The sequence below is a fragment of the Lethenteron reissneri genome, chromosome 40 (genome assembly GCF_015708825.2).
Source record: "Lethenteron reissneri isolate LAM-NWPU_2019-01 chromosome 40, ASM1570882v1, whole genome shotgun sequence".
NCBI classification, from domain to species: Eukaryota; Metazoa; Chordata; class Hyperoartia; order Petromyzontiformes; family Petromyzontidae; genus Lethenteron; species Lethenteron reissneri.
The window spans coordinates 12,413,061-12,545,435 of record NC_083818.1 but is presented as its reverse complement, the minus strand read 5'-3'; the positions used below and the strand labels follow the sequence as shown (position 1 = coordinate 12,545,435).

At 54.7% G+C, this 132,375-nt stretch overlaps 5 protein-coding genes, 1 long non-coding RNA gene and 1 pseudogene across 11 annotated transcripts in view; 4 read left to right on the top strand and 3 right to left on the bottom strand.

The window, feature by feature from the left end:
• The first annotated feature begins 21,560 nt into the window (after positions 1 to 21,560).
• On the top strand, positions 21,561 to 38,424 carry EFHD2 (EF-hand domain family member D2). The gene is made up of 4 exons (XM_061567875.1): positions 21,561 to 21,963; positions 34,341 to 34,488; positions 34,890 to 35,024; positions 35,975 to 38,424. Exons 1-4 carry the CDS (start codon positions 21,755 to 21,757, stop codon positions 36,107 to 36,109), a joined length of 627 nt encoding a protein of 208 aa, XP_061423859.1. The 5' UTR covers positions 21,561 to 21,754; the 3' UTR covers positions 36,110 to 38,424.
• Positions 38,425 to 39,021: 597 nt separating this feature from the next.
• LOC133352374 (uncharacterized) lies at positions 39,022 to 57,440 on the bottom strand. Its single transcript, XM_061567969.1, is given in 8 exon segments — positions 39,022 to 39,851; positions 39,853 to 40,019; positions 48,851 to 49,603; positions 53,855 to 53,993; positions 54,160 to 54,201; positions 55,385 to 55,457; positions 56,484 to 56,628; positions 57,401 to 57,440. Coding segments are annotated over 8 exon segments (1,923 nt in total). The 3' UTR covers positions 39,022 to 39,287.
• LOC133352478 (inward rectifier potassium channel 13-like) lies at positions 53,838 to 60,298 on the top strand. Its single transcript, XM_061568148.1, has 3 exons — positions 53,838 to 54,187; positions 57,605 to 58,096; positions 58,848 to 60,298. The coding sequence occupies exons 2-3, from the start codon at positions 57,625 to 57,627 to the stop codon at positions 59,441 to 59,443; spliced, it is 1,068 nt and encodes a 355-aa protein (XP_061424132.1). The 5' UTR covers positions 53,838 to 54,187; positions 57,605 to 57,624; the 3' UTR covers positions 59,444 to 60,298.
• A 544-nt stretch (positions 60,299 to 60,842) lies between these two features.
• LOC133352343 (acetylgalactosaminyl-O-glycosyl-glycoprotein beta-1,3-N-acetylglucosaminyltransferase-like) lies at positions 60,843 to 81,340 on the bottom strand (annotated as a pseudogene).
• A 25,557-nt stretch (positions 81,341 to 106,897) lies between these two features.
• Positions 106,898 to 119,336, top strand: LOC133352502 (N-acetyllactosaminide beta-1,3-N-acetylglucosaminyltransferase 3-like). Of its 4 annotated transcripts, none has more exons than XM_061568185.1 (3): positions 106,898 to 107,102; positions 112,556 to 112,644; positions 114,027 to 119,336. In XM_061568185.1, the coding sequence occupies exon 3, from the start codon at positions 114,076 to 114,078 to the stop codon at positions 115,207 to 115,209; it is 1,134 nt and encodes a 377-aa protein (XP_061424169.1). In that variant the 5' UTR covers positions 106,898 to 107,102; positions 112,556 to 112,644; positions 114,027 to 114,075; the 3' UTR covers positions 115,210 to 119,336. The 4 variants fall into 4 exon arrangements, with proteins under 4 accessions (XP_061424169.1, XP_061424168.1, XP_061424166.1 ...); XM_061568184.1 differs by having other exon boundaries at positions 114,023 to 119,336; XM_061568182.1 differs by lacking the exon at positions 112,556 to 112,644 and having other exon boundaries at positions 114,023 to 119,336.
• A 144-nt stretch (positions 119,337 to 119,480) lies between these two features.
• Positions 119,481 to 122,478, bottom strand: LOC133352503 (uncharacterized). 2 transcript variants are annotated; one of them, XR_009756272.1, is made up of 3 exons: positions 122,332 to 122,478; positions 121,224 to 121,401; positions 119,481 to 120,162 (listed from the first exon to the last, which is right to left on the bottom strand). It is a non-coding gene; the product is annotated as an uncharacterized LOC133352503 (long non-coding RNA). The 2 variants fall into 2 exon arrangements; XR_009756273.1 differs by having other exon boundaries at positions 121,234 to 121,401.
• A 6,289-nt stretch (positions 122,479 to 128,767) lies between these two features.
• AGMAT (agmatinase) overlaps positions 128,768 to 132,375 on the top strand; it is an 18,220-nt gene continuing 14,612 nt past the window's right edge. The window contains exon 1 of one of the 2 annotated variants that reach the window (XM_061568232.1): positions 128,768 to 129,392. In XM_061568232.1, the coding sequence (XP_061424216.1) occupies positions 129,076 to 129,392 (317 nt within the window). In that variant the 5' untranslated portion in view covers positions 128,768 to 129,075. Of the gene's footprint in view, positions 129,393 to 129,622; positions 129,861 to 132,375 lie in introns of those variants that run through there. The other variant, XM_061568233.1, reaches the window with a different exon arrangement.

Genomic DNA, 132,375 nt, shown 5'->3' with positions numbered 1-132,375 from the left:
ACCCGGCCACTCGCACAGTCGGCGGGGGGCCCCGCGTGACCCCCCCCCCCCGCCTGTGCTCACTGTCTCTGCCCGGGTTCGGGTGATGCGGTGTTCGTTTTGTTTGTTGGCGCATTCCTCAGTAGCGGAGATAATTGTGGGGCTATGAACACGGTCCTGTGATGAACTGAGCAGCGAAGGCAGCTGCCGCAGCGGTGGTGGTGGTGCCGGTGGTGCCAGTGGTGGTGGTGGTGGTGCCGGTGGTGCCAGTGGTGGTGATGGTGCCAGTGGTGGTGCCGGTGGTGCCAGTGGTGGTGGTGCCGGTGGTGGTGGTGCCAGTGGTGGTGGTGCCGGTGGTGGTGGTGGTACCGGTGGTGGTGCCGGTGGTGGTGGTGGTGGTGCCGGTGGTGGTGGTGGTGCCGGTGGTGGTGCCGGTGGTGCCAGTGGTGGTGGTGGTGGTGCCAGTGGTGGTGCCGGTGGTGCCAGTGGTGGTGGTGCCGGTGGTGGTGCCGGTGGTGGTGGTGGTGGTGGTGCCGGTGGTGGTGGTGGTGCCAGTGGTGGTGGTGCCGGTGGTGGTGGTGGTGCGGTGGTGTCACGGCGAGCAGCTCGATGGGCTCGCCGTCCACATGTCGCCGGCTCGATTCTATCTCCCGACGCGGCACTTCAAAGAATGGGGCGAGTTTCTTAAGTCCCCCCCCCCGCCGCCGCATCTGTCCACCCAGCAGCTGTATACATTGATTCACCGCACTTAGCTGCACATGGCAGCAGCAGCAGCAGCAGGAGACGTGAACTCGCAGCGTTCACCTGCCCATGCTCGTGGCGGACGGGTCTTCGTCAGAGCCAACTCTCGAATGGTATTTGGTCTACTCTTCCAGACACGTGTTGGTGGAGCTGGGCGGGCCAGTCGGTGCCGCGTGGTGACGGCCGGGGAGCCCGAGGCGTGGGGTCGGGTCCAGAGCAACAGCCGGTGGCGCCGCACTGCCCCCTGCTGTCCCCCCACGTCGTCCACGCGGTCCGAGAGAGACTCGAGCGAGAAACACACGACGTTGACGCCGGGTGGGTGGAGTTGATTTTGGCGCAAGTGAAACGCACTGGGTAATGGATTTTCATTTTCGATGGGGGCCCTGGTTACACAATAAAAACCTGGTTACAGCAGAACAGTTGTGGAAAAAACCACTCCGCGAGCAACTGTGCACGGGAAAGTTCCAAATGTCAAGGACGGGCAAGAGCTCGGTACTGCCGGCAAGGACTGCTGCTGCTGCTACTACGTTGGCAGTGGTGCACAGGAACAATCAACAACCACAGCAACAACTACCACAACAACAGCAAGAACAACAACAGCAACTCAGCACGGAGCTCCGTGTGTTCAGAGATGAGTCAACCCGCAGCCCGGGGCGAGAAGTCTGCACGCTTCTGTGCCGCCCGCTCGACCGGAGAGCAGCCATCCAGTCGGGCGTCTTGATTAATCCGGCGTCTTGATTAATCCGGCGTCTTGATTAATCCGGCGTCTTGATTAATCTGGCGTCTTGATTAATCTGGCGTCTTGATTAATCTGGCGTCTTGATTAATCTGACGTCTTGATTAATCTGGCGTCTTGATTAATCTGACGTCTTGATTAATCTGGCGTCTTGATTAATCTGACGTCTTGATTAATCTGGCGTCTTGATTAATCTGGCGTCTTGATTAATCTGACGTCTTGATTAATCCGACGTCTTGATTAGTCTGACGTCTTGATTAATCTGACGTCTTGATTAATCCGACGTCTTGATTAATCTGGCGTCTTGATTAATCTGGCGTCTTGATTAATCCGGCGTCTTGATTAGTCTGACGTCTTGATTAATCTGGCGTCTTGATTAATCTGACGTCTTGATTAATCTGGCGTCTTGATTAATCTGGCGTCTTGATTAGTCTGACGTCTTGATTAATCTGACGTCTTGATTAATCTGGCGTCTTGATTAATCCGGCGTCTTGATTAATCTGGCGTCTTGATTAATCTGGCGTCTTGATTAGTCTGACGTCTTGATTAATCTGGCGTCTTGATTAATCTGGCGTCTTGATTAATCTGACGTCTTGATTAATCTGACGTCTTGATTAATCTGACGTCTTGGTTAATCCGGCGTCTTGATTAATCTGGCGTCTTGATTAATCTGGCGTCTTGATTAATCTGGGGTCTTGATTAATCTGGCGTCTTGATTAATCTGGCGTCTTGATTAATCTGGCGTCTTGATTAATCTGGCGTCTTGATTAATCCGGCGTCTGGCATTCACAGTCTCTCGTCCAAGCGCTAACCAGGCTTAAAACTTGCTTAGCTTTGGTGACAAGCCCAGTGTATTGTGGGTGACTTTATGGATGGCGTGGGGGGTAAACACCAACACCGACTCGCAATTATACCGCACCCATAATGCAACGAGCGGCTCAGATCGCGGGTCGTTTTTATTTACATATAAGCCGAGGAGATCACCTGATGGCAGCTGCCCCCGTGCGACGCGGGGTGAACCGAGGCACCCGCCTGCCACGAGTGGCCATGAATCCGCCAGTCGGGAGCGACGTCCCCGTGGGGTTTCCCAATGAAGCAACGAATCCGCAGAGCTCCCAGCCAGCGGCGGCGGCACGCGGGGTCAACTCGAGGGGTCAACTCTCTGAACCCGCCACGGGGCCCCGCAGGCGCAGCGGCCTCCCGGCTCCACCAGGGGGCGACTCCCGCCCGCACCATCCTCCCCCCCCCGATACACGTCTCACCCCCCTTGCCACACACAGAGCCGAGACACTTCTCAAGCACACCCCGCGGCTCCCTGCAATCGGCACCCGGCCTGCTCTGCTGTGGTTACAGGGTTCACGTGGCACGGACCGGGGTCCCAGCCACGTTTCATTAGCAGAGCAAACTTGGGGGATGGGCAGACAGGACATCTGGGAATGGCCCAAACTTGCAGCGGGACTGGGTTCGGTTTTCGTTGTTTCCATCTGAACACGAATCGCAAAGCCACCGGCACGAGTTGTTGTTGTGATACGGGGGGCTCATTAAACCTCCCAACTGTCCCCCACCCGATGAAGGTTTGGGGCCGTGTGCGCGTGTCTTTGTCTTGTGTCTCGATACAAGTTGATCGGACGTACAATTGGGGGAGCGGTAGATTACTTGGTTGGCGCTCTGCGCTACGAACCCGGCGACGCGAGGTCGATTGCCGCTCACGGTCAACAACATCAGTGACGATTATCTAAATCAATCCTGGGCCTTCCCTGGGTCGACTCAGCCTCAAATGAGTAGCTGGTGCGGTGTGTAGACATCGGCATTGCTGAGACGAAGCCGGCCAGGCGTTGGTGTTGGCCACATACCACTCCGAGCGACGTGCCGGCCTCCATTAGGTGCTACTCGCTAAAAGCACTTGCCCCGACAGTCTGTTCAAGGCTATACGGGCGATCTTTGTATTGGGGGGGGCAACGTGGGGATGGGAGGGGGGGCTGAGAGCTCGCGGCAGGGAGCGCTGTCACACGATGCCATCGCCGGTCAGAGACTTGCCCCGTATATGGAAGCGCCGTGCGGTGCAGGTCGGACATGCCTGGGGTTCGCGCGTGAACGCTGCCCCCATACAGCCGTGCCTGGTAATCCCGTTAGCCTCACGGTGTTAAGACCCCCCCCCCCCGCCCTGTATATTGGCTGCTGCATCGTGGTCCCGTGAGCCGGATCACCGCTCTCCCGAATTAGCCTCGCGCCGCTGCACGGACCGGCGTAATGGCTGGCGCCGCGTCGAGACCTGCACCGACGTGATCGGTGTCGGGGCCGCCAGATGTCCCATTGTAGACCAACCCCGCACGGGGGGGAGGGGGGGGTAAGGAAACACATCGCCTGGAGAAACCCCGCACGTGCCAGAGGAAGACACTATATTCCGTATTGACGAAACAGGGGGGTATTTCATGGTTTTGCTGCACCGCCTTCTCCTGGCAAGCAACGGTACGGCTCCTCCACTACAGCCACGGGGATGGGGAGTTTCACAACATTTGTGCGACCCACCAACCCTGATTGCTGCCTCCACAGTGCGGGTCACAGGCCGCCCACGAGCGCCACCGCCACCCGGCAGAACACGCACGTCAGGCTGCTGGCCAGCGTCGTGCCCTCTGGGCGCAAGACGCAGGGACCGGCCGCATTCCAGCGCCGAGTCGTCTGACCTCTCAATCTCACGTCCGCCTTGGTCGCTCCATCACCCTTCGCTTGCCCACCCCGCCACTCCACACGGACAAGGCCACGTGGCTCGTCGTGAGTCTGCCCGCTGCCCTGTGTGCGCCTGGCACAGCTGGTTGCAGCTTGAGTGCATTCCGCACCTCGTTATCTGCAGAGTTATCCGTGCGCGTGGCTGCGTGAGATATTCACTCTGTGCATCTAATTTGCCTAAGTCGGTGTATGTTTGTTCCCACTGTATTGGAAGCTGTGTTAGCGGTGAGCGCGCCGCGCTGCAAACCCCGCCACCCGAGTTCGATTCCCGCTGACGGATATCACCGGTGACGATGATCTGAACCAGTCATGCGCCTCCTGTAGGTCAACTCAAACCTAAAATGAGTACCTGGTGCGATGTGTAAACGTCGCGACTTGGAAGATAAAGGCGGCCGGGCGTGGTGTTGGCCACCCACCCCCTCGTGTGCCGTGCCGGCTGTCGTGCTGTACTTGTTCGTCCATCACAGGTTGATGATGAGCACGACACTCTTCGTCGGGTCTGGGGTACGGTGAGAGCGCAGATGGCTGTCCGCTCTGAGCACGGGGCACTCCGTGGCGCACTGGACATGATGTGTCGGTAGCAGCCTCCTGGGGACACGGGTCTCCTGGTGTGGGTCTTGCGCTGTTGTCTCCTCACCATGGCAGTTTGGTCCTGCTGGGTTCAGAGGTGGTAGCGCCTGGTAGGGCGTAGGGAACTCCCAGTACCCTTCCCTTGGGGAGATTAGTTAGTACCAAGTTGTGTTCGCCCTTTCCCCCGAGTTAGGCGTAAGCCCCTAATAAACAGCTCGGCGCTAGCCCCTATACAACTCGCTTCCGCGTCGTTCGTACAACACGACATTTTTCTTCTTCTTGGTTCTTTCGGTAAAGTCACGTAGAAGGGAAGTAATAAAATAATAAAAATAAAACATAATAAAACTATTCTCACGACGTTTCGGCTACAACGCAAGCAGCCGTCTTCAGGTGAAGAATGAGACAATGCCAAGCTAGGAGCTTATATATAAGCTGCGTTGGAGGTGGAGGAAAGAGCGCCTTAACAAAAGAATGTGCATGTGAAGAGGAATTTAGCATATTCATGGAAAATGCGTAGGAGGTGGGCGGGGGGGTTTCAAAGTCATATTATGCCCATGCATTATGCAGGATCAACAGCACCAAGGGGGGGGTGCAGGGATTAGCAGTAACAAAGGAAAGGAATGTTAATGATATGTAGCTGCAGTTACTCAACCACCACGTAGAAAACTAAAGTATAAACTACATAAAAAACTAAAGTATAAATAGCATAGCACCATCAGTATACTTACTATACTCTACACTAAGCTGAGTTACTAACAGCAAGTAATACATTACAATTCTACGTCGTAAAAATTATATAATATGCTTCCATCTAAACTTTATTCTATTGCATCAACGAGCATATACCGTACTATATACTGCCAACATTAAATTATATACTGTATTGCTGTAAACCAACCTATATCTTATACATTTAATATAACACTATGTATTATTCTACCCACCCTAATGTGTGTCGAAATGGTTTATTACGTCCTTCCAATGATTGCTAAGCCAGAATCCATCTTCTCGGTTAAAATTGTCTCTGTGTTTGTATATGTGGATCGCCTCATGAACGAATCTCTCATGATAGCCAGATGGCTTGCAGAGAACCTCTGTCTTGGAGAAGTCAATGTCATGTGAGCCCACTGAATTGTAACAGTGATCTGCCACGGCTGAGGTGTTTGTCCTACCGTGTTTCAGGTCTGCCTTATGTTCACGGATGCGGTCCGAGACATGTCGTTTGGTTTCTCCAATGTAACTGCTACCACAGAGGAAACTTAGTTTGTAGACGCCAGGGTACTGTATGTCTGGAACCACATCTTTTACAGACGGGACCAGATCACGGATTTTATGTACTGTGTTGAATCGGACCTGGATCTTGTGTTTAATCAGGATTTTGGAGATCTTTTTTGTGACCCCAGCAATGTAGGGTAAGGTGATGGTCTTGAAAGGCTCCTCAACAGGATCCTTCTTGATGGTTGGAGTGATGGCTTTGCGGATTGTGTAGTCGGAGTAACCATTAGCCTTAAGAGCTTGGCGTACGTGTTTGAGTTCACTGGAAATGTGTTCATGGTCGGAGATGCATTGGGCTCTATGATATAGAGTCTTGATGAGGGAATTCTTCTGGGATGGATGGTGGTGGGAATCCGGTTTTAGATAAGCATCCGTGTGGGTGGCTTTCCTGTAGACAGAGTGGCTCATTGAACCATCAGGTCTCCTTTTGATTAGGACATCCAAAAAGGGTAGCTTGCCATCATTTTCGACTTCCATGGTGAATCTGATGGCTGGGTGTATGGAATTGATGTGGTCGAGAAATTGGTCTAGAGCAGGCCGGCCATGTGGCCAGATGACAAAAGTGTCGTCTACGTACCTCTTCCATAAGGTCGGGCGTAGAGTGGCAGTCTGGATGGCGTCCGTCTCAAATTTCTCCATGAAGATGTTGGCTACAACCGGAGATAGGGGGGAGCCCATTGGGGTGCCCTCAATTTGCTTGTAGAAGGTTCCATTCCAGGTGAAGTATGTATTGGTTAAGCAGTGTCTCACCAGGGGGGGTACCCCAGCATTCAGTCCTTGATGAACCAAGTCTTCAATGATTGCGATGGTGTCAGGCACAGGCACCTTGGTGAACAAGGAAACCACATCAAAACTGACAAGCAGGTCGTCTGGGGACAGGGCAATCCCCTTGATTGTCGATACCAGGTCAGTAGAGTTTAGTACTGCAGAGGTGTTTTTTCCAGTGAAAGGCCGTAGGATTTCGGACAAAAAACGAGCCAGTTTGTAAGTGGGGGAGTTGATAGTAGAGACAATGGGACGAAGAGGTGTATCTTCTTTATGTATCTTTGGCAAGCCGTACAATCTTGGTGGCCTGGCTGCAGAAGGTTTCAACGAGAACTGTTTGGTCTGATCAATTAATGCGGTTGAAGCAGAAATGATGTTGTTGGTTTTGGAGACGAGGCTGTTGGTGGGGTCTCTTTTTATTTTTGTATAGCTGCCATCGTTGAGTAGTTCTTGAATTTTGTTGTTGTATTCTATTTTGTCCATGATGACAGTGGCATTGCCTTTGTCGGCTGAGAGGATGACAATGTCATCCCTCTTTTTTAATTGAGCTAATTCAAAACGCTCATCTTTGCTAATGTTGCTAGCTGGCATCTTAGCGTTTTTGAGGGTTACAGAGATTTCAGATCTTGCTACGTCTGCAGCGATGTGACTCAAGCCCTTGAGAGCTACATCTACTCGAGCAATTATATCATTAACTGGTATGTGTCTAGGTGTGACTGCAAAGTTTAGTCCTTTAGCCGAAGTTGTCGCAGGCAGCTGAGACCTGGTCCTGGAGGGCCTGCAGGGCGGCATGCGAGCCAGCAAGCAGCCAGTGCGCAGTCATCTGCAAACAAAAAAATATTCAGCTCCTCCACCTTTATTGTGGCTTGCATCCTGTGCAGGTTGAACAGCCCCACCCCCTTCTCCCGTCAAAGCGGCAGATGAAGCGGATCCCAATGGGGTCGTTTGGGAAGCCATCTAGCAGCATGGCGGAGAACATCATTCTGAGGAGGGTTTGTGGTAGAACACAGCCTTGCTTCACTCCATTTGCGACTCAAAACTGTCCAGAATTCTACACCACACATGGCCGTTTCAATTGGACATCATGCCTTTCTCTCATCCTGACAATGACATAGTCAATCAAGTGCCAATGTTTTGACTGTGGGTGCATCCGTGGTGTTTTCTTGCGGTTTGGTAGTTGGAAGAAAGTGTTTGTGATCAATAGGTCATGCACATCTCATGTCCTTAGGGGCACAAGGCCATTGCTGTTGCATTTTCCAACACCATATGCACCTACGATCCCATTCCATGAGTGGTGTAGACGCACACCATGAGTGATGCGCCTACGGTCGCAGCTCGGGTGTTCCCAGCAAAGACTGACTGAACACCCAGCCGGCCAGACCGCATCTGGCTTTCATAGGTACTCGCTAACAGCACTTGCCCTAAAAGTATGTGAAGGGAGATATTTCTCATGTTTGCATGCATGCATGTCATTAGGTGTCAGTAGGTTTGTGCTCTGTCTATGTATCTGTCATCTGACTCCCTTGCAAACGAGATGTTGCACCTCAAGGGATATCCTAGGTGGTACATACACCGTAGTCAACACGTCTGTTGAGAACTTGAGACAATGTTGATCCTCCCATCACCATCACTCCTTGCCACCCACGTGCACACAGACCCGACGCCCATCCCTCCTCCATCCCCCCCCCCCCCCCGTGGTGCCCCCTCCCACCCCTCGGAGTGCGAGGAGCGCGCCGCAGCTGCTGCTGCTCCGTCCGCGGCGCGGAGACTGGAGACGGAGACTGGAGACGCGCGCGCGCTCCCCGTGCTCTCGCAGCTGCTCAGACGACGCACACCCCAAGTCACCTCGCACGGTATCACGCGTAGTCGGTTTTAGCGACCAATATCATCCATAATAGAGGTGTTTTTGAGTCTATATTTACGCGATCTAACCCAAAACTATATTAACCTCGTACGGTATTACTACTACCGCTTGACCTTTTTTGGAACCCTTGGTCCCGCGCTCAGTAACTGGGTGTTTTTTTAATAATCAGATTGAGTTTGGTGATACTGTACCCTGATACTGTACCCTGATACTGTGATCATTTCATTTGCTCGCTCTGCATCTGCAGAGGGCCGTTTGGGACAGAGCGACGTCACAGCTGTTCACGTTATCACCTCCCGTAAGAAGCACACCGTGGCTTTAAACGTGTACCCTAAATGTCGCGGTTTACCCTGTTGCCATCATGAATGTGTGAATGCCATCTGCCGGTGCAAGTGAAACCGGTTAATTTTGCATCGAGCATCATCACTTTTCACGAGGCCATCACCTCCCTGACCGCGAGCTGCATCATTACCAAGCACACTCCACGCCTCCTTACCATTTATATCCCTAAAAATACAAACATTATTTACAAAGTAGTTTACACATCGCATCAGAAACCGGTCCAGATGTTGCATTGTGTTGAATCAACGCTGCTGAATTAATGTATTCACGGAAGCGTATGATTGGATGTCTAAGAATAATGTTGTATTTATTATGTAAAGTCACAGATGTGGGAAAGAGGCAGATTGTCTGCGTAGTGGTCGATCCTAATGATGACCGTCGGGCAACTGCGAGCCGAGAATCCCCGCAGAGAGGAATCACACGAGATCTCTCCCTTCCTCCTCCCCTGCCCTTTCTCCGCCCCTTCTCTCTCCCCCTGCCCCTCACCCCATCGCCCAGGGGCAGCAGCAGCAGAAATTCCTTCTTCAAAAATTCATCGCCATGTATGGTAGCGTTTAGCCCGTGACGCCGCCGCATCCTTTACCAAATAAGGCGAAGAGTTGCCCCGGGAGAGCAGCAGCCCCGCTCGGCGAGCGAATCAGGGCCGTGGTGAATGAATGACTGAGCGAACGAATGAATGGGTGCATGGGATAATCGTGTTCCTACGTGCGGCGCGCTGTGTGCAGAGATTGGCAACGGCGTTTTTGAGACGCAAGGAGCGTCCCCGCCGCCGCAGCCGCTGTATTTATGCCCTGGCTCAGCGTCGAGCAGCAGCAGCACTGCCCTAGGTGCCTGGCTCTGCCCCAGGCTGCCTGGCTCTGCCCCAGGCTGCCTGGCTCTGCCCCGGGCTGCCTGGCTCTGCCCCGGGCTGCCTGGCTTTGCCCCGGGCTGCCTGGCTCTGCCCCGGGCTGCCTGGCTCTGCCCCGGGCTGCCTGGCTCTGCCCCAGGCTGCCTGGCTCTGCCCCGGGCTGCCTGGCTCTGCCCCAGGCTGCCTGGCTCTGCCCCGGGCTGCCTGGCTCTGCCCCAGGCTGCCTGGCTCTGCCCCAGGCTGCCTGGCTCTGCGGCTGGGCTGTGAGGAGCCACGCGCAGGAGGAAGCCGCCGCGGCTCCTGGACGCGGAGCGGCGCTCACCAAGCGGCGGGTTGCGATGTGCGGACTCCCGGCTGATTGGTGACAGCGGCACCGTCGGATCTGCCTCACGCAGCCCCGGGACAATGAACATTCAAATCGACGCGTTCGTCAATTACATTGTGGCCTTAAAATATATATACTGTATAAATACAGTAATGGTTGACGTTTCGGGCAATGGCCTATCATACCACATCTATGTGCTATAAGGGTCATTCCCAGAATCGTCGCCCGTTACAGAATATATTTCCATTCGGAATGTTTCCTCTTAAGGCTGAAATGTAACTGACGAATTGGCTTGAGTTGTTTTTATGACATTTTATTTGAAAGCCTTAAACCCAACAATGAAATATTAAGCCGCGTGTGAAAAACAGCACGGGATTATTGTGAATACTGAAGTATCGTGTGGCACATAAATTATATCAGCCGTGTTAAGACATTATTTGCGTGGCTGTGTATACTCATAAACAAATTCACGTCCTCTGCAACGATGATGAATGGTTATTCGGCAGTAATTCGGTTCCATTCCCACCCCTCATCCACTGGGCCAGACTCCCTGCACCCAACTCCTGCTGCTCGCTAAGTTCCGAAAGACGGGGAATGCCGCTCGACTTGCTTCCCACCTGGGCCGCTTCTCAGCCCAAACTACATTCCTCTCCATCCTGCAGCTACTCCACGACCTACATCCCCACCGAGCGGCGGTGGTGGTGGTGGTTCCGCACGTTGCCAGTCTGTAACCCAGCCCTGTGGAGGCAGCAGCGAGGGTTGGTGGATCACTGCGCGATGTTGTTGTGAAACTTCCTTCCCGTGGGCATCAAGGAGGAGCCATACCCTGGCTCGCCAGGAGATGCGGATACCAACATGGGCTCCAGCTTTTGCGCCTGTACGGGATCGAGTGTTGCCCTTTCGCACGCGTGGGGTTTTTTTCCAGGTGCTCCGGTTTCCTCCCATACACACACACTCATTCATTGGTCCAAATATCTTAATATATAGAGGACTGCAGAACTTGGGTAATTAATGTCGGTTCACTGCGTGGCTGCTGTCTTCCCACTCGTCTGTGGTTCCTCCTCGTAGCTCTGAGTAACTCCACTCTCTTTGAGAGTAGGCGAATACTCAATCACATGATAAGTTAACATTGTTATGATCCTGATCAACAGGGATGCTGTCACATGTTGAAACCAAGGTTCCCAACCTTTAAACGCCCATAGAGGGTCTTTGCCTATAAACATCTGGCAGTTCACCTGCATTGACTCAAGCAAGCCTGACTGCTGATGAGACACTCAACGTCAAGACCGATGCAGAGTTGTGCTTGTGTTGAAGCAATGCTGCCACAATGATGCACTCACAGAAGGCCATGTGGCTGACGGGTAGTGTGTAAATAAGTGCATATTTTTATGTGGAGGGACAGATATGGGAAGGTGTATTATTTGCGGAGATGGACCCATAGACCAGGGGCGGTTTCTTCATTAGGGCGATTGGGCGACGCACCACCAATGTCATTCAACCACAGAGTCACGCTAGCCGTCACTGTGCCTCTGGATATAGTCCAATCAGCGTCATGTCACGTTCTGTGGAGTACCGCCTCTTTTTGGGCGATTTCACTCCGGCTGAGAATCGCCCCGAGTGGCCCCATAGACTTACATTCAAAGATGTTTTTTTTTCGAACGGCGGGCGCTCCAATGCATTCTCTATGGCTTCCGGGAGGGCATGCACTAACGTGCTTACGTCATCATACGTGCTAACGTCATCATACGTAAGCACGTTTCATCCAACAATATCATTTATCGCCACCTAGTGGAATCTTTAATAAAATAAACTTGAGTGGTTTGTTTTAATAGTCAGTCCCTCCAGAAAAACGCGGAGTTTTTTGGTGATTGTTGCGGGCAAAAATCGTTGATTATGCGGCACGTTTTCTTAAAAAATGCGATGGAATATGCGGGATATTTATGCAATTTTATGCGATTAAATTGCGGGAACTTGCAAAAATTGCGGTTTGATGAAAAAGAGAAAAAAAATGTGATTCCCCCAAACACCCTATTCACTAGGCTACTACTTTAATGTAAAGAGTCATTTCTTATTACTTCCTATGATAAGCAAGCATACTACATCACAGAAAGTGCTGGGAATATTTAAGTTCTCATCTTGTTTTATTTCAGACCTTAACAAACAGATGGCTCAAACTTACAAAACATTGAGTCGAACAAGTTCTGTAGCTTTACTAAATGAATATGCTACAACTTCTGTAAAAATGAATAAATAAAATATTAAAAAATAAAATGTGTGCTTCCTGTTTTACAGAGGTAGCTATACAAAACAGACATCTTCTGTTAAAATAAGTGTTTTCAGTGCACAGTAACGTAAGCAATACAGTAACAGTACAGTCTTACAGTAATGTAAATTTACATACTACTAACAAAAAAGTGCAATCTTACAACTGTAAAGTTGCATAAACTCCTGAATAAAACTAACTACGTAGCCTCTAACACTTCATAACGTTCCCATGGCAACAGGGGAAATGGCTGCGCTTGTGTGAAGTAAACGCAACATTTTTCAACTTTCCGCTAAGATATATGTGACTTTTTGCAACGAAAATGCGGGGATTATGAAATCATGCAAGCCCGCATATTTTGCGCGCGGAAATCTGCAATTTATGCGGCGAAAGTGCGGCGTATTTGAAAAAACGCGCCCCCCGCATAAATATGCGGACTTTGGCTGATTTTGCGTGGAATCTTGCGATCGCATAATCGCGTTTTTCTGGAGGGACTGAATAGTGAGTATAGAAACAAACAAGATGTATTGTAAGAGTCACTTTATTTTTCATTAATATTAAAGAAGTGAAGTTGCCTTTACATGCTTAAGCTGTTAATTTATCCATTGCATGGGTGGACCTTATCCTTATCAATCATCCAGACATTTGCCCCCCCTGAGAGATTTTGCAGGAGCCGCCACTGCCATAGACCACTGACTGTCAAACCTCAAACGATGTCTGTAGATCGCCATGCAGTAAAAAATAAAAGTTGCCGTTCTGTGCAGAAGAAGTGGAATCTGCAGCAGTTCCACGGCCCAATTCCCGCAGGCTGGTTGGTGGTGGCACCACGAGCAGCGCGCTCGCAGCGCAACAGGCTGGAGGCGCTGCTCGCAACAGGCTGGAGGCGCTCGCAGCGCAACAGGACGGGGGCACATCGCCAAGGGGCTGACTGTCTCCCAGAGCGTTGAGTGCCTTGCCGCGAGCCCGGCTTGCCACGAGCCCGGCTTGCATCTGCAGTCTCTGTAAGGTTTCCATTAGCAGACTGACTTTTTGGTCTCACCCATATCGTGGACAACCACCACATCATGTGACAAAGACAAATATTTGCCGTAAAGCTTTAACAGGCTTTTGGGGCAAGTGCTGTTAGCGAGCGCCGATGAAGGCCGGCACGGCACACGAGGGGATGGCCAGCACTGCGCCCGACCGCCTCTGTCTCCCGAGTAACGATGTTTACACGCCGCACCAGATACTCATTTGAGGCTGAGTAACCCCAGGGGAGGCCCAGGACCGGTTAAGATAATCGTCACTGGTGTTGGCCGTGAACGAGAATCGAACTAGAGTCGCCGGGCTTGTAACGCAGTGCGCTAACCACGACTACAAACAGCAATTGTGTTGTCTTTAAACAAACGTCTTGATAATTAGGATGAAGGACAAACGTCTGAGCCTCAGACACCGAGGGTCAGTCAGCTGCTGCCAGCTGGCTCACGCGGAGCCACTGCGGACAGCCCAATACAGGAAACCATTCAGGGCCGGGTCAACACGCTTCGACTCGAGGAGCCGGGGACACGGGAAGCCCTGGCGACTGGCTGAGTCCTGGCGACTGGCTGAGCCCTGGTGACTGGCTGAGTTCTGGCGACTGGCTGAGTCCTGGCAGCTGGCTGAGTCCTGTCGACTGGCTGAGTCCTGGCGACTGGCTGAGTCCTGGCGACTGGCTGAGTCCTGGCGACTGGAAGAGCCCTGGCGACTGGCTGAGCCCTGTCGACTGGCTGAGTCCTGGCGACTGGCGACTGGCTGAGCCCTGGCGACTGGCTGAGCCCTGGCGACTGGCTGAGCCCTGGCGACTGGCTGAACCCTGGCGACTGGCTGAGCCCTGGGTATTGGCGCGATCGTTCTCATAGCGCGAGGGCCACCGTGGCGAAGGGAGGCGCTGCTGAGTTTGACAGACACAGGCTGCCGTCATTTCACAGTGGAGGACGGTGTCGCTCCTGAATCCCAATAAATTCCCAGCGAAGTTTTTCAAAGTTGGCCCATTTGGACCGTGACTCGAGCAAGCAATGGCCCATAACGTCCACTGCGAGTGGAGCAGACGGCGCGTAGTACTTTGCGGTGTATACACCCCGCAGTGATAACCAGGGCAGCCGGCCCGGTTCGAACCGCGAACCTCTGTGCGTGTAAATGCGCACCTTCTACCGGCCAGTGCCAGCTATTGTGACGCAGCCCTGGCTGACGACGTGCATACATCAGCTCAGCCCATCAGTACAGTAGCCAACGCAACCCGCAATTGCCTCCGCTGACTCACCCGGGCTGACACACACACCAGGCCATTCCATCCACAGCAAAGACCCCCCCCCCCCCCCCCACCTGTAGCCTTGACACACGTGTTGAGGGGAATGCTGTTAGCGAGCACCTACGAAGGCCGGCACGGTGCACAGGGGGGCAACATTACACCCGGCCTCATTTGTCTCCCCAGTGCTGATGTTTGCACACGGCATCAAGTACTCGTGAAGGCTGAGTCGACCTAGGGGAGGCCCTAGACCGAGTTTAGATATTCGCCACTATTATTGGTGGTGAACGTTAATAATTATATCGGTCTCGGGTCGCCGGGTTCGTAGCGCAGTTCCCTAACCATTGCGCCACCGCTCCCCATACACAACAACCCTCCGCTCACGCCCACAGCCGACAGCCCACGCAGACCTCGGGTGGGGCGATGAGAGCACTCGTCACGTGCAACACGCGCCACGGACTCACGGAGTGATCCTGCCGCTGGGATTGTGATGCTACAGCGACAACCAGCAGATGTGCGCAGGTGTGCGTCAACCAGCAGCTCGCTGTGTACTGCTCACACGCGGATTCACAGCACCACCGTCACCCACACACTCACAACCCCACACCCCCCGTCACCCACAAACTCACAACCCCACACCCACACACCCCACACCCACACACCCACACACTCCCACACTCCCATTCACACACCCACACACTTCCACACTCACACCCACACACCCACCGTCACCCACACACTCACAACCCCACACCCACACTCCCCCACTCCCACCCCCACCGTCACCCCCACACCCACCGTCACCCACACACCCACCATCACCCACACACCCACCGTGATCCACACTCCACTCCGCTGATGCCCCAACTCCTCACTTGCCGCCTTTTGCACCTTTCCCCGTTCTACCTTCCTGTGGCCGCGCCTTCGGCTCTCCCCGTCTTGCCAATCCCCCCACCCCATCTCCCATCAAAACCTTCTGTTCCAGAACATTCCATGCCCAATGGCAACACAATTGGCGACCACACACTCCCACACTGCCTCGGGGAGACGAATGCTCTCAGCCACCCCGTGTTGTCTGTGCATCATTGTCAGTGCACGCGCTGACCGCTTTCCCAACGTATCCATTGCAATGGTGGCATTAGCTATGCTACGGGGAATCGCAGAGGGCCCAGCCCGTTCCAAAGGCTGCCGCTTAAATACATTCTGTGTGTGGGAAATATTGGGCCAAAGTCCAACGGAGCTGATGATTTAAAATCGCGTGCACCAGAGGCACAGGAGTCGCGTGCCTAGACGAAGACCAACGCGGTTGTTGTGATTTATAATTCTCTGAATTAGGGTCGACACTTTTTATCCAAATCGACATTTCTTATTCAGCCTACGTCTATGATCCAAACCGTGCAGTTTACTTATGTTAGAATCCAACACGGGGACACCGGTGCCAGATCTGGGCACAGATCAATTGCTGCCACCTGAACACGGATACCAAAGTCCCGGCCTGTCTCGGTCAAACCCCGACAGGTGGCAACCCGAGTGGGTGAGTTGGTGGGTGGGTGGGTGAGTTGGTGGGTGAGTTGGTGGGTCAGTGAGTGGGTGGGTGAGTTGGTGGGTGGGTGGGTGTGTGAGTTGGTGGGTCAGTGAAGCGAGTTGGTGGGTGGGTGTGTGAGTTGGAGGGTCAGTGAGTGGGTGGGTGGGTTTGTGAGTTGGTGGGTCAGTGACTTGGTGGGTGGGTGTGTGAGTTGGTGGGTCAGTGAGTTGGTGGGTGTGTGTGTGTGTGTGTGAGTTGGTGGGTCAGTGAGTTGGTGGGTGTGTGTGTGTGAGTTGGTGGATCAGTAAGTGGGTGGGTGGGTGTGTGAGTTGGTGGGTCAGTGAAGCGAGTTGGTGGGTGGGTATGTGAGTTGGAGGGTCAGTGAGTGGGTGGGTGGGTTTGTGAGTTGGTGGGTCAGTGACTTGGTGGGTGGGTGTGTGAGTTGGTGGGTCAGTGAAGCGAGTTGGTGGGTGTGTGTGTGTGAGTTGGTGGGTCAGTGAAGCGAGTTGGTGGGTGGGTATGTGAGTTGGAGGGTCAGTGAGTGGGTGGGTGGGTTTGTGAGTTGGTGGGTCAGTGACTTGGTGGGTGGGTGTGTGAGTTGGTGGGTCAGTGAGTTGGTGGGTGGGTGTGTGTGTGAGTTGGTGGGTCAGTGAAGCGAGTGGGTGAGTGGGTGTGTGAGTTGGAGGGTCAGTGAGTGGGTGTGTGAGTTGGAGGGTCAGTGAGTTGGTGGGTGGGTGTGTGAGTTGGAGGGTCAGTGAGTTGGTGGGTGGGTGTGTGAGTTGGAGGGTCAGTGAGTGGGTGGGTGGGTGGGTGTGTGAGTTGGTGGGTCAGTGAGTTGGTGGGTGGGTGTGTGAGTTGGAGGGTCAGTGAGTGGGTGGGTGGGTGTGTGAGTTGGTGGGTCAGTGAGTTGGTGGGTGGGTGTGTGTGAGTTGGAGGGTCAGTGAGTGGGTGGGTGGGTGTGTGAGTTGGTGGGTCAGTGAGTTGGTGGGTGGGTGTGTGAGTTGGAGGGTCAGTGAGTGGGTGGGTGGGTGGGTGTGTGAGTTGGTGGGTCAGTGAGTTGGTGGGTGGGTGTGTGAGTTGGTGGGTCAGTGAGTGGGTGGGTGGGTGGGTGTGTGAGTTGGAGGGTCAGTGAGTTGGTGGGTGGGTGTGTGAGTTGGAGGGTCAGTGAGTGGGTGGGTGGGTGGGTGTGTGAGTTGGTGGGTCAGTGAGTTGGTGGGTGGGTGGGTGTGTGAGTTGGTGGGTCAGTGAAGCGAGTGGGTGAGTGGGTGTGTGAGTTGGTGGGTCAGTGAAGCGAGTGGGTGAGTGGGTGTGTGAGTTGGAGGGTTAGTGAGTGGGTGGGTGGATGTGTGAATTGGAGGGTCAGTGCAGCGAGTTGGTGGGTGGGTGTGTGAGTTGGTGGGTCAGTAAAGCGAGTTGGTAGGTCAGTGAAGTGGGTTGGTGGGTGGGTGTGTGAGTTGGTGGGTCAGTGAAGCGAGTTGGTGGGTGGGTGTGTGAGTTGGTGGGTCAGTGAAGCGAGTTGGTGGGTGGGTGTGTGAGTTGGTGGGTCAGTGAGTGGGTGGGTGGGTGAGTTGGTGGGTCAGTGAGTGGGTGTGTGAATTGGTGGGTCAGTAAAGTGAGTTGGTGAGTGGGTGTGTGAGTTGGTGAGTGGGTGTGTGAGTTGGTGGGTGGGTGACTGTGTGAGTTGGTGGGTGGGTGTATGAGTTGGTGGGTCAGTGGGTGGGTGGGTGTTTGCTACTTTATCTACACACCAGACCAGGTGGTACCCGTCTTGTTGCACGTCACCTCGGTTCTCACGTGGTAACTGGCCGCCATTGTAATCACAGCGGCGTTGCCGTGGACGACGAGAGCCCACGTGACCCCATTCCAACCAATCGCAGCGCGGCCGCGAGCTCCCCTGACCGCTCCCCTCGCTGCTGCTGCTTCCCATCCGCGCTGTGCCCACTGTCTATCTCGCGTCTCGCCACAGGCGCTCCAGCGTCAGCTGTCCTGGTGCAGCTGCTGCTGCTGCTGCCTGGGCTCTTGAACCCCGCGGGGTCCGGATGGCCAAGAGCTGCCCACAAAGACCGTCGCTGTGCAACGTGGAGGCTGAGGCCCATCCCAGTAAACGGGGAATGTTGGCCCAACATTTGCTCAAGGGTTACCACCAAATGGCAACGTTAGCCCCACGTTGCGTGCTTACTGGGTAGAACCACTGGAAGCAAACTCGAGTGAGAAGGAGTTTCGGTCGTTGTGGTGCCCGCTCCTTGACCACAACGGTGGCACTGCGAGTTGAAGCCGCGTGCCCCCCCCCCCCCACGTGCGTCCCCTTCACATGCCCCCCCCCCACGTGCGTCCCCCACGTGCCCCCCCCACGTGCGTCCCCTTCACATGCCCCCCCCCCCACGTGCCCCCCCCACGTGCGTCCCCTTCACAAGCCGCGTGTGCTGCAGGGATTGTTTGCCAATAGAAGCAACTGCCCACGTGAAACACTGACCCTCCAACACACTCGCCTGTCATTAGTGGCCCGGACTGTGTGTGAACCAGCTAAATAGACATCCAGCCGGAGAGATAATAAACACACGGACACGTTCAGCCACACAGCCAGATATATTCGGACAGATTATACACAAATACGATGCGACGCACAGCCTGATAGATACACAATAAACAAAGACACGCACACAGTGAGACAGATCCACGCCGCACAGTTACACGTGAGACAGATACAAAGACAAAGATCCCCCGTGAAGCCTTAACAGACTTTTGGGACAAGTGCTGTTAGCGAGCTCCTAAGAAGGCCAGAACGGTACACGAAGGAGTGGGTGGCCAGCACCACGCCCGGCCGCCTTTGTCTCTCCAGTGGCCATATTTACACACCAAGTATTCATTTGGGGCTGAGTCGACCTAGGGGAGGCCCATGACCTTATCAGATAATCGTCACCGGTGTTGGCCGTGAGCGGGAATCGAACTCGGGTCGCCGGCTTCGTAGCGCAGCGTAGCGGTAACTACACGACACACACAGTGAGACACAGTGAGACACACACACAGTGACACACACACACAGTGAGACACAGTGAGACACACACGCAGTGACACACACACAGTGACACACACACAGTGAGACACACACAGTGAGACACACACACAGTGAGACACACGCAGTGACACACACACACAGTGACACACACACAGTGAGACACAGTGAGACACAAAGATAAAGACAAAGATCCCCCGTATAGCCTGGACAGACTGTAGGGGCAAGTGCTGTTAGCGAGCACCTATGAAGGCCGGAACGGTACACGAGGGGGTGGGTGGCCAGCACCACGCCCGACCGCCTTTGTCTCCCTAGTGGCGATGTTTACACACCGCACCAGGTACTCATTTAAGGCTGAGTCGACCTAGGGGAGGCCCAGGACCGGTTCAGATAATCGTCACTGGTGTTAGCCGTGAGCGGGAATCGAACCCGGGTCGCCAGGTTCATAGCGCAGCGCGCTAACCGCTACACTACCGCTCCCCAGTGAGACACACACAGTGACACACACACAGTGACACACACACACAGTGAGACACACACGCAGTGACACACACACAGTGAGACACACACAGTGAGACACAGTGAGACACACACACAGTGAGACACACACGCAGTGACACACACACACAGTAACACACACACAGTGAGACACAGTGAGACACACACACAGTGACACACACACACAGTGACACACACACAGTGAGACACAGTGAGACACACACGCAGTGACACACACACACAGTGACACACACAGTGAGACACAGTGAGACACACACACAGTGACATACACACAGTGACACACAGTGACACACACTGAGACACACACACAGTGAGACACACACGCAGTGACACACACACACAGTGAGACACACACACAGTGACACACAGTGACACACACTGAGACACACACACAGTGAGACACACACGCAGTGACACACACACACAGTGAGACACACACACAGTGACACACACAAAGTGAGACACACACGCAGTGACACACACACAGTGAGACACACACGCAGTGACACACACACAGTGAGACACACAGTGACACACACTGAGACACACACAGTGACACACACTGAGACACACAACAGTCAGATTCACACCCACGCAGGGGGGGGGTGGGATGGAGGGGTGGGGGGTTAGGAGGGGTGAGGGGGGTAGGAGGGGTGGAGGGGTGGGGGGGTAGGAGGGGTGGGGGGGTAGGAGGGGTGGGGGGGGTAGGAGGGGTGGGGGGTTAGGAGGGGTGAGGGGGGTAGGAGGGGTGGGGGGGTAGGAGGGGTGGAGGGGTGGGGGGGTAGGAGGGGTGGGGGGGGTAGGAGGGGTGGGGTGGAGGGGGGGTAGGAGGGGTGGAGGGGTGAGGGGGTAGGAGGGGTGGAGGGGTGGGGGGGTAGGAGGGGTGGGGGGGGTAGGAGGGGTGGGGGGGGTAGGAGGGGTGGGGTGGAGGGGGGGGGTAGGAGGGGTGGAGGGGTGGGGGGGTAGGAGGGGTGGAGGGGTGGGGGGGGTAGGAGGGGTGGGGGGGGTAGGAGGGGTGGGGTGGAGGGGGGGGTAGGAGGGGTGGAGGGGTGGGGGGGTAGGAGGGGTGGAGGGGTGGGGGGGGTAGGAGGGGTGGGGTGGAGGGGGGGGTAGGAGGGGTGGAGGGGTGGGGGGGGTAGGAGGGGTGGGGGGGGTAGGAGGGATGGGGGGGTAGGAGGGGTGGGGTGGAGGGGGGGTAGGAGGGGTGGAGGGGTGAGGGGGTAGGAGGGGTGGAGGGGTGGGGGGGGTAGGAGGGGTGGGGGGGGGTAGGAGGGGTGGGGGGGGTAGGAGGGGTGGGGTGGAGGGGGGGGTAGGAGGGGTGGAGGGGTGGGGGGGTAGGAGGGGTGGGGGGGGTAGGAGGGGTGGGGGGGTAGGAGGGGTGGGGGGGTAGGAGGGGTGGGGGGGGTAGGAGGGGTGGGGGGGGTAGGAGGGGTGGGGGGGGTAGGAGGGGTGGGGGGGGTAGGAGGGGTGGGGGGGGTAGGAGGGGTGGGCGGGGGTAGGAGGGGTGGGGGGGGGGTAGGAGGGGTGGGGGGGGGGTAGGAGGGGTGGGGGGGGGGTAGGAGGGGTGGGGGGGGGTAGGAGGGGTGGGGGGGGGGTAGGAGGGGTGGGGGGGGGTAGGAGGGGTGGGGGGGGGGTAGGAGGGGTGGGGGGGGGTAGGAGGGGTGGGGGGGGGGTAGGAGGGGTGGGGGGGGGGTAGGAGGGGTGGGGGGGGGGTAGGAGGGGTGGGGGGGGGTAGGAGGGGTGGGGGGGGGGTAGGAGGGGTGGGGGGGGTTGTTGCCCCGAGGCGCCTCCTCCCCGTCGCCTCCGCCCCCCGCCCTCATCAGCGGCTCAGTCCGCGTCTCATCCCGCGCGTCTCCGCTGCTGCTACCGCTGCTACTGCTGCTACCGCCACTGCTACTGCTGCTACCGCCACTGCTACTGCCGCTGTTGTTGTTGTCTCTGTGCTGTCCCCCGTGTCCCCGCCGCGTGTCTCCGTGTCCCGCCTCCGCCTCTCGCTCGCCATGGCCACGGACGAGTTGGCGGGGAAGCTGCAGCGGCGCCTCGACCGTGAGGAGGATGGCGGCGGCGGCAAGGAGCAGCAGGAGCAGCAGCAGGAGGGGGGGAAGCCGTGCGAGGCGGCGCGGCCCTCGGCGCGAGCCTTCAACCCCTACTCGGACTTCAAGGAGTTCTCGCGGAAGCAGATCAAGGACATGGAGAGCATGTTCAAGCAGTAGGAGACACACGCACACACACCTACACACACACCCTCAACTTACACACACACCTACACACACCTACACACACCTCAACCTACACACACCTACACCTACACACCCCTTCACCTACACACACCTCCACCTACACACACCTACACACACCTACACACACCTCAACCTACACACACCTACACACACCTTCACCTACACACACCTCCACCTACACACACCTACACCTACACACACCTACACCTACACACACCTACACCTACACACACCTTCACCTACACACACCTCCACCTACACACACCTACACCTACACACACCTACACACACCTACACCTACACACACCTCCACCTACACACACCTACACACACCTTCACCTACACACACCTCCACCTACACACACCTGCACCTACACACACCTACACCTACACACACCTACACACACCTCCACCTACACACACCTACACCTACACACACCTACACCTACACACACCTCCACCTACACACACCTACACACACCTTCACCTACACACACCTCCACCTACACACACCTGCACCTACACACACCTACACCTACACACACCTACACCTACACACACCTCCACCTACACACACCTACACCTACACATACCTACACACACCTGCACCTACACGCCCCTCCACTTACACACCCCTACACACACCTACACACACCCACACACACCCTCAGCCTACACACACCTACACCTACACACACACCTACATATTGCCCCACCTACCCACACACATTTACATAAACCATGAATATACATACACGTACATACACCTTCATAAACCTCCACCTGCACACACCTCTACATACACCTCCACCTACACACACCTCCACCTACACACACCTACACACACCTACACACGTAAACACTCAGTACTGGGCGGATAACGCCTCCATACAGAGAGCATCGCAGAGCTTTGTATGGAATCCGCTGCCGGCTTCCTGTGTCTCGAGTCGATCTCTCTTCGAGAGTGGGCGAGTGCCTTGCAGGGGCACTCGCAAGTTGCCATGATACCTGTACTGTACATACAGTACACAGGACGTAACGACCTGTACGCAGCAAGACGCTACCATACGCCTCCAAAACCACAAACATCCTCATGGCCGGACACACATCCAACCCGATTTACCTCCATTGCAACCTCTTCATTTTAGTCTCACACCCGCCATAGAAACGTGGAATTTCCACCACTGACTCCAAGGTTGTAAGCAGGAGAAGAGCACCCCTTCAATGCTCATTTGAGTGAGAAATCACTTCAACTTTTTATTTAATATCACACCACAGCAGGATACACCGCGACTCACCACACCACACCAGGACAGACTATCCCACACCTCACCAAACCTCACCACACCACACCACACCAGGGCACACTATGCCACACCAGGGCACACCTCACCACACCTCACCACACCAGGGCACACTATGCCACACCAGGGCACACTATGCCACACCAGGGCACACCTCACCACACCTCACCACACCAGGGCACACTATGCCACACCAGGGCACACTATGCCACACCAGGGCACACCTCACCACACCTCACCACACCAGGGCACACTATGCCACACCAGGGCACACTATGCCACACCAGGGCACACCTCACCACACCTCACCACACCAGGGCACACTATGCCACACCAGGGCACACTATGCCACACCAGGGCACACCTCACCACACCTCACCACACCAGGGCACACTATGCCACACCAGGGCACACTATGCCACACCAGGGCACACCTCACCACACCTCACCACACCAGGGCACACTATGCCACACCAGGGCACACCTCACCACACCTCACCACACCAGGGCACACTATGCCACACCAGGGCACACCTCACCACACCTCACCACACCAGGGCACACTATGCCACACCAGGGCACACCTCACCACACCTCACCACACCAGGGCACACTATGCCACACCAGGGCACACCTCACCACACCACACCACACCAGGGCACACTATGCCACACCAGGGCACACCTCACCGCACCTCACCACACCAGGGCACACTATGCCACACCAGGGCACACCTCACCACACCTCACCACACCAGGGCACACTATGCCACACCAGGGCACACCTCACCACACCTCACCACACCAGGGCACACTATGCCACACCAGGGCACACCTCACCGCACCTCACCACACCAGGGCACACTATGCCACACCAGGGCACACCTCACCACACCACACCACACCAGGGCACACTATGCCACACCAGGGCACACTATGCCACACCAGGGCACACCTCACCACACCTCACCACACCAGGGCACACTATGCCACACCAGGGCACACCTCACCACACCTCACCACACCAGGGCACACTATGCCACACCAGGGCACACCTCACCGCACCTCACCACACCAGGGCACACTATGCCACACCAGGGCACACCTCACCACACCTCACCACACCAGGGCACACTATGCCACACCAGGGCACACCTCACCACACCACACCAGGGCACACTATGCCACACCAGGGCACACCTCACCACACCTCACCACACCAGGGCACACTATGCCACACCAGGGCACACCTCACCACACCTCACCACACCAGGGCACACTATGCCACACCATGGCACACCTCACCACACCTCACCAAACCTCCGTGCAGCTCAGGGAACTGGCTGCACTGCTTTCATCCTGATGCTGCCTCTGCTGCACACGTGACATGCAGCCTGCTGCTGCCACTCCGTACAACATCGTGCAGCAGCAGCAGCTGCTGCTGAACCCCGCAATGAGTGAGTGTACAGCCAGCCCCCACGTATGTATGTTGAACTTCTTTCGCACCGTACGTGCTAATCGCAGGTGCGGAAGGACAACAAACTAAACCAAAAAACGCGCAGTTCCCACGACCGTTAGCTGTTAAACAACTTGCGGCAGGAGAGGAGAGCGGCGGTGTCGCGTTACCGCTGACAGATCGTGCGCGCCCGAGCGTGGAGGGTGCGCGCCGGGTCCCTGCCGCCTGCCAACCGGGCGTGGAGAGACCCCTCCACGAGACGATTCTTGTCCAGCGACCCACGTCCGAGGACAGAGGCGTGTTGCTGTTTCACCAAAGTGCCGGCGCGTTTGCACCAAACAAGCCGTGGTCTGGTTTCACCCGGGTCTGTCGAGGTTGGCGACCCAGAACATATTCGCACACACTCCACATCCAGTCTAGCGCTCGTCGCGAAGGCTTTGGCTACAACTGGTCAGAATCAGAATATTTATTTACACTGGATGAATCCGATGAGCTATAAAGCTCGTTTTCACAGATGTCCAGTCGTGTTCACGTGCCACCTCCAGTTTTACAACAGTGACAGGAAGAACAAAATGTCACGCTCTGGGTAAAACATTAGAAGTTTGCTTGTCCCTTTGGCCGTCACACGGCGTTTACTTTTATTGGTGGTTCTGCGTCACAAGTGGAGCGCGCACGTTCTGTTGTTGGAATTCGGCTCAACCTTTCTGGACTTGGCCACCACACTTTGCCGAGGAGGTGGTGTTTATTATACCGCGGCAGGGCGACAATCGACTCTGTGACACCCCCTGCATGTCAACCCCAAAGGGCTCATTGGTGAGACCTCTTCTGGAAGGGAAAGCCATGAAACCCACGATACAGGGAGAACCCCAATAAATTGAGGGAATCCCGAGAAACCGAGGCACAGACACATTTAAGTGTCAGACAGGCAGCTGCCATTGAACTGCAATAGGGCTGGCTGATCGTGAGATTTACAACAAGTAAACAACACACAACGTGAGAACCCACCGCACGGTCTGTGAGACGCTCATCATTGTGACAAGCCCCGAGTCTCGTGCATAGTCTTGACGTGCACGCACCCCAGCCGGGATCGGAGCTTGGAGTCTGCTTCTCCGTTAGCCAAGCTGCCCTGAGTGTGCAGGAAGCACATGTCATGTCTTGCGCAAATGGACACGTGCAGGAGTAGTACCTCATTGAGCAATAACACTGTGCAAGCATTCCATCCGATCCATCATTGTTGACAGTACAAATTGCAACAGTGCATACAACGCGTTTCCCGTTGAGCTAAGTTCTTATTTTTAAATCGGTACATTATTTTTTTTCTCCAGCAAGTTGAGTGCTTTGTGTAGTTTCCTGCCACCCGTGTGGTTTCTGCGCACAAGGTCCCGGCCTCATCAGACGCCACCACAGACCAGGCCACGCGCAAGCTGCCGTGGGCAACTGTACTTCTAATTCGTGCACGCCCACGGCGGTTTCGGGATTTGTATTTATTTATTATCGAGGTTTCAGGTTTTTACATTTGCTTCCGCGATGTCGCATTCTCGTGGCTGGAGAGGCCGGACAGCCCTCGGCATGCCCAGACTCGGCGTCGTGTCACGGAAGCCGAGGCAGGGGGCACCTGCCGAGTGCTCGGAGAGGCGACTGCTTGGGAATGCCGAGTGCTGCTTGTGCAGTGACACGACGCCAACTCCATCCGTGCGGAGCTTTTAATGCTACCTCCTAATATGCAGAGGGTTTGTTCCAGGTACTCCGGTTTACTCCCACATCCCAATCATTCACGGAAACAGGCAAACAACCCGATATAGCAGGACCCTCCTGAGGAGCACTGCGTTGAGACTCGGTGAAGCTGTCCCATGCAGAGGATGATTTTAAATTAAAACATGAGCACATAATGTGCACTTGATTACAAGGCATGTTGCATGCTACTCTGTGCCATTTTCCATCACCATGAGCAGTCATGATCGATCCATTGCTAAATTATGGCATCCGCAAGCACCTGCCATCTCTCACGATCTTGGAATGCAACAATCCTGCGCACGACGTTACACACGCAACACTCAGACAGTGGTGGTCTAATCTACCCTGTGCAATGTCCTGTAACTAACACACTAGATGTCAGGATTGTGATAGCAGATCTATTTGCTCCGAGGTCGTGGCACCACAGTAGCAGCAGCGTCACCGGGTGTGTTAAAACATTGTGCAGACGAACGCGCGTCAACAACATGTCATAGCAATTAACTGGATTTTTCGCGACACATCTAAATAAGTTGTGTAATGGGAAGTAAATCGTATTTGTGAAAGACGTCGAATCTGCCCCAGTTCCGGCACAGCAGGTCCCACAGCCACGTGATCCCCGAGTCCGAAAGCACTCGTGGCGATATTCGTGGGCGAGTGTTGGCCGAGTTGCGGTTGCTTAAGTGCGGAGCACCGTCTTGGCTCTCCGAATGATTCTGACCGCAGCTTCTTTTTTTCACGTGTTTCAGTAATGGTCACAAGTGCCTCTCGTAATGACCGTCCCTGCGTCGCTAATACACACCGCTCGTGTTAGGGGGGGGGATCGCAGGCACTCTGTGTGGGCTCTCACCTGGTCGAAAGGAATGTAATCGTGATCGAATCAGTTTTAGACTTTGTAAGAACTTCACACGCACAGGCAGGCTCCTTTTGTGTCGGTGACATCGGCACGTCTGCCTAAATCAGGCGGCTTGGGTACGAGCTTGCGCTGTAACCCAAATTACTTCCGTGGCTTGATGCAAATGTGAGCAGCAGAGTTTAAATGCAGCAGATTGGCGATGCAACATTTAATTAATTGTGCATTGTAAACTCAACACACTCACCACGGCGAAGACCAGTTTTACAGGGTTCTAGAAATATACAACTGTGTAACGGTGTTTATGCAACAGACTTGCGCAAGAGACAAAACAATTAAGTATTTGTATTACATGCGCTGAAGGTTGAATAAGATATTCAGTTCCCTGTTGCCTGCATCGAGTATGACCGCAGTGCACGACAATCTGCCAGCTCAAGTCACAAGGAGGCATCGTATTCTTAACAACGGTCTCTGTTATTACCCAGAGGTGAGGATTTTTACAGTCGTTCTCCTCTGGATAGACTTATCCCCATCCTATGAATGAGGAATGTCCACCACTGGCTCAGGGCTAGAAACAGAAGGTGAGCACCAATGCTCACGTGAGCAGGTAATGGGTGCTTTATGACTTCGTCGCTCATTTTCCGAGCTGTCCGGCCTACGGAATGAGGAGGCACCCACCGCATGCGCCCATCGTCTGGTGTCGGCTTCGCGTTTACGATGGCACCGTGACGCCTGGGCTGAGTGGCGTGCGTGAGCCTCGCTGTGGCTGTGACTCCGCACGCGGACTGTGACGCATTCACTTGTGCGGTTGTATCAGGCAATGTGTGTGCCACGGAGTGGCACGGCAATGCATGGAACGGAAAACGCTGGAAAGAGCCGGCGCGGACCGGCTTCGCCATGGCCAGGGGACGGCGAGGAACGCGTTTAATTCCCGCGCTCCGTAACGAGCGCCGGTCTCTGCTCTGAATGTAAATGAACGGCGCAGCCTGGGAGAGGGAGTTGGACAAGGGCCGGTGCAGAGAGGTAGTCACTGATGCATTTAGGCAGTGACTGTACGGTGACTGGCAAAGACGGGTAGTGACTGGTGCAGGCAGTCAGTGGCTCGTAGAGAAAGACGATGGAAGCCTATAGAGGTAGGCAGGCGAGTGCAATCGGACAGTGGCTGGTGCAATCAGACAGTGGCTGGTGCAATCAGACAGTGGCTGGTGCAATCAGACAGTGGCTGGTGCAATCAGACAGTGGCTGGTGCAATCAGGCAGTGGCTGGTGCAATCAGGCAGTGGCTGGTGCAATCAGGCAGTGGCTGGTGCAATCAGGCAGTGGCTGGTGCAATCAGACAGTCTGTGGCACAGAGCGGCAGGTAGTGGCTGGTGAAGGGATGACATTCACAGTACTCGTGGTTTACAATTATAGGTTCCTTAAAATCAGCACGAGCATATTTGCAGACCTCGCTACCACCCACGCTTGGCCATCGGCATTGGTAGACACGGACCGGCAGATTTGTCCCTGCGTGTCCCTGCTCGCAGTCTGACTGGGTGTGAGAGTACTAACACAAAGGTCCCCCATATAGCCTTTTAACACTTTTAGGGCAAGTGCTGTTAACGGGAACCTATGAGGCCATCACGGCACACCCATGAGGGAGGTGGCCAGCAACAAGTCCAGCCGCCTTTGTCTCCCCAGTGTTGATGTTTACACGCCACACCAGGTACCTATTTAAGACTCGGTCAACCGAGGGGAGGTCCAGGCCCGGTTCAGATATTTATCACCGATGTTGGCCGGGTTCATAGAGCGGTGCGCTAACCACTGTGCCACCGCTGCCTCGGACAGACACCTCGACACACGGTGACGCACGCCTGACGCGCACGTGTGGAGAGGCGCTCGCGCGTGCCAGAGGCAGCCCCCGAATACCGGGGGAAGCCCAGGCGGCGGCGAGGTTAGCGGGGAGCGACGCGCGCTGCCTGCTGATGAGACGGGGCTGGGGCGACGTGACGCAGTCGTCCTCGCCGCTCGCCCAGCACTGTGAGCCGGCTGCTGATGACCGCCGTGCACAGCAATCCTGTGTATACAGCTGCGTCTCTTCACCCCTGTGTATAGGAATAACAATGCAGCTCTCGCCTACGTGAATATGAATAGCATGGCAGCTCTGGCCGTGAATAACAATTAACAAAAGCATTCCAAATCGCACCTGCATGAATAGAAATAGCAATGCTTTCTCACCGTGAATAGCAAAAGCATTCCAACTTTCACCTGCGCGGGTATAAATATCAACGCACCTCTCGCCTACGCGAATAGGAATAACACGCAGTTGCCGGCAATAGTGGCAATCGTCACCGTGCGTAAGGGCAGTCTGAAGAACGGGGTAGACTGGGAGGTAGGACTGGCAGCTCCACCGTCGCCCGTCCCGGCACCGACAGCACCGAGCGGCCACGACGCACGCACAACGCAGCCGGAGCGTACGGGGGTGGGTGGTCGACGCGACTCTGCTGGGCGTGCGAAGGAGACCCCCTCTGTGCTCAGAGTTTTGCATCAGTTGCCAAGCGCAGCCCAGAAGCCAGCAACCGAGAGCCTTGCTGATATAGTAGCAGAATTTATCAGGTGTTTTGAGCTAAGCAAGTTGGTTTATTGTAACTCGGAAAAGCGACAAAGGGAGGGAGTTACAGAATTTAAAAGCTGAGCAGCCTGACGAATGGAACTAGAGAAATGTGGTGATTGAACTCTGTATGGATGAGAGAAAACGGTGAAGTTCGTGGGGAACAGCGACTGTGGTAGTACCGATTAAAACAATGACCAAGAAGTGGCTGAATAAGGGCGAGTGTCTGGAGTGAATCGAAGCTGCTCCGAATTGTCCCCTGTCAACGTGAGCCTCGACAGAGACCATGGAGTCCCATGTGGGAGCCTGGGTCACTGGGCATCACCTCCCGCACTGCTCGGTCGCCCAAAGTACACCGCGGTGTTTGTTAAAGGTAGGAGGATCACACTTCCTCCTCCTCCTCAATGTGGCAGGCGCTGAATGCCCCTTTTCATTTCTGTGTTGGCTGAACGGAATAAAGAACTCGACTGAGAATAAGGAAGCTCATAGTCGTTTTGTGTAATGGGAAGAAGTGGGGGGTTTTGTTCTGGGAAATGTCTCTTGCAAAACCACAATGGTCATGCACCCACACCACTCGCTCCGTCTGTAAAGAGTTCTTGTGAAACCGTCGGAGTGGTAAGTGGCGAGAGGAACTTCTGGCTACCCAAAAAAACCCCTTTCCACGAAGCAGGTGGCGTGCACAGTAGTGGGAGTGGTGTAGTCTCTTCATTTTATTTATGACAATTCATCTTTGAAAATCCCTTGAGGTGGAACATCTCGTTTGCAAGGGTGTCCAGGGTGTTGATCGACACACGTAGCAAACGCGTAATATACCCCACCGCTTCTGTCCCGCCTAGTCACTGTGGTCTCCCGCGGTCCAGCGGACTTCATCCACGCGCTCGCCACGCTTCCCAGCCGCCGTCTCTGTAGCAGATGATCGTAGTCCGCCAGGGGCTGCCTGCGTGACCGGTATCGTGACACTACCTGGATTCGAACTCGGGTGCTTGGCGCTGCTGGCTCTTCGTCTCAGATACCGTTTGAGCCCTCTGAGCCACCCAAGCTGTCCTATGTCCAGCCTGAACCATAGGAATGCGGAGTTTCCATCACGAGCTCAGAGCTGTAACCGAGAGATGAGCACCAGTGCCTGGATGCTCGTGTGAGCAGCACATGGCTTTCACACCGAGTCGCCTGGCAGACTCGAGAGCCCACGTTGAGCCGCACGCGTTCAACAGCTCCACAGTGATTTCCGTATCATACTCATCGCTGTGCTTGACACAGTAAGCTGGCAGTGCGCTGTTGCAAGGAGCGTGTTTGATTAAATACATCGAGCTGACTGTGGTTAAGCCCATTGCCTCGTATTGTCCAAGGTTACATCGTGTGCAGGATTTGTAATGTGAGTTTCTGAAAGTTGATCGAGTACAGAATGGACACAAACGCTCTTTACTGATGCCGCCATAAAATAATTTACGGTCCCGACGCTCTGCCCTTATGAGCACGACGCATTCGTACACGTCGATAGCGATGATTCAGGGACCACTTGTGACTGTCGCACAGAAGGGTGGAGGCGGTGGTTGGCCACGGACTTTCTCTACGGGGGTGGAAAAAAAATTCTTCGTCTGCCAGTGCCAGGAAAAACGCTGCCGAGAATTATTGACGGAGTGGGCGATGATTAACAGCCGTGAGCCCTGACCGATGCCTCGGCGTGAGAACGTCTCTCCTCGCAGAGCGTTGTTCTGCACAAAGGCTGCCCTTTCGCTGGCCGCCCCTGCCAAGCGCGCCCACCGACGGGCACCGAGCGCCACGGCATTCATCGCCGAATGCCCCGACGCTGGCGCGGCCCCCACCACCTCTACCGGCATCTCGCCCCCGCACGGGCGCGTGGATCCTGGCACGGGTATCGATCGCCCATGAGGGCCGAAGGTCGCTTCCCACTTGGCGTGTCGCTTCCACCCCTTTTTTCGGCTCCGCAGTCAGATAAGGAGCCGAATGCTATTTCTCTTAAAGCGCACCGTGAGAACCAAGGCAGCCTGGAGATGGCACGCGTCGAGTGCCGATTCACTCCGAAGGTGGTCAGGACAGGTGCTAAGGGCGTGTCCGGATGCTGGTCTCACAATCCCGCTCGATCACGGCGCAGAACGGTTTTGGTTGCGGCCGTGGTGTCCTGCACATGACCACGCCGGGGCGTGTCCGTAACATAGCGTCCCACCTTCCGTCCCCTGCTCGCGTACAGTGAGAGGGGGCGTTGAGCGAGGAGTCCGGCCAGGCGAGGGCTCGCCGGAGCCAATCTGTGAATCGCGCATCCGAGCTCGTAACGAGCACTCGTCCTGTAAACGCTTCCCCTGGGCTCCCGCGCTGCCTCCTCACTGCCCAGATCACGCCCGCGCTACATTGGGGGCAGCGTGTTCACCAGCTGCTGCTACTGCAGGTGGCCTTGCTGTCTTGAGGGCAGAGGGAGCTCTTCCGTTCTTAAGTTGGGACGGGGTCTGAGAGCAAGAGCGTGGTGCGAGGAGGGCCCGAGAGGCACGAGCGCAGCCTGGGCGCTCGCCACGGTGGCGCTGCACCTCGGGTTAGCACGGTTGGCCACGTACGCTGTGAAAGCATTTCAACGTACATTCATACAAAGCTGTCCTTATCGAGCCAGCCACATATGAAGAATGACAGAGCTTGCACAATTATCGTAGATTTAGTATTATCCCCTAATGATGCATGGGTCCTCTCTGGGTACTCTGGTGTCCTTCCACATGGACACTCATTCATGGAGTTTGCCGAACGTCGCAGTGTAGGACCTCAGAGCTTGGACATTTACTTCACCGGATGTGGCAGCCTTCCCGCTTGCCTCTGGCTTTCCACACAAGCGGCCTTGGTGCGAAAACCGTGCACGTTACAAATTCTGCAGCATTTCGAGGCGTGATTGCACGAATGTCGACGCTGTTTAAAAACAAAGTTTAAAATATAGTGTGGCCACCTGTCCGTGGTCACCCCGTGACTCGCTGAGTTCCGGCGCGAGGCAGTTCCCGCGACGCCACAGAGGGGTTTAGCCGAGCTCGGGTGTTCATCGTCGTGCATCCGCCGCGTCGCCCCCGCGCGCGGGGCCGGAGCTGGCTCCGCGCCAGCAGCGATGATTCGCGCCGACGTGCCAACGGCTCTAACGCGACAGCCAATAACCTCGTCCACTTATGGGCGCCGTCGATGGGCGGCGGGAGGGCCGGGGGCCGCTCGCTGGCAGTCCAGCCGCACGGCGATGATGCCCCCCACCCTGAACTCGTCGTCAGGGGAGGGCAGCGCCGTCTCACTCCGCAGCCTCCCGCACGTGGAGGAGGAGCGCGGCGACAACTGCGGCCAATGCAGCGAGGAGGCAGCTCCAGGCGTGAAATCAATCGGCGGCGTTTCAACAAAATACAGGAAATGCAGCAAAACGCCGGTACCAACGAGGCGTTTGAGAGCGAGAAGTTGGTGCAATTGCTTGTAAGGGGACCTGTGCACCGACGTGACATCCCCGCTGGAACCCTGCAGCTCTTGCAGTGATAGCGAGGCATTGCATCAGCAATTTGTTCATCACGGAACATTTATTGTAAATGCTTGTGCAGTGTTTTCCATTTATCCTGTAATGCGGTAATTTATTGCTCCGATATTTTTTTTGTTATCTCTACTACGATTACTATTTGCTTTATTGCCTTACTTTTATGTTGTGTTATGGCTTTTATCATTTTGGTGACCTGGATCAGTCTTGCAAATGAGACTCTATTTCGGCTGCCTGGGCTTCTCACCACCGGGTTCCACAACATCAACTCGAACTTGCGTTGCCTCCTTTCCGCCTCTCCTACTCAGTACTTTGGTGATGGGCATTCTTCTGAAGTCTCTCGCTCGTGCTCTGTCTATCTGTTGACAAACTTTACGTCACTCGCCTCTCTTCGTCTCGCTCTACGGATGTTTCCTGCCAGGCAAAGTGCTTTCATTCATTCTCATCACTCCCCTGGGACTCTCTCAGCCACCTCCGAATTCCTCCCCCAATCACAACGACTTCCTTTGCGAGTCTCATGGCGCCTACTCGACGCTCCTGGATCTCACAGCAGCTTGCAATGTCGATTCATTAAAATGAAAACCAGATAATGATCATTATACATGTAACCAAGCATCGATACATTGATTACAAAAAAATGTTACACTCACAATACATGCACTGATTTGTGTAAGACTCACTGAAGATATAATTTATACAATATATATGCAAAGGATTCACTGTAACATCTCTATATCTAAATCAGCTCAAGGCTCCCGTGAATCACGTGCCTTCTTCTGTGTAGCTACCCCCACTCGGAATCCCTCCCCTCTCATCGAGGCCCTGATGCAGCCTCTGCCTCCATATCCTCATCTCTCATCGACCCTTGGCTTCTGTTGTTCTGTTCTTTTTCCATTGTGTGCGTGCGGTGCCCAGGTACGACGCGGGGAAGGATGGATTCATCGACATGATGGAGCTGAAGCTCATGATGGAGAAACTGGAAGCCCCACAGACCCACCTGAGCCTCAAGAACATGATCAAGGAGGTGGACGAGGACTTTGATGGCAAGCTCAGCTACAGAGAGGTGCCCAGCCCTGACGCACACGCTCGCACACGCACCCATGCACACATATGCTCACACACATACCCACATACGCACACACACACACACACATACCCACATACGTACACACACATAAGCACGCACACGTGCACGCACGCTCACGCACATAACAGCTCGTCGATCTTATGCTCACGATCCGTGAATGGCATTGTGCAAGAAGGATAATCTTGGGTTTGTGCAAAAGATGCACTGGGTGTTCCATTTTTTTTATGTAGTTTGTTGAGCACACCTCGATAAAAGTTAAAACTGATACGTGGGTAAACACGTTTATTGAATTGAGCGAGGTTATTGTAATCGCTTGGGAAAGGAGACGGTGACACTCACAGCAATGACGGTCTCTGCCACCTGCGTCTCCTCTGCAGTTCCTTCTGATTTTCCGCAAGGCAGCGGCGGGGGAACTCGCGGATGACAACCCGCTCATGGCGCTCGCTCGCCTCTCGGAGATCGACGTCTCCACCGAGGGCGTCAAGGGCGCCAAGACCTTCTTCGAGGCCAAGGTGCCCCCCCACCCAAACTCTCCGTCCTCCCACCCGTCACCACACACGCTCTCGCAGGGCCCGGGGAAAACCCACGATGCACACGAGGAGGGATGGCAGCCAGGATGGCAGCCGCAGCTCCACGCGGATCGCAGGACCCGTCGCCGCACTGCCACCTGCAGGCCGCGCGCCGTGCTCGCAGTCCTACAGCCAGATCAGGGGTCGGCGACCAAATTAACAAGAGCCTTTTTTCGAATTAGGTAAAAAACTCAGTATTTAAAAATCCGCAATGGTAATAAATAACTTATCGAAGGATTCCTTAAAGAGCCGCGGGTTGCTGACCCCTCATCCAGGTGCTAGCTACCCAGGCAAAACCCTGGGGAGCTTGCGAGACCTCCCGGGACGTTCCGTCTGCGGGTGACTGTAGCCCGGTTTTGCGGCGCTGGTCGTGAGTGGCAGCGGCGGCCGTCGCCAGGCAAACGTCGCCGTCGCACCGCACCGCCCCGTTTTGTCTGCCGTGCAGCCGGCGCTGCCTGGTGCCATGGGCAGACACCGCCATCCCCTTGGCTCGCACGTTGTGCGAGAAGCAACCCTCGGTGGGGCGCAGGTGGGCACCGCCAAGGGGATCGCGTCGGGTCCCTCAGGTGGCAGCACGCGCTGGGGAGCGGTCAGGCGATGCGATCAGTCACGATCAGTCACAATCAGTCACGATCAGACTTGCGTCTCGCGAGCGCTTGTCCCACCCGGCGGGGTTCACGCTCCGAGCCGGCCCCGGCCCTCTGCAGCCTTCGATCTCCATCATTACCTCTGCAATAACGCCGCCGCTGCACACTCTCACATCCTCCCTCTCTCTTTCCTTCAACTTTCATGGTCTCTCCCCTCTCTCTCTCCACTCTCTCTCCTGGCTCTCTCCTCTCTCTGCTGTCTTTCTCTCGTGCCCCCCCCCCGCCACCCCCTCTTGACCCACGCAGGTCGAGGCCATCTCGAAGTCGAACCGCTTTGAGGCGGAGATCAGGGCGGAGCAGGAGGAGAAGAAGCGCGAGGCCGAGGAGAAGAAGCAGCGGCAAGCGGCGTTCAAGGAGCTGCGCTCGGCATTCCGGCCATGAGCGTGCGCTCGGCGCCACCCATACCCCTAACCCCAAGTACATCCCTATCTCTTCCTAATCTCATCCTTAACCCCAAACCCAACCCTGTGTCTAACCCCAACCCAATTCTTAAGTCCATCTCTCTCCACCCTCCTTGTCCCACGCATGGCCATCCTCCGCCTATGAACACATCCATTACCATTCATGTGCCCCATGAGCCCGAATATCAAATCTGGTTGACAGCAGCAGCAGTGTTTTTCATGAAAGTGCCATTGGGAATGGGACTTGGACGCACGGTGGGGAGGGATGGGACACGTGGCGGTGGCGAGGGGGATAGGGACTCCACGGCGTGGCAGGGGGCTGGGACGCGTAGGGAGACCGTGTAGCCGAGTGCTCCGGCATGGGCGGACACTGCGAGCGTCGTGACGTGAGACCGAGGGGCGAGGGAGTCGTCTCTGTTTTGGCCGCACCTCTTTTGGGGGTTTTTTAGACAAGAGCTGGAAGCCCCAGCCGCTGCTGCTGCCACTGACACCTCCCTTGGTTTATCGCTGTGGCTGCTGTCGAAGCCGCATGCGTCACACGTCGACTATGAATGTTACAACTACGCACTGCATCGCAAACACCGCACCGCCATCGCTTGCCACGCAATGGGCACTGGCCTAAGGGCTCCGTCGGTATACAGTTGCCACCTGGCTGGGTTTGACCCAAACACAAATGCCAATTCCCAGACTGTCCGGGTCAAACCCAGGCAGCACTGTGTTTGGGTGGCAGGAATTGATTTGAACTTTATTGCAGTTACCCGGACAGTGTTGAGAGATCTAGGCCAACTTGCAAATATGTGCAGATTTGGTCTCCAGTGAAACGGTGGCAATCCTGTTTCTCTATAAATTATGGACTCATTCCCATACTGGTGAAAATAAATCCTTGGTCAATGCATACAGTGGCAAATTCCCTACCTTGCAATTCACAACTCCCCCCCCGACCACCATCCATAACTCAAGGCCTCGCCACCTCTACGGGAATTGGGTCCTGTGTGTGTCTTGCATTTGTACCCCGGTCTTGAGGTTAGGAGGCAGGGCCGTACCGATCAGCGAGACAATCGTGGGCAAAACGCAACGAGCCAAATTCCTGTGGCACTTGCCAACAAAGATCTCAACCCTTGTAGGTTGGGCTGCTTGAATCTGCATGGCTCTGTTTACGTGAGGTTTGATGTGCATGTGGGTTCCACAGGAGAGCACTCGTATCCACGATTGCCGGGGAGCGGCGGTGTTCTGGGCGCGCTTTGCCCGGCGGTCGCCCCCCACCCTGCGCTCAGGCTGGGCCCTGCCGCCCACGCCCGCCGCTAAGACGCCGCTCCCGCGTCAGTGCCCACGTTTTGGCCAGTTCAGAACTACCATACCAAATGTTACCTAACGTGCCCTGGTCAGAGTGTGTGAACCCACGCTGGGATTAACAGCAGACCAGATCCGCGAGCCAGTATTCATTCCACTGCGGTGACGTCTGCATCACGTTTTGCGTGGTCTCGTTAAAAATCGGTGCCGCGAGGACAACAGCAGCACAGACGCCGGGGTCCACGTCTGCTTTGAGAGGCGACGCTCACAGCCCCCAGCTAGGGGGCAGTGGTGGGGTGAGTGTTGGGTCGCCACTTCAACAGGACCCCAGTCTCACACCCCGCACTGGACTGGGGTCAGGGTGAGGGTCACTGGTTATAATCCGGCATGTGATGATTCATATTCCCCCACCCCACGATTCCACATCACAATCGGGGGTCATGGTAATTTGATTCGGGAATCGGAGTCTGTTAATTTTGTTTCGTCTCGTATTTACAGTTACGTTTGGATTGCTTCTCGTTTGTCATCTCATTCACTTGAACAGCCCCGTCGGGCTCAACGTAACATTTCCAAAACGTTTGTACAAATTATGAATAATCGGTCTGTACATGTACGGCGCTATGCATGTATCGTATAAATCTATTTTATCTGATTGACTATGGAATCGTTGCATGCCTAGTCGGGGTTTATATTCTGTGCCGGGTGTATCCCGGTTGGAGGGGTCCCAGTCTCGAGAATGTGCAGCCCGTCCGCTCGACCACTGCGATGCGCGCGGCGCCACGCTGGGTGAGCGGCTCCTCGCGAGCGGGCCGGATCGAGCGTGCGCAAGGCGAGATGACCGTGCGCTGTAAAGGGTCATCGGTGCCCCCACTTGGTGTGCGTGTAACGTGGGTGGCTGCGATGGTTGTGGTCTTGGTGATCGTTAAAGAAAATATTCGAATATAATTTTTTGTATGTAAAAATAATAATAAATGTTTATCAATATTGCTCTATGGGTACCGGAAATGGCTGGCGAGAGCCGGGTGTCTCGTGATTCCTTTTCAACCGCTCCGGGTCGGGTTTGAGCTTCATCCCATGTCTGCCTCACTTCCCCATCAGCCGCGATGCTACACGTGGATCCCCCCAGGGGTTCGACAGGCCCTGCACGCGCTGCTTGGAAGGACCAGAAACGCCCCGTCCCGACGGGCGTGGCACAGTGCAGGTGGAGCTTCACAAACAGAGGTGCAGGAGGACGAGAGGCCGCTGAGAAGCCACGCGGCCAACCCAGCGTGACCCCCTGCGGCAGGGTCCTTGTGTTGATGGGCCATGTGCCAGAGGGCTTGGGAGTGGCCCACCCTGAGGTATGGCCCCCCGAAACATAAAGTGGTAGATTAGTGAGAGGAGAGACCTGGAGACCAGATACATGCCGGTGAGATGAGAGATGAATAAGGGAGAGATTGGAGAGCTATCGACATCCAGGTTCGTGGTCACAAGCACAGATGTTACATGACCCACCAGCGCGTCAGGTTTTTCATGTGGCCCTGGAAAATGTAGCTGAAGATCCCTGCTCGAGATTGGATCAGCGGCAAGGTGGCTCTGCACGACGCGAGGAAGCGGCACGGTTGGGACGGACCACACTCGAGACTTTAATTGCATTGCAGGGCGAGCCACAGGTGCCACGGTCGGACGTGGGCACGCGGCACACCGTCACTCGCGACGAACGAAACCTACAGATCACATTCATTTAAGCAACGCATACGGTAAACAGAAAATGCCACTTGTAGGCAGTTAGTGCTTCGCTTCGGGCCAGTTCATTAGCAGAGAACCGCTGGAGTAATTTAGATCTTTGCTCTTAACATCCCTGAGTAATTTCACTGTCGCATGTGCTGCTATTCTGCACAGCAGTAGCGAAGCTGGCTTGCAAGCGATGAGAGATGCCAGACTTTGGCCGCGTGTGCCGGCGGCGATGATGACCGCGGAGGCGATTGGATTCGTAGCCGGATCAAGCGGTGCGAGCCCCCCCCCCCCCACACCGCGTCGACTCGTGTCATCGCTGAGACTCCGTGAGCGTCCACTAGACGCCACTCTCCTCCTCCGCCACCGTCACGTCGAACAACGACAGGTCCATGATGCCGCGCTCCACATCGACAGCCGATCGGCGCGAACAGCCGATCGACCAGGACCTCCGACCTCAGGTACGAGGTCCTCTGACGGCAGACGGTGCCCGAGCCCTCGCAGGTGGCCTGCAGGAACACGGCGAGCTCCACGTGCTCGTCCGGCCACCTCCGCTCTCGCAGCAGCGGCAGCAGGGGGCTGTCGGGGCCCAGCTCGTGGTGGAAGGTCAGCGGGAAGAGGAAGTAGGGGCAGGGCCGGGCCCCCAGCCGGTCCAGCTGGAAGTCGACGGCGCTCTGGCGGAGCGGGCGGCCCGGCCGCGAGCGGTAGAGCACGGCCGTACACGGTCACGTCCAGCAGCGCCGACGGGCGCAGGTTGGCGACGCGGAACGCGAGGAGGCGGCGGCGGGGGCGCTGATCCCCGCGGCCCCCCCACACCACCGCCGCGCCGCTGAAGCGGATGGTGCCGGCGCGCAGCTTGGGGCGCGCGATCTTGGCCACGAACGCTCCTGGGGGCGGCACGGGGCGGATCAGCCGGCGGGGTAAATTCATCATTGTCGTTTATCTTACCACGATTGCCACACCGAGTCAGAAGATGTTCAGGAGGGTCCCGCTACATCGGGATGTTTGGCTCAGGGGGGCCGCATTCGCCCAATGAAGCCAAACTGCGATTGTGTTCAACATCGACCCGAAGCTTCTGTCTCTGCTCCATTTCTCATCGTCCCCATTAGCGAGCAGCATTTCGTTTTATTCGTCACATTTCCCCGACTTGAGCACTGCCCCCGTGTTTACCCCGAGGGCGCTCTCCGGTGCCAAACCACGAGACCAAGAACCCGTTGGGAACTCGCAGTCCCGTCGTAGATCGCTGACAAACTTGAGAAACAGGTGACCGCCTGACAAGGTTTATCCAAATGTATTCTGATGGCGACCCGAAGAAAAGAGGACCACACAAAGCAGTTCTTCAGGAACTGTCGACGGTTTCTGCATCCTGCACAGAGGCCGAGTGTGCCTGCTGCTGTACGCGTCTTAGGTGGCGTGCGTCTAACCTCGCATTCACGAGCACGGCCGTGTCACGTACCTCGCCCCCCCCCCCCGCACGCACGAACCCAGAGGACCCCGCGGGTCTGGGCACGGCTCCAGCCACGGGCGGGGGCGGCTGCTGCCCCCAGGCGCCGAATCCACGGGGGAGGAGAAGGAGGGGGGGGGGCTCCCTTTTCCCCGCAGCTCCCGAGGGCTGGAATTCCGGGTGGCGTGGCCGAGGCCTCGTATCGCTTGTTGGGCCGTGTCTCGAGTCTCGTGTCCGTGTCACGAGTCTCGAGTTTGGCCTCCGCGGGACTCGCGCCCTGGCGAGGCTTCACCCCTCCCTTCGCACCGCGACCGCGCCGAGACGTCCGTCGATTATAAATCGATTTATAATCGATTATAAATCGATTACGCCGCGGATTTTACGACGACGGTGGCGTTGGCCTTTGCTGGCGACTCAACCCGCCGATCCTGCGCAGGCGGCGGCGTCCCCGCGCCCCGCGCGTCCCCGAGGACACCCGCTCGGAGGCGCCAGGCTCGTGGCATCGTTCAACATCCAGGGCGCTTCACAAAGATGATGTCCACACACTTACATGGGACTATCGCCTTGACGGGGAAAGAACGAACACTGTAACGTGATAACCAATGTATGTTAATAGCTTCTAAAAGTCACAGAGTCTCTTCCGCTTGTTCCGCCATCGTCGTCAGCGCGTTGCCTGGGATCTCCTCCAGCTGGTCTCCGGGGCCCGGAGGGGCAGCGCGTGTCTCGCGGTGTCGTCGCTAATTCTCAGAAATGTAAAAAAGAGAATTTGAAGCATCCTGTAGAGGTGTTTTGGGTTAGATCGCGTAAATATAAATGTGTCGTTAAACCCTGCCACCACCCGACACAGCCAACTAGTAAGGGTTGTCACGTCAACAGAACGTGGCCAATTTCGTCACTTGTACAGCACTAGTGTTTAGTGTAGTGTATAGTGTAGTGTATAGTGTAGTGTATAGTAGTGTAGTGTATAGTAGTGTAGTGTATAGTGTAGTATACTAGTACAGCAATAACCGGTGTGTTGGAGAGCCAAGCCACAACATTTACAATCTGAGTACGACGTTTCGCCAGTAATTACAACCAGCTTCATCAGGCGACAGCCAGATTTGTGGAGAAGTCCTCCCGTCTCGTTCAGGGACAGGTGTGATGACGTCACACGCGAGCCCTTCACGAGCGGTGCGCCCACAGATCACAATGGGCGCACACAGATCACAATGTGCGCACACAGATCACAATGTGCGCCCACAGATCACAATGTGCGCACACAGATCACAATGGGCGCACACAGATCACAATGTGCGCACACAGATCACAATGTGCGCACACAGATCACAATGGGCGCACACAGATCACAATGTGCGCACACAGATCACAATGTGCGCACACAGATCACAATGGGCGCACACAGATCACAATGGGCGCACACAGATCACAATGGGCGCACACAGATCACAATGTGCGCACACAGATCACAATGTGCGCACACAGATCACAATGTGCGCACACAGATCACAATGGGCGCACACAGATCACAATGGGCGCACACAGATCACAATGGGCGCACACAGATCACAATGGGCGCACATTGCCCGCTGGGTCATTCCTTTGGTAATCAACGTACAGTGCACGCAGTACAGTCGGCATGCACATTGTCCTTGCAACTGAGATTGTCCAGGTACCGGCGATCCCCATTGACAGCCCTCACTGATTGGCTGTGGCGGGTGGTGGCGGGTTTAACGACACATTTATTTATTTACGTGATCTAACCCAAAACACCTCTTATGGATATTGGTCGCGTAAGCCTATACGTGTTAAACTGGTTTGTTGTTGTTGTTGATGGTGGTGTTGTTGTTGTTGGTGGTGTTGTTGATGGTCTTGGTGGTGTTGGTGGTGTTGTTGTTGTTGGTGGTGTTGTTGGTGTTGTTGATGTTGTTGGTGGTGTTGTTGGTGTTGTTGGTGGTGATGTTGGTGTTGATGTTGTTGGTGGTGATGTTGTTGTTGGTGTTGTTGGTGGTGTTGTTGTTGGTGTTGTTGGTGGTAGTGTTGTTGTTGGGAAGTCTCCGCTCTCTCTCGCTCCGTTCTCGCAGCAGGGGGCGGCAGTCGCCACGTCCGTGCCGATTTAATTATGTTCGATTGAGTTTTGACTTTGCTATGAATGATTTTAAAAGCAATTTGTCCGAGCCAACTTTCGTTTAAGGAAATAAACTCGTCATTTATATTTGCGTCGTTGCTGTAACTTTTGTTTTACTGCGTGTCATTTTGTTGACCGACCAAACCACTCGCGCCAACGAGACTCGTGGTCTCTCTCTGTCTCTCTCTAGAGGTCTCTCTCTGTGTCTGTCTCTCTGTCTCTGTGTGTGTCTCTCTGTCTCTCTCTGTATCTGTCTCTCTGTCTCTCTCTCTGTCTCTCTCTCTGTCTCTCTCTGTATCTGTCTCTCTGTCTCTCTCTGTATCTCTCTCTCTGTCTCTGTCTGTCTTTGTCTCTCTCACTGTCTCTCTCTCTCGAGGTCTCCTCTGGTCGCCACCGCCACAGTCGACACTCGAGGCGGGGCCGTCCGTGATTCTTCGTGCAATGGGATCGCGACGGACGTGGCCCCGCGTCCCAGGGAGTCGTCGGTTCTGTCGCTCGTCGCTTTAGCAAAGTCACCGGGGGAAACCGAAAAGCCGCTCGCAAATCATCTCGACCGAATCGCTCGCCAGTCACGCAAGTCGATCGCTCCGCTCCTCATCTATGGAACCAAAGTTGTGGTGATTTAGTTTGCGGGCTGACTGACGCCATTGAGGTGCCCGAGTGAAGTTGAAGTGGAAGCTGATCGAGACATTTGGGATGAATCTCTGGCTCCAGCGCCGGCCACGCGGACTGCCTGGCAGCCACGAGACGAGAGAGCACTGGCCGCGGTGCCAATTCCTCGTTCCTATGGACAGGCAACCTGAACGGACTCGAGTCGGAAGAGCGGAGCCGAGTCTCAAGTTGGCGCTTCATTGGGGGGGGAGGGCGAGGGGGGAGAGACCCCCACCAGCCGCTACCCCACCGGCAGGGTCTCCACATGCAGCTGAACACTGCAAGGAACGGACGTTCATGAACCCATCTGTGCGGAACGGCAACTGTCGCGCGTTCGGGACGCGTGGGGTTGCTATTGGCAAACGTGACGCCCTCATCACTGGCCTCGGTCAATCGTCTCAAACCGACGAATGCCGCGAGAAACTCCGACTTGGCACGCAACCAGTAGCAGCAGAACACAAACGTTCCATTATTAACGACAGTCACAACTCCACGGTCTGGTATCTTATTATCGATTACTCAACTCCGTGACTCACACGGCACAGTAGAGACCGCGCACGCAGCGGTGCAGCAAAGCCCCAGAGCGGTGCAGCCAACACGATCGAGCGATCGGGAATTTAGCAAAAGGTTTAGGCCATGAATGAGTTGGGAATCGCCGGTTCGCGCACGGTCAAGACTCCGTACGCCGCTTTGCAAATGGGACCCCCGCATGAAGCGTCGGTGCGAACGAACACAATCTCGTGAGAAGCTCAAAAATACAAAAATATAAGAATAAGCCGCACTCCCTGGCGAGACCGCACGCCCCCCGTGCACAGTGCGCCGCGAGTGAGCGGGCAGCTTCGTCTCGAGTCGACTCCCAGGAAAGGGCCAGGGGAGCGGCAGCCCGCACAGAACAATGCCACGGAGAATGCGAATGGCGGTGCCACGGCACAAGTGGAGATTGCCGCTCCCCTCGCACGTGTCGGATGTGGCGACTGCCTTCACGGCTGATGACAGCGACCGAGTGGCCGGCCCTCGACGAGAGAGGAGCAGCTGGTGAGAGAAGCGGCGCAAGGGCATCCACCGAGCAGCGCGTTGATGTTGCTAGCGGCACGGCGGGAGCGGTCTGACGAGCCTGCCCGCTCACGAACACTCGGGGGAGTTGACCGCACGAGACCCCCCAGTGAAGACTCGCGCTCAAGCTGCTCTCGTGACGCGGCACAACCGGTGGCCCCTCGGCCTGGCGAGGACGCGGATCTGTCGGCCGGCCCCTCGGTCTGCGACCGCGGCCGCTTCCGCCAGCTCGCCCTCCGAGAAGACGCCAACGGCCGCCCGACTGCGTGAGAGGTCGGCGTCGTCGTGAATTCGAGTCTAGTCGCGCCACCCGATTCACGCCGTCAGACTCAGCAGCGCAACTTCGCCCCTTGCGATTGAAAACTTCTCGCAGCAGCGGATTTCACAAAACCACTTCTGAACCCTGTTTCGGTTTTTATCCGCGCTCACCCACGCATCCTGTTCCAGGGAAATGTTTCTTCACGAGACAGAAAAACTGGAACTGCCGATAATAGAAACGCGCCAAATGTAATTTGGCGGTGTTTTTGTGCGGTGGTGGGTGGCCGGGGTCAGACCGTCAATTCGCTGCAGCTGCGAGCAGCCGCTTTAATCACAGACAGCTGAGACCTTTAACTTTGTCCCCATACCCAGCAGAGCTGCCACACCGAGTCGTAGGACTCGGGACACGGGGACACCTGTGACACTGTGGACACCTGTGACACGGGGACACCTGTGACACCTGTGACACGGGGACACCTGTGACACGGGGACACCTGTGACACGGGGACACCTGTGACACGGGGACACCTGTGACACCTGTGACACGGGGACACCTGTGACACGGGGACACCTGTGACACGGGGACACCTGTGACACCTGTGACACCTGTGACACGGGGACACCTGTGACACGGGGACACCTGTGACACGGGGACACCTGTGACACCTGTGACACGGGGACACCTGTGACACGGGGACACCTGTGACAGACACCTGTGACACCTGTGACACGGGGACACCTGTGACACGGGGACACCTGTGACACCTGTGACACGGGGACACCTGTGACACGGGGACACCTGTGGCACGAGGGGTGGGGCTGTCGCGCCACGCTTCACGTCCCATGCCCCCCACCCGCTCCCTCTTTCTCTCCCCAGAAGAGCCCCGAGCTCAATTCCAAGAAACAAAAACCACCAGCAACGCTCTCCGTTCCTAATCGGCCGATATCGCTGAGCCAGTTTCCCTTTCCGGCTCCCGGACTGCGCTGCTGCCACTGCAGAAGCGCGCCCAGTTGCGTGGCGCCTCAACAACCCGCCCCGCTGCCCCCCACCTCCCCGAGTGCGTGGCGCCTGCTCCTCGTGGCGACTGCGTGGTCCGCTTCTGGCACTGCAGGAAGCGGCCCCAACCCGACCCGAGCGCAGCGGCAGCGGCTGAAGAGGGACGGAGAGACCCGCGGGGGAACGCAGCAATAACGCGGGGCGGGGGGACGCAGCCTGTCGAATGGGAGATGCTGACTTTCTGGCTGTTTCCACAGCGCTCATGCCACGTGCAGTTTCGTTTATTCGAATTAACATTTATCGGATCAGCACTCTCGACGGAAACACGGCCTATGGCTGCGCGACACCGCTCAAATTTCCCAAAACGCGTAATTCCTTGCTGATGACGAACCCGCGGGGCGATGAGGCACGGTCAAACAACCCCCACACCCACATCGTGGGGGGTGGGGGGAGAGCTCATCCAGCAGTGGATCGACAAAGGGCTGCGCTTGTCGGTGGCTGACGGTGGGCGACTGGGGCAGTGAGAAAGCTTCCCCTGCCGGCTGCCGACAGCCAACGGGAGCTTTACATTTCATCACTGCCTCTTTTAACGTCCCAAATCTGTTTACACTAATTTCTCCGAATAAGCTCCTCTATAAATATCTCTGTACATTTCACAATACTAGAGGGTAATAATACACGTTCCCGACTGAACATTATTGGAAGTTGGATTCCACTAATATTAAGGGGAGCATGTGTGTGTTAGTGGTTTGTGTTAGTACAGTGTGCGAGTGCTCCCAACGTCTGGGTGTACCCAGGCCGTTCAGTCCGTCCCCGTGGAGTTCTCTTCATCTGCCGCTGATGGTCACATAAAGGAGCCCCACTGACTGACCTGGCAGCAGCTGTCTGGGGAAAACTCATCATGCTCATGTCTTAAAGAGTCATTTTGTCAACTGGATTGCATCTCCAAGATCTGGCCAACCCTCGCATCAATTCTGCCGCTTGTCTCCAGGAGAGGTCCGAATGGCAACACACGTGTCCATGAGAGTTTCGCTCGGATCGGGTCACCGTGACGCCAGCTCCACAAGGCCACACAGCTGATAGAGGAACGCTTTGAACGTTGGCTGGAAAGCTTCATCAGAGGACTGCATCCCACGTGAATGTGAGGGAGCGTGTGTGGAGGTCTGGGCGTAGCGTGCGAGAGACTGTGGGAGCCGTGCCTGTTATGTGCACATTTTCGTAAATGGACACTTGAACACGGAAACCACAGGAGTGCGGTTGTGGCCATGCACCAACACCGCGAGCCGCAGCAGCAGCAGTACAGCCACTGTAGTGTGCGCTCCTCCAATGGAGCACGAGCAGCAGAACGACACCGACTCTCTCTGCTGAGGCCCTCTCGCCCTGGCCAGCAAACCTCAGCGTCGCCATTCGGCTCGCGACGTGAACCCTCTTGCTGCCATGATGGGCGAGAGTAGCAGAGACACACGCCCTGTGCCACACTCACACTCACTCTCTCACTCACACGCATAGACAAATATCCTCCGTGTAGCCGTAATCAACTTTTGAGGCGAGTGCTGTTTGCGAGCATATATGGAGGCACACGAGGGGATGGGTGGCAAGAACCACACCGGCAGCCTTTGTCTCCTCAGTGGCGATGTTTACACATCGCAACAAGTGCGCATTCGATGCTGAGTCGACCTGGGGGAGGCCTAGGAGCGGTTCAGATAATCGTGGTGGCCGTGAGCGGGAATCGAACCCGGGCGTCAGGGCTCGTAGTGCAGCGCGCTCGCCGTTGCCCGACCGCTCCCCGCACTCGGCTCTCACCCCCCCCCCCCGCCGTCGCCTTTGCGTTGCTGCGCTCACACGCCACGGATCGTCCGTGTAAAACAGCCGGGAAACCGGCTGGACCGGAGCATCCGTGAAACGTATCAACTCAAATGCTCTCACTCACACACGCTCTCTAACACGCACACATGATCTCTCTCGCACTGTCACTCGCTCTCCTCCACTCACTCTCACCCACCCACCCGCTCTCTCCCTCACCGGTCATGAGCGCGTCCAGCATGAGTCCCAGCACCATGTGTCTCTAACACACACACACTAACACACACACTAACACACACACACTAACACACACACACTAACACACACACTGTCTCCCTCACCGGTCATGAGCGCGTCCAGCATGAGTCCCAGCACCATGTGTCTCTAACACACACACGCACTGTCTCTAACACACACACTAACACACACACTAACACACACACTAACACACACACACTAACACACACACTAACACACACACACTAACACACACACACTAACACACACACTAACAACAACAACAACCGCCATTCGCCACTAAGTGGCGGTGACGTCACCACGATGCTTGTGCCAGGCCAAGTGCACCTTGAGGCCACGTGAAGTGTCGAAAGCCCGCTGGCAGGAGGTCACGGGGCAGACCCAGGTGCCACTGGTCGACTGACCGAGATGACCGAGATGACTGGCTGATGCACCACCTGTGCCCCCTACTGTGCCAACTTGCTGTGCTTTAGCCACCCGGCGCTCCGCTCGTTGTTGTGAGCGTCGCTCCTCCGCCCTCCGTTGTTGTTGGAGGGCGACTGCCTCCAACTGCCCAGTAGCGTCCTTCACGAGCCTCCTCCACTGAGGCCGATCTTGACACCGCTGGTACCAGTCATCGGCAAGTCCACTCAGCTCCACGTCCTCCTGTACCACATCACTCCATCTCTTCTCTAGCCCGTGCCGCGCCCGTCTAGCCCCCTCGATCCGGCCGAACAAAAGCTGTTTAGGCATGCGGTGGCTGGGCATGCGGGCTACATGACCCAGCCAACGCAGCCTTGCCTGCCGGAGGAGCTCACTGATGGGACTTTGCCCAGATCTTTCAAGGATTTGTGAGCTCCTCACACAATCCAGCCTGGTTAAACCCAGGATGGATCGTAGGCAGGCCAGCCTAAATGTTTCCAACCGGCGAAGATGCTCCACCAGGGGGGTCCACGTCTCGCAAGCGTAGAGAAGGGAGGGAATGACCGTGGCCGAGAAGACCTGAAGCTTCGTGCGGAGCGACAGACCAGGTATCTTCCACACAGCGTTACGCAACCGATGAAACACACACTAACACACACACTAACACACACACACTAACACACACACTAACACACACACTAACACACACACACACTGTCTCCCTCACCGGTCATGAGCGCGTCCAGCATGAGTCCCAGCACCATGTGCGCGCTCAGCAGCGCGGCGGCCGCGGGGCACGCCTCGGGGTCGGGGTACATGGCCCCGTAGCCGATGGTCAGCTGGCTCTCCAGGGCGAACAAGAAGGCGGTCAGCAGCCCCGTGAGCTTCTGCACGCACACGGGGCCCGCGGACGCCTCCCTGCCGGGGCCCAGGTCGCCGTGCAGCAGCGCCAGCGCGTACCAGGCGAGGCCGAAGAGCAGCCACGAGAGCGCGAAGGTGGCGCCGAACGTGAGCAGCATGAGGCCCCAGCGCAGCTCGAGCAGCGACGTCCACACGTCCCCGAGGCGGCGCAGCGCGGCGCGAGGGCCCCGCGGAGCCCAGCGCAGGTGGCACGAGCCGTCCCGGCCGATCAGACGGCCTCCGCCGGGGACCCCGCCGGCGCCGTTGAGACCTCCACCGTGACCTCCACCGTGACCTCCACCGTGGCCTCCACCGTGGCCTCCACCGTGGCCGTTGAGGTTTCCTCCGGGGTCTCCACCGTACCCATCGCAAGGGGAGACATTCTTGGAGCTCAGACGACCACTGGAGGCCTCGGTGGCACCCGAGTCACTGGGGACCCCCCCGGGCGCACGAGGGACGCCGTGGGAGCTGTGCCCACCCGGGGAGCCGGGGCCGGCCGGATCCACTGGGAGCCCGGCCTCCTCGGCCAGAGACACCCCCGCCGCCACCGTGGCTGCGAGCGGCTCAAGTCGAGTCACCACTCAGTCACTCACCATGGACTCACTTCTTATCTGGCTCGGGGTCTTGGCTTTGCCTGCACTCCGGTCCGCGAGTCTGGCTTCTTCCAGTCGTCTGCGTCCAGTCTGGTTCCTGTGTCCGTCCCTTGTCTGGGTTCCACACCTCGAGTTCCGCTCTGGCTACAGAACCTGGGCTCTGCTTTGCAGGTCCCAGTCCCCTATCTCTCGTGGCAGCAGCAGTAGTCGGAGTGCCTGAGTCTGGTTGAACCCTGGTCGTGGTCCCAGTGGCTCCACTCTCTGTGAGGCTCACTTCTGCTCTCGCTCCACTCCACGCGGTCGCGTGGGGGTGGGGGTCACGCTACCACGTGACGCCGATTACTCACGAGATCGTCCCCATTGCACAGCGAGCCGGGCTCTGCTGATGAGCCACTGATTGCTGAAGCCGGTACTGGGTTTTCTTGAGTGAAACCAGAGCGGCTGAAATGATGCACTCCCAGAAGGTCGTGTGGCTGATGGGATGTGTAATAAATGTGTGTTCATCTGGAGGAACAGATACGAGATTGATGCATCAAATTATGACATCACTTCAATTTATATCTCCACACGGCATCCCATGCCAATACTGTCCACCGTCTGTCTCGGGACCGTCCACGTGTCACCTCTGTATCGAAATCTCAACTGAACGTGTGGCCATCATGATCGTAGCCACCACCAATCTTGCAATCATCGTTATAATCTCCATTGTTGTTATCACTGAAATCATCAAATAATTGCGAAACGCATCGCAATATTTGCCCCCTACTGCGAAAACTTGGCAGGACCCTCCTAAAAGGGGCGCTTGAGGCTTTCCTGGGCAAACACGCGGATCCATTAAAAACGGCGATCATTAAACCGGAACCATTACAACAACAACGACAACAAAGCCAGGCTCGTTCGATGTTGCTCTTTAGCTCAGCCTACGCCTGACGTCGTCTTCATCTTTACGAACACCGACCCCCCCCCCCCCCCCTGTGTCCATGCGGCGTCTTGAGACGCGACCACGTGTGCTCCTTATGCAACTCGAGACGCGGTCTCGGTCAGACAGGACCAGCTGCTGTCAGTGCTCTTGCGATGCGCCCCTGTGGTACACATCTGGTGACTGCTGCCGGGGCTGTGCACCCGAGCGAGAGGTCACCACCACCAGCAGCAGCATCAGCAGCGTGGGGACATCATTGCATTGCAGGACCCTTGTGCAATGCCAGACGCCGTGGTCTCTGTGCGAGTCTGTGTCTCTGAGTCTGTCTCACAACCACACACACAACCACACACACAACCACACACACACTCACAACCACACACACTCACAACCACACACACACACAACTACACACTCACACACACACAACCACACACACAACCACACACACACACAACCACACACTCACACACACACAACCACACACACAACCACACACACACAACCACATACACACATAACCACACACACAACCACACACACAACCACACACACACTCACAACCACACACACACAACTACACACTCACACACACACAACCACACACACAACCACACACAACCACATACACACACAACCACACACAACAACAACAACCGCCATTCGCCACTAAGTGGCGGTGACGTCACCACGACGCTTGTGCCAGGCCAAGTGCACCTTGAGGCCACGTGAAGTGTCGAACGCCCGCTGGCAGGAGGTCACGGGGCAGACCCAGGTGCCACGGGTCGACTGACCGAGATGACCGAGATGACTGGCTGATACACCATCTGTGCCCCCTACTGTACCAACTTGCTGTGCTTTAGCCACCCGGCGCTCTGCTCGTTGTTGTGAGCGTCGCTCCTCCGCCCTCCGTTGTTGTTGGAGGGCGACTGCCTCCAACTGCCCAGTAGCGTCCTTCACGAGCATCCTCCACTGAGGCCGATCTTGACACCGCTGGTACCAGTCATCGGCAAGTCCACTCAGCTCCACGTCCTCCTGTACCACATCACTCCATCTCTTCTCTAGCCCGTGCCGCGCCCGTTTAGCCCCCTCGATCCGGGCGAACAAAAGCTGCGGTGGCTGGGCATGCGGTGGCTGGGCATGCGGGCTACGTGACCCAGCCAACGCAGCCTTGCCTGCCGGAGGAGCTCACCGATGGGACTTTGCTCAGATCTTTCAAAGGTTTGTGAGCTCCTCACACAATCCAGCCTGGTTAAACCCAGGATGGATCGTAGGCAGGCCAGCCTAAATGTTTCCAACCGGCGAAGATGCTCCATTAGGGGGTCCACGTTTCGCAAGCGTAGATAAGGGAGGGAATGACCGTGGCCGAGAAGACCTAAAACTTCGTGCGGAGCGACAGACCGGGTAGCTTCCACACAGCGTTACTGCAACCGACGAAAATATATTGCCGCTCGACTGATTCGGAGACCTCTGCTGTTAAACTGGAGCCGGTCATAAGCACACTAGCCAGGTATGGGAAACTCTCCACTCTCTCCACTACTGCCCCATCACCGATTGGGAGTTGTGGGGGTGGAGTGTCCGATGGTACAAAATACCCAGGCAGGTGCTTAGTTTTGGTGGGGCTGATGGTAAGGCCCCACCTCTTAGTGGCACGCTCCAGTCTCAGCAGCAGCGTCTCTAACTCCTCCTCTGAATGAGCAGCTATTACCAAATCATCAACCACACACTCACTCACACTCACAACCACATACAACCACACACACACAACCACACCGACGTGTTGATTACTCTTTCCCAGTATGTAATCTGAAAGCAAACAATGACATTCAATCAATAACAATAACGCATCCGAGAGCCATGATGGTCTAGCGATGCTACTGCTATTATTGATGTTGCTGCTGATGATGTCAATGGTTGTTCTTCCAGGAGTACACAAATAAGTTGTTCGCGATACACAGTCGCGACACGACCCCACGACTCGATCAGCCCTCCTGCCTGCTGACCGCGACCGCTGCTCCAGACTCCGCGGCGTCTTGCCTCTCCTGCTCCGAGGCAGCGCCTCTGGAGCAGAGGAGCTGCCTCGGGCGACACGTCGCGGACTGCGGCTCTGGGTCTCGTCGCACGGCCGGGAAGCGCTCGGGTCTGCCACCTGTTCCGGGTTGACCTGGTCAGGTCACGACGCGGCATCTGCGTGTGTGGGGGGGGGGGGCACGACTCGGCATCTGCGTGTGTGGGGGGGGGGGAACGACTCGGTATCTGCGTGTGTGGGGAGGGGGGCAGGACGCAGAGAAGAGCGCGGTGCTGATTGGCCTGGAGCGGTTGGTCCGCGGTGCAAAGGACGGTGGCCCTGGTAGGCGCCTGCGATGATTGAGCAATGAGCGACATTCATGAGTTACACTTCACCACTGGCGGCCGGTTGATGAGTAAACTGCTGACCTTTACCACGCAAGTAACATTTTAAATAAAATCAATAAGCAACCAATTCACCTCCTGCCCGTGTTTATCTAAAAAACGAAAGTCTTTTTTTTGGACACATCTCATTCACGCACAGCCTTCTAGGGATACACATTTTCAGCAACAATGGTTTAACCCGCGCAAAACTCGATATTCATTCTTATTATAATTGGTTCTTTACCCTTCTATCTGGCAACAAAACTGACACCTTTTTTTTTGTTGCCAGATAGAAGGGTAAAGAACCAATTATCATATTTTTACTGGCAAATGAGGTCCCCATAGTGAATTCATTCTTATTCTTTGGTTCTTTCGGTAAAGTCACGTATAAAGAAAAATAATAAATTAAATAATAGCATACGACGTTTCAGTGTCTCATCAGCAGGCAGGCCATTCGACGTGTGAAACTCTTATTTGTCATGTGGTGGGAGAGGTACGGGAAGGAGGCGTGATGTCGGCTCGTCGACCGTGTTACTTACATCCTCCACAACGACGCTGGAGATTGTGTTACGTTAAACGTGCGAGTTTAGTTCATAGAGAGTCGTTATGAAATCGCATTTTACAATCCCTGGGGAACTAGAGACAAGCAGGAAGGCAGCCAGTCAGTTATCTGGCGCGACCAAAAATTACTCAAGATCTGCAGTCCTCTATATATGAAGATGTTTTCAGACAATTAATGCGTGTTTGCATGTGGGAGGAAAGTGGAGCAGTCGGGACAACCCACTCGTGCGAGGGGACAACACTCTATCCCATACAGATGGGACACGTGGCGTCCACATTTGTCCGTGCTGCCTTCTCCTGTCGAGCCAACGACTGGAATTTTGTAACATTTGTGCGATCCACTAACCCTCGCTGCCTCCACTGACACCGATGGGGCAAGGGGCTACGGGCAACATGGGCAGCAGCAGACGAAGCTGGGAGCGCAGAGAATGCGCTTGGGTCAGATCGAGAAGCTGCGGCCTGCGGCGAGACGGCGCCTTGACCCTGGGCTCTCCCGAGGCGCGGTGCTGGAGGTTGATCGCCGTTAATCATCAACCCCGGTCCACCGATGGTGACCCTGCGGGTCGGTGGCTGGGAGGGAACTCCGCAGGTGAAGGAGGAGAGCTATAAAGGAGGCCGCTGCACGGAGCGGCCCTCGTCTCTGGGTGGTCGCGCTGCCATCGCTCGCCGCACCTGCAGCTCCCAGCGGCGCCGAGTGAAGGTATGTGACGTCACCTGTGATCACGTCTCAGCGTGGCACCTGTGATCACGTCCGAGTGTGGCACCTCTGATCGTGACAGTGTCCCAACGACCTGAGTTCCATTCCCATTGTTGTCAGAGTTTGGAGAATCGAGGTCAAGTCGGAGTTGGGAGTCGGGGTTGAGAGTTGGGGTTGAGGGTCTGGTTGTGCTTTCGCTATGTTGTCCCCACCTGAAGAAGGACGCTGGTGTTGCGCCCGAAACGTCGTGATTTAATTTATTTGTTTTCTTTTTTACCTACGTGACTTTACCGAAAAAAACAAAGAGTATAGTCTGGTTGAGAATCTGGTTGAGAGTCTGGTTGAGGGTCTGGTTGAGAATCTGGTTGAGAGTCTGGTTGAGGGTCTGGTGAGGGTCTGGTTGGGGGTCTGGTTGAGAATCTGGTTGAGGGTCTGGTTGAGGGTCTGGTGAGGGTCTGGTTGAGGGTCTGGTTGAGAATCTGGTTGAGGGTCTGGTTGAGGGTCTGGTTGAGGGTCTGGTGAGGGTCTGGTTGAGGGTCTGGTTGAGGGTCTGGTTGAGGGTCTGGTTGAGAATCTGGTTGAGGGTCTGGTTGAGGGTCTGGTTGAGGGTCTGGTTGAGGGTCTGGTTGAGAATCTGGTTGAGAGTCTGGTTGAGGGTCTGGTTGAGGGTCTGGTGAGGGTCTGGTTGAGGGTCTGGTTGAGAATCTGGTTGAGGGTCTGGTTGAGGGTCTGGTTGAGGGTCTGGTTGAGGGTCTGGTTGAGAATCTGGTTGAGAGTCTGGTTGAGGGTCTGGTGAGGGTCTGGTTGAGAATCTGGTTGAGAATCTGGTTGAGGGTCTGGTTGAGGGTCTGGTTGAGAATCTGGTTGAGAATCTGGTTGAGGGTCTGGTGAGGGTCTGGTTGGGGGTCTGGTTGGGGGTCTGGTTGGGGGTCTGATTGGGGGTCTGGTTGAGGGTCTGGTTGAGAATCTGGTTGAGAGTCTGATTGAGATTCTGGTTGAGGGTCTGGTTGAGAATTTGGTTGAGGGTCTGGTGAGGGTCTGGTTGGGAGTCTGGTTGAGAATCTGGTGAGGGTCTGGTTAGGAGTCTGGTTGAGAATCTGGTTGAGGGTCTGGTTGGGAGTCTGGTTGAGAATCTGGTTGAGAATTTGGTTGAGAATCTGGTGGAGAATCTGGTTGAGGGGATCAGTGTGGGCCCCGAACCTCCTCCGCGCCGCTCACGTCGTTATCTGTGTCCGCTGCTCTCTGGACTTCACCCTGCACCCTGCAGCCTAACCTGGAGGTCAGGACAGGTTCGGGCACCAATCACCACGACGCCCGATTACTTTTATTGCGCTGTGGCCTGGGACGGCGAGGTCAGCTTCACCCGCGGCGGTCGCGTGGGGGGGGGGTCAGCCCCCACGCCGCCCCTGGAGTGGCGCCAGGGGGGAGAGGAGGCGTCTCGCCCCGGTGCCCGCTCCACCCTCCGTGACAACAACAACAATAATAATCCCCAACTCGGACGCCTGTGTGTGTGTTGTGTGCGAATAATGTAACTTTTTTAATTACTTATTTTTGTTACCGTTCGCGGGTGTCTGGCATGCGGCGGAGAACACCACCCACCACGCGTAGAGGCCCGTGTGAACCCGTTCCCAAACCCACTTGCTGTACTGCCTACTCCTGGCGACTTCGTAACCCGGAGTGTTTTGGAGTATCACCAATCCGAGTGCTGCTCCATGACTGGGTCAGATAATAGCCACCGGTGTTGGCTGTGAGTGGGAATCGAACTCGGGTCCCCAGTTTGAAGCGCAGGCCGCGAACCAAAGCACTCCCATTCCACACCCGCCCTCACTCGCACAGCCACACTGCAGGACAATCGGAGGACACACTCCACACACAGTCGCCCAAGTCTGCAATCGAACCCAGGTACTTCTTGCTGAGACATGAGTGTTGCCAATGCACAATAATTAAAAAAGCGTCTTACATTCGCATCAATTATAACTTTGATGGTGCTGTTTTTGGCCGGCTGCCAGACGTTTTGGACCTTTGGGCCCTGTGCTCAGCAACTGCATTTAAAACGACAACAACAAAAGTCATCGGCCGTGATGGGACAGCGACATGCTGCTGGTTCCCTGCATTTTCTAGACGCTGTGGACTTGGAGAAACCGGGTCAGCTCCAATTACAAACTTCTCACAGCTCCGCTTTTCTGCTGAGCAGCGATGTTTATTGTCCAATCCAACGACGCTGGCGATAAGCCTGTCCCCGAGTCTTACGACACGCAAGAAAGACCGCAATGTCCCTGCTGTGAGGGTCACAGCTCACCAAGGGAACACAACACACGTCTCTCGCGCCCCCTTGCACAACGACGACTCCGATGATTTATCCATTGGAGCCCCACGGAGTCTCCGGACTTGTTTTAAGGACGGGGGCACGTTGCAATGTTCGGCTATTGCCAGGAAGGAGAGTTCTGCAATTGAGTCGCGAGTGTTTTGAGGGATTTGGTGTCAGAGGGTTCTGCTGCTCTCAGTGTGTGTCCCTCTGGGAGTTAAACGACGCTGGGGGGTGAACGTCGCATTGTGGGTCGGACTAAAAGACGCCCAGAGTCCCACCGCTCGCCACGGTCTCCCCGAACAAGGCTCAAGCGCAGCCCCGCGCTGCCGGTGAGACACTGAATGTGGAAACCGACCAAGAGTTTTGCTTGTGCGGCTGAAATGATGCACTGCCAGATGGCCGTATGGCTCATGAGATGCGCAACGCAGACACGTGTGTGTGTTCATGTGGAGGAAGAGCGATGGGAGGGACGCGCGTTGTCTGCTCGTCGACTTCGTTACTCTCCCCTCGGCCATTCTGTGAGCAGTCGGGGCCCCAAGTCCTCGAGCAGCGCGGTTTATATCTGTGGGGAAGAAGCAATTAGGGCAATTTGGTGCAGATTGCGCGTGACGAGTCCTGTGACGCCGTTTGCATTCATTTATATCAGAGATCACTGTCCCAAAATTAAATTGCACTAAAAACTAAACGGTACAATACCATCCCTGCCACACATAGGCACCGCAGTGACATCGACATTGGGGAGAGGATGACGGCTGAGGTTCGAGGCTGACAAAGGAGGAGTCTCCTCCCGAGGAGAGATGGAGCCACGAAATGAGCTCAGGGCAGGTTCCTTCCTCACGAGACCGTGAGATGGTGGTGGTGGTGGTGGTGGTGGTGTCTTCATCCAGCATTGGATAGAGCCTGGATACTGGTGCCGATGGCGGTATGAATGAATCTGTCGAGGGGCATCTCCTCGGGTGACTCGACCTGAAAGGAGTAGCAGGTGCAGAAACATCGATGGAGAGACAAAGTTGGATGGGTGGTGGTGGTGGTGGCACCGGCCTGAATGGGTGCTCGCTAACACTCCACGGACGCGGGGCACCTTGCGTGCTGCGTGCTGCGTGCCGCTGCAGGAGTCGCGCGAGGAGTCGCCATGGACAAGCAGGACCCGGCGACCCAGGAGCTGCTGGCGATGGCGACGCCCTCGTCCGTCCAGCGGCTCGTCAACAAAGACGGCAGCAGCGCGCTCACGTCGAGCGCGCGGCCCAGCTACCTGCGCCGCTACCTGCGCGACATCTGGACGACGCTGGTGGAGATGCAGTGGCGCTACATGTTCCTCGTCTTCTCGCTCACCTTCATCGTGAGCTGGCTGCTGTTCGGCTGCCTGTGGTACCTGCTGGCGCTGGTCCGCGGGGACCTGGACGTGGACCCGGACGACCCGCCACCCAACCGCACGGTGTGCGTCAAGTACATGGGCAGCATGACGGCCGCGTTCTCGTTCGCGCTCGAGACGCAGCTCACCATCGGCTACGGCACCATGTACCCCAACGGGGACTGCGTGGAGGGGGTGGTGCTGCTCGCCGTGCAGATGCTGCTGGGCCTCATGACGGAGGCGCTCATCACAGGTGGGGCTCCTCCCGTGCTGCAGTCCTGCGCCGGACCCACGCCGACCCGGACGGTCCTGGAAGCGGATTGGATTCGAGACCATCGCTCCCGTCTTGTTTTACTCCTCGGCCCGCCCGCCACACGCGACACGTGCCCACCGCACCGTGAACGCGAGTGCTCGAGGGAATGTTAGGGATGAGCAGCATTGTACCTCTAACTCGTGTATCGATTGACGATCGTAATAGATGTGGGGGTCGCACCGCGTGAATAAAACGTGTGTCGTGCACCCGCCTTCACCCGACACGTATTTGAGAGGCCTCTGGTCATCCACTGCTGGATGAGGGCCTTCCCAACGCTATGGCGATCGCGGGAGTTGTTTGACCATACTTCACCACTCTGGTCTCAGTGCAGATCGGAGAAGGCAGAGATCATGGGCGCAAAGGAGTAGAACCACACCGTTGGATTCACCTCCACCCTCCTCTACTCCCAACGACGTATACCTGCAAATAAAAACAATAACTCAGTTTTTGTTACCCGTTCAGGAAGCCTTTAGTCTTCGGACTATTTTTCAGAAGTGTTCTGCATTGTGACAGGGCTCAGAATCGGTTGGCCTGCTGACCCGGAGAGAACCTTCGCCTGTGAGGGGGTAACGCAGATTAACAAAGTTGGATTTCATTTGTCGCTGTACTGCCTGGCCACCGTGCAGCCCACGCTCGTGTCCCCCGCCTCCCCCGTGTCCCCGCCGGCTGATCCGCCCCGTGCCGCCCCCAGGAGCGTTCGTGGCCAAGATCGCGCGCCCCAAGCTGCGCGCCGGCACCATCCGCTTCAGCGGCGCGGCGGTGGTGTGGGGGGGCCGCGGGGATCAGCGCCCCCGCCGCCGCCTCCTCGCGTTCCGCGTCGCCAACCTGCGCCCGTCGGCGCTGCTGGACGTGGCCGTGACGGCCGTGCTCTACCGCTCGCGGCCGGGCCGCCCGCTCCGCCAGAGCGCCGTCAACTTCCAGCTGGACCGGCTGGGGGCCCGGCCCTGCCCCTACTTCCTCTTCCCGCTGACCTTCCACCACGAGCTGGGCCCCGACAGCCCCCTGCTGCCGCTGCTGCGAGAGCCGTGCGGGCAGGAGAAGTCGCCGGTCGAGCACTTCGAGCTGGTGGTCTTCCTGCAGGCCATGCAAGAGGGGAGCGGGCAGATCTTCCAGAAGCGCACATCCTACGTGCGCGGCGAGATTCTGCTCGACGCGTGCTTCCGCCCGGTGATGTCGCTGGGCCCCGACGGGACGTACGCCACCAACATGGCCTGCTTCGACGAGACGGCGAGCCACGGCGTCGACGGCGTGGCCCTGGAAGGCCTCGACGGCGACGAGACGGTGTGAGGACCTCCTCCACAACGGCACCGACCGAAGAGAACACAAACATCAAGGGCGTTGTCTCTCCATTGCTCTCTTGGTTGTTTTAACCGGCCGGCAACTCAGAGGCAGAGAGAGAGAGGAGAGAGAAGAGAGAGGGTGCCGATGTGATGACCTAGGTCACGTGCGAGCTGCCAGGACTCTGAGAATGCAGGTGTAGAGATGGGCAAGTTGAGCAACATTCACCATGGCACCGTGCGTGCACCCAACCACACATCAAACACTCAACCAAACATACACCCAGCCACAGACATCCACCCAGCCACAGACATGCACTCAGCCACACAGACATACACTCAACCACACAGACATACACTCAACCACACACACATCCACCCAACCACACACACATCCACCCAACCACAGACATGCACCCAGCCACACAGACATGCACTCAGCCACACATCCTCGTGCGTGGTGGGGGGAGTGCGTTGGGAGGGAGGGGGATCAAAATAATTAAATAACTCGATTGCCCGGCCTTTTTTTTTTATCTAATTTCGAGTTCTGTAACTATAAATAAATTCTGTAAAAGGCACGGATAGCGGCTGATGTTTACGGTTATACTTAAGGTTTAATTACATCAGATAATTGAAAAACTGCATTCATAAGTCACTCGTGCAACATTTATGACGATGCAAACTCCACGGCACCCACATTACTGCCACACTTCACAGTCAAGGCAGCGGATTCATTATGTACGGTGCGAAAGAAGTTCAACACACATACACATCAATTTGCATATTTGCAAAAGAAAAGCGCATGTCTAATCTTAAAAACGTGAAATGCACACATTATGTTACAATTAAAAGACTTCGATTATGACGGCTTTCGAGTGGCGTGCATTGACTAGGAATGGGTGCCGAGTGTGAGCAGTGCACCACGTGGCGGCGCGCGAGAAAGTCGAGTGGAGAATTCGTGACGTGCAGTCGACCCCAATTGTGACGTCACAGACCCGCGGCTCCCGTGCGCCGCAGATTCCCGGGAAGTGGAATGGCGGCGTCTCGGTGCGGAACGACGTTTCTGAGCGGACAGCGGCCTCGTGCAGCCGATCAAAACTAAGAATGCGCGATCCACTGTCGGTGCAGGCCTCATCATCATCATGGGTGCAGATTGCCTCTGCGGCCACGAGGTGTCGCCACAAACTACAACGTTGGAGAGTTGATCTGCTCATGAATTTAATTGGGAGCCCGATTCGTGACATTTCACCGAAATCACCTGGGCACGTGCGAAGGAGCGCCTCGCGCCCGTAATTGCCGACCTGCTATGGCTCGCTGTGGAAAACACCAGGGGGGGGGGGGGGGGGGGGAGTCCTAATTGTGCCGGGGTGGAGGTGTATCTTAACGTGACCCCAAAGGGATCTTCACCGTGAGGGGTGGTGGGGGTGTGAGCGGTGTCTGTCCAGACGCCCACCGGCGTGTCCAGGTACGGCTAAGAATCACCCACACGCATCCGCGCGTCGCTCTCCCTCCGGCAAGGTGGCCGATCGTGGCGTCGCCGGAAACCTTCCATGACGCAGCAGCGCGTGGGCAGGCTGGGGTCCGACGACTCGCTGGCGGGCAGTCGATGTCTCGCAGCGCAGGAGAACTCGCCACGATGGAGCGCCCCCGGGCACCGTGGAAGTTCCTTCCCACGGGGTTATCCGCGTGAGATATTCCAAGAAGTAAAATGTGAACGTGAAAACGTACGGCTCACAAGCACGTAGCAAGGCAACCACAGGGCACGGAGGGCGATTTAATCTCCCACGTTAACATTCACCTTTATTACGGCCGAACGATAAGAGCCAAACATGTACATTGCCGTACAAAAAAGTAGCAAACTCAGACTCAATAATAATGTAACACTTCGTACAAATCGACAAAAAAAATCTCTATAAAAAAATATACAATCAGAACATAGCTTAGGTCCCAGGAATCGTCGGGGAGGGTTACAGTACACTCGCAGAGCCGGTGAGCCGTGGGGCCCGGCAGGCTTCACGCGAGCCTAGACCGTTTGCTCGCTATGACCGGCATTGGCCAGGTCTGGCTCCATCACCACGAGCAAAGGCCGCTACCGCTCCTGGGCCTCGAGCTCAAGAAGAGTAGGGCCCTGCCTAGGCCGTGACAATTGATTCACCTTCGTTCACGATAAATAACGGAGTTGTGCGTCGTCAGCACGTCTCTTTAAAGTCTCGAGCGCATTTCCTCTGCCGAGCCGTACAGCTCGCCACGGCGCCCAGAAGCGTGCGCTCCAGACGTCCTGCATATGGACCATCAACCCTGAAAACATTGCCGTGGTCCACCAATCTGGCGATTTGCAAAATCAAAATCGCAGAGTCACGGCGCTGCCCAGCACCGCGAGCCCTCCGCATCGGCGTGCGGCCCGCGGACTTTGCTTGTCACCAGGGCAGGTGGCGTTTGACATTTTTAGCCAATGTGGCTTTTGCCACAGCGGTGACTCGAGAGTACGCGAGCGACACGGCGAGCGACACGGCGAGTGACACGGCGAGCGGCATGGCGAGTGACACGGCGAGTGGCACGGCGAGTGACACGGCGAGAGGCACGGCGAGTGACACGGCGAGAGGCACGGCGAGTGACACGGCGAGAGGCACGGCGAGTGACACGGCGAGCGACACGGCGAGCGACACGGCGAGTGACACGGAGCGACACGGCGAGCGGCACGGGCGGCGACGCTGTGCGGGACAGCTCTGCAAGGGCACGACTCGAACCCCGTCCACGCTTGAACGGCGAAGAGGGCTCCTCTCGCTCGCATCCTCTTCAAGCGACTGTCGAGATGTCGATTAGCACGGACACCATATGAACTCTACAAAGCATCCACGAGGCCTTAATCCATCATCCCCCTCCCGTTCGCTTGGAACACTCCGTGTCGGGATTGCCGATGGCGCCGTGACTACGGAGCGTCCGTGCGCTGGGCTGGTTGCCGCGGTTTCCCTGCTGCTTTCCAACGCGTTCTCAGCTCCTGCCGCGTGTTGTTCGGCACGTCCGACGTTTTCGCTCCACATCCCTCAGGGGCTTTTTGGGCAAATCAACGGGACATGGTGCCAGGCAACACACGGTACGTCTCAAACGCGCGTCGGAGATTCAGCCGTGCAAGGTCCACATTGCACATTGACCTAATTAACTGCCGCGTGTAAATTACGATCAAAGCCTCGTCCCCTTTTGAGGTTGAACATCGAGACCTGAGCGATGTAAATAATCACGTTACAAATTAAAATCATGATTACCGTGTAACAACCGCTATGAGGATTTTTTTTATGCAAATAAATAATCTCGTGAAACGATGAAGTCAATAAACAAGACAAACGCGAGGGACTCCATGGGCCTTCATCACCACCACCACCACCGTCACCACCGTCGTACACTCGCAGTGTCACGCTCGCACAGACATTGTGTGCTCACCCACCACTCCCCGTGTGCCACGCGTCACCAATTTCTGCGCGCTACCTCACACAAGGGCTCAATCCACGACGGTTGCCGGAGCACGTGACCACAGCCGACCGCTTGGCACCACCCTCACGGTGCTTTAATCTGACCGTCAACATCAGCCATGCTCAATGCGCTGCTGGGCAAAGGCCTCCACCCAAGCCTGCGCCAGCTCGCACGCGGGCTTCGCCACAACCTGTTACACCGCTCCATCGCCACGCCTGTCCCTCCCAGTGCACGCTTACTTTGATCGCGTCGCTCAAACGTGAGCGCGCATCGGCAGCAGCGCCTTGCTGCGAGCGCGAGCCGTGCCGCCCCTCTCTCACCGTGCGCGTCGCCCCGTCCCCGGGCCTCGCTCCGCTTTGCGTGCATCTGCTCGATGGCTGAATGCGCGCTGTGACACTGTACTATTGCCTAGCAACAGGAGACTCGTGTCCGGTCGCCATGGTAACTGAGCAAACGCCACAAACCGATGTAATCCCACGCCACGCGGGCGGGAGACCGTGACCCCGCGGGGGTTCGCTGGCTGGTACCATGCCGCCGACTGTGTCCCACATCATGGGTTTACGAATCCACGGTTTTGTTTGAAACAGCACCTTCTTCACCAACTCCCGCATTGATCGGCGTGGTGAAGTATGGTCAAACAATGCCCAAGGACGATACGGCACGGGATGCCCTCATCCCGCAGTAGATCGATAGAGGGCTGTCGTGCCATTTGTTCAACTACAATATGGTTGGAATCATTTACAGGTTGGAAAAAAATGGACACATCTTTACAAAAACGCCACCAAGTCCTCCCACATGCGAATCGATGTGGAATTGGCGGCTTCTGTTAAAGGAGTGGAGCCGGCTCCCGTGCTGGCTCCACTTGCGGTCACTAAAGCCGGCGGCGTGGGCATCGCTTTTCGGCCACAGACGGCCGCACGACGACCACGGGCGGAGAGAACGGTGCGTCGCGCCGGGTCCTTCCAGTGGCCAGACGTTGTGCAAATCTCTCCCGTCGGCCGCCGCAACTTTGCGTCACCGCCCCCGTCCTGGCAAACTCCAGTCCCCCACCCCCACGGGCTGGAAATAAAAATACTGCGCTGTCGAAACAACTATTCCTAACCATCCTCTTTGGTTGTTTCGCTAAGTCACGTAGGTAGAAATAAAATACAATAGAGTGACGTATTCCTACCCACGTGACTTTACCGAAAGAACCAAAGAGTATGGATTCCTGCAGTCCCGAAAGCTTCAAATCAAGATCCCGCGGAGATGCGACCTTTCCCCCCGTCGGGTGCCCACAGCTCCGACGGTGCCGTCCTCTGCTGGCCACCTGACGTTTTGGGCCTTTGCTCAGGAATCGTTTTTCAAAAACAAAATTAAAACCCAAGCAGCAGGAATCCGTGCATGGCCTCGGGATGAACGCAGGTCAAGGGTCAGAGCGCCACGCGAGGCGAGGAACTCGCGGCCACTCGGGGGGCCGCTCGGTAACGCGACCGGCTCGCCGCGGGACTCGCATGGGCCACAGAGAGCCACGGCCGCCGTGCCTGCATAACGCGCTCACGGAAGCAAACAACCCCGCGACAGCATCACGAGCCACGTGCAGGGAGACTCGCGGGATCGGCGAGTTCACCGCAGTGCTCTGCCACGCGCCGCTGCCGTAGCTGGCGCCTCCACCGGTGCCGGGGCACGGCGTCGGAGCGTGTTTGGCGACGCGGCACCGCGCGACATCGGAACAAACTGCGGAGACGCACGACCCCCGCATAGCCATCGCCGATTTGGCATACGTAGCGACAAGTCGCCGAGCCGGCACGCGGCAGAGAGCAGACGACAACAAACCCTGACCACGCGCAGTGCAGACAGCCACTCTGGCGCCAGCGCGCTCCAACATCGACGATTAGAACTCGCAAAACCAAGAGTTCACAAACACGGTGGTCACGTCTGGGGGGGGAGGAACGAGGGAGGTGGAGCCGTCAGCAGTCCTCGGTCGTCGCCTGGAGCTGCTTCCAGAGCTGCAGCAGCTCCTTGGGCTTGAACTTGTGCACAGCGACCATCTGGCGCAGCAAGCACGGCGCCGGCAGGCGGTCACCCAGCAGGCCGGTGAGGAAGCCATGCGACCGCAGCCCCCACGTCCGGAAGCCGTGGTGGTTGTGCGTGGCGATCCCCAGCCGCTCGGCGCAGAAGCCGAAGAAGACGTCGTCGATCGGGTAGAGCTCCATCTCGCGCGAGACGCCGTAGAACTTCCTGACTGGTGGCCGCGGTCATGAGGATGCTGCCGCCGCTCACGTACGGAGGGTACACGTTGCTGCTGTGCATCTCCTCGGGGACGTAGTACTTGCTCATGCGCGTGTTCACGCGCTCCGTGTCCTTGATCACCAGGCCCGCGTAGAGGTCCTCGCTCATCGGCAGGAGCCGCAGCTCGGACGCCAGCCGCTCGGTGTTGAGGAACATGTCGTCGTCGCCATTGTACACAAAGGTGGCGTTGTCGGCACAGCGCCGCTGGAACCACGCCATGAAGAGCACCTGCTTCAGCGTCAGGTTGAAGAAGGCCTCGTCGAATGCCCACTGCAGCACGTCCTTGTAGGTGGCGCTCTCGTAGCGCACCAGCCTCCGGAAGTCCTTGTTGGGGGACAGGCCCATGATGAAGAGGCGCCGCACGACCACGCCGCCCGTCTCACGCTGCTGCCCGTAGCTGTGCCGGATCGCCATCCTGCGGTAGTAGTGCTCCGGCCGCGACTTAATGACGAGCAGAAGCACCGGCCGCTCCCAGTCGGCCGCGTCGCGTCGGCACTTGTCGGCTTGGTCGACGAGTAGCGGGAAGCTGCGGCAGTGCCGGTAGGAGAGAAACTGCTGGATGTGCGACGGGAACCACGCAAAGTTCGCGAACTTCGTTTGGACGCCGTCGTTGAGCAAGCACTCGGGGTCGGGGAGCGGCGGCTCGGCGCTCCACGCGGCATCGTCGTCGCCGGAGAACTTCGGCAGGTTGAGGAGGGCCACGTTGCTCGGCCCGTTCGGGTGCTCGACGGTCACGAACACCACCAGGAAGCCGAAGCCCGCAAGGAGCAGCAAGAAGAACGACGCCTCTCTGGACAGCAGTAGCTTGGCGAGGATGGTGAGGGTGATCATTCTGCCGGCGGGGAACGGCACACAGGTGAGCAGGCGTCTCATACCGGTTCACTCTACAGCACAAACGCTCTACTGCACGCACGCACACGGGCGCACACGGGCGTACACGCACAGGCAACGCGCACACACACGCGCACACACACGCGCACACACACGGGGCACACATGGGGCACACGCATGCTTCCTCCCACCGGCACCCACGGATCAAACTACACGGCAATTACTCCGAGAACCGGTCGCGCGGGGAAGGTGACACTCGGCGACGGAGCCCCACGCACACAGAGCAGACGGTCGGGGAGAGACAGAAACGGCGCCACAAACGCAGCGCCGCAAACGCAGCGCCGCAACGCAGCGCCGCGCGCCCGCGAGCCCCGGCCAGCGCGGGGCCTCCCGGCGGCGTGCGGAGTGGCGCCGCACGCCGCCGCACGTCCTGGACGCACGCGCGGAGCCTCTCGCCGTCCAGGGCCGTGTCCCCCTCTCGTCGCGTCTCGGCAAACCTTCAGGCGTGCGACTCCGCGCGCCGCTCCGTGCACTTTCCAGCCGAGTCCGTGTTTCCGATCCCCACGCGAGGGACGGTGACAAGCGCCAGTCTAAACGCTCGTCTTTTTCTCTAGGCAACTTGCTCTGTCGGCTTCGTTATCAAATTACACTTTCGAAACGCTCCCCATCTTGCCCGCCTCTTCGTTTCGCTGCCCGCGCTGCCCGCGCTGCCCGCGCTGCCCGTGCGTGGGATACGTCGTGACCGCTCGTGCTGCGCAGGGATCAGAATCTGCATTTAGACTGGAGGAATCCGATGAGCTATGAAGCTCTTTTTCGGAGACGTCCAGATTTTGACGCCAAGGCCCCGCAGGGTGACGTTGACCGCGGCGAAGCCGGAGGCTTGAAGGGAACACTGAGGTCAAGCGTGAGGGGCTCAAATGTAAGTCGGTGGGGCACTCCCGGACGATTCTACCAATAAAACACCGCGGCACCCTTCCGCAAGATGTTGGCTCCTACTGATTTTGGATCGGACGTGATTTTTATCCATTTCGGGTGAAAGAGCGTTGTTAAAGCGGACCGACGACTTTTTCCCTGTGAAATGCTTTTGTTTGACGGGTTCGTCATTACCGTACGACGAACCATGAGGGAGATGCAGCGAGTGATGGATGCGCACTCACGCGCCACGTGTACCATCTACCGATCCCGGACTGCCTTCGCATTGATCATCGTTAATGATCAAGCGTTCAGTTGTTTTAATTTAAAAAAAAGAAAAAACCTATTTGAAATATGACACACAGAACATTCGACTCCCACCGGCAGGATTTACCGTCGTCAGTCAGACAAGTAGCGGCCTGAAGCAGCAGGCTCGCCTGCACAGAACTTCCCGCGGGCACAGCACCAGGCAAGTCCCTGGCTCTAAGCATGCGAGCTCCGTTCGTAAGTGGTCGTGGTAATTACGCTGGCACCATTTCTCAATGACCATCCGTGTAATGCACACGAGATGCAGATTATTTTTAATGCTGGCTTTGCGCTAGGACGCTGGCACACGGTGTCCCAGCGTCTCGGGGTGACATCACCGCATCTCCACGCCACCGCTTCCCAGGTGCCGACGCGTTTTCCAGCGCACGTGCAACGCTGACGCACGCTCTTGACGACGAACCTCGTTGGAAGCGATCGGCGGCGTGGGATTAGAAGTGCCCTGCAGCAGCCTTCCTCCAGGGAGACACGGCGCCTGCTCGCACGCACGCACGCATTGCACCACGCGAATAAAAATTTTATAACCCTGATATAAGCTACGAGTAAACAATAACCATGAAGCCCTCCCAGCAGCGACGACACACACAACCTGCGGAACACAGCTCTTGATGAAACAGAAATCGCAAACACAAACTTGCAGCATTGAACAAACTGCCGAGCGGGCGAAACAACCGCCGCCGAGCGACGCCGCCGCAGGTGGCACGGCCAACCGCGGCTCCCTGGGGGCCGGACCCATCACAGGGAAAGCCGCTTGACTTGTGTGGAGGCCCGTGTGCCCAGAGCGTGGTGGGGCATCGTCTTGAGATAAAGAGATTCCCATCGCCCTGTTGGCAGCGATGATGTCACCGGCACATTGAAGCCACGGCATTCGTATGAGTAGACGATGAGAGAGAGCTCATCGCGAGGGGCAAGTCGGCACAGGTTGGGAACAGACAGGCCGAGAGGCGTACACGCAACGCAACACTTTTTGTCCGTAATTAAATCCGCACGAGCCAATTTATTCAAGTTGCGTTTCTCAGGTCGCGTATCTGACGACGACGCATTCTCCTGCGGTTGTAATGCGTTCTGTCGTCGATTGCAGGGCGCGTCACACACTAGTTTGGTCACGTGAGCTAACTGCATCTTGTACTTTGATACTGACAAAAGACAATCTGAACGAGATTGTGAATAACCTTTGACAGACGCAAAAAACTCGGACCCATACGTTAACCCTGGAAAGCAATAAATAACATAATCTGGCTTATAGAACTCACAATTTACAAGCGACCCAAGGCCTTCAACGCAAGGCAGCAACGGGGTGCATGAATGATTTGGAACTTATTCAGCGTCTCATCAGCAGAGTCAGGTGGCTCGCTTGAACCAATGCTGGTGAACTGCCGGACGTTTATAGGAGAGGACCCCCCAGTTAGTTAAGGGTCCCAGTTTTTGACGCAAATCTGTGCTGGCAATCATTAGCGTCGCTGTGCCGGGCATCTTGTTCGGTGTCCGCGGCAACGGCTTAACGAGGCAACGCACCAAGGGGTCTCGCATGCGGAGCCGCCACCGCCACCGCTGCCACCACTGTCACCATCGCCGCCACCACCGTCACCATCGCCGCCACCACCACTGGCGCTGCCCCCGCGGGATCCCCGGCGGCCGTCCGCACCACGCTCGGAATTGGTCGCAGCGAGCCCTCCGCACGGCGCCACAAAGTCCTCCGGTCGCTAGGACACAAGATTCCCTCTTTTCAAATCGCGTAAAAACGTTTCTCGTTTGACGTGGAGGAACTGACATGTGAAGCATTTCTGTGTGTTATTAATCGTCTCGACAATGGCGCCAATTATTGTTTGCTGCTGTGTATTGGAGTTTTATGTCAAACTAGCAGCCATATCTAACAGAAATGGCGCTTGCCTATAAACATCCGACCATTTGGGCAGCAATGGTTCAAGCAGCCCAACTGCTTCTGAGGAGACGCTGAAAGGAATGTCAAAACCATTATGGGACCTCCTTTGCCGGTACCTATATATGAGAATAGGTTTTCCAATTTTTTTCGGCAACAAATGGGTGTTTAGATGTTAGAACACTAAACTAAAACCTTTTACAAGGAATCATGTCTGCATTAACCACAATACTTGTGCTCAGAATGCAAACAAAAAACACTCTGATAATAAATGCATTGTCTTTGAAACTGATTGGTTCACACCAGAGACAGCTTTCTTTTGTGCCTAGTCCCAAACGGTGTTAGACCAGAAGACGCCAAAAGGCGTTCAGCACAAAGACAAGCATTATCAGAGTAATAATAATGGTCAATGCAGACATGATTCCTTGTAAAAGGTTTCAGTTTGGTGTTTTAGCATCTCAACACCTGTCTTGGTGCCAGAAAAAAGGGGAAACATATTCTCAATGTCAAAACCAGTTTTGCTCAATTTGAAGCAAGTTTGCTGATAGAATTCACTCCCGGAAGGCCGTGTGACCAATGGAATGTGCTAACAAAACTATTTTCTTGTCATGTGGCAAGATAAATGTGAGGAGGAGGTATGTTGCCTGCCTGGTTTGATAATCATTTATCACTAGCGATGCTGAGAAATGATTATGTGTTCTCACTGAGACTAATTAATTAAGACGAGTGCATCGATTCTGCACCTCGATTTGAAGAGACTTAAATTCGCCCACTTATTTTGGGGGTAATGTTTTTTACATTTGAATACATTCTTTATTTCATTTGGCGCTTTCATGGCTGCAGGAATTACTCTTTGGTTCTTTCGGTAAAGTCACGTAGAAAGAAAATAAATTAATTGCTAAATTTGAGAGAGAGAGAGAAAACAGACATGGGTACACACAGACACACAAGCAGAGAGAGACAACACAGAGACACACAGAGAGAGACACACAACATAGACACACAGAGACCCAACGCCTCTGTGCCGAGGCCTTAAAGAGACGGGGGGGTGGGTGTTGTGTGTCTCTCTCTGTGTCTCTGTGTTGTCTCTCTCTGCTTGTGCATCTGTGTGTCCCCGTGTCTGTGTTTTGTCTCTCTCTCAAATTTAGTAATCTTTGGAAGAACATAACCACCAGGTAAGGTGCTGACTGTTGTGTTAGCCGACTCTCTGTGTTGTATTGCATTGTATTTCTAAGTTCACTAGGTTTGTTTTCTACCTGATGACGATTGTGTTGCAATGGAAACGGCGTATTCTATTATTTAATTGATTTTCTTTCTACGTGACTTTACCGAAAGAACCAAAAAGTAATAATTAAATAACAAACCAAAAAATCTAACATTCCGTAAATTGTTACTCGGAGCGTCAGCTCAATGCTCGCCCCACAGCAGCCAGGCCCCACCGCCCCCCCCCTCCCTCCCTCGGGGCGCCGGCCACGCCGAGTCCACCGCAGCGGAGCTGCCTCAGTGGGCCGCGTCGCGCTCCCTGCCGCTTGATTCCAAGTTTCACTCAAAACGCTGCGGAGCGCTTGAAGAGCACGGACGTGGAAATTACGCAGCGGCAGTGAGCCGAGTGGGGCTGGCTCAGAAGGGAGCGCGCGCCTCGCCGCCCCCCTCCCACCCAACCACCGCTCCTCCTACTGCTCCTCGACTCTTTAAACTCCTGCGCCCCGCACCCCATGCATATTTCTGGATTTTTGGGGGTGACTAAATAGATAAATACTGTGCCGTGCAGACAGAACGCGTACAGAGCGAGAATCAGGAGATGTTCACAATCCTCACTCACAAAGTGCTCATGGAAACGAGGGGTGAGTGTGCCATGAGGGTACACACATTCAGACAAATGCGCTGTGCCCCCCCCTCCCCGCTATGCCCCCCAATGAAAGGTTTCTATTTGTGTAACCGATAACCCATAAAAAATTTGCATTTATTGCCCAATGGGTTTTACCCGCTCCAAAATAAAACCTAAACAAAAGCTAAATTATTTGAGATTAGTTGGATTATTAAATTCTGTAATATAATGGTATGACTGAAGTTTTGCTACCTTAGCTGCTCCCAATATCGGCTCTGACCCTTGGTCTAAAGGGTAATATAATGGTACGAGTAAAGTTTTGCTACCTTAGCTACTCCCAATATCGGCTCTGACCCTTGGTCTAAAGGGTAATATAACGGTACGAGTAAAGTTTTGCTACCTTAGCTGCTACCAATATCGGCTCTAACCCTTGGTCTAAAGGGGGGGGGGGGCAGTGGGAAAGGGGGAACGGCCCCCGGCTCTCGAGGGCGCACCAAGGGAGCTGTGCACGAGGTGCACCGAGGGAGCTGCGCGTGGCCGGACCCCCCCAACCCCCCCCCCAAGAGTAACGCCGCGCTTGGATCTCATGAACGCGGGGGGCACGCCACGCGCACACCCGGAGTGCTCTTCCTCCTGCTCGGCTCGATACCCGAACAGCGAGCGCCATGAGCGCCGTGCAGCGGCGATGTCACCGCACTGCCGAGTGAGGCTCAAGCCCGAGACTTGGAACTCTGACGGTGTCTGTCCGAGCCGTGTTCCGTCAGAACCACGGCTCGCGTCCGGGGGCAGCGGTGCACTGCGCCGGGAGGCTTCATTTGTCGCTGAATCGGGAGGTGGCACGTGACTGGAAGTAGCCATAAACAGAAGTACACATCTTCACTTAAAGCTTTCGTGACTGCAAGAATTCATATTCTTTGGGACTTTCGGTAAAGCCACGTAGATAGAAAAATAATAATAATAATAATATCACGACGTTTCGATCGCAACACAAGCAATCGTCATTAGGTGAAAAAATATAGCGGGAGAGCTGCTGAGGCAGGAAAAAATGTATTCCAACTCTCAGAGTTACATTAGCAGGTTAAATGTCTTTACATTAACAGGCTAAATGTCTCACTAACACAGCCACCGTTGCGTCGGTTCTCTTACGACGACAGCCAATCTCTCACAATGCAATGGCCACCTCCACAGCTTCGTACACGCAAATTACATCTCTCGCCCCGCCCACTTACCCTTGGGCTAAACCCATCTCCAACCTTTACAACATCCTGCTGCTGCAGCAGGTCTCCCGCTATATTTTATCACCGGCTGACGATTGCTGTTTTATTATTTTTCTATCTACGTGGCTTTGCCGAAAGACCCAAAGAATAAGAAGTATTCACGATGTGGTGTGCCGAGTGCAACTCCCCTCCCGGAGTGCAGACCAGGAACCGATCCCAATCGGCGCAAAGCTCCAGCGCGCGTCCCATTTGGTGGTGGTCTCAGTGGCGGAAATTGCCACGCGGCCCAAGGGGGGCTGGCGAATCGCCACATTTCCACTCGGTCACCATGTGGCACCACGTGGGCGTTGTGGCACAGTGGGGAGCACCGGCGTTACATCTGTCAGTCAACCCGTAACAGCTGCTGCATCTGTCATCCGATCTCCTGCACCTAGCCTGGCACATTAGGCAACCCATAATCGGGTCCGTCCCATGACCTCCTGTCATCAAGCCTTCGACTACTTCACGTGGCCTCAAAGTGCACCTAGCCTGGCACAAGCGCTTTGGAGATGTCACCGTCAGTTAGTGGCGAACGGCGGCCGTTGTTGTTTTGCGAATGGGGAGCGGTGGCGCAGGGGTTGTGTGAATGGGAGCGGTGGTGCAGGGGTTGTGTGAATGGGAGCGGTGGTGCAGGGGTTGTGTGAATGGGGGCGGTGGTGCAGGGGTTGTGTGAATGGGAGCGGTGGCGCAGGGGTTGTGTGAATGGGAGCGGTGGCGCAGGGGTTGTGTGAATGGGAGCGGTGGTGCAGGGGTTGTGTGAATGGGAGCGGTGGTGCAGGGGTTGTGTGAATGGGAGCGGTGGTGCAGGGGTTGTGTGAATGGGAGCGGTGGCGCAGGGGTTGTGTGAATGGGAGCGGTGGCGCAGAGGTTGTGTGAATGGGAGCGGTGGCGCAGAGGTTGTGTGAATGGGAGCGGTGGTGCAGGGGTTGTGTGAATGGGAGCGGTGGTGCAGGGGTTGTGTGAATGGGAGCGGTGGTGCAGGGGTTGTGTGAATGGGAGCGGTGGTGCAGGGGTTGTGTGAATGGGAGCGGTGGTGCAGGGGTTGTGTGAATGGGAGCGGTGGTGCAGGGGTTGTGTGAATGGGAGCGATGGCGCAGGGGTTGTGTGAATGGGAGCGGTGGCGCAGGGGTTGTGTGAATGGGAGCGGTGGTGCAGGGGTTGTGTGAATGGGAGCGGTGGTGCAGAGGTTGTGTGAATGGGGGCGGTGGTGCAGGGGTTGTGTGAATGGGAGCGGTGGTGCAGGGGTTGTGTGAATGGGAGCGGTGGCGCGAGGGTTTTCTACACCGCGAGGGACACGGCGACCCGGGTCCAGCCCTAGTAACATCAGTGGCGAGTGCACAGGTCCTGGGCTTCCCTTGGGTCGACTCGGCCTTAGATGAGTACCTGGTGCGCTCTGTAATGCATCAGCACCGGGTCAACAAAGCTGACCGCACCTCCCACCGCCTCGTGCCGCAGTGGCCTTTAACCGGCGCTCACTCGACAGAGCGGCTCCGTCTCTTTGTCCCGTGGCAAGGCTGTCGTTAATTTGTATTTTACTCCCCATCTCTCGTCGCCTGCACGCTGGGCACGTGGGTGACAGCAAGCTCGCCCTCCGGGACACAAGATAAATATACAATGTGCCGCCTCCCCTAGCCTGCATCCACCCCGAGCCTGCATCCACATCGTGAAAAACTACATTGAAGAAATGTCGCACATTCCCATCGGCCACACGGCCATCTATGATGACATACTTTTAGCAGCATTGGGTCAAAGCAAAAAGAGGCTAAACTCTGCACCGGTCTCAACGTTCAGTCTCAGCCAATGCTGGTGAGCTGCTGCTGGTGCTGCTGGTTCTGGTGAGCTGCTGCTGGTGCTGCTGGTTCTGGTGAGCTGCTGCTGCTGGTGCTGGGCGTTCACTGGCGACCGCCCTTCCCGTCTCTCTCTCTCGGGGGGGGGGGGGGGGGGTACGCAGCGTGGGTGGTGGCGAGAGACGCCCCCAGTGATGGGGTCTAATCGCTCGGACTTCACCCGTTTTAGGCAAAAAGAAGAAGATGCCAATCCTGCCGAGAGCTCAACTTGTGGCGTTGTGCAAGAAGCACGATGATGAGTTTGACGACGCCGAAGCGATACAACGCACAGCACGATACAAGCCTTGAGGTACAAGAGTGAACGCGTTTGTTCAATCGAGGCACGGTGTTGTTGTGAGAGCCCCCGGGAACGAGGCGATGATGGGAGGAGGGAATTCCCAAGTGGAGCAGTGCGAGAGAGGAAGCAGGAAGAGAAGTCAGGTGACAGGCAGTGTGGTGAGGGTGGTGTGACCTGCAGTGTGGTGAGTGTGGTGAGGGTGGTGTGACCTGCAGTGTGGTGAGTGTGGTGAGGGTGGTGAGGGTGGTGAGGGCGGTGTGACCTGCAGTGTGGTGAGGGGTGAGGGTTGTGAGGGTGGTGAGGGTGGTGTGACCTGCAGTGTGGTGAGTGTGGTGAGGGTGGTGAGGGTGGTGAGGGTGGTGTGACCTGCAGTGTGGTGTGGTGAGTGTGGTGAGTTAGGTGTGACAGTGTGGTGAGTTAGGTGTGACAGTGTGGTGAGTGGTGAGGGTGGTGTGACAGGCAGTGTGGTGTGACAGTGTGGTGAGTGTGGTGTGAGTGTGGTGAGTGTGGTGAGTGTGGTGTGACAGTGTGGTGAGTGTGGTGAGTGTGGTGAGTTAGGTGTGAGTGTGGTGAGTGTGGTGTGACAGGCAGTGTTTGTGAGTGTGGTGAGTGTTGGTGTGAGTGTTGGTGTGAGTGTGGTGTGATGAGTGTGGTGAGTGTGGGGTGAGTGTGATGTGAGTCTGGTGGGCAGAATGTTCACCATGGGTACGGCAAAGTCCGAGTGACGTTCACCGAGAACAGCGGCCATGGTCGTAGCGACATCACAGCGAGACGAATGTTCATCGGCGACATGCGATCGGAGTCAATACAGTCGCCCAATAATACTAAATACATAATAGGCGACGTTTCGGGCAATGCCCCTTCTTCATAGCACACACTGTCATAGCCAGGCCACAGAGTGGATCGTACATCACACCATGCGGCCCAGATGAGAATGGAATTAAAAGCATGTATTCTGGTCGCCAGTTGTCATATTGTAACATGAATAGTTAGATAATAGTAGCTATTGGAGTAGGGACACGCCCTGTATGTTTCTACTATGAAAAAGACAAATATCCCCGTTACAGCCACACGGACTGGGGGGGGAATGCGGTTTGTAGAGCGCCGATCAATTCTGCGGCCATCGCCACGGCCTGCGAGGCGGCCTCGTATCCCTCCGATATCCGCTCATTCACACACAGCCCCCCGTCCAACGTTGCGAGTAGACACACAACACACACCAGCAACACCCACACACACCAGCAACACACACACACACACAACACACACCAGCAACACACACACACACCAGCAACACACACACACACACAACACACACCAGCAACACCCACACAACAACACACACAACAACACACACACAACAACACACACACAAAACACACAACACACAACACACACCACCACACAAAACACACAATACAACCAAAAACACACAACACACACACAACAACACACACAACACACACACAACAACACACACCAGCAACACACACACACCACCACCACACACACACACACACACCAGCAACACCACACACACAACACACACACAACAACACACAACAACAACACACACAACACACACACACACACACACACACAAACACACACACACCACACAACAACACACACACCACACAACAACACACACACCACACAACAACACACACACCACACAACAACACACAACACACACCACCACACAAAACACACAATACAACCAAAAACACACACCACACAACACACCACACAACACAACAACACACACAACACACACACAACAACACACACAACACACACAACATCACACAACAACATCACACAACAACACACACACAACACACACAATAACACACACAACACACCCCACAACAACACACACAACAACACACACGCAACAACACACACACAACAACACGCAACAACACACACACAACACACACAGTCGACATCACAGACTCTTTGCGAGGAGCACGAGGGGAGCGCGGTGCCGGTGTGTGGCCAGTACCAGGCCCGGCCGACTTTCATTATCCCAAGTGGCAATGTTGAGGCACCGTGGCACCAAGGACTCATTTGATGTCGAGTCTACCTAGGGGAGGGCCTGGTAAGGGTTCAGATGCTCGTCACTGGTGGTGGCCGTGAACGCGGAATGTGACTCGGGTCGCCGGGTTCGTAGCGCGGCGCGCTAACCTCTACACTACCGCTCCCCCAAACACACACAGATGCATCACACACACATCACACACACACATGCATCACACACACAGATGCATCACACACACAGATGCATCACACACACACATGCATCACACACGCATCACACATGCATCACACACGCATCACACACATCTCTGAAGACCTGTCGTGGAGTCACAACACTGCATCACTGGCCAAAAAAGCCCAACAGCGCCTGTATTTTCTCCGCAAACTGAGAAGAGCAGGAGCCCCGCCCCCCATCATGCGCACCTTCTACAGAGGCACTGTTGAGAGCATCTTGACGAGCTGCATCACCGTGTGGTACGGCACCTGCACAGTGTCCTGCCGCAAGACTCTACAGCGCATAGTGAGAGCAGCTGAGAGGATCATTGGTGTCTCTCTCCCGCCTCTACTGGACATTTATAACACCCGCATCACCAGCAAAGCAATCAAGATTGCAGGTGATCCCACCCACCCATCTCACAGCCTCTTCAGCCTGCTGCCGTCAGGGAGGAGACTGCGGAGTCTTCCAGCCAGGACCAGCAGGCTCAAAGACAGTTTCTTTCACCAGGCTGCTGTCAGGAGACTCAACTCCCTCCCTGCTCTACCATCACTCCCCCCCTCTGCCCACCCACCCCCCTTTGCCCCCTGACCCTATCCCCCACACACACATTCACTCGTACATCCTGATCTCTTGACTGCACATTGCACTACATCGCACTATCACACTGGTTTAAATATCTTATTTCTTTAAATACTTTTTTTAAATAATATTTTACATTTAAAAAATTATTGACTGTTGTTTATTTTAAGTCTATTACATTTTTGATTATTTATCTTGTGTTGATCGCCGATTGTTTATTGTTTATTTATGTCTGTTAATTGTGATTAATTTTTTAATTGCTTGGTTGCACCGTGGGACCAAGAGAGAGGACTGTAATTTCATCTGTGTTGTATGTCATGCATGTAACACACTTGACAATAAAGTGACTTTAAGAACTTTAAGAACACATGCATCACTCATGCACACATGCATCACACACACACATGCATCACACACACACACATGCATCACACACACACGCAACACACGCATCACACACACACGCATCACACACACACGCATCACACACACAGACACACATGCATCACACACACAGTCACACACGCATCACACACAGACACACACGCATCACAGACACACACGCATCACAGACACACACGCATCACACAGACACACGCATCACACACACAGACACACGCATCACACACACATGCATCACACACAGACACACATGCATCACACACGCATCACACACACGCAACACACACATGCATCACACACGCATCACACAGACACACGCATCACACACATGCATCACACAGACACACGCATCACACACACATGCATCACACACGCATCACACACACACACACGCATCACACACACACATGCATCACACACAGACACACATGCATCACACACGCATGCATCACACACAGACACACATGCATCACACACGCATCACACACACATGCATCACACACGCATCACACAGACACACATGCATCACACAGACACACGCATCACACACATGCATCATCACACACACACACGCATCACACACACACATGCATCACACACAGACACACATGCATCACACACGCATCACACACACGCAACACACACACATGCATCACACACACATCACACAGACACATGCATCACACAGACACACGCATCACACACATGCATCATCACACAGACACACGCATCACACACACATATGCATCACACACGCATCACACACACACACATGCATCACACACAGACACACATGCATCACACACATGCATCACACACAGACACACATGCATCACACACAGACACACATGCATCACACACAGACACACATGCATCACACACACACGCATCACACACACACATACGCATCACACACACACATGCATCACACACAGACACACGAATCACACACACACATGCATCACACACAGCCACATGCATCACACACACACGCACACGCATCACACACACACGCATCACACACACACGCATCACACACACACATACGCATCACACACACACATGCATCACACACACATCACACACGCATCACACACGCATCACACACGCATCACACAGACACACACACACAGACACGGGTACAAGGAGCGCTCACTCGTGCCCCGAGTACGAACACCGCCAGGAGCCCCCCCCCCTCTCATTCTAACACCGCCAGGAGCCCCCCCCCCTCATTCTAACACCGCCAGGAGCCCCCCCCCCCTCTCATTCTAACACCGCCAGGAGCCCCCCGCCCCCTCATTCTAACACCGCCAGGAGCCCCCCCCCTCATTCTAACACCGCCAGGAGCCCCCCCCCTCATTCTAACACCGCCAGGAGCCCCCCCCTCATTCTAACACCGCCAGAAGCCCCCCCCCTCATTCTAACACCGCCAGGAGCCCCCCCCCCCTCATTCTAACACCGCCAGGAGCCCCCCCCCTCATTCTAACACCGCCAGGAGCCCCCCCCCTCATTCTAACACCGCCAGGAGCCCCCCCCCCTCATTCTAACACCGCCAGGAGCCCCCCCCCCTCATTCTAACACCGCCAGGAGCCCCCCCCCCTCATTCTAACACCGCCAGGAGCCCCCCCCCCTCATTCTAACACCGCCAGGAGCCCCCCCCCCTCATTCTAACACCGCCAGGAGCCCCCCCCCTCATTCTAACACCGCCAGAAGCCCCCCCCTCGTTCTAACACCGCCAGGAGCCCCCCCCCCTCATTCTAACACCGCCAGGAGCCCCCCCCCCCATTCTAACACCGCCAGGAGCCCCCCCCCCTCTCATTCTAACACCGCCAGGAGGCCCCCCCCTCATTCTAACACCGCCAGGAGCCCCCCCCCCCCTCTCATTCTAACACCGCCAGGAGCCCCCCCCCTCTCATTCTAACACCGCCAGGAGCCCCCCCCTCATTCTAACACCGCCAGGAGCCCCCCCCCCCTCATTCTAACACCGCCAGGAGCCCCCCCCCTCATTCTAACACCGGCCAGGAGCCCCCCCCCTCATTCTAACACCGCCAGGAGCCCCCCCCTCTCATTCTAACACCGCCAGGAGCCCCCCCCCCTCATTCTAACACCGCCAGGAGCCCCCCCCCTCATTCTAACACCGCCAGGAGCCCCCCCCCCCTCATTCTAACACCGCCAGGAGCCCCCCCCCCCTCATTCTAACACCGCCAGGAGCCCCCCCCCCCTCATTCTAACACCGCCAGGAGCCCCCCCCCCTCATTCTAACACCGCCAGGAGCCCCCCCCCTCTCATTCTAACACCGCCAGGAGGCCCCCCCCCTCATTCTAACACCGCCAGGAGCCCCCCCCCCTCTCATTCTAACACCGCCAGGAGCCCCCCCCTCTCATTCTAACACCGCCAGGAGGCCCCCCCCCTCATTCTAACACCGCCAGGAGCCCCCCCCCTCTCATTCTAACACCGCCAGGAGGCCCCCCCCCCCCCTCTCATGCGGCATCGGCCCGCGGGCGCGAGGAAGCGCCAGGGCGTTAGCCACAGGTCTGCCCCCCCCCCCCCCCCCAGTGTCTGGCCCCCCCCCAGTCTGCCCCCCCCCCCCAGTCTGTGCCCCCCACGTCTGCTCCCCCCCCCACGTCTGCTCCCCCCCCCCCGTCTGCCCCCCCCCCATTCTGCTCCCCCCCCCATTCTGCTCCCCCCCCCAGTCTGCTCCCCCCCCCAGTCTGCTCCCCCCCCCAGTCTGCTCCCCCCCCAGTCTGCTCCCCCCCCAGTCTGCTCCCCCCCCCCAGTCTGCTCCCCCCCCCCCGTCTGCTCCCCCCCCCCGTCTGCTCCCCCCCCCCCCGTCTGCTCCCCCCCCCCGTCTGCCCCCCCCCCCGTCTGCCCCCCCCCTTCTGCCCCCCCCCCCGTCTGCCCCCCCCCCGTCTGCCCCCCCCCCCCAGTCTGCCCCCCCCCCAGTCTGGCCCCCCCCCCAGTCTGCCCCCCCCCCCGTCTGCTCCCCCCCCCCCAGTCTGCCCCCACCCCCCCCAGTCTGCCCCCCCAGTCTGCCCCCCCCCAGTCTGCCCCCCCCCCCAGTCTGCCCCCCCCCGTCTGCTCCCCCCCCCGTCTGCTCCCCCCCCCAGTCTGCTCCCCCCCCAGTCTGCTCCCCCCCCCAGTCTGCTCCCCCCCCCAGTCTGCTCCCCCCCCCAGTCTGCTCCCCCCCCAGTCTGCTCCCCCCCCCCCGTCTGCCCCCCCCCCGTCTGCTCCCCCCCCCCCCCCCCGTCTGCCCCCCCCCCCGTCTGCCCCCCCCCGTCTGCCCCCCCCCCCGTCTGCCCCCCGCCCCGTCTGCCCCCCCCCCAGTCTGCCCCCCCCCCCAGTCTGCCCCCCCCCCCAGTCTGCCCCCCCCCCAGTCTGCCCCCCCCCCAGTCTGCCCCCCCCCCCAGTCTGCCCCCCCCCCGTCTGCTCCCCCCCCGTCTGCTCCCCCCCCCCAGTCTGCTCCCCCCCCAGTCTGCTCCCCCCCCCCAGTCTGCCCCCCCCCGCGTGCGTGCGAGTGATATCACTCATCCGCCTCGCTCGCCCGGAGTCTCCGCGTCTTTGTCCCGGGACCCCGGCAGGGCCTCGACTCTCCCCGTCTCCCCCAGCGCCACTCGGCGTCTCCCCGCCTCCAGTCCGTCTCCCTCGCGCTCTCTCGGTGTCTGTCTCCCTCACCGTGTCCCCGTGTCTCCGTGTCCCCCTCACCGTGTCTCCGTGTCTCCCTCCGAGCCGGTGGCCGCCTCTCCCTGCCTGGATCCCCGCGGACTCCGCAACAAGCTCCGACAGATCCGAGGGAACAAAAACGACGTCGCATCCCCCGCCCCGCCCCTAACGACTGCCCCCTCCCCCTTCTCCCCCACTGCCCCCTCCCCCTACCCCCACACTCCCTCCGCCCACTTCCCCCACTCCCCCTCCCCATCTCTCCCCCAGCTCGTCTCCCCTTCCTGCTCGTCTCCCCCCCCCACCTCCTCACCCCCCCCCACCTCCTCGTCCCCCCCCACCTCGTCCCCCCCCCCACCTCCTCGTCCCCCCCCCCCCTCCTCGTCCCCCCCCCACCTCCTCGTCCCCCCCCCCTCCTCGTCTCTTCCCCTTCATCCCGCGAAGCGCCACGCAGCTGCGTGTCCACCCCCCACTCCCCCCCCACCCTCGACCCCTCCAGCTGCCCGCAGCTCGCCGGCTCGGGAGCTCCGCAGGCACCATTGACGCGGTGCAGAATGGAAGCCGCACTGTACACGCGGGGATCATTCGCTCCCTTCACATATCTGTTGCTCCACATGGGTCCTCGTTCGACTCTAGACTACATTACACAGATAATCACCACGGATATCGTGAGGAATATATAAGTTACAAGAGTAATGAGGAGACGTCCCAGTAAATACACAGACGCCGCGACCAACGACCTATACCACATTTCCATACTGCCCCTCCACTTGAAGTATTTTAATCACAATAATAAATGAAGTGTGTGCATTTGATATTGGAGGGTCACTCACACAGATTGCATCGTCCGACGCCTGACGCGAAAGAGGAGCCACAGAAGGCAGCCGCCACGCGGTGACCCGGGGCCAATTTCTCCCCCAAGTTCTGCGGTCCTCGATATATGTTAAGATGCTATCGCCCAATTAATGAGTTTGTACACAAGTGTGAGGAAACCGGAGCTCCTGAGTGGAGTGCAACACTCTATCCCATTCAGATGGAACAGATCGCAATTATCCCACACTTTGCTGTACCGCATTCTCCTGGCAAGCCAGGGTACGGCCTCTGTGGTGGCCACGGGTATGGGGGGAGTTGCGCACACGTCCGTGTGAGCTACCAACACGCGCTGCCTCCGCAATGCTGGAGGACTGCGCGGCTCACTTCGCCTCGCCAGCTCTCGGTGAGGTGACGATGTCTACAGCTCTCGCCGACTCATCCAGAGGGCCATTGTGCCCGGCTGACCGGCGGGTCGGGTTACGCTTTCAAAGGAGACAACGCCACATTATTATTCGCAAACACGTGGCCACGTGTGTACACGGTGTGCTGGTTGTAATGACAAGAGTCGTTTACATTGTTCACCTGGAAATGCTCGTGCTTCTAAATGCCAAATTAACCCTGCCACGGAAACACAATACAGCTTGCGTTCGCCTGTTTCACGTTGCAAGAGAAGCCAATGCCCAGCACACACGTTGGTGCAACGTCGGCATGCTTAAGTTTGTTGAAACAATGCAACGCACGGACGCAAAGGGCTCCTGAAACGAACTCCAGCCTCGGGGAATATTTGCAGTCCCCGTACAATTCGCACTCGCTTGATTCGCCGATCGAATCGTGGGCCCGATAATCGATGTCGATCGATGAACGTTGCATTGTGACGCCGCTGATGTCTCACGAGCGCAGTAATTGTTTAACAAAATGCCATTTTCTACTTTCTCGGGCAAATGCACCACAAGTGTGTTCACGTGACGCGCGTCCCCAACGCAGTCCCCGAGTTGACCCCCCCCTCCCCCCGATCGATCGATCCAAGCAGAGCTGCAAAGGCAGCGCACAGCTGCAGACCGAGCCGACATTCTCCTCTGCAGATGTCTAGAGAGCAGATCAGACAGAACTATGCCGGCTCAAAGCCGGAGATTGGGGCGCTTACTGGAAGTGGTCGCACCCGTTGTACCTGTGTTTGAAGGTGTGGTATTACACACGGCGCTTATCTGTGGGGCTGAGAGGAGGCTCTGCTGCCTCGGGCTTGCAATTCTCGCACGTGCTTGTGAGTGCACGGATATGCCGCGTGGACTCGGCACGTGACCCTTTACAGGATTGGAGTGAACACATTAAATAGCGTAATTGATGTTGATTGAACTGTTACGCCACGTGCATACTGTGCTCAACGACCATCCCATTAAACCACACACCATCGTCAGGCCATCGCTGCCATGTGGGTGGAACCGTTGGCCCATCGTCCCATCTTCACTGGGACGCTGCTGGTCACGCTTCTTGCTGATTCACTTTGCAATCCCCTCCTCCCACCCATCATCGCCTCTTTCCCCCACGCCCTTACTACACTGTTAATCATAACCCTGCTCAAGTCAACATACGATTAAGACTCACATCCGTTCCAAATTTAATACTTCTAGATTTGAAGCTTTCGTGACTGCAAGGATTCATACTCTTTTGTTTTTTCGGTAAAGACACGTAGGTTGCTGACCGCTTGGCGTTTTGGGGTCTTTGGGCCTACTGCGCTCAGCAATCGTAATTAATTTTTTCAAAAACATTGCAAACTTCCGGCTCACACTCCGAAGAGCCATTGTGGCGCGCATCTTTTGCTCTGCACCTCGCAGATGGCATTGAGGTGGAGGATGCGGAGCCACTCCCTTCATTGGGTGCTCGTTCTGCAGGTCAGGTCACGCACTCTCACACTGGGAAATCGGACAAAGGAATCCTGTAGATGTTTAGTAGTTGTGCATTTCTCGCACGTTGCAGCACCACCCTTGCTTCTCAAGAGAGACCATCCTTCTGTGAGGTCAGTGTCAGTACGATGAGGATGATGTAAACAGGTAAAGGTGCAGCGCTGTAAGTTCATGTTGACGCCACTGCTCGCCGATTGACGTCGCTGTGTTGTACCACATTCACACTGCTGCATGGACAGAGGCGGCTGGAGGGATATACAAAAACCTGCCCCAGTGGTCCACCTGCCGCGCCAGGAAATGGAATTGAACCTGCGACCACTGGATCCCAAGTCCGGTGCGCTCACCATTACACCACTGTGGCAGCAGCAGATGATGACGATGATGAGGGAATAACGTATTGCTGCTACTAACGTGTTAGAGACCCCGAATGATATGAGATGCCTTGCACAATGCCAGGCAATGCCGTCAGGCAGGTTCATTCGAGAGGAATCCGGTTTGCGATTTCCAAGTCTCGAGAGCAAAACAAAGCTATCCTGCCATTAAACACAAGTCGAGCCCATTCCAGATGGAGGGGGTGGGGCTGCCAATACAAACCCAGCATTTGTTTCCCTGCAATTCTAGTTGTGCTGCATTACGTTACACGTTAAGCATTTCCAAATAAAACTCGCGTGTGTACTCGCACGATGGAAGGAGGCCGTCCTCGCTGTCTCTGTTCGCCGTCGTCCCTGTTGTCTCATTGTGGCACCGTCGACGAATTTCCCGAATTTGGAACGTCGCCAGTGTCAAGTGGCCGAGCCGGGAAGATCACGGATCGGGTGTTGTGGAGGTGGAGTCGGGATTCTAAACCCGAGTGGCGCGCATTGACACGGACGCAGCGAGCGAGAGAGAGAGCGACCTTGCGAGACATTGACTCGGCAAGAGGGCGCCGCCGTCTTGTAGAGGAGCCTTCACTGGCACTTTCACAACGAGTTGTGGGAATTTGGCAAATGAGGAATGTCAATAGATTTAGTTTTAAACGTGATTCAAAGCGAAAGTAAGTTCTGCTTAAATGAGCAATGATGCGATGCGTATCTCATGTTTACAGCCCTGAGCCAGTGGTGGACATTCCACATTCACGCTGTACTCATTTCATCGACCCCAGAGGGAGGGATGGTGGGCTGAGTCAACCCCCAGCCACGATATGAACTCTATCCCGGTGAGCGACCCGGCCTGGGGTCTGGGGATGCTGCTCTCCAGGACATCACAGAGGAGGGCTCGTTTTGGATGTGGCTGTACCTCCTCGTGAGAATGTGCGGGACTTTTGTTGCAGACGATGATCGGCAAATAAAAGAACAAAGGAGTCGGTGACATTGAGTGGACCGTGGCACGCGTCAAGTAAACACATGTGTTAAGTCAACAGTGCAGGGAGATTGAGTTCTGTCTCTACAGTGGTGAGTTAAGGCGTAAGAGGCTTACATTGAACTCAAGTACCATACGTTAGCGGCGAGGCGCCGAAACAAACTTTTTAATTTGTTACAAAAATAACTCAGCAATTCACCACTGAACCGCATCCCCCTCACCTCCACGGTGAACGGAGATCGAGTTTCATTGCGCACCCGAACATCGCATCGCAGACCATCAACCCCGACCAGCCCCACTGGCGTTAGCTGCCGAGTTTGAATATCAATCCAATACGTTCTCATTGTCATCATCTTCTTCACCAGCCCTTCCCCCCTGGCCAGAGAGGAGCCCCAACCCTGGTGCTCGTCCGAGGTCGGCTGCGCTGCCGCCCTTGATGGCGCGCAGGGCTCTGGTGCCATCGGCCGAGGCGTCCACTCGAGCGCCGTGTCCGAAGCGCCGACGTCTCGTGGCCATGCCCGTCTCAGGAGGAGGTGCCGCTCGGTCACGGACCTCGGCGTGGCCGACGTTGCTCGCTGGAGTGGATGCGGAGTCACCGTCCCTCGAAGGCGTCCAGTTTCCGGCGCGGCAGCAGAGGCGCTGCTGTCGTCGTGAGGAGATCCGTCCATCACCACGGCCCTCTCCTCCCGATCCGCCAGACGCGGCTGACTGTGGAGCGACTCGCCTTCTTCCCCGCCTCGCAGTCTGTGTCACCCCCCTGCTCGACGTCGGGGTCCAATGTCTGAGCGGCGGTCCAGGCTGCCCACGTTAAAGTATCGTTGTCATACTTCACTTCGCGTGGAGGCGGCTTTGTTACCAACAACGGGTTGTGTGCAGACGCCATGCTGAGGCAGAAGCAGTAGAAGCCATCCTGGGCACATGCGTTTAGATTATTTAGCTGCTCTAAATGTCAACATGATAAGCCACTTCGTTGAGTTACCATGTGGCCAGGTCACAAAATACGCTAATAGCTCTACCTGGTAAAATAAAATAAAATCATTCTATTTTTAGCGATTTTCTTACCTTTACTATACTTTGCACTCCTGCCGTATGTTTGTATTGTTTGTTGTAACCTTTTGATCCGCCCCTATTAGGCATCTGTGAAAAAGAGCTTGATAGCTCATCGGATTCCTCCAGTATAAATAATGATTCTGATTCTAATATTCCGTGTGTACCTCTATCCCGCTCTACGTTGGATTGTAGAAATTGGAATTCCTTCAGCACCTTCAATCACCTGCCCAGCTCTCCCGAGGGATTATTAATTTCCATTGTACACTGTAAGGCCGAACAATCCATCCTTACCAGTGGAGTGGGACTCTGCAGATGCCGTCGAATGAATGTGCACCGAGGCCCAGCAATCCTTGCCGAGTTACAGATTCGCAAGGCCATCACGAAGGGCTCGCGACCTAGGAGAGGCTCATTTGCAAGGGTGACCGGCTCACCAAACAGGACGAGGCGCGGTCTCGCGGCACTGCGCTGGGGGAGACGCTGGGCCACCCCTTCGTGGCCAGCAGTCTGGCCCACGCGGTTTCCACAGGTTTTATTTTTTGCCAAATGAAAATTAGTTTTTTAATTCATTTTCGTTTTTGGTTGATTTCTCTTAATCATTAATAAATAAAAATCCTGACACAAGCGTTGCAAATATTCCTCACACGTTGAAGTGAATAATACAATCGCGTCATCACATCCTATGCGAGGCAGGACTCCCATTGCAGACCAAATGTCCGGGAGCATTTCGTCAAACTCGATTGAAGTGTTGTACACTGCACAGTTTGGATCGACCTGGGCTGGCAATGAGAACGTGATGTTGGTTCGTAAAGCACTCGGAGGTGGCTGCATCTCCAGTCGCTGCACGAATAATATTATTATATTTTTATTATATTATGGCACCGTCCTGATCCGGTCTGTGGAAAAGGTGGCGACGCGATTGGTAGCGTAGCTCGTTAACCACCGCAACACCGCTCCCCACAATCGCACACGCGCACACACGCACGTGCTCAGGAAGCACTCGCCCACGCTGCCACACTCGCGCACCGAGGGAGCACTCGCGTCGCCAAGGGCACAGCTCAGTGCGTCCGGGCAGCAAACACAGGCGGCCCTCACGCCCCCCAGACGTTCTCGCACGCAAGAAGCAGACGCGTGCGAGTTGTCACAGGCTGGGACATGTCTCTTGTTCACGTCTCTCGCTCAGGGCCGTGAAGGGCACGGTGAGTCTGCCAAGCTCCACAAAATAAGAGATACCACGGAGGGAAATTGGCGTGGAATTTCCGTTGGTTTATCACCTCTGTGAAAAAATGCTGCGTTTCACAGCCTTTCTCAGAGTGGCGGGTGGCCTGAACCATCGCAGCCAGTCACCCACCGCGCAGCACACACCGAGCACCGGACACCCGCAGAAACACGTGGTGCGTGCAGGCCACCAACACATTCTGTCGAAGGTCATTCGTGAGAGGTGACGGCGGTAGTGGCATGGGATGGCCTTCATCCAGCAGTGGATTTACCATGGTTGATAATGATGATTTAGAAGCCAGGTGGCTGGATTGAGGAACAATTGGATATGTTTCTGCTCTGATATCCTTAATAAACAGGGAAGGAATCTTACCTCCAGCTCCGGTAATTATCTTGGCACACCGCATCCATCTCGCCAATACAGCATTATTAGTGATAGGCGCACCTTGCCTTGTGCTGATAATTATAAGGATTATGCTGATAATGCCTTGTGCTGATAATTATCAGCACAAGGCATTATCAGCATAATCCTCCCTACTCCCAAACCAGCCAAGCAGCGTGCATGTAAATACCGGGCTCGAGATGGAGCCCCAAGCGTGACAAGGCAAGAGGCGGATACGAGAGGGGCATGGCGCGTGTCCTTCACGCAGCACCACTCAGCACCACGCTCACGGGACAGACGGTGGCCGTCATTCTGCACGAATGCACGAAGAACTGTTGTTGATAAACACGTCTGAGGACATGTTTTGTTTTGCCAATCGCAACGCATCCTGTTGAAGCCGACCCTTGCCTGCTCTCCGCACCCACGACATTGCGGCTGAGCGCTGTGCCCTCCGCAGATCGTACAAAGCGCCGCGTGGGAGTCCTCTATTTGCGTAAAGTGGACTCGCAATGCCCCCTTGGTAACCGGTTCGCCGTGTTGGTTCGAACGTCGCTCACAAACTGAAATGCGTCGGTCTGCCGACCTCACGCCCCCCCCCCATCCCCACACCGCCGCACGCGCCGAGCGGCTCCTGTTCACGCGCAGTGGCAGAAAGGGGGAACCGCAGATCAGAGAACAAATGCAAAAATAGCGACTTCGTGGAGACACTCTAAAGAGTTCGTGGACTTGGGGAAATGTCAGATGGTTGAGACTCGTGACGGAACGGCAGCCAAACGAGTGAGCGCCCCCGAGAGGGAGGCCCCAGCAGAGGCAGACGGCGCGGCGAGAGCTACGGCTCTCTGTTGACACATGTTGACACATTTGAAAGGATTGGACACATTCCGGCCATCGGCACAATAAGCATGTACAGATGACGCAAATCCACCTTGTAACAATAAGTCTGTATGTTATGTATCATATATCGTAGTTTAGGGCCCAAGTAGGACGCATATCCAACGGGAGGTTCCTTGCCTATACACATATGTCTGTTCGCCAGCGTTGCTTCAACAAGCCCAACTCTGTTGGATGAGACACTGAATATCGAAACCGGCCCTCCTCAATTTTGCTTGAGTTCCCCCAATGCTGCTGAAATTAAGCACTCCCAGAAGGCCGCGCGGCCGATGTGATGTGTGACTTTTATCTCCTACGTGGGCGGACGGATGTGTGAAGGAGGCGCGTTGCCTGCTTCTTGGTTGTGTTACGCCGATGGTCGCGTTGTGTTCGAGCCCCGAGAGACGAGGCCGCCCTGCTGGGCTGGCCTGCCCGGCTCGTAAACGGAGAGAGCCGTGACCTGACGAGCAGATTCGAGTGCTCCCTCGTGCACACAATCGTGTACACACAATCGCTCTCCATGGCGACCGGCTTCCCCCACGATGACGATGGCCTGACGAATAAAGGGGGCGGTCGGGTGGTGGCACAGTGATATAAGTCGTGCCGAGAAGCAAGATGCACCCCGGTTCGATTAATAATTATCGTCTCGGGGCCCCTCTCTGTGTGCCGTGTGTGTACGTTCTCCCCCTGTTCCGCATGGGTTGCCTCGGGGCTCTCTGGTTTTCCTGCCGTAGCTCACAACACGCGGCCCAGAGCAAGGGGTGTTGGCGAAACATCCCCGAGCCCGACAAAAAGTCTTCGGGCTCAATGTGTGGCCTGCGCGGGGGTGAGCGAGTCGCCGGCGTTGTTGTTGCGGACACGCTCCTTGCCCGAGATTCTTTTCCGGCGATCGGACAGGGGACTCTTGGAACGGGTGCCGCCTGCACGCCGAAGTGGCTGGCGCGTCGCTCACGTCGCGGCCACAGTAATAGCGCGCGTGTCACCAACTCTCTCCTCCTGAAGCCCTCTCGTGGTGGCGAGAAGACCTCGACCTTGACATTTAGCTCCTGAACGTGTTGCTGCCACCATCACGCGCAGGACTAGAACAGTGTCATTGGTCCTGCACGAGATGAGTTGAACAACAACAGCAATAATAACACTGTGTAACAAATAAAACAAAATTGTTCCTGGGTAGTGTTATTTCCTAAATGAGTATGCCCCTTATTTATACTACTAAATAAACTACTATTTATATTACTGGAAAGTTTTAGAATGTTCTAGAAGTTACTCCAAGTTTACTCTGCACTGAATCTATCTGGAATGTTCTGGAAAATAGGTAAATTTCTCAATATCACTGTCCTGGTCACAAAAGCAAAGTTTGTGGGGAATAATAGCCATTTTTTGATACTTTTTAGGCATAAGCAATTACGAAATAACATTTACTACCCAGGAACAAAAATTGTGTTACATACTGTCATTAATCCTTCTCCCGTTAATGCAGATATTTTTTTTACGACTTTGTTGAGTTGTTGTTGTCATTTTTGTAATCAAGAGGGAGCAGCAGCCACGGCTGCCTTGGCACCCAGACGCCTGAGGCGTCGCTTGGGCACCGCCGCTGCCTTGGCCGCTCTGGTCACGGTGGCGGCGGGGCCACGGGCTGCCTTGGCACCCAGACGCCTGAGGCGTCGCTCTGGTCACGGTGGCGGCGGGGCCACGGGCTGCCTTGGCACCCAGACGCCTGAGGCGTCGCTCTGGTCACGGTGGCGGCGGGGCCACGGGCTGCCTTGGCACCCAGACGCCTGAGGCGTCGCTTGGGCACCGCCGCTGCCTTGGCCGCTCTGGTCACGGTGGCGGCGGGGCCACGGCTGCCTTGGCACCCAGACGCCTGAGGCGTCGCTCTGGTCACGGTGGCGGCGGCGGGGCCACGGGCTGATCCGTGAGCGTCCGTCCTGTACCGCCCCCTGGTGCCAGAGCCCTGCCAGGGCCTGGCACGCCACGCGGGCTGCACGCGGGCGCGGCGGCATTGTGGAGAGCGCGAGACGTGCATGGCACTGCGGGCAGGGTTATAGCAGCCCCTACAAACAGTACACCGGTACATTTAACGCGTAGACCGTAGCGACCGATACTGTGATTACTGTGACTAAAACCCCAATATGTGCCCGACATCACTTGCACGTGTGGCAAATGCTCACCAAGTACACGTGGAACTACTCTTTGGTTCTTTCTTTTTTACACGTGGAACGTTGGGCCAACGTTGATCCAACGGTTCCGACCACATGCCAACGTTGGCCCAGCGTTGAAGAAAAATCCGAGCGTTGGTAGCCCTGCTGCACGTGACCTGTAGCCCGGTTTGCCGGGGCACGATGGCAGGACAGCAGGTGGGTTGATCCCCATCCAGATTCCATCTTCACGGGGATCGAGTGTTGTAGCGCCTCGCACGCGTGCGGGGTTTTGTTTCCGGTTATTGCTGTTCCCTCTCACGTGTATCAACACTCACGAAGAGAATCGGCCCAAACATCCCAATATCGGGTCACAGAATGTGGGAAGCTGTTGGTGGTGCCCGTCCTGGCTGCCTTCCCGCTCCCTTTTGAGATGGCAAAAGTCGCGTGCATGACAATGTACGGAAATGCAACGTAAATAAAACAAAGAGGATCGCGTCCCACAGCAAGCGCCTCGCCGTGGAGTGGACATTTTCTCAATACGACACAAAAGCCACCCACGACCTGGAATCGCTGCTGCATGGACAGAGGCGGCTGGAGGGATATACAAAAACCTGCCCCAGTGGTCCACCTGCCGCGCCAGGAAATGGAATTGAACCTGCGACCACTGGATCCCAAGTCCGGTGCGCTCACCATTACACCACTGTGGCAGCAGCAGATGATGACGATGATGAGGGAATAACGTATTGCTGCTACTAACGTGTTAGAGACCCCGAATGATATGAGATGCCTTGCACAATGCCAGGCAATGCCGTCAGGCAGGTTCATTCGAGAGGAATCCGGTTTGCAATTTCCAAGTCTCGAGAGCAAAACAAAGCTATCCTGCCTTTAAACACAAGTCGAGCCCATTCCAGATGGAGGGGGTGGGGCTGCCAATACAAACCCAGCATTTGTTTCCCTGCAATTCTAGTTGTGCTGCATTACGTTACACGTTAAGCATTTTCAAATAAAACACGCGTGTGTACTCGCACGATGGAAGGAGGCCGTCCTCGCTGTCTCTGTTCGCCGTCGTCCCTGTTGTCTCATTGTGGCACCGTCGACGAATTTCCCGAATTTGGAACGTCGCCAGTGTCAAGTGGCCGAGCCGGGAAGATCACGGATCGGGTGTTGTGGAGGTGGAGTCGGGATTCTAAACCCGAGTGGCGCGCATTGACACGGACGCAGCGAGCGAGAGAGAGAGCGACCTTGCGAGACATTGACTCGGCAAGAGGGCGCCGCCGTCTTGTAGAGGAGCCTTCACTGGCACTTTCACAACGAGTTGTGGGAATTTGGCAAATGAGGAATGTCAATAGATTTAGTTTTAAACGTGATTCAAAGCGAAAGTAAGTTCTGCTTAAATGAGCAATGATGCGATGCGTATCTCATGTTTACAGCCCTGAGCCAGTGGTGGACATTCCACATTCACGCTGTACTCATTTCATCGACCCCAGAGGGAGGGATGGTGGGCTGAGTCAACCCCCAGCCACGATATGAACTCTATCCCGGTGAGCGACCCGGCCTGGGGTCTGGGGATGCTGCTCTCCAGGACATCACAGAGGAGGGCTCGTTTTGGATGTGGCTGTACCTCCTCGTGAGAATGTGCGGGACTTTTGTTGCAGACGATGATCGGCAAATAAAAGAACAAAGGAATCGGTGACATTGAGTGGACCGTGGCACGCGTCAAGTAAACACATGTGTTAAGTCAACAGTGCAGGGAGATTGAGTTCTGTCTCTACAGTGGTGAGTTAAGACGTAAGAGGCTTACATTGAACTCAAGTACCATACGTTAGCGGCGAGGCGCCGAAACAAACTTTTTAATTTGTTACAAAAATAACTCAGCAATTCACCACTGAACCGCATCCCCCTCACCTCCACGGTGAACGGAGATCGAGTTTCATTGCGCACCCGAACATCGCATCGCAGACCATCAACCCCGACCAGCCCCACTGGCGTTAGCTGCCGAGTTTGAATATCAATCCAATACGTTCTCATTGTCATCATCTTCTTCACCAGCCCTTCCCCCCTGGCCAGAGAGGAGCCCCAACCCTGGTGCTCGTCCGAGGTCGGCTGCGCTGCCGCCCTTGATGGCGCGCAGGGCTCTGGTGCCATCGGCCGAGGCGTCCACTCGAGCGCCGTGTCCGAAGCGCCGACGTCTCGTGGCCATGCCCGTCTCAGGAGGAGGTGCCGCTCGGTCACGGACCTCGGCGTGGCCGACGTTGCTCGCTGGAGTGGATGCGGAGTCACCGTCCCTCGAAGGCGTCCAGTTTCCGGCGCGGCAGCAGAGGCGCTGCTGTCGTCGTGAGGAGATCCGTCCATCACCACGGCCCTCTCCTCCCGATCCGCCAGACGCGGCTGACTGTGGAGCGACTCGCCTTCTTCCCCGCCTCGCAGTCTGTGTCACCCCCCTGCTCGACGTCGGGGTCCAATGTCTGAGCGGCGGTCCAGGCTGCCCACGTTAAAGTATCGTTGTCATACTTCACTTCGCGTGGAGGCGGCTTTGTTACCAACAACGGGTTGTGTGCAGACGCCATGCTGAGGCAGAAGCAGTAGAAGCCATCCTGGGCACATGCGTTTAGATTATTTAGCTGCTCTAAATGTCAACATGATAAGCCACTTCGTTGAGTTATCATGTGGCCAGGTCACAAAATACGCTAATAGCTCTACCTGGTAAAATAAAATAAAATCATTCTATTTTTAGCGATTTTCTTACCTTTACTATACTTTGCACTCCTGCCGTATGTTTGTATTGTTTGTTGTAACCTTTTGATCCGCCCCTATTAGGCATCTGTGAAAAAGAGCTTGATAGCTCATCGGATTCCTCCAGTATAAATAATGATTCTGATTCTAATATTCCGTGTGTACCTCTATCCCGCTCTACGTTGGATTGTAGAAATTGGAATTCCTTCAGCACCTTCAATCACCTGCCCAGCTCTCCCGAGGGATTATTAATTTCCATTGTACACTGTAAGGCCGAACAATCCATCCTTACCAGTGGAGTGGGACTCTGCAGATGCCGTCGAATGAATGTGCACCGAGGCCCAGCAATCCTTGCCGAGTTACAGATTCGCAAGGCCATCACGAAGGGCTCGCGACCTAGGAGAGGCTCATTTGCAAGGGTGACCGGCTCACCAAACAGGACGAGGCGCGGTCTCGCGGCACTGCGCTGGGGGAGACGCTGGGCCACCCCTTCGTGGCCAGCAGTCTGGCCCACGCGGTTTCCACAGGTTTTATTTTTTGCCAAATGAAAATTAGTTTTTTAATTCATTTTCGTTTTTGGTTGATTTCTCTTAATCATTAATAAATAAAAATCCTGACACAAGCGTTGCAAATATTCCTCACACGTTGAAGTGAATAATACAATCGCGTCATCACGTCCTATGCGAGGCAGGACTCCCATTGCAGACCAAATGTCCGGGAGCATTTCGTCAAACTCGATTGAAGTGTTGTACACTGCACAGTTTGGATCGACCTGGGCTGGCAATGAGAACGTGATGTTGGTTCGTAAAGCACTCGGAGGTGGCTGCATCTCCAGTCGCTGCACGAATAATATTATTATATTTTTATTATATTATGGCACCGTCCTGATCCGGTCTGTGGAAAAGGTGGCGACGCGATTGGTAGCGTAGCTCGTTAACCACCGCAACACCGCTCCCCACAATCGCACACGCGCACACACGCACGTGCTCAGGAAGCACTCGCCCACGCTGCCACACTCGCGCACCGAGGGAGCACTCGCGTCGCCAAGGGCACAGCTCAGTGCGTCCGGGCAGCAAACACAGGCGGCCCTCACGCCCCCCAGACGTTCTCGCACGCAAGAAGCAGACGCGTGCGAGTTGTCACAGGCTGGGACATGTCTCTTGTTCACGTCTCTCGCTCAGGGCCGTGAAGGGCACGGTGAGTCTGCCAAGCTCCACAAAATAAGAGATACCACGGAGGGAAATTGGCGTGGAATTTCCGTTGGTTTATCACCTCTGTGAAAAAATGCTGCGTTTCACAGCCTTTCTCAGAGTGGCGGGTGGCCTGAACCATCGCAGCCAGTCACCCACCGCGCAGCACACACCGAGCACCGGACACCCGCAGAAACACGTGGTGCGTGCAGGCCACCAACACATTCTGTCGAAGGTCATTCGTGAGAGGTGACGGCGGTAGTGGCATGGGATGGCCTTCATCCAGCAGTGGATTTACCATGGTTGATAATGATGATTTAGAAGCCAGGTGGCTGGATTGAGGAACAATTGGATATGTTTCTGCTCTGATATCCTTAATAAACAGGGAAGGAATCTTACCTCCAGCTCCGGTAATTATCTTGGCACACCGCATCCATCTCGCCAATACAGCATTATTAGTGATAGGCGCACCTTGCCTTGTGCTGATAATTATAAGGATTATGCTGATAATGCCTTGTGCTGATAATTATCAGCACAAGGCATTATCAGCATAATCCTCCCTACTCCCAAACCAGCCAAGCAGCGTGCATGTAAATACCGGGCTCGAGATGGAGCCCCAAGCGTGACAAGGCAAGAGGCGGATACGAGAGGGGCATGGCGCGTGTCCTTCACGCAGCACCACTCAGCACCACGCTCACGGGACAGACGGTGGCCGTCATTCTGCACGAATGCACGAAGAACTGTTGTTGATAAACACGTCTGAGGACATGTTTTGTTTTGCCAATCGCAACGCATCCTGTTGAAGCCGACCCTTGCCTGCTCTCCGCACCCACGACATTGCGGCTGAGCGCTGTGCCCTCCGCAGATCGTACAAAGCGCCGCGTGGGAGTCCTCTATTTGCGTAAAGTGGACTCGCAATGCCCCCTTGGTAACCGGTTCGCCGTGTTGGTTCGAACGTCGCTCACAAACTGAAATGCGTCGGTCTGCCGACCTCACGCCCCCCCCCATCCCCACACCGCCGCACGCGCCGAGCGGCTCCTGTTCACGCGCAGTGGCAGAAAGGGGGAACCGCAGATCAGAGAACAAATGCAAAAATAGCGACTTCGTGGAGACACTCTAAAGAGTTCGTGGACTTGGGGAAATGTCAGATGGTTGAGACTCGTGACGGAACGGCAGCCAAACGAGTGAGCGCCCCCGAGAGGGAGGCCCCAGCAGAGGCAGACGGCGCGGCGAGAGCTACGGCTCTCTGTTGACACATGTTGACACATTTGAAAGGATTGGACACATTCCGGCCATCGGCACAATAAGCATGTACAGATGACGCAAATCCACCTTGTAACAATAAGTCTGTATGTTATGTATCATATATCGTATTTTAGGGCCCAAGTAGGACGCATATCCAACGGGAGGTTCCTTGCCTATACACATATGTCTGTTCGCCAGCGTTGCTTCAACAAGCCCAACTCTGTTGGATGAGACACTGAATATCGAAACCGGCCCTCCTCAATTTTGCTTGAGTTCCCCCAATGCTGCTGAAATTAAGCACTCCCAGAAGGCCGCGCGGCCGATGTGATGTGTGACTTTTATCTCCTACGTGGGCGGACGGATGTGTGAAGGAGGCGCGTTGCCTGCTTCTTGGTTGTGTTACGCCGATGGTCGCGTTGTGTTCGAGCCCCGAGAGACGAGGCCGCCCTGCTGGGCTGGCCTGCCCGGCTCGTAAACGGAGAGAGCCGTGACCTGACGAGCAGATTCGAGTGCTCCCTCGTGCACACAATCGTGTACACACAATCGCTCTCCATGGCGACCGGCTTCCCCCACGATGACGATGGCCTGACGAATAAAGGGGGCGGTCGGGTGGTGGCACAGTGATACAAGTCGTGCCGAGAAGCAAGATGCACCCCGGTTCGATTAATAATTATCGTCTCGGGGCCCCTCTCTGTGTGCCGTGTGTGTACGTTCTCCCCCTGTTCCGCATGGGTTTCCTCGGGGCTCTCTGGTTTTCCTGCCGTAGCTCACAACACGCGGCCCAGTGCAAGGGGTGTTGGCGAAACATCCCCGAGCCCGACAAAAAGTCTTCGGGCTCATTGTGTGGCCTGCGCGGGGGTGAGCGAGTCGCCGGCGTTGTTGTTGCGGACACGCTCCTTGCCCGAGATTATTTTCCGGCGATCGGACAGGAGACCCTTGGAACGGGTGCCGCCTGCACGCCGAAGTGGCTGGCGCGTCGCTCACGTCGCGGCCACAGTAATAGCGCGCGTGTCACCAACTCTCTCCTCCTGAAGCCCTCTCGTGGTGGCGAGAAGACCTCGACCTTGACATTTAACTCCTGAACGTGTTGCTGCCACCATCACGCGCAGGACTAGAACAGTGTCATTGGTCCTGCACGAGATGAGTTGAACAACAACAGCAATGATAACACTGTGTAACATATTTCATTTTTAAAAAAATGTTCCTGGGTAGTAAGTGTTATTTCCTAATTGATTATGCCTCAAAAGTACAGAAAATGGCTCTTATTCCCGACAAATTTTGCTTTTGTGACCAGGACAGTGATATTTTGAAATTTACCTATTCTCCAGAACATTCCAGATAGATTCAGTGCTGAGTAAACTTGGAGTAACTTCTAGAACATTCTACAACTTTCCAGTAATATAAATAGTTGTATAAATAAGGGGCCTTAAGCCCACCAGTTCAGTTTAGTTCCAGCTGCCTAAGTGGATACATATCTGCATTTTTCTCAGATGGCATCAAGAGGCTGAAAGCATCCGGCAGACGCATTTTGCTATTTCTGCGGCCAATTTATCAAGACAAGAGATAAAAAAAAGTACTCTGTGGAAGCATCTTCTAAGATGTGTGAGGCCTACAAGGCATATTTCGGCATGCCTGTCGGGGATCAAGACAAACCCTGAGCACCTCATTTCACCTGCGAGCAATGCAAGTCGCAGATCATAGGATGCGCCGCCAACCTTTTTGCAGCTTCTTCACCCGTCAAGATGGGCTCTGCTTCTGCCACAATGTGACCAGTCTGTTCGAGGCCATCGGAATCACCTGTCACCAGAATGAGTGGCGCCTCTTCATTGACAGCTCATCCAGGAGCACCAAAGCCGTGCTGCTCCATAATGGTAACAAGTACCCGTCTCTTCCCCTGGCTCACTCTGTGCACCTCAAAGAGGATTACAACAGCATCAAGACCTTGCTGGACGCCTCAAGCATTATGAGTATGGCTGGGAGGTCATAGGAGTCTTCAAAATGGTGGCATTCCTGATGGGTCTCCAAGGCGGTTTTACCAAGTGCCCCTGCTATCTTTTCCTTTGGGACAGCAGGGACACCAAGGCGCACTACCACAGGCGGGACTGGCCACAGCGGACTGAGTTCTCTGTGGAGAGGAACAACGTCAAGTGGGAGCCACTGCTGGACCCCGGAGGGTGCTGATGCCACCACTGCACATCAAATTGGGCCTTATGAAACAATTTGTGAGAGCTCTAGATAAGGAGTCGGCAGCCTTCAAGTACCTTCAAGACTTATTCCCTAAGCTGTCTGAGGCAAAGGTCAAAACCGTTGTCTTCATCGGACCACAGATAAAGAAGATCCTGGAGTGCAATGAATTCCCCAAGAAGCTCACTAGTAAGGAGAAAGCGGCTTGGGACAGCTTTGTCGCAGTGGTTCGTGGCTTCCTGGGCAATCACAAGGACAAAAACTATGTGGAGCTGGTTGAGACTCTGGTGAAGAACTACGGCTGTAGGATGTCCCTCAAAGTCCATATCCTTGATGCTCATCTTGATAAATTCAAGGAGTACATGGGAGCGTACTCGGAGGAGCAAGGCGAGCGATTCCATCAGGATATACTGGACTTTGAACGCCGCTACCAAGGACAATATAACGAGAACATGATGTGAAACTACATTTGGGGACTGATTCGTGAAAGTGATTTACAGTATAATCATAAATCTCGAAAAACTACTCACTTCTAAATCTTTTGTAGTCATTTTTGTATTACTTTCGGATAAATACATTTTAATTCTGATTGATAATTTTTTTTCTGACTTTGTGTGAACGAAAATACACAAATTCGCCCGTTTTCTAATTTGAAAATAGCTACATTTCTCAATATCACTGTCCTGGTCACAAAAGCAAAGTTTGTGGGGAATAATATCCAATTTTTATACTTTTTAGGCATAAGCAATTACGAAATAACATTTACTACCCAGGAACATTTTTTTTACATAGTGTCATTAATCCTTCTTCCATTAATGCGGAACATTATTGACGACTTTGTTGAGTCATTGTTGTTGTCATTTTTGTAATCAAGAGGGAGCAGCAGCCACGGCTGCCTTGGCACCCAGACGCCTGAGGCGTCGCTTGGGCACCGCCGCTGCCTTGGCCGCTCTGGTCATGGTGGCGGCGGGGCCACGGGCTGCCTTGGCACCCAGACGCCTGAGGCGTCGCTCTGGTCACGGTGGCGGCGGGGCCACGGGCTGCCTTGGCACCCAGACGCCTGAGGCGTCGCTCTGGTCACGGTGGCGGCGGGGCCACGGGCTGCCTTGGCACCCAGACGCCTGAGGCGTCGCTCTGGTCACGGTGGCGGCGGGGCCACGGGCTGATCCGTGAGCGTCCGTCCTGTACCGCCCCCTGGTGCCAGAGCCCTGCCGAGGCCTGGCACGCCACGCGGGCTGCACGCGGGCGCGGCGGCATTGTGGAGAGCGCGAGACGTGCATGGCACTGCGGGCAGGGTTATAGCAGCCCCTACAAACAGTACACCGGTACATTTAACGCGTAGACTTTAGCGACCGATACTGTGATTACTGTGACTAAAACCCCAATATGTGCCCGACATCGCTTGCACGTGTGGCAAATGCTATCCAAGTACACGTGGAGCTACTCTTTGGTTCTTTCTTTTTTACACGTGGAACGTTGGGCCAACGTTGATCCAACGTTTCCGACCACATGCCAACGTTGGCCCAAAATCCTAGCGTTGGTAGCTCTGCTGCACGTGACCTGTAGCCCGGTTTACCGGGGCACGATGGCAGGATAGCAGGTGGGTTGATCCCCATCCAGATTCCATCTTCACGGGGATCGAGTGTTGTAGCGCCTCGCACGCGTGCGGGTTTTTGTTTCCGGTTATTGCTGTTCCCTCTCACGTGTATCAATACTCACGAAGAGAATCGGCCCAAACATCCCAATGTCGGGTCACAGAATGTGGAAAGCTGTTGGTGGTGCCCGTCCTGGCTGCCTTCCCACTCCCTTTTGAGATGGCAAAAGTCGCGTGCATGACAATGTACGGAAATGCAACGTAAATAAAACAAAGAGGATCGCGTCCCACAGCAAGCGTCCTCGCCGTGGAGTGGACATTTTCTCAATACGACACAAAAGCCACCCACGACCTGGAATCGCCGAAACGTCACCGTGCGTGCGGTGTTCCCGCACGTGTTCACACACGCACGTGTTCACACACGCACGCACGTGTTCCCACACGCACGTGTTCACACACGCACGTGTTCCCACACGCACGTGTTCCCACACGCACGTGTTCACACACGCACGTGTTCCCACACGCACACACGTGTTCCCACACGCACGCTGCAGACAAACCCATCGCGGGGGGCCACGGACCAACATGGCCCCGCTGTCGCCCCCAGGCAGACTCGGCGCCTCTTGTGTTACCCCTGACCAAATTATCTGGCTCAGCCGCCTCCTCGGTGTAAGATTGTAGTTGTTGTTGTGCATCGACATGAAGCTGCACGACGCAGATGAAGGGGAATGTTCTGTCCGAACGCGTCGCTTGTGTGCGCAACGGCCCTGGTGAATGCGCGTACCCCATAGCGACTCAAGTCAAGTTACTTTGTTGCCACAACGTTGGTAACAACGGTTATAACCACGTATCAACGTTGGCCCAATGTCATCATTATCCAAACCGCGCATCTCCCGTCAAGAACGATTGCGATGGCCCTCAACCACACGTCTCGGTCCGCGGGCCGGTATTTCAAACTCGCAGGGCCACGTGATGATTGTTTGACGAGGGGAGGCCTGACGATAGGAGAGCTGCACTCATCTTGTGCTCGGCAGTAGTTGTACTACAGTGCACTACATTGCAGTGGTAGCACGTGGCTTGAGCTTTGGCGTTGTGCAGCGCTGTGGAGGCAGCAGCAGCAGCAGCAGCGAGTGTTGGTGGATCGCCACAAGATGCCGTGAAACTCCCTTCCCGTGGGCGTCAAGGAGGAGCCGTACCCTGGTTCGCCAGGAGCAGGCAGTGCAGACAGTGGACTCAACGCCATCTGTTTCCATCTATACGGAGATAAAGTGTTGTTCCCTCGCGCAAGGGGTGCGATTTCTCCGGGTCCTCCTGTTTCCTCTCACGTGAATAATAAACACCCGTCATTCATTGACTGAAAACATCTTAAAATTAAAACTCTACGTAATAGGACGCTCCTGATAAAGAGTCATGCGACTGGATAAATAAGTCACATTTTAACAACAATTTGTTTGACTGAATTCTCATCATGGTAACGGGTGGCGATGAGAACCGTGCCTTCGACTCTACGAATGCTGTCCCGTTGGCAAGAGTGCGGGCCAACGGGTAACCCTGTTACACCAGCGGTGGGTCACCTGGTCAACCATGGTGGCACACACGCCTGTGACCCAGCGCTTCGGGACCAGGGTCGGTGGATCACGTAGATCTGTGAAACTCTCAAGCCCTCTCGGCTGCCAGGTGGAGAAACCCTCCCGACGTTTTCAATTTTCCATGTGACACGGTTGTTTTTGCTTTGACTTCTCTTTACTTCATTGGTGGAACTTTATTTTATTTGCTTGGGGTTTGTAATTTTGATGACCCAGATCAGTCTTGCAAATAAGACTCATCATAGCCTCTTGACTTCTCAACTGGTTAAATAAAATAACCTTGAAACTCCTTCAAAGGAATTGTACTCACATTTTAATGCATAGCTCTCCCGAGTAAGAGTTTGAGGCTCAATTATGCTTTCTTGCATGTTTGTTAAATCTAAAGAAACCAACTTGGGTTCACATATTTTTGATATAATCAGCAGGGTTTAGTCCTGCCGAACAAACACCGCTACCTTCCCCCGATGTTCTGGTTATACAATCGCTACTGGATGACATTTGTTCAAAGGGCTAGCGTGACAATGAACGAAATCTCTCTTGATTTGAAGCTTTTGTGACTGTAAGGAATCATACTCTTAGAGTTTTTTCGGTTAAGTCCCGTAGGTAAAAAAATAAGTAAGTAATAAAATACTATAGATAATTATAGAAATAAAATATTTATTTTATTTTAAAATAATTATTTTATTTCTTAATAATTATTTTATTTATATTATTATTTATATTATTATTTAATTATTTTTTCCTACGTGAATTTACCGAAAAAGCCTAAGAGTATAGAAATCGCTCTTATTTATATGGAATTACAAACGGAAGTCTGTTCCTCGATTGGCCACAGTGCCCCTCAGCAGCACAGAACGGGTGATTATTGTTGTTATGAGTTTCCGAGGAGAGCCTCAAGAGCCCAACTCGTTGTCAGGAGAGGGCAATACCAGGCATTCACAGTAGAGGGCAATGCCAAGCCTCCACAGGAGAGGGCAATACCAGGCATTCACAGTAGAGGGCAATGCCAGGCCTCCACAGTAGAGGGCAATGCCAGGCCTCCACAGGAGAGGGCAATACCAGGCATTCACAGTAGAGGGCAATGCCAGGCATTCACAGTAGAGGGCAATGCCAGGCCTCCACAGGAGAGGGCAATACCAGGCATTCACAGTAGAGGGCAATGCCAGGCCTCCACAGGAGAGGGCAATACCAGGCCTCCACAGGAGAGGGCAATACCAGGCATTCACAGTAGAGGGCAATGCCAGGCCTCCACAGTAGAGGGCAATGCCAGGCCTCCACAGGAGAGGGCAATACCAGGCCTCCACAGGAGAGGGCAATACCAGGCATTCACAGTAGAGGGCAATGCCAGGCCTCCACAGTAGAGGGCAATGCCAGGCCTCCACAGGAGAGGGCAATACCAGGCCTCCACAGGAGAGGGCAATACCAGGCATTCACAGTAGAGGGCAATGCCAGGCCTACACAGGAGAGGGCAATGCCAGGCCTCCACAGGAGAGGGCAATACCAGGCATTCACAGTAGAGGACAATGCCAGGCATTCACAGGAGAAGGCAATACCAGGCCTCCACAGGAGAGGGCAATACCAGGCCTTCACAGGAGAGGGCAATACCAGGCCTCCACAGGAGAGGGCAATACCAGGCCTCCACAGGAGAGGGCAATGCCAGGCCTCCACAGGAGAGGGCAATGCCAGGCATTCACAGTAGGGGGCAATGCCAGGCCTTCACAGGAGAGGGCAATACCAGGCCTTCATAGTAAGGGGCAATGCCAGGCCTCCACAGGAGAGGGCAATGCCAGGCCTTCTCAGTAGAGGGCAACGCCAGGCCTTCACAGGAGAGGGCAATGCCAGGCCTTCACAGTAGAAGGCAACGCCAGGCCTTCACAGTAGGGGGCAATGCCAGGCCTTCATAGGAGAGGGCAATACCAGGCCTTCACAGTAGAAGGCAACGCCAGGCCTTCACAGTAGAGGGCAATACCAGGCCTTCACAGTAGAAGGCAACGCCAGGCCTTCACAGTAGGGGGCAATGCCAGGCCTTCATAGGAGAGGGCAATGCCAGGCCTTCACAGTAGAGGGCAATGCCAGGCCTTCTCAGTAGAAGGCAACGCCAGGCCTTCACAGTAGGGGGCAATGCCAGGCCTTCATAGGAGAGGGCAATGCCAGGCCTTCACAGTAGAGGGCAATACCAGGCCTTCTCAGTAGAAGGCAACGCCAGGCCTTCATAGTAGAGGGCAACGCCAGGCCTTCACAGTAGAGGGCAATACCAGGCCTTCACAGTAGAGGGCAACGCCAGGCCTTCACAGTAGAGGGCAACGCCAGGCCTTCACAGTAGAGGGCAATACCAGGCCTTCATAGTAGAGGGCAATGCCAGGCCTTCACAGTAGAGGGCAATACCAGGCCTTCACAGTAGAGGGCAATGCCAGACCTTCACAGGAGAGGGCGATGTTGCGATGTTGGATAACGCGACGGAACACGATTTTTGTTCCTGGGTAAAACGTGTTAGTTTCTAATTGCTTTTGCCCCAAAGGTATAGAAAATGACTAATACTCCCCACAAACTTTGCGTGGCAGGAAACCAGTTCATCCGGAGAAACCCCACGCGTGGGAGGTGGGCGACAGCCTCTCCCATTACAGACGAGGCAGGTGGAGACGTGAGCGTGAGGTGTGTGTTGCGTAATCTGAATCCGCCCGTAAAGCACAAACACAACCAGGGTGAACCAGCGAGGGGTGCCACGTTGGTCACGACGCCACTCTGCACGAAGCGTCGTGGCGAGGAGCCGTGCGTTTCGTTTCGCTCCGCAGGAACGAATTCGCTGTTGTTGAAGGACCCGTGGCTGTCGGGACTTGTCGCCAACTCACCCCGCGAACCTTCCGTGACCTCTTGAGCTGCGGGGTTCGCGGCTCATTGTCCCTGGTCACTCATAAACCCGGAACTCGTGAGGAACAGAAGGAGGAAGCCTCCATAAAGCTCTCACGTCAAGTCATTGTGTAATCTCGAAGGACGTGCACACCTGATACTCACCAGTGAGCCAAACTTACAATGTGGGCTTTGTTGAATGCACGCACAGCAATAAACATTAGAGATGGAATGTGGCTTGTGCTGCTCAACCATCTTCTTGGTGGCTTATTATTAAAACCGGAATCTTTTTTTAGTTCATTGTATTTCGGGAGTCAAAGGAACCGTGGCTGAAATGCCAACAAAACGTAGTAGTCCACCACGGTGGACCTCCACCACAGTGGACCTCCACCATAGTCCACCAGCACAGTGGACCTCCACCACAGTCCACCAGCACAGTCCACCACAGTGGACCACCACCACAGTGGACCTCCACGACAGTCCACCAGCACAGTCCACCACAGTGGACCTCCACCACAGTGGACCTCCACCATAGTCTACCAGCACAGTGGACCTCCACCACAGTGGACATCCACCACAGTCCACCACAGTCCACCAGCACAGTCCACCAGCACAGTCCACCAGCACAGTGGACCTCCACCACAGTCCACCAGCACAGTCCACCAGCACAGTCCACCACCCACAGGGGACCTCCACCACAGTCCACCACCACAGTCCACCACAGTGAACCACCACCACAGTCCACCAGCACAGTCCACCACAGTGGACCTCCACCAAAGTGCACTACCACAGTGGACGTGTTTTGGGGACAGAGGATGGAGCTCTGCTCACACCGGCCGCTACTCATTTAATTGTTGCTGTTGTCGTTTTTCTCATTTGTCATTTTACTTATTTCTGGAAATCCAAGGTGAAGATTCTAAAAGTCTAGTGTCAAGACGTTGCAATGCAGGCACAGCTCAAGCGCAGAGGCTGACTCCTCGTGATATTTGGTGGCCTCAGGAATGAATCTGAACTTTTACGATCGACCAAAAACAAAGTGGTGCGAAACAGGTTCGGTCTTATATCCTGGCCGGACCCCGAGCTCCGTGAGTCGATGTGCCTGGCCGGTGACGAGGTTGAAGAACATCTCAGAGGAGGATGAGGCATTGTTCAGCGGATGATTTGTATCTTTCGCCAGTGAGCCCTCGAGAGCGCCACAGCTTTCTCCCGCGTCTCATGCAGGTAGTGAGTGCACCATGGAGGGGCCTCGTGAAGGACGCTGCTACTGGGCAGTTGGAGGCAGTCGCCCTCCAACAACAACGGAGGGCGGAGGAGCGACTTCTCACAACAACGAGCGGAGCGCCCGGTGGATAAAACGTAGCGAGTTGGCCCAGGGTGGAACACAGTTGGTCCATCTGCCAGTCATCTCAGCAGTCAACCCTTGGCTTGTCAGTCTGTCCCGTGACCTGCCAGAAACGACACCCTTCCACACTTCACGTGACGGCCTCAAGGTGCACCTAGCCTGGCGCAAGCGTCGAGGTGACGTCACCGCCACATAGTAATACTCATGTATAAGGCGCAATTCATCCAGGGATATCAGTGCGCCATGCATGAAGTTTGGAAAGAAAAATACCGTACGACTAATTCAAGTGTCCACTGGTCATACATGGGAAGTGTAGGCCAGGCGAAACAGGCGAATCTTCAGAGAAGACCTCAACATGGCAAGTGGCTTGGCCTGTCTGTGAACAGCACGATGCCGCGTGGCTGACAGGACGCGTATGGTATATGTGCAGTACACGTATACACAGAAGTATGTGGATACGTGAAGATATGTCTCATGTGGAGGAAGAAGTGTGTGGCCCCGTGTCTCCCTGCCCAAGCGCTTGCGGGCGCAGTGGTCCAACATTGAAGCCCACGGGGCTTTCCTTCAAACACAGCACCTGACACTGACATACAAACTCAACTATTTAGATCTTGATTTGAAGCTTTCGGGACTGCAGGAATGACGCTTTGGTTTTTTCGGTAAAGTCACGTCGTCTAATAATTAAATCATAATTTATTTTATTTCTACGTGACTTTACCGAAAGAACCGAAGAGTGTTTGGATCTTACCAAACAAGGACCACTGCGATAAAACGCCCTTTTTCAGATGTGCCTCAAGCTGCTTGTGGTCACTGGCGAAACGTCGTACTCAGATTGTAAATGTTGTGGCTTGGCTCTCCAACACACCGGTTCGTGCTGTACTAGTATACTATACTACACACTACACTACTATACACTATACACTACACTATACACTAGTGCTGAACTAGTGACGAATTGGCCACGTTCTGTTGACGTGACAACCCTTACTAGTTGGCTGTGTCGGATGGCGGAGGGTTTTAACGACACATTTATATATTTACGCATTCTAACCCGAAAAACCTCTTTTGTGGATGTTTTAATTTTAGTGCAACATAAAACCCCGACTGGCCTTTAGCCACCTAACGCAAGAACCACGCCCCAATCCCACAAGCCCCTCCCATGTATTCAGCCCCCCTGCCTCCCCCCTCGACTTGAATATGCAAATTGGACCCAAAAACTCGTTAGGCTCCGCCCCCTGTGTGGATGGCCCCGCCTCTTGCGACGAGGCCCCGCCCCGTGGAGCCCTCAGGAACCGGCGCGGTCCGTGCGCCCACCAAACTGGCGCTGTCACCGCCGGTGAACGGGAGGGAGCTGCGGCGGGCCACCTCCAGTTGATTCCAGCTGCCCCCAGCAGCCCCACGAGTTCGCCATCTCCGTGTGCCGGCAGACGCGACCCGAGCTGCCTGGGTAAGTGCGCCATGTCCCCCGTGTCCCCGTGTCTCCGTGTCCCCGTGTCTCCGTGTCCCCGTGTCTCCGTGTCTCCGTGTCTCCGTGTCTCCGTGTCTCCGTGTCCCCGTGTCCCCGTGTCTCCGTGTCTCCGTGTCTCCGTGTCTCCGTGTCCCCGTTTCTCCGTGTCTCCGTGTCCCCGTGTCCCCGTGTCCCCGTGTCTCCGTGTCTCCGTGTCCCCGTGTCTCCGTGTCTCCGTGTCCTCGTGCTCCCCACCCTGCGCCTCCTGGACTGATTGTGGCCACGCTTCTGAACACCAAAACCAAATCAAAGAAGAGCATTGAAACTGCCCAAGTAATTAAAACGATAAAATGCCGTACATTGCGGAAGTAATTTATAAACTCGCCAGATGTATATAAAAACAAAACATCCTAGTCAGATTCTAGATTTGAAGCTTTCGTGACTGCAAGGATTCATACTTTTAGTTCTTTCGGTAAAGTCATCAGGTGGGACCGTCACAGCCAGATGCAGCAGATGACGGAGACTTGTGTTGCCTCCGAAACGTCGTGATTTTATTATTTTATTTTGATTAATTTTTATTAAAAAAATTTACCTACGTGACTTTACCGAAAGAACTAAGAGTATGAATCCGAGTCAGATTTGGCACGGTACATAAAATACAGAAATTAATATCTGGTACAAAATATGCATTACCGAAGCTATCAACAGAAGGTGTGTACAGGATTAACTGCACGTGTGGTAAATGTTACGTTGGGCAAACAGGACGAATGATCAGCACGAGACTAAAAAGAACATCAGAGAAATATGAAATACTCCCAAATACAACTGTCAGCAGTAGCAGAACACGCGTGTCAACAAGGAGAATCTATCGAAATTGAAAGAAATCTAAATAACTTTAATCGAATTGCTACCGCCTTAGTGCTGCGCGGAAGCGAATCATCACATAAAAAATTATTTAAATGAATTCCTACAAAGAGTAACGTACTTCAATAGGGATTACCGTTGGTAGGGACATTTTATCAAACACAATAGACAGGAAGGACAAGTTGAAAGGGCTCGCATAATGCACATCATGTACGTTGCCTCAGTAACCCCCCCCCCCCCCCCACATTGTGCAAGAGCGCAGAAGGGTGGTCACCACATCTACGCCTCTAGATAAGGAATGAAACAGTTAGACTTGTCCCCGAATCTGGCTGTCGCCTGATGAAGCTGGTTGTAAGTACTGGCGAAACGTCGTACTCAGATTGTAAATGTTGTGGCTTGGCTCTCCAACACACCGGTTAGTGCTGTACTTGTGACGAATATGCATGTTCTGTTTACATGACAACCCTTACTGGTTGGCTGTGTCGGGTGGTGGTGAGTTTTAACGACACATTTATATATTTACGCGATCTAACACAAAAAAACTCTCTTATGGATCAATATACAGCTCGTTCACCCATCCCGTGATCTCACCTGTGACCCACCTATTTGTGTCTCTCACCTGTGACCACCTCTCACCTGTGTCCACCTCTCACCTGTGTCCACCTCTCACCTGTGTCCACCTCTCGGTGTCTCTCACCTGTGACCACCTCTCACCTTTGTCTCTCACCTGTGTCCACCTCACGGTGTCTCTCACCTGTGTCCACCTCTCACCTGTGTCCACCACTTGGTGTCTCTCACCTGTAACCCACCGCGTGATGTCTCTCACCTGTCTTCTCGCGTGCCCGTCTTACCCGTGCCCACCATCGCTGGTCTCTTGAGGCGGCTGCCTCTCCCGTGGTGCTGTTGTCACCAGGCGAGTGCCGCAGGCAGCCTCGTGATGGGAGATGGCCTCTGTAACTTCCCCATCTCACCACGGTGATGAGATGTTTACTACCTCGCCTGGTACACAGGAGGACATGGGTTCGATCCCGACCCTAACGCCTCTTTATTTCTGGAGTTTGCGTGTCTCTCTCTCTCCCTGTGACGGCGTGGATTGCTCTCTGGGGTCTCCACAGAAGACATTTAGTTGAGCTGTGCAGGGTGCTTCAAACATGTTTTTTACACTTGTAAGAATTTGCAACAATACCACGAGAAATGTGCCTCCGGGCTCTGGAGACCACCTGGACCAGATTCCAGGCACGCGTTGACAACGATGGTGAACTGACCTTTTAAAGCTATTAACATTTGTCATGTTACGGTGTATCATCCGTTATTTTTCCATTAAAAAGATGAAGCACCCTGCAATCCGTGGGCAGGTCGCTTCTGAAATAGAGCTGCCGCATAGTGGGCCTCTGCTTGGACAACAGAACGAGTTTATTGTTACTTTATACCCACGTGACTTTACTGAAAGAACCAAAGAGTATGGATTCCTGCAGTCGCGACAGCTTCAAATCAACATAGAACTAGTTTTATCGTTACGTGTCACAAGGGGAGCCGCACGGTGGCAACTCCCTGCCCAGCACAGGGGCCCAGGGGCAGGGCTAGAGCACTGGAGGCAGCGCACGCCTCCTCCACATCCATCTCCGTCCCTCCACATGGAACTACAAGTCCCATTCTTAGACACGCACGGCCTTTCTGGCGACTGCGGCTTTGGTTCAGCGCAAGCAGAACTCTGAACCGGGTTTGACATTAATTGTCTCGTCAGCAGAGTCACGCGTGCTGCACCTAATGCTGGTGAACTGCCAGATGTTCATAGGCAGGGACCAGTGGCGCAGTGGCGACGACATTGTCAGCTCAGGGGTTGCAGCAATCGGTCAGGTGGGGCCCCAATATTTGATTTGTCTTGCACGGTCGCACCTCGGCTGTTAAATATCGCGGCTCATGTTGTCAAAATCAAATCAATGCGGTCTCAAACATGTCACGCTGTAGCGGCGCTCCATCTTCGTAAAATACGTGTTTTAGTTATTTTACACTGTTGTTGAAAAGCATCTCGTGGTGGTTGTCAAGGGGGGTCCAACTCATAGGGTTGGACCCCCGGGGGGGCGAGGCGCGTTCTGCAGAGACGGGCCTCGTTACAGGGTCACGGGGAGGAGGCGCGTTTGTCTGCGTATTGATGTTGTCACTTGGGAACTTGAGCCGACTGCCTCTGCCGGAGTACAGTTCCATCGATGGGGTGGGGGTACTCGTGGATTCTGTGCGTGACGGGAGTGAGCAGCTGTGTCACCTTTGGGTTCCAGAGCGCGGGTCCCACGTTCATGCTCGGAATATTCACCTCTACAGTGAATTAACGTTTCCACGTAAAACCACTGATGCACACAGCCCTACCTGAGAACGTGACTTATGTAACAGGTGAGTAATCTAAAATACGATTCCTTTTGGCTAGCCTCCTGCTGCCGCTGCTGCGTTAGAGTGGTGCATGAGCACAGTAAATAAACAAACTAAACACGTTCGTCAATTAAAAAAAAACACACTTTGGCTTTAAACATTAGATAGGCGACGTTTCGGGTAGTAAGCCTTCATAGCACAGCAAAACATGCACGCGCTGTGAATTTGGGCCATTGCCCGAAACGTTGTCTTGATGGGGGTGGTAACCCCACTCCCATCACCCCCCCCCCCCCATAGGTGACGCCTATGGGGGGGGGGGGGTGCGGGTGGAGCCCCCACCCTCGTCCGGCAGGGGAAGCGTCTGGAATCCGCGTCTGCTGCTGCGGCTCCCCTGGAGCCGACACCACGGCGGTCGTGCAGTGGCGACGGGATTCACTTGAATCAGGTTTAGACGGGAATCGGTGGAACGTGCGGAACCACGAGAATTCTGCGCACGATGATTCCGCCTTTACCCTTCCGGCACCTTTATCATCGATCTGTCGGGGCAAATCGTGTAAACGAAAGGTGGCCGATTCACATCCGAAAATCAGCTGGTAACTAAGCCGAGCCAGAGTTGAGCCGAACCAGAGGTTGAGCCGAGCCGTGATCGGCCCACTCTCTCTTCGCCTCGGGACGTAGACTGTGGGGGCGCCGTCTCTGACCAGACTCTACAATTTAAATTCATATTCTCCTGTCAATCAAATGGCTTCCATTGACACCCCGGAACTGTGACGTGTGATACAATCACCTCAGCAGTGCTCGATTTCTGGCGACATCTATCACAATTACATATTACATCATTCAATATTGTTTCCCATTGAGATAACCACGGCCATTTCCCTAAACGTCCCCCTATTATTTGTGTATTTTGTTTCCTTTTAAGGCCACAACCGTGAGTATTCAATGATGTTGATTGCTATCAAGACCTGATATCAATATATCATGATCAACGCACACACGTGTGCGTTGATCATGATATATTCATAGCTATGGGGCTCTTTCATAAAAGTCAAGACTGAATGATAAAGATTAAAAGATATTCAATATGATATCAAGATATCATTGTCAAGATACAGTATGCATCGTCTTCATACTGGCAAAGGGGTCCCATAGCGACATGGAGTGTTGTTGACGAACGTGTTTTTGTCGCTATTCGTGAGATTTAATTGATCCCCCATTATCTCTTTCCACTCCTCCCACATGCCGCTCTCAAAGGCTGCACGTGGAACCCGGCGGGCTAACGCCTGGCTACGGTTGTCGCTCGCACGATGTGGAGCCTCCCCCGTGAACTCGTGATCCGGAATCGTAGCAATGACCACACTGCTGGGGTCGGGCTGTGTAGGGCCACGAGATCTACTCTCCTCGTTCGCGCTTTACAATCGCAGTTGTTTTTGCTCCGATTTCTATTGGCCTAATTGCTGTACTTTATTTTTTACTTCTTTGGCTTTTGTCCTTACCGTGACCGATGTCACTCTTGCAAATCCTGCTTTCTGAGTTTTCACCCGGTTAAACAAAAGAAACGTCACAACGGTTATTTTTTTTCTAAACCTTTACATTTGCTCTTTAGAATACACGACGCGACCCCCGTCCTGAGAAGGCCCTCGTGACGTGAGAACACGCGAGGTGGCGGCGCGGTGTCTCGCTCGTCGATGGTTCCACGTGGCGTGCCGTGAGACCCGAGGAACGCCCTCGCGAGAGAACCAGCCCAGCTGGTTCGTCCTGTCCGCAGCGGCGACCGGCAAAGCCTCTCGGCCGGTTTGGCCGCACCACGACACGGAAGCGGCGCTGACCATTCGCGTGCACGCCCAGGCAATCTGATCACGACGAGATATATCCACGGCTGGGCGCGTTATCAACGCACACCGGTCCTGGGCCTCCCCTTGGTCGACTCAGCCACAAATTAGTATCTGGTGTGATGTGTAAACATCATCACGAGGCGGCCGGGCGTGATGCTAGTCACCCACCCTCTCGTGTGCATTTCCAGCCTTCGTAGGTGCTCGCTCTTTGTATCTATGTTTATGAGTGTGTATAGTTTATGTGTGGTTGTATATGAGTATGGTGCACGTGCAATGTGCTGTGTGTGCGTGTCAACTAGCATCCTAGACACATTGGCAAACAGAGATGTTTCATCTGAAGGCAATTTCCCAAGTGAAATATATGAATGAAATAAAAAAACATTTCCACAGCAACCGGTGTTTCTCTTGCGTGTCGAGAGGCCACTGTGGCAAGGGAGACGCTGTGTTTGGACCCCGGGCAGCCATCATGATGATGAAAGGTGAATTTTTTTGACATTTAGATTAATTTATTATATAATTACATTTTGTAAAATTGAGCAAACAAATAGCCGAATCTGTGGCTGGCAGATTGCACTTTCTAACTGCCTTCCAAGTGGCAGGCTATTCAGATACCTTGCGACGTTCAGCTTACATGCCACACGTGTTGCGAATATTTTGGCTGGACATTGAACAAAGACGGTCACTGCATCGCACGCTTTCAGATGCACTTCTGCGGCCGTCTGGAGCGCTCTTCCTTCCGATATTAGGAAGCCACTGGAGCTATGCACTTTTAAACCTCGATTGAAAACAAATTTATTTAGAACTGTTTTTTGTGTGTACTTTGTTGTCCTTCCTCGCACCTCCGATGAGCACGGTTGGCGTTGTACGGCACGAAAGAAGTTCATAATACATGTACCACCTTGTGGCCATGTTTTCGTGAACTTGTAAAGTAGACGGCCACAATAATGAGAAACGTGAGGACAGGATGTGGCGTGGAGGTTCTGGTGATTGAACACACAGGCTTTCACAACCAGTAGTATGATTCACAATTGACTGCGTCAGATCTCCGCGTGAGTACGATGTGTGTCGTACACCCTCCTCCGCCCGGCAACTAATTGATGACGTCACGTGATTAATAAACGTAGCCAGTTTATCACTGGTTCAGCAGCACCACCGGAGTTGCTTGAGAGCGGTCCACACACATTCAACAATTGGGTGAGGACCTCTCACTGATAGTTATAGCCAGCACCATCAGGCAGCTGCCAGAATTGTGAAAATGCCGACTCCAGTCTTGGGGCTGAAATAGGTGTTGTGATGTCATAAGCGAGTCCTCACAGGTGAGCAGAAAGAAGCAGGCAGTGATGCCTAGAGATACAATGGTTAGTAATACATGGTTTGTAGTAACTAGTTAGTAATGTAGTTTTAATAACGTTATCAACATTAATCGAATGCCCTTGTTGGCAGGCGGGTTCCTCAGCTGCCGAGAGCGGGTGTTTGTATTTGATGTTCCACTGGTGCTTGCTTAATCTCGTTCTCATCTTTCGTCTTTCATTCTATTTGTGGCCAACACACCTGCTTGGGATGATGGTGATGATGATGGGGGTGGCGATGTGTGCAAGGGTTTTTTTATGTTCCCGTCGCGGAAGCGTCGCGGGGATTGTAGTTTTTTTAACGGCGCTCTCCGGTTTGTCGCGCTGCCCGCCGTGGGGTCTCCTGCGTTGCCGCCCATGCCGCGCGTGATCACCAGGGCCATGAGGTCACGGGGTCGGCGCTGGAAATTCACTAAATATATCCTGACTGAAATCGCTGGACCCAACCCAATGTTTGTGTTAATTTGTATTTATTTTTTTCCCTGCACCCCATCCTCTGGCTATGGAGGCAGCAGCGGAAACCGGCGCCGTCGCTGACCGTGCTCCCCCCCCTCCACGAGCATGCCGATCCCGCGCAAGTATGTCATCTGTGTCCTCTCGGTCATCATGGTGGCCTCCTTCCTCTTCACGCTGCACGGCGTCGAGAACCTTATGCCGTGGTTAAAGGCGATGAGGGGCCTGGGGCCCACGGCGCCGGCGTTGCCGGCATTGCCAGCAACGCCAGCACTGCCGGCCAAGCCCGCCGAAAACTACACGGAGCCGTGCTATCCACGTGCCAACATCGCGGCCGAGGTGGCCGACTTTGGCTCGCTGCCCCAGCACATGCAGCAGTTCATGACGTACCGCCACTGCCGCCGCTTCCCCATTATCATCGACCAGCCCAACAAGTGTGCCGGCGTGAAACCCGATCAGCCGCTGCTGCTGCTCGTCATCAAGTCGCTGTCGGAGAGCTACAGCAAGCGGCACGCCATCCGCCAGACGTGGGGCCAGGAGGTGGCGGTGAGAGGCCTGCAGGTGCGGCTGCTCTTCCTCATAGGCGTCTCCGACAACGAGGCGCGCCGCCCCCTCTACAACCGCTTCCTGCGAGAGGAGGCCGCCAAGAACGGCGACATCCTGCAATGGGGCTTCCTGGACACCTTCTTGAACCTGACGGTGAAGCAGGTCAACTTCCTGCACTGGCTCAACCACAGCTGCCCGCACGCGGCCTTCATCTACAACGGGGACGACGACATGTTCCTGCACACCGTCAACCTGGCGGAGCTGCTGCTCGGGTACCCACGAGGCGACCTCTACGTGGGGCACATCATCGACGACACGCCGCCCGTGCGCTACGTGCCCAGCAAGTACTACGTGCCCAAGCAGCTGTGGCCGCACTCGTCGTACCCGGCGTACGTAGGCGGCGGCGGGCTGGCGATGGCCGGCTCGACGGCGCTCAAGTTCTTCAACGCGTCGCACTCGCTCGAAATCTTCCCCATCGACGACGTCTTCTTCGGCTTGTGCGCCGAGTCCACGCACGTCAAGGTCATCAACCACCTGGGCTTCAGGACGTACGGTGTGGATGCCCTCCTGGCCTCGAACCGCGATGCGCTGCCCAACAACTACGTCCTCAATGAGCTCATCTGCGTGCACAAGTTCGACCCTAACGAGATCATGGTCATGTGGCAGAAGGTCACGCAGGACCTGGAGAAGAAGTAGGACGTGAACGGTGGAAGAGATTGACTGCGGTAATTTTTTTCACGGATTATTTTTTACCACACCCTTACGAGTGCCAATGTGACGGAGAAGCGTGGGCATGATTCTACCGGAGAGACGCCTCCATTCCCTCCCCCACTCCCCCAAGGCTCTATCTCTAGACTCGGAATGGTGGTTGCAGTGAGGGATTAAGGCCTCGTTACATACCGAATTAGAAGTGCATTCGTCTCGCGGGCAGGGCCCGTTGGTTGCCAGGTGACCAAATGGGCTGCGAGATGTTTTTTTTTATCTCCCCACAGGTGTTTCACTCGTCGCCTGTGTTATTACCTGTGCCTTCCCAGTAAGCTGACAACGCTGGGCCAACGTTGGCATGTGGTTGGTCCAACGTTGACCTAACGTTCCACGTTCGCTGAGACTGCACATGCTGCTACAGAACACGGGTGCTCTGATGTCACCGGATGAAGTTGATGCATAGGCAATCGGACTGCGTGGAAAGGCCAAGTCCGACTTCTCCTGCGATCGGGGCATGGACGGCAAAGATGTTGGTGCCCGCTTGTGACGTCGTTTTTTAACTGTGCGATGACGCCGGTAGCATTTCCAACGTCACAATACCACGTGCGCAACCGCACGCTATATTTATGCATTTTAATTTATGCTGTGTTAACCGCGTCTCTCTACGCGCCGTGTGTAAAGCGCTGGGACCCCGGTCCAGTCCCCGGCCCATCCCCACAATGGGGCGGCCAGGCAGCCTAAGCCACCGGGACCCGGCACTCGTGGTGTCGCTCATACCGACGCGCTCTGCGTGTGGCGTGCGCGCCATGCCGCCCGCCCCCCCACTCCTGTGCCCTGGTGGCGTGGCGCCAGAGCCGGGTGGTGCTGCGTCACTGCTGAGATCGGCCCCGGAATGATGGCCCCCGGCTCGGGGGTTAGGCGAGGCCCAGGCCGACCTGGTTGGATCAGCAGGGAAATCCACGCCAATTTACGGTCACACGATAACACCCAGCGTGGAAGAGTAGGCCAAAATAACCTTTCGTGGGTGGGGGGGCCCCTTCCTGCGGAGCTGCATCTTTAGCTTTCCCTCACCATAAAATGTGGCCGATGACCGATTCACCTGAAATGTGCCGGGTCTCATGAGATCCTGGGAACTCGACTGCACGGGCTGGCCGTAGCCGACGACACCGGATGGGATGACCGCCGTTACGTAGTCGGCGGTGTGGGTTGCGGCAAGCCTGCGTTTTCAGTAGAGACTGATGCAGCAACTTCCACTGTTGTTCTCTACTGTCCTGTGCTCCAATGTCTGCGCTCCCTCCGCAGCCTACTCCACATAGCGAGGCCCTCATCCAGCAGTGGATCAACTAATGAGCTGTGAGTGTATCCGTACAGTACAATACACAACTAGTGCACAGTATTCCATCATTGTAATTATTACATGAACATAGATTATTAAAATGTGAAGCACCTAATTTAATTAATTCTAGCTCTTGCTCTGAAAGATGTTGCCCGTGTCTGCGCCATTGCTACCCTGGCCAGTCAAGGGAAACGTGAGGCCCCAGTAGATCGAAGGAGGAAACCTTCCCTAGGCCTTGATCGGAGCGAATGTTGAAATATTCACTAAGCACAGGATACAGAACATTTTTATTCAGTACAGAGACGAGGCAAATTATCTTGTTTTTAATCTATAATTAAATAGGTGGCTGAGATATTAATCGCAAAAGTGCATACCCGTGTACCACGCGGTGGGATGTCTCTGGTAATTCTTGATTATTTGCCGGGTGGTGGTGGCTATGCACACCTGAAACCTGGCCCTGTGGGAGGCAAGGGTTGGTGAATCGCACAAATGTTGTGAAACTCCTTTCCCGTGAGCGTCGAAGAGGCGACTTACCCTGGTATTCCAGAAAAGGGGAACAAGCATGGGTTTTCTCCGGATGCTCCGGATTCCTCCCACACGTATAAACACTAATTAATTGGCTTAAAACGTCTTGATATATCGAGGACCGCAGAGCTTGGGCAATTGTTGGTAACACCAGCTCACCGCCTGGCTGCTACCTTCCCACTTGGCCGTGGGCTGCTTGGTGATTGTGAGATGCAACTTGTGTGAACGCCGCCACTACCGTTATACGTGTATTACATATGTGTGTAAAACTACACGTCATTATCCAATTCCCTTGAAGCCATTTGTATAATAGGAACTGCATTGCATGTAAACAAAATGCCGCTTTCTCTCGATCTATGCGCTAGTAGTTAGATTCCTTCCAAAAATGTGGCACACAAAACGAACCCGCGCGAGGCAGCTGCCTGCCGAGTGGTGCGTACATTACACACAGCTCCACGTCTGGCCGCATCGCCACATCTCGAGTGCATTCAAAGCCGCATTATATAGTATAGCGAATTTTGGGTATAAATAGGTGAGCTGCATCTCCACAAAATTACACAAACCGAACCCACATAAGTAGTTATAAAATTAAGCGATTTAACATCAGTTTAACACGTAGGCTTTCGCGACCAATATCATTCATAATATAAGTTTTAGGGTTAGATCGCGTAAATATATAAATGTGTCGTTAAAACCCACCACCACCCTACACAGCCAACTAGTAAGGGTTGTCACGTAAACAGAACGTGCCAATTCGTCACGAGTACAGCACGCCGGTGTGTTGGAGAGCCAAGCCACCTCGATTATGGATGATTTAATATCTGTTTACTTGAATGAAAAAGCTCACCACATTCGTCAATAACACTGGTCTTGAAAGAATTTGTTTTTGTTATATAATGGGCAAAGTTTGGGGCAGTGGCCCTCCGTCTTTCTTTTAAGGCCAAAGTGTCGTCATGGATGGACGTGTCGGGGTTTTTATTCCGTGCCGACTTGTAAAAACAACTTGGTTTACAGGCCGAGGTGATCTTTTATGGCGTTTGCCTGTACGGCATGCCCATCAATTACGCAGGCGACTGTTCACGTCGGCGCTGTTATTTATGAATACGATCTCCGTACGGGTCGGTTATGAATGTAGTGCCCTGCATCGCAAAATGGGCATCAATGGTCTTGGGGAGACGGGAACTTCAGTCGTAAAGCCCGACAAGTGGCGCGGAGGAGGATTTATTGACGGGGAACGCTCGAGTGACGTCCGGCATGGGATGCATTTGACAACTGGACATCTGTGACAAAGAGCTCCACAGCTCATCGGATTCCTCCTCCAGGATAAAGTAGAAGATTCTGATTCTGAATTAAACCGAACGTGTTTACGCCGCCCACGGTAACAAGAGTGACGTCTGCTTCATTGGCAGAAAAGCAACGGTGAAGATGTGGCCGCTCGCACATGCTGAGTTCTCTCTGCGCTTTTGGGGTTCGTCACCATTAAGCACCAGACTTACTCCCCAAACGAACTTCTCAAATTCAATAAACCAATCTTTGTTCCATGTGTCAATATCGCCATCATTAAAGTAGGCATTAGTGCACATTAGAACATTAAAAACAAATTCTCGCCATTCTTTTAGAATCCCATCCCAGCTTCCCCCTCTGTCCTCAATCAAGGTGCTGGTACCTCCCCTCCCACCACCTTAGCCTTAGTCAGGCCTGTCGGTCCACCGACAAACTCAATGCTATCCAACAGCAACATTTTCCCATTGCCTTTCACCGTAACATTAATGCTGACGCTTACCCGCACATGGGTCGGGAGCAGAGGCTTCTGTGGATGGAGTTTATTTGCCAGTGACCTGGTGGGTCCCTCTAGCTCGGGGCCTCGCCACTGCGCTTGTAAGACGAGAGCAATTCTGTAACGGGGCACTGGAGGTGACGGGCACTTTAGCGTTCGGGTTCGGGGCAATCGTGGGTTCACGTCGGTGGTGGTACGTTAACCCAGGGCTTGGTTTCACACCGACTATTTTTTCGCCGGTCGACTGGAGCAGTTGACACGTCGTCATAGCATCCGCTGCCGCGATGAGAAGTCTCCTGGATGTCACGTGCCAGCTACGGAAACATATATATATTCTGGGCAGCCGACATGTACAGACGTGGCCGAAATGAAGCCCTGCGTTAAGCCCAGGAAATTTGTGTTTTATTGTACAATATATCCAAGGGAACGGTTCCGATTGACGGTGGTGCAATACTCAATAAAAATTTACATTTACTGAAACGGCATGGCCTATGTGAGCTTACCTGGGAGGCGCGTGTGTGGGCGCGGGATGCCGCTCACTGGGCGGTGCACGCTCCCTCGTTGTGCGCAGTTCATTATAAACAATCTAACCCGGGGAGGAGGAGGAGAAGCAGCAGAGCATCGGTTGGCGTGCTCCCCGCTGTGAGTGTGGCGACCTGAGCTCCGTGGCCAGCCAGCGGCTCGCGTCGTGATGTCTTCACTGGTCCCTGGGCACCGCCACCTTCACCAACCCAGTAGAAGCACATGCGCTCGACGAGTTGAGCAATCTTCTTTCATATGATGTCGATGCAACAACTACAACTTCACATTCAGGTGGTCAAGCCAGATAACCGCGTCAGGAGCAGCAACGGAGTGTATCGCTGCGGAGATGTCTCCTTTGTATTTGTGGATCGGTCATCGCATCGTTAAATGTTGTACGGTCTGTTCTGGATGACCCACAGTCGCAAACTGGAGAGTTTTGCATCAGGCATCTATTTCCGCCACGGTTTGTGCAGAATGCGGTTTAGGGTGGGCCATGATCTTTGTAAAAGGTCGAACCCAGAGATCCGCTGATGTGGGTCTTTCACGAGGTGTTCGCTTGTGAGTAATAAAGCAGTGACAGCGCGGGGAATTTCCAAAATGTGACGCTGGTTGCCACGCGGTTGACATTGAAGACTTGACATCTCACGCCAGGGGGGAAGAAGCCTTTGCCCCGCAGGATGATGCGCGTGTGGCCGGGGATCTGCCATGCTGAGTCGCGAGGCTTGATTTGGGGAGACGAGCTGGCCACCGCCGCTGCTGCTGCTGGCTGCTGCAGCGAGTGAGACTGCAGTAGAGGAGGAGGTGGAGGGGAGAGGGAGGAGGACAAGGTGATGTGGATTCTCTGCTGTGCCGTAGAGGCGATGGTGATCACTCTCAACATCGCAGGGCCAGCCTCTTGCTATGATACTCGCGCAGGCATCCGTCTGTGTGGCGAAGCTCGTGGACAGCTTCGTGCGAATCGGGGGCTGCTGACGTGCCGCGATGCGGGTCTATTTATAGCTCCGTTTATCTGGGACGTTATCACGACTAAATCTGAGACATTTGCGAAATTAGCTGGCGTATGCTCGATACTGATCAGTTATCGCACGCAAGCACGGTACGAATACCTCAAGGTGCGAAAAATAATAATAAAAAGTCTGTCTCTCCTCACTAAATATACAGCAGTGCGTTGTTTATTCTTAAACATGCGAGCCTCCCAGATTAGCATCTTTCCAGCAGCCCGCACGCACCGGTGGTGAATCGCTTCCCTGTCACCCTTCTATCGCTACTCACAACAACACTTACTGAATCACTCACTCAATCACCAACCACACTGCAGGTCACAAAACTTCTTCCTTCCCTCGCACTACACTGTGGAATTCCCTCCCACCATCATCTTCATCATCGCCACGGTGGCGAGATGTTAACCCCCTCGCCTGGTATGCATGAGGTCGTGGCTTCGAGCCCGCCTCTGACGCCTGCTGCTGTATATTTGGAGTTTGCGTGTCTCTCTTTCTCCCCGCGGGCGCGTGGATTTTTCTCCGGCTCCTCCGGTTTTCCTCTCCACGTTTAGAAACACGCATTCACAGACTGTGGCTGCCACTCTACATGTCCACGTGATAAGCCACTATCATTTGTGTTAGCCAGTTTGCTTCTAACAAAGATCTACGTTCCCTTGACCGAAAAGGCTTTTATATCTTCAAAGTATCGTAACAACAACCGCTTCAGTAAATCAAGGGTGGCCAACCAGAACAAGGACCGTCCTCCTCGTGCCAAAGCCTGCGCTTGCCCCGTGGTCACACTGGCCAGCTTTAACTAGGAGATGTCCCGCATAGCAACGCGGCTTTACAATCCGCTCGTCTTTACATCGGGTGACCTTCAGCAGAGTCATCATCGGGACGTCGTCTTCTTTCTAGATTCTTCTTCCGCCGCAGACGGACGGCAGAGCGAATGCACGACGGCCTGAGCCGTACTCGACACGCGTCGACGACGAGAGACAAACGCAGACGAGACGATGCCGACCGACAAGAGACGACATCCTCCACTGTTGAATACAGAATGAACAACAAAACGCAACGCCTTCGCCAATAACACCATGGCCTTAAAATACAAGTGATGTATAAGACAGGCGACGTTTCGGGCAGTGGCACTTCTTCATAGGGCATACATTCATATCAAATAATGGTTGTGTTTGGAAGCAGGGACATTGTCCGAAACGTCGCCGATTATATCAGTCAGTTTACTACAACATCACCATCACCACATTGGTGGTGGTACGCGTTGAGGTTGCATTGTCGTTAACTGTGATTGTGCACCTCTGCCAACACAGCAGCAAGCTTCACCAAACAGTTAGTTTAAGTCTTGGATTAAAGCACAGCCCTGGAACGTGAGGATTCACTAATTGCCGGACAGGTGAATCATTCCATGGATACGTCTGTCCCATGACGTGTGACGGGGAGGCGGTTGGAGCTCTCCACATCGATCCCCGTGGGGTAGACACTGGAATGTGGGTTTTCAGGGGTTCGTCTGTGAGTCAATGCAGCTTGAACGTCGACGTGATTGTGCTAAAGTTGCGAAGAGACAGCATTCTCATCGTCACCTGTGACCACCCCTCTCTCTCTCTAGAATAAACATGCCCAGCGTGCATTTACGGCATCGTAAAGATACGGTCGTATTGATATACGGAACACAGGTCCACATTCACCCTATGAACATCAACATTGTATTGTGTAGACTTTAAGGCTTCCATCGACTCACACGCTCACAAAGAGACCTATAACTGCCTCTGCATAAAATAAACATAACCAGCGTTTCTCTACGGCGTCGCGAGGATACGGTCCTTGTAATATAATAAGGAACACACGTCCACATTCACGCTATGAAAATCAACATTGTATTGTGTAGACTCCCGTAGATTTACATACACTCATACAGACACTCGGACCCAACACAAGACCTGTAACTAACTGCCTACCGCGTCGTGTGAAGTTGCTGTATTGATTCCGACGTTGCCATGGGTCCCCCCACACCGTGGGGCCGGCGAGGCGAGGCTCACGGAGCCAGCGGAGTCGCGAGCCGGGCGAGCCGCGCGAGCCGCGCGCCCTTGCGGAGGTGCCCGCATCACGAGGTCGGTGGAGTGAGCGGTCGGTGTCGCCAACTGCAGCGTGCGTGGTGCTGTCCCCCAGCCCCTGTTTGCACAGCCTGTTCTATGTAGCTGGAGAGCGCAGTCTGTGTGTACCTTGGCATCATTGGTAGTTCTTTGTGTCCTTTGTTGTGACCGGGCCTTTGAACAAATATTAATATTTGTTTGGTCTTGGTCTCATTTCTATTTGGTTGTCTTTGAACTGATTTCTATTTGCTTTATTGTTGTACTTTGTGGTATTGCGTTTGTCGTTTCTGTGACCCAGGTCACTCTTGCAAGTGAGAATCGTTCTCCACGACCTGACAGAGCCAATCAAATCGAGCTGTCACGTGGGTAAATGTGCCATCTGAGTTTAGTTTTTCAGCGAACCGGAAGAGGAATGTTAAAAAGCAAGCAAACTCTCTACGGTGCATAATTGAAATGTATGGATGGCTCCCTCCTCCTCCTGGGAAGTTTCTAGACCGTCCTCTGGTGAACAGCCAGAGTCGGTTGCCAGACATTGGATACAGCACCGAGGCAGAGGGGACCATTCTCATTGTGTATGAGGTCTGAATGCTGGGCATGGTGAAGAAGCGAGGAACAGATGTTGTACACAGTGGCAGCGGGTTAGGATCAAGGTGGTCCTTTGGGAAAACAAGAGCGTAGAGAGAACTAGAAAGGAGACGATTAGATACACGATGAAGGTGGCAGCGATGGACGACGAGATGAGAGAATTACGGATGAGGTGGCCAGGACGCATCCCCATGGTGAGGACAGATCCCGAGAATGTGGGGACGGACGTGCAGATGGACGTGCAGGGCAAGAGACCGAGAGGAAGAGCAACGATGAGAGACGGAGACACCAGATCAATGAGCACGTGGCGAGCGTCGGTCTCAGGCAGCAGGACGCCGCTGATCCCGAGTGAACGGAACAAAGACTGAGGGGATGAGTGGTTGGGCAGGAACGATGCATACCCGCACTCCCCGACAACGCGTTGACTTGTCGCGATTCAGGGTCGAAATATATTCAATTGAACGTTCTATTGTATTTATGTAACATCGTGGTGAATGTACCAGCCTCCGGCGTGAACAGATTACATAAAACACATATGAATCGCACGACTTGGACTTGTATACAAACATAGGGCCCAGAGAATCGAGATGAATCGATGCATTGTTACGTTCCGAGTGGTTGGTACGGAGCGATCTTGCCACATTCGCGCGGCGTTACGCAATCCGCAACACGCGTGCGGCGCATACAGATGACGATGTTTGCAGCCAATTACTGAACGTTTATGCACGTGGGATGAAACCAGAGCAACCTGAGAAACCCCACGCGTGCGAGAAGACAACTCTGTCCCATACACACAATGTCAGTCCGCCCTTTGCTGTACCACCTTATCCTGGCGAGCCAGAGTATAGCACCTCATTGACGCGCGTAAGTTTCACACCGTTTGGGTGACCCACCAACCCCCGTCACCTCCACAGTGCTGGGTTACAGGCCACGTGCCTCGCCACCGCTGGCAGCCTGGGATGTTTGGTCAACCCCATTCAGTGTTTCGTTTTGTATGGGAGGGAACTGGAGAACCCCAAATAAGAGACGTGCATACGAGGTGGCTGACACTCAAAGCTCTTTGCACATTTAGGAATTCATGTCTGCACTGCGACCTGCCCCCCAGGCCGACAGCACCTGGAATTGAAACGTGGCCTCGCCAGGATGCCGCCGTGTGCCCTGTGCTCTGTTCGCGATCCCCGGTGACGCGCTGTGGACACGACCGGTTTATAGGCGGCACCCACAAGCCTCCGAATTCTGTTCCGTAATGTGCCATTACATTTAGAACATTTTGTACGATTCTTATTCTATATACGCGCGTTTACCCCCAATCTCATGGGGGAGGCGGGTTTCAGGAGGGTCCTGGCAAGTTTTCACAGTAGAGAGCGATGTTTGCTATTTTTATTTCAATTGAGTAATTTGCAGTGTAATTTTCACATTTAGACTTTGACGCTAATACACAATTGACTTATATGTCAACGTTCAAGGGTTTTCTTGAAGACTTTATTATAGGAAAAATATCTTGCGGCAATTGTACGGGGCGGTGGTGGTGCACATGGCCTGTAATCCAGCACTGGAGGCGAGCATGGGCGGAGTTTGGGTGGGGGGGGGGGCAAGGGGGGCAGATAAACAAGCGTTCGTGAGAGATGCAATGCATGCGTGGACAATGTTGAACTTCTTTAGCATCGTACGTAGCCAACCGTGCTCATGGGAGGTGCTTGTTCCCGTGTCACCCTCCTGGTGAGCTGCCCCCCAAGTGCTCTCGTGTCCCTCACGCCCCCCCTCCCCCCCGCTGCCACAGGACAGGTGTCACCGAGGGCGGCAGGCGGTGTTGGTTTAGCGTCGTCAAGTTGCCGCTGCAGCACCGCCCCCAGCCCTACCTTGGGAAGCTTCTAGATCTGCCGCTGTTGCTACCACGCAGTTGTCTTGCCATGTACAGTATTATTATCTCTGCCATGAAGAATTGCCATTGCCCAAAACGTCGCCCGAGTTTGTTCTCCTCGTCATGTTATTGACGAACGCGTTGAGGTGTTGTCATTGATTATACTTGTACACCACTGCCAAAGGCAGGAGTAACACGATCCTGTTTTCTACGTCAATGGGTTCTCACGCGGTAAGATAACACGGTCAATGAATGAGACAGCGAATGTCGAAACCAGTCCACAGTTTACTGGTGTTAGACCGAATAAAAACAGTTCCAGGTGAAAATGTTTCATAACTAAATTTCACTCCCAGAAGGCCGTGGGGCTGATATCTGCAAAAAATGCCTTTTTACGTGGAGGCACATACAGTATGTGTGAAGCCATGACTAGTCTGCTTATTTATCTTATTCCACACAGTCGCTCTTTATATTGTGGTAAAACAAAGGTGACCAACCGACCAAACAAGCGAGTCCATGGACGCGTGGGTCATGTTAGAAGCAGTTGTTAGACAGGATTTCAACCAATACTGCACATCGACCCACATGAGCTCAAGCCGCCAGTACATCACGTGGCTTCTGTGTGGCCACCCCCACGCTGAACCCCTCCCCTTCCCCGCCGCCCGATGTGAAACCAGACTCCGATCCGTGCAGCAGCATCGAAGCCCTGATGCAGCCTCTTCCTCCCGACCCTTCGCTCGCTCTCGTTCTCTCATTGTTTGCACCCTCTTCCTCTTATTCCCCCATTCTTTCTCTCCTCTCTTCGCCTTCCTTTTTATGTTTCAATACTTTATATCACCACGAGGAAAATGCCGCTAGTTTCATATTATTACAAAATTCACCACGATTACAATGTGGAATGCATGCAATGCATCAGCATCTCAAGATGCCCATTAAATACATAGGACATTCGTTACTCTTCCATGGCCATGATCAAGTGGACATTAACACACGTACAAAATCGTCGCTGTTACAAATAATAACGTGGTGTTGTACGAAGTGTGGGTGTGCTCCTCCCCAGCAAGTCGAAGCGAGTGTCTGCTCACACGAGCAATGAGGTGCGGTGCTCAGCTCCTGTTTACCGCCCTTAGCCAGTGATGGAAATTCCCCATTCCTGTAGCTGGGGCGAGTCTGTCCATAAAACTGTTGACGTCCCCACAAAGTGGTACCTATGTTGTATGTACGTTGAACTTCTTTTGCACCGTACGTAGCCAACCGTGCTAATCCTGGAGGAATAAGCCGAGTCAACCCCTCCAGACAGGATTTGAACTGGGACACTTGAGATTGTGGGCTGCTCGCTCAACCTACTGATGAGCAGTCACCTGGCCCGGATGTTACGTGAGACCCAGTCCATGTGTGGAGGTACAGTCGGCTGTACAGGGTAATGGGTATAGGGGGGGGGGTGACCCAGATGAAACCAATACTGATATACCCTCATGCAAGACATATGCATAATATATGTAAATGTCCCTTTGACAATCATGTATTGTTTGCATTCCTATATAGGGGGTGTAGATGTAGAATATATATATTTTAAGTAATAGGTTCACTTGCCAAAACGTTCGTGGTCACGGGCCCCTCGACAAGTGAGGAGCAGCTAAGATTAAAAAGAGCCCACACGGTAAAAATATATATATTTATATTTTGGCAAGCACGGTTAGTCTGCTACACGGATAATTATAATCCACCCCGGGCCATCGAGAGTTGATTGTAAAACGTATTGATACTCGATCGATGTGGGAGATGGAATCGGTGTCTCCATATTTACCAGCACCGACCAGCCCAGGACCACCACCACTCACCACCACCCATCCCACACCACTCCTCACACGTCTCCTACTCACCTCAGAGCATCCCTCAAAGAATACCCTTTAGTGGAACACAGTGGCGCATGGAGTAGTTGCTGCCTGCAATCCAGCGCTTTTAGTGCAGGGTTTCGAGATCATGTACATAAGAACTGGGATAAAAACTCAGGTACTCAGTGTGTTGCCGGCTTTGTCTGAAACACCATGCCCACAGATATCCTGTCGGATGAAGTTTTTTTTCCTCCAAGACAAAGTGGCCACTAGTGCGTAGCTCTCAAATTGTCGATGACATATCTGCAAGGATAATATATATCATTCTTATATCCCAGTTAACATCGACCACAATGTTACACTAATTTCTGCCTATTTAACTCATTGCTTTAAAACTGCTTTTGTGTTTTACTTGTTTTTCCGCCCTGCACCACCGATTCACACGGTTGGCTACGTACGGTGCGAACAAGTAGTTCAACATACATACCACAAGTCAAATCACGCACGAACATTGCACGTTTACTCGGATGTGCATGACTTTTCTTATGGTCCTGCAATGTGCTCCCACATGCGAACAACACAACAATAAACTGGCAGAATAGTCTGATGCAGACCCTCTCCTGGGAAAGAGTCTTGGGCCTTGCCGACGCTTTTCAGGATAAATAAAAGACATTCTCTCATTTATAACACGGGTAGCTCCAGCCACGAAGTTAGTTCTAACCATAACCTTGGCTGAGAGCAGCACCTGGTAAGCTAGTCGTCACCTTTCCCAAAGACCAAATCCGGGTATAAGTCTCAGTCAGAGCCTAGGTCTATCAGTGATGTGCAGTATCCTGCAATAAGATTCAACACAGTAACGCGGGCACCAGATCTCAGTGCAAGTCAATTCCTGGCACCTGAACTGTGCGGGTCACAAACCCAGAAGAGGTGGAATCTTCGTCCAGCGACCTTCCCTTTCTGGGTCAACCTGGCATCGATGCTCGCAGTCATCACTTATTTGCCACCGTCGGTATTCTCATCAGCATCGCCGGGTTTATAAGTGATGTGATCAGGTGGCTTGGGAGCTCAGCCCCTTGCTGTCCCATCACTCTGGTCATATTTAAAACGAGTGGAGCTCATAGAGCCCCCGACAGTAAGACTCCATCAACCAGGGACATGTAGGCTCATTCACAACACCCACACCGACTTCACCGCGACCACTCAACAACAACCGCCATTCGCCACTAAGTGGCGGTGACATCACCATGACGATTGTGCCAGGCCATGTGCACCTTGAGGCTACGTGAAGTGTCGAATGCCTGCTGGCAGGAGGTCACGGGGCAGACCCAGGTGCCACGGGTCGACTGAGATGAATTAAATGATTGGCTGATGCACCACCTGTGCCCCCTACTGTGCCAACTTGCTGTGCCAACTTGCTGTGCTTTAGCCACCCGGCGCTCCGCTCGTTGTTGTGAGCGTCGCTCCTCCACCCTCCGGTGCTGTTGGAGGGCGACTGCCTCCAACTGCCCAGTAGCGTCCTTCACGAGCCTCCTCCACAGAGGCCGATCTTGACACCGCTGGTACTGGTCATTGGCAAGTCCACTCAGCTCCACGTCCTCCTATACCACATCACTCCATCTCTTCTCTAGCCCGTGCCGCGCCCGTTTAGCTCCCTCGATCCGACCAAACAAAAGCTGTTTAGGCATGCGGTGGCTGGGCATGCGGGCTACGTGACCCAGCCAACGCAACCTTGCCTGCCGGAGGAGCTCACCGATAGGACTTTCAAGGATTTGTGAGCTCCTCACACAATCCCGCCTGGTTAAACCCAGGATGGATTGTAGGCAGGCCAGCCTAAATGTTTCTAAGCTGCGAAGATGTTCCATTAGGGGGGTCCACGTTTCGCAAGCGTAGAGAAAAGACTTGAAGCTTCGTGCGGAGTGACAGACCAGGTAGCTTCCACACAACAGCGTTACGCAACCGATGCAAATATATTGCCGCTCGACTGATTCGGAGTGAGACCTCTGCTGTTAAACCGGAGCCGGTCAAGAGCGCGCACTGCCCACTCAGCACCCTCCCAATCACAGCCCTATAACCGCCGCACCACCACGGCCACAGCCGATCAACAACTTGACAACCACATCCACTGCGACACAACAACCACCACACACAACCACACAACCCAACAGCCACTCAACCGTGTCACACAACAACCACAACACCAAGTCAACAACCACAACACCAAGTCAACAACCACACGCACCACCACCCCCCTCCCTCCGCGCGTCCGCGCACACGCAGCGAGGAGGAGTGAAGTCCGCCGCCGCAGCCGCCGCAGCAGCAGCAGCAGCCCCCATGTCGTCGTCGTTGTTGTTGTTGCTTGGGGGGGGCCCGCGGGTCGCTCCCGGCTCCCGCCTGCTGGGCCCGCTGGGCCGGGCCCTGTCCCCGCGAGCCCCGGGGGCGGCTGCCCGCCGGGCCCTGCACTCGTCGGGGGCCTCCCCCACTCCCCAGCGGCGCCTGTCCGCCCCGCCGAGCGGCAACGAGCTGGCGCGCTGCGCCGGGGTGGCCTCCATGATGCGGCTGCCCGTGCGGGGGGAGGGCAGCGCGGGCCTCGACGCCTGCTTCGTGGGGACGCCCGTCGACACGGGCACCTCCAACCGGCCCGGGGCCAGGTGGCGGCCTCACCCCGTGACCCCCACACCGCCGTGACCCCCCCCCCGTGACCCCCCGCCGTGACCCCCCACTGTGACCCCCCGCCGTGACCCCCGTGTAGATTGTACTCTTAGGTTTTTCGGTAAAGTCACGTAGGTCGAATTATAAAATAAAATAGAAATAATACTTTTATTAATAAGAATTTTATTCATATTATTTCTATTATTTTTATTTATTTTTACCTACGTGACTTTACCGAAAAACCCTAAGAGTATGAATCCTTGCAGTCACGAAAGCTTCGAATCTAGAATCCGCGTAGATTGCAAGGGGGGTGAAGGCGGCACGCCGCCAAGGGGGGCGGGCGGGTGGTGCGCTCAGCCGCCTTCGTCTCCGCGGTGCCGGTGTCGGTGTTGCCGTGCGGGCACTGGGGGCAAGTCAGGTTCAGGCCGTCGTCACTCAGTCGAGGTCTCTCGCAATTCTTGCTCGCCGTGCGTAGCTCACACGTACACACACACACGCCTCACACACACACAGCTCACACGTACACACACACACAGCTCACACGTGTAGCCTCACACACACACAGCTCACACGTACACACACACACACCTCACACGTACACACAGCTCACACGTACACACACAGCTCACACGCCTCACACACAGCTCACACGTACACACACACAGCTCACACGTACACACAGCTCACACGTACACACAGCTCACACGTACACACAGCTCACACGTACACACACACGTACACACACACGTACACACAGCTCACACGTACACACACACACCTCACACACACACATCTCTCACACACACACCTCTCACACACACACCTCACACACACACCTCACACACACACACCTCACACACACCTCACACACACACATCTCTCACACACACACCTCACACACATACACGCCTCACACACACACACAGCTCACACGCCTCACACACACGCCTCACACACACACACAGCTCACACGCCTCACACACACGCACGGTATGTGCTGTGTTGCGGCCCCTGTTTACAGCTCCAGGCCTTGCGAGAATGCGCCCTTTCCGGGCGGTCTGGTCCATAGCCGTCTGTGTGTCATGAATATTGATACATGCCAGGTAAGAATCCACCGGCGGTTACGACATTAGCTTGGCACGCTATGATTTGAGGACCTTCTTGAGAGTCAGAAGCGCCTTTGCCACAGAGACGTCGTAATCGCTACAGTTGCTTGACAGGTTTTACGATTTTTTTTTCCAAATAATTTTGGGGTGGAGTTTTTAAAGTGTTTTCCACCGAGGCCCTCCCATGCAAATTCTGAGTGCAGGCTGATGACATTCCTGTTAACACGATCGGTTTAAATTAACCACGGGAAATGATTGAAGGCTTTAACAAAGAGGATAGTAACTAATAAAAGCCGCATGTATGTCTACGAATTGAAAAACATTTTTGAGAGACAGTTGAAACGTTACACACCAGAATGATGTACATCGTGGGTAATTTGTGAAGGACTACGATCACAATGATCCAATAAAGAGGTGCGTTAGAGCCATGTGATTACTGTTTAGCCATTCCACTGCGGGTAATTGAACTAATTAGGACTATGACACTGGCACACAATGGTCTATTCTTGCGAATAACGTTCGCTGTGAAACAGACGGCACGCCGTGTTTTTTTACGGTAAATGTGCCCGCAGTATTAATCTGGGCAGCCGCTGGGTTCGAACCGTGATTCTCTGCATTAAGCAGTGAACGCGCTGCCACTGTGCAGTTGACAATAACCTGCGGGGGCTCTCCCCCAAAGCCACGAATCTCCATGGTGGCATGAGAAATCTTTGTGTCGGTTTCAGTTATAGGCCACGTTTGCTGATTTTACACAGTCCTGCACTGATAATGCAGATGCCAGTAATCCACAGCGTTCTAAAGGGCTTTAGCAAGTTATGCTTATGAATCCTCGCATGCTAATTTTCTATGGGGCACTCGTTGGTCTGCTACTGACAAGGTCGCTTGTTCCACCGCTATGCAAGATGCAGGGATTTTTAATAGACTGATTTCGATTTAAAGCTTTCGTGACTGTAGGGATTCATCTTCTTGGTTCTTTCGATAAAGTCACGTAGAAGGAAATTAATAAAATAATAAAAATAAAACAATAAAATAATTCTCACGACGTTTCGGCCACAACGCAAGCAGCCGTATTCAGGTGGAGAACATTACACTTTAATACTATTTATTATTATACAATATGCTATACACTATACCATTGACCGTTGCGTGAAAGTACTAAGGAAGCTCCTACGCATTTCACAAGTAGTACTAATCGCATATCTGCATTTCCTATAAATATGCTAAATTCCTCTTGATATGTACTCCACAGGGAATGGATTATTTGCTCCGCTGCAAGCTTCCTACCACCACTCTCCCATTGACATATTTCGTTGCTTCCTCTTAGTACTTTCACGCGACGGTCAATGTATAGTGTATAGCATATTGTATAATAATTAATAGTATTAAAGTGTAATGTTTAATACAATGTATAAGATAATATATAGTATCGTAATTTTATAGTGAATATATAGCAGTGTGGTATACAGTTGGTTGGGTAGAATAATACATAGTGTAATATTACAATGTATAGTCTATAAGCATATTAGTTGCTGCGGCGCCATATTATTAACATTCCTTCCCTTTATTAATTCTAACCTTACTCCCTCCCTTTGATACTGCTAATCCTGCATAATGCATGGGCACAATGACTTTAAACCCCTCGCCAAACCTCCTACGCATTTCACAAGTAGTACTAATCGCATATCTGCATTTCCCATAAATATGCTAAATTACTCTTGATATGCAAATTATTTTGTCAAGACGCTCTTCGCCCCTCCATCCCAGCATAAATAGTCGCTCCAAGCCTGAGGCGTGCCATTGAGACTCTGCCTTCTCGACAGACCTGTTCTCCACCTGAAGACGGCTGCTTGCGTTGTAGCCGAAACGTCGTGAGAAT

What these genes read in the sequence shown, in the direction of transcription:
- EFHD2 (XM_061567875.1), top strand. Translation starts at nt 21,755, where the DNA reads ATGGCCACGGACGAGTTGGCGGGGAAGCTGCAGCGGCGCCTCGACCGT. An exon ending in ATGGAGAGCATGTTCAAGCA is followed by an intron (nt 21,964 to 34,340) that starts GTAGGAGACACA and finishes TGCGGTGCCCAG; the next exon opens with GTACGACGCGGGGAAGGATG. An exon ending in AGACCTTCTTCGAGGCCAAG is followed by an intron (nt 35,025 to 35,974) that starts GTGCCCCCCCAC and finishes TGACCCACGCAG; the next exon opens with GTCGAGGCCATCTCGAAGTC.
- LOC133352502 (XM_061568182.1), top strand. Translation starts at nt 114,076, where the DNA reads ATGCCGATCCCGCGCAAGTATGTCATCTGTGTCCTCTCGGTCATCATG.
- LOC133352478 (XM_061568148.1), top strand. Translation starts at nt 57,625, where the DNA reads ATGGACAAGCAGGACCCGGCGACCCAGGAGCTGCTGGCGATGGCGACG. An exon ending in GACGGAGGCGCTCATCACAG is followed by an intron (nt 58,097 to 58,847) that starts GTGGGGCTCCTC and finishes TGCCGCCCCCAG; the next exon opens with GAGCGTTCGTGGCCAAGATC.